The sequence below is a fragment of the Scyliorhinus canicula genome, chromosome 8, assembly GCF_902713615.1.
Source record: "Scyliorhinus canicula chromosome 8, sScyCan1.1, whole genome shotgun sequence".
In the NCBI taxonomy this organism is placed as follows: Eukaryota; Metazoa; Chordata; class Chondrichthyes; order Carcharhiniformes; family Scyliorhinidae; genus Scyliorhinus; species Scyliorhinus canicula.
Window position 1 is genome coordinate 47,622,751 of NC_052153.1, and position 137,358 is coordinate 47,760,108.

Below are 137,358 nucleotides of genomic sequence, written 5' to 3' on the forward strand. Positions count from 1 at the left end.
TCGCACATCAGGTGGCTCTCCTCCCATGAACCTGAAAAATAGGCCTTTATCCACCCAAAATAGCCCGCTAACACCAAGGAAAAACAGCCCCACACCTCGATCAACAACACTGCGAGAGGAAAATGTAAAGCAGCAGTCATTCTAGAGGTCGCGTGGAAACCAGAAGCTGGAAGAACTTCGAGAAACAAACGACCGATCTGGCCGATGCACGAGGCTGCAAAGTCTGGGCCTCACCAGAGCGAGAAGGACCGGCCCGCCGCGCAAAGAAGCCCCCCACACCAGGGGATGGGTGGAGATCTTTCTCTCAAGAGAATTGAGAGAACATTGGGAAGAGACAAAAACAGATATTTAAGCTGTGGTCAGGGGTGGAGTTGGGGAAGCTCTGGCGACCATGCAGGTGGCGCTAGAAAAGGAGAGGTGACTGTAGGTCAGGAAAATACTATTAAAGAGCTGGAGAAAGCGCAACAGACCTGGGCGAATGGATTGTCATAGTCACCCTAGAAAAAGAAGTGGTCGTGACACAGGGGTGCCTGAAGGGGAAAATCAACGACCAAGCGTACTAATCGAGGTGCCAAAACCTTTGGATCGTGGGCCTGCCGGAAGGAATCGAAGGTAGGAATCCCACAGACTATGTGGCCCAAATGCTGGTCAACCTGGTGGGAAGGGATAGCTCCCCCAACCCACCAGAAATTGACAGAGCGCGCCATAGCTTCGCCCAAAGCCCAGAGCGGGGGAACAGCTGGGGCCGATAATCGACAAAATGCACCGGTACCAAGACTGGGAATGAATCCTGTGCTGGGTGAGGCAAACAAAATACTGGGAAGGTCACCAGATTGAGATCTAGCAGGCTGACCTGGCCAAGTACCGGGCAGAATTCAATAGGGCAAAGACCGTGCTGTACAGAAGCAGCATACAGTTTGGGATGCTGTACCCAGCCAAGATCTGGGTCACATTCCAAGACAGGGAGAACTTTTTCACGGCCCCTGCAAATGCGGACATGTTTGTCTCGGAGAACGGACAAGAGAAACGGCAGCAGGAGCAGCGATGAAATGAATGAGAGCTCATAGGAAGAGACTTTTACTTTCTACTTTCTGAATTGCCAACTGAGAACCACCATGTCAAACACTTTGCTTGGGTTTGTACTTCCTCGTTCTGGGGACGAGCGAGGAAAGAGAGGAAGGAGGGAACAAGGGCAGCAGAGCACAGGAGAAGGTCAGGGGAATGGCAGATAAGAAGCTCAGGGAATGGGTGACGGTGATAATACTAAATTTTGCAGTCCGGAGGTAATCAGCAGTCGAACACCAGGTAACTTCAAAGAGCCGTCTATTTACCGCGGGGGCTGTAGCACAAGTGTAACTGAGTTACAGCAAGTGAAAAAGCAAATTTCTCTTAGTTACAGTTCACTATATATTCTTACAAAACCCATCAAGCCTTTCAATCGTTAGTCATACAATCAGCTCAATACGCCCCTCCTTTATGTAATTATTTTCTTCCCATCATTAGTAATACAGTTAGTTTCATAGCATAGTAATTCTTTATCAAAAGTCCTGAGGAGTGACTCTTCCCCCGGCTGTGTTTCGTTCCCACCACAGATTCTCACCGACAGTCAAGGTTGTGATAACGCCTTCTCACAGGAACAATTCATTTCACAAAGCTGGTATACAAACTTGACATTCCATTTCCCATCAAGCTCTGATTTTTAACTTGACCAAACTCTCATTCCATTTCCCATTAAGCTCTGATTCTAACTTGAGCCAAACTCTCAACGGGAGGATGCACAACCAGCCCTGGGAGGGGCCTACCACAAGAGCAGGGAAGCTAGCACTGGGAAGCATGCAGGAGAGAGAGTCCACAAAAAGCGACTGGCAAGGGAGACGGGGCAGACATCAGTAATGGGGACGACTAGGGTAAGAAACAGAAGGAAGGGAGGGGGGAAGGAAGATGGGGGGGTAGAAAACACCATATGGGGAACACTGGAAAAGAGGGAGTGAGGGCAATTAGGTTGGCTACAGCAGGCCACCACAAGCAGCCACCTTGGAAGGTCCCTGAACAAAGGGAAACCCCGGAGTGCAGGGACCCAGCCTCATGGTGAGTATGGTGACCGTGGCCATTTTGGACAGCACTCTAACAAAGGGAAACCCTGGAGTGCAGGGGCACATCCACAAGGTAAGTATGCTTGATCCTGCAGGAGCGGCGGGACAAACAAAAACCATCAGGATAGTCAGCTGGATTGTCAGGTGAAAGGATCCAAAGTCTTTGCAAACCTGAAAAGTTTGAAAGCCGATACAGTCTTCCTCCAAGAGATGCACCTGAGGGAGAAGGACCGGCTGCGGGTAAGGAAGGGCTGGGTGGGACAGACCTATCATTCCTGCTACGAGACGAGGGCCAGGGGGGGTAGCCATGCTGCGAAATATGAGAACAACATTTACAGCGACAAGAACGATTACGGACCAAGGGGAATGGTATGTCATGATCAGCAATGTCCTGGTTGGGGCACTCGTAGTATTAGTGAGCATGTACACACGCCAACTAATCATGGGGGATGGAGGGTGGGCCGGGGGGAACTTCAACTGTGTACAGGACCCATGGACAGACAGGTTGATGATGCATGATCAATTACGCAAAGACGAGAGTTGGATGTAATCGAGGCTTTATTACACTGAGATGTGTGGTCTCCTACAGCAGCTGACGAAATGGCTGTAGTGGGAGCACACATATTTATACTCCGCCTACTGGGTGGAGCCAGCAGGCCGGGATCTACCCCTGGTACCTGTAGAACAGGAAACTTACCCTAAAGCACCTGTAACAACATCCTATATATACAATATATACATCAGTGGTGACTACCACATTCACCCCATTTAAAAAATAGTCCGGCGGGGGTGGTGGAGAACGATATACAGAAAGTTGTGTTTTAAAAGTACGGATAATATTACAAATTCAGGCAGTCCGGTGCCTTGATCTGTCGTCGAGAGCGCCGTAGTGCTGGTGGCGACTCCGGCGGTCTCCGGGAGCATGTCGAAATCCTCTTCATCACCGGGTGTGGGCAAGGGGAGGACGGATTGTCCCGGAGCGGGGGCTGCGGTGGGGTGCGCCGGGGGAAGGGAGGCTGGCGCCGGAACGGAGGGGGCGGGTGTGTGTGTGCAACCATCTGGTGCCAGGTCCCTGAGGGAGACTGTGTCTTGGCGGCCGTCGGGGTACGCTATGTAAGCGTACTGCGGGTTGGTGTGAAGTAACTGTATCTTCTCAACCAACAGGTCCGCCTTGTGGAGTCGAACGTGTCTATGGAGGAGAACGGGTCCTGGAGCTGCCAGCCGTGTCGGAAACGAAACCCCGGAGCTGGACTTCCTAGGGAAGGCAAAGAGACGTTCATGGGGGGTTTCATTAGTCGCAGTGCACAGGAGCAATCGAATGGAGTGAAGTGCGTCGGGGAGGACCTCCTGCCAGCGGGAGGCCGGGAGATTTCTGGACCGTAGGGCCAGCTGGACGGCCCTCCAGACCGTCCCATTCTCCCTCTCCACCTGCCCGTTTCCCCTGGGGTTGTAGCTGGTCGTCCTGCTTGAGGCAATGACCTTGTTGAGCAGGTACTGGCGCAGCTCATCGCTCATGAATGAAAATGAAATGAAATGAAAATCGCTTATTGTCACAAGTAGGCTTCAAATGAAGTTACTGTGAAAAGCCTCTAGTCACCACATTCTGGCGCCTGTTCGGGGAGGCTGTTATTGGAACAGGCGCCGGAATGTGGCGACTAGGGGCTTTTCACAATAACTTAATTTGAAGCCTACTTGTGACAATAAGCGATTTTCATTTCATTTCATTTTCATTCATGAGCGATGAGCTGCGCCAGTACCTGCCCAACAGGAAGAGGATCCTCGGTCGCTGTGGACGTAGGCAGGGAAACCGAACAGAGCGAAGATTGTGCTTTGATGACGGTGGCAGACGTCATGTCGGGGCATGGGACGGCAAAGGGGAATCGGGAATATTCATCGACCACACTGAGAAAGTACGTGCTGCGGTCGGTGGAGGGGAGGGGTCCTTTGAAGTCCACGCTGAGGCGTTCAAAGCGGCGGGAGGCCTTCACCAGGCACGCACGGTCTGGCCGGTAGAAGTGCAGTTTACACTCCGTGTAGACCTGGCAGCCTCTGGTGATCGCCCTGACTTCCTCGATGGAGTAGGGCAGATTGCGAGCCTTTATGATGTGATAAAAGCGGGTGACTCCTGGGTGACAGGTTGTCGTGCAGGGTCCGGAGTCGGTCCACTTGTGCGCTGGCACATGTACCTCGGGATAGGGCATCGGGGGGCTCGTTGAGCTAACCGAAGCGATACAAAATCTTGTAGTTGTAGGTGGAGAGCTCGATCCTCCACCTCAAGATTTTATCATTTTTGATCTTGCCTCGCTGTGTGTTATTAAACATGAAGGCAACCAATCGTTGGTCAGTAAGGAGAGTGAATCTCCTGCCGGCCAGGTAATGCCTCCAATGCCGCACAGCTTCAACGATGGCTTGGGCCTCTTTTTCGACGTAGGAGTGCCGAATTTTGGAGGCATGGAAGGTGCAGGAAAAGAATGCCACGGGCCTGCCTGGTTGATGGTGGCGGCCAGAGCGACATCTGATGCATTGCTCTCCACTTAGAATGGTAACATCTCGTCGACCGCATGCATTGTGGCCTTGGCGATATCGGCTTTGATACGGTTAAAGGCCTAGTGAGCCTCGGCCGTCAGAGGAAAAACAGTGGAATGAATGAGTGGGCGGGCCTTGTCCGCATAGTTTGGGACCCACTGGGCGTAATACGAAAAGAACCCCAGGCATCGTTTGAGGGCCTTGGGGCAGTGGGAGAGGGGTAGTTCCACGAGGGGGCACATGCGATCGGGGTCGGGCCCCAGAACTCCGTTTTGGACCACATAGCTGAGGATGGCTAAGAGGTTCGTGCTGAACATGCACTTCTCCTTGTTATGCATGAGGTTTAGGAGAGTGGCGGTGTGGAGAAATTTGGCAAGGTTGGCGTCATGGTCCTGCTGATCGTGGCCGCAGACTGTGACATTGTCCAGGTACGGGAAAGTGGCTCGCAGTCCGTACCGGTCGACCATTCGGTCCATCTCCCGTTGGAAGAGCGAGACCCCATTGGTGACGCTGAAGGGAACACAAAGAAAGTGGTTAAGGCGGCCGTCTGCTTCGAACGCAGTGTATGGGCGGTCCGCCTTGCGGATGGGGAGCTGGTGGTAGGTAGATTTCAGGTCCACTGTTGAGAAGACCCGGTACTGTGCTATCTGATTGACCATATCAGATATGCGTGGGAGGGGGTACGCATCGTGCTGCGTGTACCGATTGATGGTCTGACTGTAGTCAACGACCATCCTGTTTTTCTCCCCAGTTTTGACCACTACCACTTGGGCTCTCCAGGGGCTGTTGCTGGCTTTGATGATGCCTTCCCGAACGCTGGACTTCAGACCTGATGAAGGTCCTGTCCTGGGCGCTGGACCGTCTGCTCCTGGTAGCAACGGGTTTGCAATCCGGGGTTAAGTTTGCAAAAAGGGAAGGTGGTTCGACCTTAAAGTTTGCAAGGCCGCACACAGTAAGGGGTGGTAGGGGCCCGCCGAATTCAGGGTTAGGCTCTGGAGGTTGCACTGGAAGTCCAGGCCGATTAGCAAGGCAGCGCAGAGGTTGGGGAGGATGTAGAGGCGGAAGCCACTAAACTCCATGCCCTGGATGGTGAGGGTGGCTATGCAGTACCCCCGGATCACCACGCAGTGGGATCCGGAGGCCAGGAAGATTCTCTGGTTAGCGGGGTGTACCGCGAGGGAGCAGCGCCTTACCATATTGGGGTGAATGAAGCTCTCAGTGCTGCCGGAGTCCAGCAGGCAGGAAATCTCATGTTCATTGACCTTCACTTTAGTTGAAGCAGTCGCGAGGTTGTGTGGTCGATACTGGTCAATCGTGACCGAGGCGAGATGTGGCTGGTCATTGGCGGTTGCAGGCAATGAGCGGCCGGTTGAGGTGCCCGATGGGCAGGGGTCCTAAGCCAGGTAAGATGGCGGCGCCCACGAGCCGCACGTGTCATGGGGGAGACAAGATGGCGGCGCCCTGGGGCTGCATGTGTCGTGAGGAAGGCAAGATGGTGGTGCCCGTTGGTCCTGGGAGGAACAAGATGGCGGCACCCACGAGCCGCACGTGTTGCGAGTCGAGCAAGATGGCAGCGTCCACTGGCCGCATGTGGTACCGAGGAGGGGAAGATGCCGGCGGCCATTGGCCGCACGTGGAGGGTGGCGGGACAATAGCGGCGATTGAGTGGGCCTGGCACACTGCAGCGAAATGTCCCTTCTTGCCACAGGCCTTGCAGAGGGCGCTCTGCGCCGGGCAGCGCTGTCGGGGGTGTTTTGACTGCCCACAGAAGTAGCATTTGGGCCCCCCGGGGTTGGTTGGCCGCCACGTGGCACAGGTGTGGGGTTGGATGAGGGCGGTCACTGATGGGGTCCATGATGGGGCGGCTGTTTGCAGAGTCCACAATGCACAGGGGGGTGGGCCGCGCGGTCGGGGGCATTGGCCTGAATGTTGCGTGAAGCGACCGTAAGTGAGAACGCTAGTTTTTTGGTTGCCGCGAGGTCGAGCGTGGCCCCCTCTAAGAGGTGCTGGGGGATGTAGTCAGACCCTATGCCCACAACAAATGCGTCTCTCATTAGCAAATTCGTGTGTTCCATGGCCGAAACGGCCTGACAGTCACAGTCTCTAACTAGGGCGAGCAGTGCCGCCAGAAATCTTCCACTGACTCACCGGCAAGCTGGCGCCGCGTGAAGAGGAAGTGTCTGGCGTAGATTTTGTTAGTCCGCTGAGCGTAGTTCTGCTTCAGGAGCGCCGTGGCCTCTGCGTAGGTCGCGCATCCTGGACGAGTGGAAAGACGTTGGAGCTCAGCCTCGTGTACAGGATCTGGAGCTTCTGTGCTTCTGGAATTGTGTCTGGCGCAGACCCGATGTACGCTTCAAAACAGGCTAGCCAATGTTCAAAGTCACTTTTGCCGTTGTCTGCTTGAGGATGCAGCTGCAGGCGTTCCGTCGATGCGGAGGTCCATCTCTGAAAACTCAGTGTAATAAATTGATGCACTATCAATTATGCAAAGAGAGTAGGATGTAATCGAGGCTTTGTTACACTGAGATGTGTGTCCTCCTACAGCAGCTTACGAAATGGCTGCTGTACAGGGAGCACACATATTTATACTCCGCCTACTGGGCGGAGCCAGCAGGCCGGGATCTACCCCCGTATCTGTAGTACAGGGGCCTTACCGTAAAGCACCTATATCAACATCCTATATATACAATATATACATCAGTGGTGACTACCACAGTTGAATCCCAAAACAGGAAATGTCTCCAACATGAAAGAACTCGGCACATTTATGGAGCAGATGGGGGCGGTGGACCCATGGCAATTCACCCACCCAGGGGAGAAGGAGGTCTCCTGTTTTTTCTCCTTTCCTGTTTTTGGGTGAAATCATCACGTTTAAAGCACGGAGAGATGGGGAAGAGAGGGCGGCTAGGCAACAGCTAGTTAACTCCATACTGGAAATGGACCAGCGATACTCCGAGACCCCATCCACAGAGCTCCTGGTGGAGAGGAAAAAGCTACGAATGGACTTTGACCTGCTCTCCACAAGGAAAGCAGTGCGCCAACTCCACCAGGCACAGGGGACACTATACGAGCACGGAGACAAAGCCAGGCATCTGCCGGCTCATCAGCTGAGAAAACAGGCAGCCACAAGGGAAATAGCCCAGATTAGAGACAGCAGAGGCAAATTAGTAGCAGAGCTGGAAAAGGTCAACGAAGCATTCGAGGCCTTCTACCGGGGGCTGTATACCTCTGAGCCCCCAGCAGGGGACTTCAGGATGAAGCAGTTCCTCAATGGACTGGATATGCTAGTTGTGGGGGAGACTAGGAGATGGGGCCTGGAAGCACTGTTAGAACAGTGAGAAGTCATGGAGAGTATTACCTCCATGCAGGCGGGAAAGGGTCGAGACCGGACAGTTTCCCGGCTGACCTCTTAAAAAATTTGCGATGGCAGTGGCCCCGTACCTGCGGGAGTTGTTCATAGATTCACTGGCGAGGGGCACATTGCCGCCTACGCTAGCACAAGCCTCAATCTCGCTGATACCCAAGAAAGACAAAGATCCAACAGAATGTGGGTCCTACAGACCCATCTCACTGCTAAACACAAACGTGACAATATCGGCCAAGATCCTAGCCAAAAGACTGGCGAACTACGTACCAGAGGTGGTAGGAGAAAACCAGACGGCTTTGTCAAGGGTAGACAGCTAACATCAAACATCAGGCACATACTGAACATGATCAGCACCCCACCCGAGGAGAGAATACCCAAGATAATCGTCTCCTTGGATGCAGAAAAGGCCTTCATCATGGTCAAATGGAAGTACCTCATAAGAGGCTTGGAGCAGGATTCACCACCAGGGTGAAATTCCTGTACAACGTTCCTATGGCGAGTGTATGGACAAATACCTCCTTCTCTAAGTACTTCCAGTTTCACAGAGGCACAAGGCAGGGATTCTCTTATCTCCGCTGCTGTTCACCCTAGCGATCAAACCATTAGTGATTGCTCTTAGTGGGGCAAAGAATTGGAAGGGGGTCCAAAGGAGATACAGAGAGCATAGATTCTCGCTCTGTGCAGGTGGCCTGTTCCTATAAATCTCGGACGTGCAAAGCAGCATGGAAGGAACCTTGGCGTTCTTGAAAGAGTTTGGAGCCTTCTCAGGTTACACACTCAACGTGAGCTAATGTGAGATCTTCCCAGTGAATCTGCAAGGGGGAGAAGCAGAGCTGGACGGGCTGCCGTTTAACCAGGCCCGGCACAAATTCCACTACCTGGGGATCTAAATCACTCCTGACTGGATAGGGGCCCAGGAGTGAAACCTGACCAGTCTGATGGAGGAAGTTAAAAAGGACCTGCAAGATGGAATCCTAAAGGGGGGGGGGGGGGGGGGAGGAGGAGAGAGAGAGAGAGAGAGAGAGTACGCAAGTATCACAAAAAGAGCTCCGCAGAGAGCAAGAACCATGCAGGGCCTAGCCTTCCCAAACCTCAAATATTACCACTGGGCAGCAACTGCGGAGAGAGTAAAGGGGTGGATAAAAAGCCAGAAGCCGAGTGGGTTCTTATGGACGAACCACGCCCTGGCCAACCATGCCCACATGTTCTGGTCATGCCCCAGACTTGCTGGGTTCTGGACAGCTTTCTTTTAGGCAATGTATAAGGTGGCGGGGTGAGGGTGGAGCCATGCCCAAGAGTCTTCTGGGTCTCAGAACAGCCAGATATATTCATGGGGACGAGGGGCGATGCTCTTGCCTTTGCCTACCTAATCACCCGCTGAAGAATCCTGCTTCGCTGGCAGTCAGCAACACCACCCAAAGCTGCAGAACTGGCTATTAGAATTTCCCCAAATGGAGAAAATGTAATTCGCCATTTTCAAAACATGACTCGGTTCATCACTCGGTTCCAAGACCTGTTTATAGCCAACAAACAATAAGCCAAAGAAAAGCAAAGGACGTTGTGTTTGGTCCCTTGTACTCTACAAAGGAATCCACCACTTTGACTTGTCCAAAGCTGAATCTTTTATTGAGTCTCACATGGTAAGATGACAATCTAATACAGAGCACATTATCATGGAGTCTGCTCACTACTCCTCTGGAATTTGCACCTAGCACTGATCATTCACATGTATGTCTTATTACCCTCTCAATCCTCTTCTGGAGATGGCCAAATGCGTCTCCTCGTATATCGGAGTCACAGGTCACATGACCTTGGTCCAGAGACCACATGGTGTGTCTGCACTGCCACCTGCTGTTTGGAAGTCGCACACCATCCATCTATGATATAGCCCATAGGCATATCACCACAGAGTTAGTCACGTTACAGCAAGGAGAGGGGGGAACAAAGAGGCATGGAACCCAACCATGCCAAACAAATAGCAAGAGATACGGCATCACACCAACACAACTGGAGCAGGACACAAGAGCAGACGAGGGAAGAAGGCATGCTAGAAAGCCGGGGTGGGGGGGGGGGGGGTGTCAGGAAGGAAAGGAGGAAAGGGATGCAGGGGACCCAGCCAGAAACAAAAGCCTACTGGAAAACAAAAAACAGGAAACTGTAACCATTGTAAATAACGTGCAACGACTGATGTAAATAACAGAAGCTGACCAATGTGTAAATATTTCTCTTTACTTTTTCTTTGGTCTTCAAATGTATGTCCACACTTATCCTTTCTCTGAATAATAAAAAAACCTCAATATGCCTTCAAAGCTCAAAGAGATAGGGAGGAAAGGGTGGCTAGGCAGAAGCTGGTCGACTCCATACTGGAGGTAGACCGTAAATACTCCGAGGCCCCGACCGTAGAGCTCCTGGCGGAGAGAAAAGAACTACAAAGGAACTTTGACCTGCTCTCCACCAGGAAAGCAGTGCACCAACTCCGCCAGGCGCGCGGCACCCTGTACGAACACGGAGACAAAGCCAGCCGCCTGTTGGCACACCAGCTGAGAAAGCAGGCAGCCACCAGAGAAATTGCGCAAATCAGGGGTACCAGAGGCACGTTGGAAACAGAACCAGAGAGGATTAACAATACCTTCAAGGCCTTCTACCAAGAGCTGTACACCTCAGAGCCCCCAACGGGGAAGGCTGGGATGAACCGGTTCCCTGATGGATTGGACATACCAGTCGTGGGAGAGGGCAGAAAACGGGACCTGGAAGCACCACTAGCACTGGGAGAGATCATGGACAGCATTAGCTCCATGCAGACGGGGAAGGCGCCGGGACCGGACGGATTCCCGGCGGACTTCTACAAAAAATTCGCGACAGCGCTGGCCCCGCACTTGCGGGAGATGTTTTCAGACTCGCTAGCTAGGGGCACACTGCCACCCACGTTAGCACAGGCCTCAATCTCGCTGATACCTAAGAAAGACAAAGACCCAATGGAATGTGGGTCATACAGACCCATATCTCTGCTGAACGCAGACGCCAAAATACTGGCCAAAATCCTAGCCAAAAGGCTAGAAGACTGTGTACCTGAGGTGGTCACAGAGGACCAGACGGGCTTCGTCAAAGGTAGACAGCTTACCTCGAACATCAGGTGCCTACTGAACGTGATAATGACCCCCTCCGGGGAGAGAACACAAGAGGTGATCGTCTCCCTGGATGCAGAAAAGGCCTTCGACAGAGTCGAATGGAAATACCTCATAGAGGTACTGGAGCGGTTCGAGCTTGGAACAGGGTTCACCGCTTGGGTAAAGCTCCTATACAACGCTCCCATGGCGAGTGTACGGACCAACAATACCAACTCCCAATACTTCCAGCTGCACAGGGGCACCAGACAAGGATGCCCACTGTCCCCGCTGCTGTTCGCACTAGCAATCGAACCGCTAGCAATCGCGCTCAGGGCAGCAAAAAATTGGAGGGGGATCCGAAGGGGAGGCAGAGAGCACAGAGTCTCACTCTATGCAGATGATCTGCTCCTCTACATCTCGGACCCACAAAGCAGCATGGACGGAATCATCGCGCTCCTGAAAGAGTTTGGAGCCTTCTCGGGCTACAAACTCAACATGAGCAAAAGCGAGATCTTCCCAGTACACCCGCAGGGGGGGTGGGGGGGGGGGGGGGGGGGGGGGGTGGGGGGGGGGTGGGGGGCAGCACAAGGGGCTGCCGTTTAAAACAAGCCCGACACAAATTCCACTACCTGGGGATCCAAGTAGCCCATGACTGGAAAGGGATCCACAAATGGAACCTCACAGCCTGACGGAGGAAGTAAAAAAGGACCTGCAAAGATGGAACACACTCCCACTCTCCCTCGCGGGGAGAGTCCAGACGATCAAAATGAACGTACTGCCCAGGTAGCTCTTCCTGTTTAGATCCATTCCGATCTACATCCCCAAGGCCTTTTTCAAAGTGCTGGACAAACTTATCATGGCGTTCGTATGGGGGGGTAAAAATGCTAGGATCCCAAAGAAGGTCCTACAAAAAACAAAATCTAGCCCTCCCGAATCTACAATTCTACCACTGGGCGGCAACAGCCGAGCGAGTAAGGGGGTGGATCCAGGAGCCAGAAGCCGAGTGGGTGCGTGCGGAGGAGGCCTCCGGCATGGGAACCTCCCTCCGGGCCCTCGCCACGGCAGCACTCCCATCCCCGCCCAAAAAACACTCCAGCAGCCCGGTGGTGACAGCCAACCTCCAATCCTGGAACCAACTGCGGCAGCAATTTGGCCTGACCAAAATGTCGGACAAAGCTCCCATCTGCAACAACCATAGGTTCACACCAGCACTGACTGACGCCACCTTCAAAAGGTGGAGGCAGGACGGGGGGACACTGACAGTCAGGGACCTATACACGGACGACAGGATCGCAACACTGGACGAACTGACAGAGTAATTTCGGCTAGCCGGGGGGAACAAGCTACGGCACCTGCAGCTCAAAAACTTCCTACGAAAGGAGACAAGGACGTACCCACAACCGCCACGACAGACACTACTGGAGGACCTGCTGGACGCAAGTATCCTAGAGAAAGGGAACTGTAGCGACATGTATGACCGACTGGTAGAAAGGGACGACACCGTACTGGATGCAACAAGAATGAAATGGGAGGACGACCTGGGGATTGAGATAGGGTGGGGACTCTGGAGCGAAGCACTGCATAGGGTCAACTCCACCTCCATGTGCGCAAGGCTCAGCCTGACGCAACTAAAAGTGGTACATAGAGCCCACTTAACAAGAAACCGTATGAGTAGGTTCTTCCCGGAGGTGGAGGACAGATGTGAACGGTGCCAAAGAGGCCCAGCCAACCACGCCCACATGTTCTGGTCTTGCCCCAGACTTGTGGATTACTGGACAGCCTTCTTCGAGGCAATGTCCAAAGTGGTGGGGGTGAGGGTGGAGCCATGCCCGATAGTGGCGGTCTTCGGGGTTTCAGACCAGCCAGATCTATTCCTGGGGAGGAGGGCGGACGCCCTTGCCTTTGCCTCCCTGACCGCCCGCCGTAGAATCCTGTTTGGCTGGCGGTCAGCAGCACCGCCCAGAGCTGCAGACTGGCTGTCCGACCTCTCGGAATCTCTCCAAATGGAGAAAATCAAATTTGCCATCCGAGGGTCAGACGACGGCTTCCACAGAACGTGGGAGCCATTCATGTAATTGTTCCGGGACCTGTTTGTGGCCAACGAACAAGAGGAAGAATAGTCGGGTGGCCAAGAATCAGGGGAAAATGGACGGGAATCGGGGGAAGGTAGCCGGGGGGGGGGGGGGGGGGGGGGGGGGGGGCTACGGGTTCGTTATGGGGGTTTGATGGCTAGCTAAGGCCCAAAACCAAACTGTAAATAAATGCCTATAAACATGTGCCTCGGCCATATTGGGGAATGTAAAATATGTATGCCGGCTAAAGGGGGCGGCCACACAGTTGTTATTATGAAGATGCTTACCTGTAAATATACATGTTAATTTTTGCGTGTTTTTTTTCTAATAATTTGTAATTTGTTGGATATAAAATATGAAAACTCAATAAAAAACATTTCAAAAGAAAAAAAACTCAATAAAAATATTAAAATAAACATAACCACATTGCAGGACTGAATACGCAGGAAGAAATAATGGAGGCTTTTGAGAAAGGTACGATGATAATCATGGACAATTTTAAGCTACATAAAGATTGGATGAATCAGATTGGTAAATGTCGGAAGATTAATTCATAAAGGTTTTTTGGGACAATTTCTGAGACCAGCAGTTCCAGAGCCAACCAGAGATCAGGCTATTCTAGATCCGTTAATGTGCCATGAGGGATTAACTGATGAGCTGTAATGAGGAGATGTTAGGAAATTGGATCGAAGATATAGTGGGCAATTTAGGGGTTAACAGCCAGCGGGTAAAACTGCTGGCACGGAGTCAGTGGTATACGCCTACACCTGGCCTGAGTTATTGTCCCATTCAGACTTAAATTCATTAATCGGAATAAACAGGATAACCCTGTTCAGCCGGGATGATTCACTCAAGATCCATTGTCCTCTCGGACACTCTGATCTGGCCAGCCATTAGCCTATTTCAGAGTTTCATTCTCCAGAAATTGGAAGTTAGTTGCACATTCATAGCATGGCCCTGTTCTTTTGTGTAAAAGGGAGTAGATAATCAAAAGTCCAGGTCGTGATGATGTGTTCAAGTCTGGACATGCCTGGTCAGAGCCATCTTTGAAGGGCTGTGTGGACTTTAGAGAGATAAAAGAATCCTATTTGAACAGGTTGGGCAGAAAGATTTGAAAACAGACCAAGAGAGGCCGTGAAGAAACTGCCACAGAGACAGGCTTTCAAAAAAGATTTGAAGGAGACTCAGTATCAGCCGGAATATGTTCGACATAGTTTTGCCTAACTGTGTAAATGGAGTTGAGAGCTGTATATTCATTTTACGAGCTGTTTAATAGGATATGTATAATCATAGAATTTACAGTGCAGAAGAAGGCCATTCGGCCCACAGAATCTGCACCGGCTCTTGGAAAGAGCACCCCACATAAGGCCACATCTCCACCCTATCCCTGTAAACCAGTAACTCTGTAAACCACCTAACCAAAAGGCAATTTAACATGGCCAATCCAGCTAACTTGCACATCTTTAGACAGTGAGAGGAAACCGGAGCACCCAGAGGAAACCCATGCAGACACGGGGAGAACATGCAGACTCCGCACAGACAATGACCCAAGTCGGGAATCGAACCTGGGACCCTGGTTCTGTGAACCAACTGTGCTAACCACTGTGATACTGTGCCATCCCTAAATCATGTGTTTGGGTTAAGATATCGATGTTCTTGTTAGATTTCAAGTTTAAAAGGATGTGGTAGTCACCACTGTTGTATATAGTGCACGTATAAGAGGTAATACGGTAAGGTACAGGGGTAGATCCCTGCCTGCTGGCTCCGCCCAGTAGGTGGAGTATAAATGTATGTGCTCACCGAGCTGCAGCCATTTTGGCAGCAGCTGTAGGAGGCCACACATCTCTGCGTAATAAAGCCTCGATTACTCTCTTCTCTTGTCTCGTCGTAATTGACAGTGCATCAAAGGAAAAATATTATTTTTCTTTTGTTATAATAAAATTTTGTTTGTAAAAATAATTGTTTTTAAATCAGGAAACAGGCACCGTGGCTGATGAAGAAGAGAGAGGAGGTAGGAAATGCAGAGAAGTGACCGTGGTCTGCCGGTCCTGTCACTGGCTGGGCTGGCTGGCGGGGGCGGGCTCTGCCACGGCTAGGGTGGGGGGGGGGGATGGGGGGGGCGGGTTCACCACCTTTGCCATGGCCTGCAGACAGCCATCTTGCTGCATACCCCACTGACCACCCATCATGGCCCATGGTTCCGCAGAGTAACAACGGCAATATGGGTGCCCACACCCCACCATTTCCTGCACCTCAGCCCTCACCCTCCATCCTTCCATCACCCACTACCCCCGCACTCCATCATTCGCCGTATCACTTCCCCCCAACTGGCCACTACCTGTCGGTGGGGCATCACACGGCCCACCCAATGGCAACACCTAGAATAGCCCCTACAGGAGGCTGTGTGGCATTCTTCTGACAAGGGCAGCGCTAGCTGACGGTATCCCTGGCAGCAGGGACAGGTGTCAGGGCCAGAGGCCCCCATGGTGCCGAGCACCAACGGGGCCAGTGGTGCGGAGATGGGGGGGGGTGGAGCATGCGGGAGTAGGGTACGCAGTGCCAACCGGGCCACCATGTAGTCAGTTGGGCCTAGTTGGGCATGGAGGTACACACCATGCTAACATGTCGGCCTTTCACCCCTAAAACTGCTGAGGATGTAGAGCCGGCCGCTTCACAGGTTGAGGAGGAGGAGGTGCAAAGGAGGCGTCATGTGTAGCGGCAGCGCCTGTCATTTGAGGAATTGCCCAACTCCGGCTGAGCAGGGAGACAGGGCAACGTATCTGCCAATGAGGGAAGGCACCCACTCCCGGTGGCTGTCAAGGTGACGGTCGCCCTGAAGTTCTGGGTTCCTTCCAAGCGTGAAGTGGGGACATGTCTGGGATCTCATAGAGCTCGGTGCACAGGTGCATCTGCGCCGTCATGGAAGCCCTATATGCCCAGTCGGAACAATACATACATTTCAATGTGGACTGAGCCCACCAGGATGCCCAAGCAGTGGGGTTTGCTGCCATTGCTGAGATACGGCAGGTCCAGGGGCTGATTGACAGGATGCATGTTGCCCAACGAGCACCAGCTGGTGACAGGCCGATGTTCATAAACCAAATGGGGTTCCACTCAATGAACATGTAGCTGGTATGTGACCATCAGATGCGCATCATGAACGTCTGTGCCCAATACCCGGGCACTGCGTACGACGCCTTCATTCTGGCACACTTGACAGTTTGTTGCCTCTTCAGATGCCGCCCCATCTGGGGGAGTTGGCACATGGCCAACATAGGCTATCCACCACGGTCGTGGCTAATGATACCTATCCGGAGGCCACAGACTGACACGGAGACTTGCTACAACAATGCCCATTTGCCCATGCAGCGACCAGGTGCTTGATCGAGCGGTGCTTCGGCATCCTCAAGATGTGTTTCAGGTCCAGTACAGTCCTAGGAGGGACTCCTACATCGTTGTGTCCTGCTGCATACTCCAGAACATCGCACAGCAGAGGGGCGATGTGCTGGAGGAGGGAGATGCACATCCGTCCTCGTCTGACGAGGAGGATGCGGGGGAAGGGGAGGATGGGCAGGGCATGAGGCCCGGGCAGGCACGGAATGCCACACAATGTATGCACTTGGGGCAATTCACGCAGAATGCTCTAATCGCCTCCAGGTTCACCGACTGTGTGAGATAGTGCATTTTGGAAAGTCTAATACAGATGGGAATATACAGTAAATGACAGAGCCCTTAGGGTATTGACAGGCAGAGGGATCTGGGTGTACAGGTCCACAGTTCGCTGAAAGTGGCAATGCAGGTAGAGGAGGTTGTTGTTATGTTCTGCAGACTGGTCAAAGTGAATGATGAACTACAGAACATTTAATTTAAACGATTTATTACATGTGTGGTAAGATAACTAGGATAAATAAAATATTAAACTACTAACACTAATTAACTATTATAGAACTACTGCAAAAAACATCTATCCTCCAGCACAACCTACTCCCAACTCCCCAGATCACAGGATCACGTGATGGGTTTACACTGTCACCTAGTGGCCAGAGGTCATGCATAACATTGTGTACAAACTTCCTTATGCATATCATCACATCCCCTTTCCTTTGTAAAAGTGGAATTATTTGCATGCATTAAATTACTTTTTACATTTCATTGTGATATACGTAACTATATAAACATTCAAAAGTTCATTCTTTCTGGCTTGTGCCTTATCCTTGTGGACCTTCTCAGCGCCTGCTGAACTGGCAAAGGTTCTTCATGTTCTTTAGTGTTTATTACTTGAATTTGATGTTCTTTGTGTAATCATGTGTCATCCTCTTGTTGTATTTGTTCTGTATGTTCTTCAGCTGTTTTAGGACTGTTGTATGTTTCTTCTGGTGGTTGCATCACAAACGGTGGCCGTACTTTGAGCAAAGCTCTTCTATTCCTTCTCAAGACAGCACCTTCATCCGTAATAATGAGATACGAGTTTGGACCTGCTTGTCACAATATCTTTTGCCTGTTTAGACCATGTATTTCCTTTAGAGTCTTCTACTCTCACCGTATCCTCTGGCTGCAGAGGTTGAAGCCTTTTGGCAGACCTATCATAGAATCCCTTCTGCCTCCTTTTCTGAGAGGTCAATTGTCTTGCTAACGAGTGGTTCGTGGGATCATGAGAAAAAAAGTTGTTGTTTGCCTGTTCATCAACATTTGAGCAGGCAAAAGGCCATTGACTAGGGGTGTCGATCGATAGCTAAAGAGTGAAAGATATGTATCATCGTGACTGTCCAGTTCTTTCTCTAGGATCTGCTTGATGATATGCACTCCCTTTTTAGCCTTGCCATTCGACTGAGGGTAATGCAGGCTGGATGTCACATGTTGGAAATCATACTGCAACGCAGATTCTGTCCACTCATAGCAGTCAAAAGAAGGACCATTATCGCGCATGACCATATTCGGAATGCCGTGTTGAGCAAAAATGTCTTTGACATTCTTAATAACCCACATTGCTGTAGAATTTGACAACTCTACTATCTCTGGATAGTTCGAGAAATAATCTATAATCTGAAGGTACTCCTCCCCATTTAAATGGAAAAGATCCATGCCAACCTGCTGCCACGTAGTTGTGACAGTCTCGCCCATCTGCATAGGTTCCCTGGTCTGCCTGCGCTGAAATCTTTGGAAGATTTCCCAGTTCTCCACCATTAACTCAATGTCCCGGTTGATCCCAGGCCAATAGACAGCCTCCCTGGCTCTCCTCTTGCACTTTTCAATCCCCAAGTGTCCTTCATGCAACTTGATGATTATTGACCGCAAGGCCTGTGGAATCACAATCCATTCACCTCACTTAATTCTGCTCAAAGATTGCAAAAACGTGAACAGGATCCTTTAGGCCATCCTTAATGGATATACTTTCTAACTTTCTGCAAGATAGTGTCCTTGGCAGTTTCCTCTTTAATGATTTTTGACTTGTTGTCAGAGACTGGCAGAGACTCTGTCACCAGGTTAAGGTGACCTGTACGTCCTCGTCCAGTTTGAGTGGTTCCTCAGTGCCGGTAGCTCTGGAAAACGTGTCAGTCTCCACAATGAGATATTTGCCCGGTGTATACATCAACTCAAAATCATACCGCTGCAACTTCATGAGCATTCGTTGTAGTCTTGGCGACATCTCACTAAGATTTTTTTATGATGGCGACCAGTGGCCTGTGGTCAGTCTCCACAATTAAGATGGAAGCCCATCACATAACCATGGAACTTTGTTAGCCCATTAATGAGCCCAAGACACAATTTTTCAATTTGCACATTGCCGTTCAGTGTCGGACATCACCCTGGAAACATACGCCACCAGCAGCCAGTCTCCTTCCAGATTCTGCAGGAGCAGAAACGCTCCTAAACCATCCTGTTATTCATCTGTTGAGATGTTTGTATTTTTGGCTGGGTCAAAAAACATGAGCACTGGCGCCGTGGTAAGTGAAACCTGCAACGGCTGCCACTCTTGCTCAGCTTGCTGGACCACTGAAATGCTGCATCCTTCTTTATGGTCTCCCTCAGATGTGCTGTTTTGGCTGCCAAGCTGAGATGAACTTGCCCACAAAGTTTATTATGCCTAGTATTTTTAAAATGCCTTTTTTATTCTTAGGGTGTGGCATCTGCAGAATTGTCCTTATCGTGTCTTGATTGGGCTGAACACCTTGTGCGGACAGCTTGATCCCAGGAAGGCGATGTGTGAACCCCGCTCTGCGTCTGCGAACCTCCTTTGTGGCACTATCTTCTTGGGCTGAAATGGGAGTGTGTGGTGAGTGGAGTGCAGCTCCAGCTTGCCATGCTCCCCAGTGCCAATCCCGACAGCAGCGAATCCGACGCTGGCGTTGGTTGGAATTGCACTAGTTCCACGTGGCGCCAGTGCTGGCTCATTTACATGTCCTGAATTACTCCGGGTTCAGTGTCGCTAACGTGATCAAGAAATACCCACGATTCAGTCCCAGCGTCTGCACTTGGTCTCCTGAACTGAGAATCCAGCCCATGAAATGAAATGAAAATGAAATTAAAATCACTTATTGTCACAAGTAGGCTTCAAATGAAGTTACTGTGAAAAGCCCCTAGTCGCCACATTCCAGCGCCTGTTCGGGGAGGCTGGTACGGGAATTGAACCGTGCTGCTGGCCTACCTTGGCCTGCTTTCAAAGCCAGCGATTTAGCCCTGTGCTAAACCAGTCTCCCAAACGGTGATCCAGCCCTGTATGTTTTCGAGAAGGAGCTTGATATAGCTGTTGGGGCTAAAGGGCTCAAAGGATATGGGGGGAAAGCAGGAGCAGTTTACCGAGTTGGGTGATCAGCCATGATCATAATGAATGGCAGAACAGGTTCAAAGGGCCGAATGGCCTCCACTTGCTCCTATTTCCGATGTTTCTATGTTTATATTCCAAGTCACATACACAGGTACATAATCTAGACTTTAGTGCAGTACCAAGAGAGTGCTGCAGAGTGGAGTTCTGGTAAATTTTAAGGAACGTGCAGAGCTATTTCAAATAGAGTTTGCAGTTATCCCAATGACCTGGCCAACACCTCATTACTAAAGAAAAGATGAACTAGGTACTCAGTGTAGAATCTGACAGGTGAGAAACACTCATAGGATACACAGTAGGATACCAAGAAAGAGATTTATTAAGATACACGACTAAACACCCACCTCCCATGCCCCAAAGGGTCACCCTCCCCAACTTGCACCCAGGCACGGGCTTTTATACTGTGGAGCCTTCTCTGTAAAGGGGGAAACTCTGCCTCCAATTACCGGGGGAAGTTCATACTCGTTATGAGTTAATGGGAATCAGATGGAGCACATTCTCTTATTTCCCAGGGGGTCAGTCCGGAGAAATGTCCACATCCTCTGGCCGATTCAGAGGACCTTTCATCTGTTTTGCCTAGTGTCAGCGTTCCGGCATTGAAGGTGTTGGCCGAGGAGGCGTATACCTGATTGCTGAGCGGCACTTCCACGCCGAGCGTCGAGGTGGGGCTGGTGTTGGAGGAGGAGCTAGTGCAGGTATTGGCATGAGAGTCGATGGCGGTGGAACTGCATCTTCGCGCAGCTGGATATTTATGTCGGAGTCTGAGTCGGGATCCGAGAAAACAGTGTTGGGCTTATCAACTTCCACTTGGTAGATTCTGGCCATGAATGCCTCAAATTTTGCACGAGTGAAAGTGGTTCCATTGTCACAGACCAGTACCTCCGGGATACTATGTGTGCTGAACGTGTAGCGCAGGTGGTCCACACTCACCCTTGTGGTCGTTGCTTGCATTCTGTGGACGCGAGCCACTTTGAGTGTCCGTCTACAATGATCAGGAACATCGATCCCTGAAAAGGACCAGTGAAGTCTATGTGAAGGTGTGGCCAAGGTTGGCCCAGCCATTCACATATGGGTGCAATGGTGCCCTGATGGAGCTTTCTGGTGCTCCTCGCATGGCCCGCGTTGTTGGGCCAACTTCTCTATATCCGTGTTGATGCCTGGCCACCAGATGTAACTGTAGGCGAGCATCTTTATCTTGGACACTCCCGGGTGTCCGTTATGGAGGGCCTGTAGTAAGGCGGCTCACCCGCATTCTGGGATAACCCCCTGGTCCCCCGAGGGAAGACATCGCCTTCCACGCTGAGCTCTGGAATTTGGAGGTATGGGCCTTCAAATCGTTAGGTAACATCCTCTGCTGGGCTCATCCAGCACCATGTGGCAGACCCTGGACAACTGTGAGTCCAACCCTTTATTCAGGCCTCCAGTACCGGCAATCAGTCCATAAAGTGGAGTTAGCCACCACCTCCTCCAAGGGAGGCGTCGGTGGCCTTGTGGGGAGAGAGAAGCGTCTTAATGCTTCCATGTGTGGGTTCTTTGTGCTAGGATGGTGTTCCAAGCTGCATTCATATGCCCCCAGCAATAGGCCCCAACGCTGGATCCCGGCAGGCACAATCGTGGAATTGTTCGGTCTTCTTTGAATAGGGCCAATAGGCGTAATAATGGTTTATGGTCAGTGTAGACGTGAAAGAATGCCCATAAAACGTATTGATGGAACTTGTGGACTCCAAAGATGACTGCCAACCCTTCCTTATCGATCTGTGCATAATTGCTCACAGTGTCGACGAGCGTGCAGGATGCGAATGCGATCGGTCATTCTGATTCATCAGCCATGCTGTGGACGAGGACAGCACCCACCTCATAAGGGAACGCATCACATTTCATCAGCAGCAGCTTGACGGGGTCAAAGTGGGTTAGTAGTTTTGAGGACGACAGCTGCCGTTTTATCGCGTCGAATGCCCACTGTTGAGACAGTGACCAGTCCAACGGTTGATCCTTCTTTAACAAGAGGTGGAGGGGATTGACGAGGGTTGCTAGGTTCAGGATGAATTTCCCATAATAATTTACTAATCTGAGGAAAGAGTGTGGTTCTGACTGGCCGCCGGGGTTGGGGGCCTGTTTTATTGCCCACATTTTGTCCTCTACAGGGTGCAACACGTTCTGGTTCACTCAGTACCCCAAATAAGTGACCTTGGAGGCATGAAAAACCCATTTTTCCCACCGCAGGTGGATGCCCGTCTGCTCAAAAGGAAGACCTTGGCCAGGTTCACCAAAAGATCTGGTCGGATGCCCCAGTGATGAGGACATTGAACAAGTAGACGGCCACCCTGGGTAACTCCCGTAAGATGTTCTCCATCACATGCTGGAAAATAGCACATGCAGATGACACCCTAAACGGCACCTGGATACATTCGTACAAACCCTTGTGGGTGTTCATGGTGAAGAACCGACTGGAGTCCGGGTCCAGTATTAACTGTAGAAATGCACAACCCATGTCCAGTTTTGTGACGTTCACCTCCGCTCAGCTTTACATAGAGGTCCTTGATGTGGGGGACCAGGTATCAGTCCAAACAGAACACGCCGTCATCACCGTCATCTTACAGTCCCTGCAGAGACACACAGAACCGTCTGGTTTGAGTACTGGCAGGACCGGGCCAGCCCAATCGGCAAACTGCATGGGGCAGATGATCCCTAAATGTTCGAGAGGTCCAATTCGGCATCACCTTTTGGCCACAAGACATAGGGGACCTAAGACTCGGAAATAATGAGGCTGTGCCTGTGGGTCTATGCTGATTTAAGCCGCAGCCCCTTTGATTGTCCCCAGTCCTTGGGGAATCTGGCCAGGACTCCCTCAGGACCGTGCGGATTCATGTGGTGTACTTGGTCTCCCACCATGGACTGCCACCAACTGGTGCCCATAAGTGATAGGTACCTAGGCAGTGCCCTCAATGACCAATGGTTCTCTGGTGTAGGCCGCCAATCTAGTCTGGGTGTCAAATGTGCGGCGGCTGACCACGGACACAGCTGCTCCAGTATCCAGCTCCATGTCAATGGGGTGCCTATTTACCAAAAGGGACATTCAAATTGGGGTGACTCGGAGTGCTTTCACAGTGAAGTCGTTGGTAGGGGTTGTCCTCGCTGTCATTGCCATAGTATGCCCCATTACGAGGGTGGCTGAACAGTCAGGAGGGGCAAAGGGTGGGCTGGTCATCATGTGGTCCCCTGGGCCTTGGGCCTGGATGTCTCTCTGGGTACCCGTTCCGCGGAATCATCCCTGCACTCCATAGTTAGTCTGCCAGGTCCCCAAGTCTTCTGTCGAGGATGGATCTTGGTGACGTCTTCTTCCAGAGTACCCGGGATTCGATACCGCCATCCCTTTAAGTTCTTGGACTCCCAGCTCAGGGCTCTCACGAATGACAGCAATCTCAATTATCCCCTGCAAAGTCAATTGGGTTTCAGTCAGCAACTTTCTCTACCTGGCGGCGACCCGGATTCCGCAGACAAAATGGTTGTGAAGGGGTTCGCTCAGAGTAGCCCTGAACTCGCAACAGCTTCCTTAAATGCGCCAAAAAATCATTGTTTGATTCATCTTTGGCTTAGGTGGCCACGTGGAAGTGGAATCGGTGCACAATGGGTGGCGGTTTTGTATTTAAGTGGTTTTCTACCAAGGCTACCAAAGCTGCAAAAGACCGGGAGTCAGGTGCGTCCAGGTGTGTCAAGTGCATCTGTTGGCTCACCGACTGCCATTAATGGGGTTAACGGTCTGCCACTCATCTCCAATTATGGCATTGGTCTGAAAAACTATTGCATACGCTCTATATATTGAGCCCAATCATCGTTACTCACATCAAAGGCCTCCAGCTTCTCTACATGAGGCATCTTGGTTGGTTGAGGTAAGGCCTCTTGCGGCCTAGATTAAGTGGCCCAGGTAGGGAACACGCAATGCCGATGGCAACTCCACCTCAGTCTCATCGCCAGTATAGAAACTCTCATAGGACACACGGTAGGATACAAAGAAATATTTATTAGGGGCTTTTCACAGTAACTTCATTGAAGCTTACTTGTGGCAATAAGCGATTATTATTATTTATTTTTTTAAAATAATTTTTGTTGAAAAATTTTGAATTTATACAACAATAACGCACCATAGTAAAATACCAAAAATAACAATAATATTAACAATCATAAACATCGCCCCACCTCCATGAACAACACAGCATTTTAACAACAACGCAAATTAACACAATATAAAGTTACAGAATAGACACTACAATAAGGAACACACTCCCCCCCCCCCCCCCCCCCCCCCCCCCCCCCCCCCCCCCCCGGGTTGCTGCTGCTATTGACCAAGTTACCTATCTTTGAGCCAGGAAGTCCAGAAAAGGCTGCCATCGTTTATAGAACACTTGTATTGATCCTCTCAGGGCAAATTTGACCCTTTCCAATCTTATAAATCCCGCCATGTCACTGATCCAGGTCTCCACACTTGGGGGCCTTGCATCCTTCCACTGTAGCAGAATCCTTCGTCGGGCTACTAGGGACGCAAAGGCCAGGACACCGGCCTCTTTCGCCTCCTGCACTCCCGGCTCTACCGCAACTCCAAAAATCGCGAGTCCCCACCCTGGTTTGACCCTGGATCCAACCACCCTCGACACCGTCCCCACCACCCCCTTCCAGAATTCTTCCAGTGCTGGGCATGCCCAGAACATATGGGCGTGGTTCGTTGGACTCCCCGAACATCTGGTGCACCTGTCCTCACCCCCAAAGATCCTACTCATCCTAGTCCCGGACATGTGGGCCCGGTGCAGCACCTTAAATTGGATGAGACTAAGCCTCGCACATGAGGAGGAAGAGTTGACTCTCTCCAAGGCATCCGCCCAAGTCCCGTCCTCTATCTGCTCCCCAAGTTCCTCCTCCCATTTAGCCTTCAGCTCCTCCACTGACGACTCCTCCACCTCCTGCATTACCTTATAGATGTCAGACACCTTCCCCTCTCCGACCCACACCCCCGAAAGCACTCTGTCCATCGTCCCCCGCGAGGGCAGCAGAGGGAATCTCTCTACCTGTCACCTAGCAAACGCCTTTACTTGCAAGTATCTGAACATGTTCCCTTGGGGAAGGCCAAATTTATTATTATTATTATTAAGAGACACTGCTAAACTCCCATGCCCCAAAGAGTTGCCCTCCTTGACCTCCTCCCAGGCCGGGGTTTTTATACTGTGGAGCCTTCCTTGTTTCGGGGAAATATTTTGTTTATTAAACGGTAAACATTACAATTGGACAAAACCAAACAATACAAGCACTAAACCACAGCAGTGCAATCAGATAAAGAAAACCAAATAGGTGTTGAACAGTAAACGGGCAGCAACAACACAAGGTCAGCAGCAGGTCGCAACAACATGCCCTGGTTAGGGTAGAAGCTTCCCTCCCACCCCAAAATTACCAGGGGAGTTCATACTCGTTATGAGTTCATGGGAATCAGATGGTGCACACTCCCCTAATTCCCAAGGGATCACAACACTCAGCTCATTTGTGTTTGCTGTGAAAAAATTGGTTGTTATCTTTGACCAAGTAACAAAAACTGGAGTTCATTGCATAAGAAATGTTTCAGAGCTTCCTGAATGTTGTGATAAGGCACGATGTAAATAGTGCAAGAGAAGCAACTTTGCTCTTCTCGTTCTTCCCGAGGAACCATAGACGGGTCAGAAATAACTTTTTTGGACATTTTAATTTGAAAGCAATCACTGCATATATAGAGCCTACCATTTCAAGCAGAAAAACTATTAAGCTATTGATGGAACAATTCTGAAAAACGTCTTTTAACTGAAGATCAAAAGAATTTTCATCGAACTATTTGCAAATGACTCTTATTTGAGCAACTTCACTGTCAACAGCAACAACAGTGGAGTATTATTAATAATATGTTAATTGGATTGATCAAATAATCATGCAGTTTGATTGACGGTAGTGATATTTAACTGGGGTCCTTTGCTAGTCTCAGTGAAGTTGAATTCAATATTTTCCAAACTTTTAAATCATGATTTTCACCCTTGTTAACCCTGAAAGGCAAAACATTATCTGAAATCAAAGATATACAGGACAAAGCAAGTGGGTGTTTGGATGTTACGTTGTCGAAAGTCCATCATGTCTTAATCAGCCAAATTGCTACAAAGATTTATTTTTCCAACACATGTCAAAATTTCATATGGTTTTCACTGAAGGAATGTTAAGCACTATGGAGGCAGCCTAGGCTCCTTATCTTTCGAAGCAAGATAAATGCATTCACATAACGGGAACTTAGTTACAATTAATGTTGAGAATGCAGCAGATGGAATTCCTGGCATCGCTAAAGGAGATGATAGCAAACGAACAGCCAAGATCTTTATCCAGTCCTTACTACATAGTGACCGATGTAATAAGAACCACTATCTGGAAGATTTGGATGAGAGGTTCAAAGGGTAATCACAGAATGAATCAAAGTGTATAGAGGCGAAAATTAAGACGTGGTGATGGCTGCTCTAGGTCAATCCTCTGCTGAGCAGAGATCCTACCGATAATGTAGTTATGCACGACATGTACCAAGAAGGTGTCTCCACTTCAGCATTTAATCTGTACTGTACCTTTCAGGCTGCATTCATACACACATAACTCAGCGAGAACATTGGTCATGTTGACCTGCCCATCTCTCTAGTAAATGCTAAAGCTAAATAATTTCATATTTATTGCCTTTTGCCAATTCAACTGGGATTTTATCTTGTCTATTATAAAGTGGCCCTTTTCCAATATCGGCTTTTCTTTTTTTACTGCAGAATATTTTATTCTTATGTTTTATGTTCCTTTATAATATAATCTCATAGTTCCTCTTTCCTTTCCTGAATGTTTCTTGACTTCTCTCCTAGTTTCTTTATATTCATTTTTGCCAGATTTTCCCCTGCCATATATGCACTTAGTGTACACCGCTTTTATTAGTGTACACCGCTTTTATTAGTGTACAGCTTTTATTAGTGTACAGCTTTTGTTAGTGTGTACCACTTTTATTTCTCTCAATTTTCCCATTCTGTCTTTCTTCATCCATGGTGTCTGATTAATGTTTAGTCTGTCCTTATATTTCAACAGCATATAGTTTTCCTGTTGAATGATGTATTAATGTCTTCATTACTGTTCTATATCACTGTTTGCCAATATTGGTCATCATTTTATTTTCCCAAGTTCTATACTCAGCCCCTCAAAATCGGTTTGTCTTCAGTCAATTATCCTGGTCTTTGGCATGCTTCTATCCTTCTATAAGTAGGTTTAACAACTTCAATAGAAGCTCTCGAAGGTACAAATTTTTAACTATTTTTTTTCTTTATTCTTTCATGGGATGTGGGCATCGCAGGCAGGGCCAGAATTTGTTGCCCATCCCCAATTGCCCTCAAGCCAAGTGGCATTCTAAGAGCCAACTATATTGTTGTGGATCTGGAGTCGCACGTAGGCCAGACTAGGTAAGGTGACAAATTTCCTTCCCCAAAGGACATTAGTGAAACAGATGGGTTTTAAACAACAATTGGCAATGGTTTTACGGTCACCATCAGACTTTTAATTCCAGATTTTTTGTTTCATTTAAATTGCACCATCTGCCGTGGTGGGATTCGAACTCTGGTTCTCAGAGCGTTATTCTGTGTGTCTGGATTACTAGTCCAGTCACAATACCACTATGCCACCTCCGCCCTAAAATATGATGAGAGGAAATAAATTAAAATAAAATAATTTTGAAAATGGTCCTTCATTTTTTGAGAGACGAAAAGATAAATGCTGCTGATGCTGAAAATCTGTGACAGTCGCATTTACCTCCTCCCCAAAATCCAGGAATCAGACTGTCCCGGTAGGCCCATCGTGTCAGCCTGCTCCTCCCCTACCAAACACATTTCTTCCTATCTTGACTCCATACTCTCTCTTCCTGTCCAGTCCCTTCCCACATACATCCGTGATTCCTCCGATGCCCTACAACTTCCAGTTCCCGGGCCCTAATTCCTTCCTCTTTACTATGGATGTCCAATCCCGCTATACTTCCATTCCCCACCAGGATGGGCTGAGGTTTCTTCGCTTCTTCCTCAATCAGAGGCCTGAAGAATCCCCATCCACCATCACTCTCCTCTGACTGGCTGAACTTGCCCTCTCACTGAACAATTTCTCCTTTAACATATTGAATTTATTACTCTCCTGTCCCCTTCAACCTCATCTCCAACAAGTCTGAGGAGTTCATGGGCTTTTGCCACTAAGGTTGAGACCACCCATTCAGCTGCCTTTTCTGCTTCCCTGCCTTCCCTGACCCACCAATCCAAGTTTGCCCCAAGGTTTCCCCTACCTTAGCCCCATCACTTCTGGAGGCTTCCAAAGACCTATCCTCGCCTATTTTTCTATTTCTAGTCTACATGCTCCCCCTCAGCAGAGTCTTGGAGTGTGCAGTAAAGAGGTTAGGTGCTGTAGGAATCAGTAACCACCATTCCTGAGAGTGTAGTACATGGGGGTAGAGATGGAAGTAATCCCCTCAAGAGAGTGTCGTATAGGGAGAGCACTCTCTACTTCTGAGGCTATTATATTTATATATCACCTGGTCACATCTGTTCAGTATCCCAAAACACTTTGGAACCATTTAAGTACTTTAAGAAATGCAATTGTTTTGTGGGCAAACGTGGGAAAAAGTTAGCAAACAGCAAGATACCCCAGACATGACTGTGATAGATGACCAGCTAATCTATGTCGGGCGGTGCTGATTGAAGGATGAATAGTGGCACGAATCATCTTTGGTCTTTCCCTGTCTACTGGTGACGCTAGGATAGGGAGCAAGGCTTTGGAGGGTGGGTTGAAATCTGGAGAACATCTTGATGGAGCCTGCACTCAGGCATGTACTGGAGTGTTAGCCAAGATTGTGAACTCAGGTCTTGGAGTTGAGGCAGATCAGAAAACAAAATGACAAATTAAATTCCTTAACTAAGTGGCACTGATCAGATAAACCTATCCAGAGCACAGAGTAAGAACAGGGAGAGAAGAGTAAAAGCAGCGAATGGTTTCATTCTCCTGCAGCGGACGCGCTGGGTCAGTTGCAGGCAATCGTCTTCTTGTATCGATACTTGTCTCTCAGTGTTACACTGCACATGGTGGAGTTACTTTATATAAAGGGGAGGTTGGTCACTGACTCATTCAGCAATGTGAAACTCACAGGAAGAAAACATGGACTAAGGATGGTCAGGGATGCAGGGAAGGCATGGTATAGTGGTATTGTTGCTGGGCTAGTAATCCAGAGATTTAGGGTAATGCGCTGGGGACCTGGGTTCAAATCTCACTAGGGCAGTTGGTGGAATTTGTTTTTTTTTATATATAAATTTAGGGTGTCCAATAATTTTTTTCCAATTAAGCAGCAATTTAGTGTGGCCCATTCACCTAACTTGCACAACTTCTTTCGGTTGTGGGGGTGAGACTCACGTAGACACGGGGAGAATTTACAAACTCCACACGGACAGTGACCTGAGTCCGGGATCGAAACCGGGTCCTCTGCGCTGTGAGGCAGCAGTGCTAACCACTGAGCCCATAGTTGGTGGAATTTGAATTCAATAGAAATCTGGAATTAAACGTCTAACAGTGACCATGGCCGGGATTCTCCCCTACCCAGCGGGGGGGGGGTGTCGGAGTGGCATGAACCACTCCGGCGTCGGGCAGCCCCAAAGGTGCGGAATGCCCCGTACCTTTAGGGGCCAAGCCCTCACATTGAGGGGCTACGCCCACGCCGGAGTGGTTCCCACTCTGCCAGCTGGCATGAATGGCCTTTGGCGCCATGCCAGCCGGGGCCAAAAGGACTTCAAGTCCGCGCACGCACCGGAGTGTCAGCGGCTGCTGACGTCATACCGCCGCATGCACAGGGGGGGGGGTCTCTTCCGCCTCTGCCATGGTGAAGACCATGGCGAAGGCGGAAGAAATAGAGTGCCCCCACGGCACAGGCCCGCCCGCCAATCGGTGGGCCCCGGTCGCGGGCCAGGCCACCGTGGGGGCACCCTCCCGGGGTCAGATTGCCCCCCCCCCCAGGACCCCGGAGCCCACCCGCGCCACCAATCCTGCCGGTCAGGTAGATGGTTTAATCCACGCCAGCGGGAGAGATCTGTCAACGACCGGCCCGGCGCGATTCCCGCCCCCGCCGAATCTCAGGGGGGGAGAATTCGGGACACGGCGGGGGTGGAGAATCCCGCCCCCATGAAACCATTGTTGATTGTCGTAAAAAACGATCTGGTTCACTATTGAAATGAAATGAAAATCGCTTATTGTCACGAGTAGGCTTCAATGAAGTTACTGTGAAAAGCCCCTAGTCGCCACATTCCGGCGCCTGTCCGGAGAGGCTGGTACGGGAATCGAACCGTGTTGCTGGCCTGCTTGGTCTGCTTTAAAAGCCACCGATTTAGCCTGGTGAGCTAAAATTGTCCTGTCAGGAAGGAAATCTGGCGTCCTTGCCTGGTCTGGCCAAATGTGACTCCAGACCCACAGCAACGTGGATGACTCTTAAATGCCCTCAGGGATGCCTACATCCCATGAACGAATAATAAAAAGTGTATGTGTGAAACAACAGTTAATGGCACTAAACTGGGACAAGTGCTACAATGTTGAACAATGGACAGGTCCAGGACAGTGAGAACCTACAAGGATACAATCACTTGAAGGCCACCCAGAGTTGCCATCCTTTTACTGACGTACACAACAAGCCCTTTATCTCACTCCACTCCTTAAGGCTGAACATAACAAATAATGACGCTTGTGTGTAAAGTGCTAATGAAGCACTGACGTTTCCTCACAGTCCCCTGTGTACTCTGGGGAAAATAGCAACAATTATAGAGCTCCAGCTAGAACTGCCTTTTAGTGCTGACTGAATGGAAAGCAGGTTCCGAATACAAGACTCGGGAAAACAGTGTCACATCTACACATGGAAATGTAACTCATGCAATGGTAAGTTTGATTTATCACACAAATGTAATCACTACATTTGACGATGCACAAGGACAGGAAGTAAAGGAAAATACTTGTTGGAAAGCTGTGCTTGAGGAAGAAAGTTCTTCACATAAGCTAACAAAGAACAAAGAAAAGTACAGCACAGGAAGAGGCCCTTCGGCCCTCCATGCCTTCGCCAACCATGCTGCCCATCTAACCTAAAGCCTTCTACACATCCGGGGTCTGTATACCTCTATTCCCATCCTATTCATGTTTTTGTCAAGATGCCCCATAAACGTCGCTATCGTACCTACTTCCACCACCTCCTATGGCAGCGAGTTCCAGGCACCCACTACCCTCTGTGTAAAAAAACTTCCCTCACACATCTCCTCTAAAGTTTTCTCCTTGAACCTTAAACCTACGTCCCCCAGTAATTGCCTCTTCCACCCTGGGAAAAAGCTTATGACTATCCACTCTGTCCATGCCCCTCATAATTTTGTAAACTTCTATCATATCAGATCGCCCCTCAACCTCCGTCGTTCCAGTGAGAATAAACCGAGTTTATCCAACCTCTCCTCTTAGCTAATTACCCCCCCCCCCCATACCAAGAAGCATCCTGATAAGCCTGTTCTGTACCTTCTCCAAAACCTCCACATCCTTCTGATAGTGTGGCGACCAGAATTGAACACTACGGGCGCAGTTCCTGGGCCTCATTGCGCTCTTGCTCCAGCAAAACGAGGCCGGTGAATAGTGGGAGAAGCCAAAAACGAGAATTGCGGCAGGCGCCAAACAGTTTGCAATGCAACCGGCCAGCTCCCCTAGGCACAATCAGGATCTTGCCTTAATGTGGCGAGAAACCAATAATCGCCACTTAAGCCCCATTTCTATACAATTAACAGGAACCACCCTGTATTCAATGGCCTCCCGTCGTTCAGCGGCCTCCACAGCAAGTGGTCACACTGGCACCTGTTCGTATTCATTTTTAAAACGTGAACCTGGCGGAAGGACTTCTGTGGGGAGCCGAGGAGGAGGTGGGCAGCACGGTAGCACTGTGGCTTCTCAGCGCCAGGGTCCCATGTTCGATTCCCCACTGGGTCACTGTCTGTGCGGAGTCTGCACGTTCTCCCCATGTCTGCGTGGGTTTCCTCCGGGTGCTCCGGTTTCCTCCCACAGTCCAAAGATGTACAGGTTAGGTAGATTGGCCATGATAAATTGCCCTTAGTGACCAAAAAGGTTAGGAGGGGTTATTGGGTTACGGGGATAGGGTGGAAATGAGGGTTTAAGTGGATAGGTGCAGACTCGATGGGCCGAATGGCCTCCTTCTGCTCTCTAAGTTCTATGTTCTACGTTCTAACCATCTTTGTTCACAGGCAAAGAGCCCGGGGGCGCTGGACCTGTTGCCCCTGTGCTTGGCAGAGGGTGTGGCACCATTGACTGAGGCCCGAAGCCTCCCTTTGCAGGGGCGGGCTGTCAACAAGGGAGGGTGGGGGGAGAGGCGGGGGGGGGGGGGGCAACCGCTCGCAGCACCACCCCATTACCAACCCATTCTAGGGGCAACCTTGTCCCTGCTCATCTGCTCCAATGACCACCCATAAAACCCGCCGATTGCAGAGGCCTCTGGCCATGCGGCTGAAGGCTATTAGTAATAGGAAATTGGCAATCGTGAATAAGTTAACACTTCACATAACACAAGTGGATTCCCGTGGGTGAACGGGGCATGTAGCATGTGGGAGTCATTGCCTAGCATCCCAATCACACCTTGATGCCTGGACACTGTACTTGAACACTGCGGGTGGCAAAACCACACACGCGGCAGCCAACATCTGAACACCCAGGAGATGGGACACAGCTCTGGGGACATGTCCACAGCCAGAGGGTGGGTGAGTGCCATGGGGAGGGGACCAGCGCCCGGTCCAGGTGACTTTATGAGCAGGTGTCCGGGGTACAGTGTCTGCGGTCCAGTGAGGGGGTATGCCTGGGCAGGGCGCTCTGGATGGGGGGTCAATAGGGGAATGGAGGGCACAGGGTGGGAGCCACTGCTGTTTGTCAGTCTAACACCCTCTCCCAAAGCCTTACATATTTTGAACGCTATGGCAGGGATATTGGATGCATAAGTTGCCCTTGTGGTGCTGCTGCCAGGTGGCGGCAGCAGCAGCGTCTGCAGATGCTCGAGGTGGCAGCCCATGTGCTGGACCCTGCCTCACACCCTAAGGACCCGGCCACCCATCAGGCCAGAGAGGGACCCAGAGGGGGAGTCCCACGACAGGCCAGGGTTTACAGGCGCGCTGGTCAATCGAAAAGATGACGGACAGCACGTGCCACACAAGGCTCCGCCTCAAGGAGATGGTGTGACATCTGTGCCATGTCCTCATGGATTTGGCACCACATGGTGCCATTAAGGTCACTGCAACTAAGAACGTTTATGCCTCCCCCCCCCCCCCCCCCCCCCCCCCTGTCCCTCCTCCTCCTGTCCCTTCAGTGATCCTCAATGTGCCTGGCCCTCCTAGCTCTACCACTACATCTATGTGTCTCCCCAGAATGCTCATCAGAGGCAGAGGCAGCCAGCTGCTTACCTCGTTCTGTGGCCTTTGATGCCCCTGGCGGGCGTCCTCTGGGGGTTCTGAGGCCGGAGGGCCCTAGCTGACTTGTCGGCGGCACATGCATAGCCATGCCGCCCTGTCCCATGTGCTGACTGTGAGATGCAACCTCATCAGAGGAGTGGATCTCGGGGGAGCTGGAGGCCACCGTCGCCACCCCATGGGATGCGTCAGGGTTGGCAGTCAGCGTCCCATCTTGCCACTCAGTGCCCATAGGGCCCTGGGGTTCACCTTGGGATGAAGGGGCAGCTGGTTTGAGCCCCGGGTGCCCCTGCACCATCTTTCTCTGGTTCTCCATGCTCCGCACATCATGTCGATGCCCTTGGCGATGCTCTTCAGTGACTGGGACATGCTCTGCAGCGCCTCGGCAATGTCCATCTGCGACTGGGACAAGCTTTGCAGCATCTCGGCCATTCACATCAGAGAGCGGGACGTAAGCCCATAAGACATAGAATTAGGCCACTTGGCCCATCGAGTCTGCTCCGCCATTCAATCATGGCTGATATTTTCTCATCCCCATTCTCCTGCCTTCTCCCCATAACCCCTGATCCCCTTATTAATCAAGACATGTCCCGCAGAACCTCATCAAGGTCGGCCTGGTACTTGGTGACATCCCCAGTGAGGAAGACATTCTGCCGAGACCCTCAGCCATGGCCGTCACTAACTGCGCGATGTCGTACACCAGACTTTCCACTGCGGTCGCCAGTCTAGCAGTGTTGGCCTCGGTGCCACACATTGCTGGCGACATCTCCTGCGCCCAGAGCTTCTGGGACTCCTCCAAGCGGCTATCGATCTGCTGGAGTGATGCTGATATCTCCCTCTGAAAGTCCCAGTTGCTTCCTATCATCTCCAACAGTTCCGAGTAACTCTGTTTGACAGGCTCCGCATCAGGCTGGGACCCAGCTGGGTCGTGGGATCCAGCAGACCTCCGACTGCTGTCTCGCCTGGGGATTCAAGCCTCCATCTGATGTGCATCAGCAGCAGTGTGGTGCTCACCAGATTGTGCCCCTGAAGCCTGTCCTCTAACATGTCCCACCGAGGTGTGTGTATCTGCGCTGGTGGAGAATAGGGATGACAGCTGTGCCATGACTATAATGGTGGCATCCTCGGAGCGCTCCTCCGAGGTGGTCTTCTGGGAGGCAGGAGAGGGCCAGCATCGTCGGCTGGAGGACATGTGGGAGAATGGATATGTGCTCAGTGGGAGGGATGGGTGTGGTAAACCACTATTGCACCTATATTAGGTGATGGATGGTAGGACCTGTACTACAGATACGTCGGTAGTCCCTGCCTACTGGCTCCGGAGTATAAATGTGCGTGTCCTCCATGCTGCAGCCATTTCGCCAGCTGCTGTGGGAGGCCACACATCTAGAGCAATAAAGCCTCAGTTGTATTCAACTCTCATCTTTGTGCAATTGATCGTGCATCAATTTATTGCTCTAAGATTTTCAAAAGATGGACCTCCGTATTGAACCGGATCATCTGCAGCTGGATCCGCAATCAAGCGACGCCAAAGGGGACTTTCAGCACTGGCTCGCTTGTTCCGAGGCTTACCAAATTGGGCCTACCCAATTCATTTTTTCCAATTAAGGGGCAATTTAGTGTGGCCAATCCACCTACCCTGCACATCGTTTGGGTTGTGGGGGCGAAACCCACGCAAACACAGGGAGAATGTGCAAACTCCACACGGACAGTGACCCAGAGCCGGGATCAAACCTGGGACCTCGGTGCTGTGAGGCAGCAGTGCTAACCACTGCGCCACCGTGCTGCCCTGCTCTAAAATTGTCCTGCATAGTGATCTTTGCTCCCTGGAATGATATGAAACATTAGGGATGGGATTCTCCGGTCGCGATTCTCCGGTCGCCGACACCGAAATCACGCTCGCCGATTGGCCGGATAATACCAGTTTGTGCCGAAATTGGGGGCATCGCCACTTCTGCGATGCTCCGTCCCCTCGAAAATGGCGTTTTCGATTGCGTGGGTCACTCATGCTTTTTTTTTTCGTGAACCCGGTGTGGCGGCTGAGGACTGAGTCCAGCGTCACCACAGTCGGAGGTGGGGGGAGCTGTTCTGTGGGCTTCGGGCTGGGGGGTGGTACGGGAGTGGCGAAGGGGGTTACTGGGGCACAGTATGTGGCAAGCCAGGTCCGCGCGCGGCCGGAGCCATGTTACAGGGCACAGCCGCCGCCGTGCGCCTGCACGGTCACAGACCCAGCAATTCTTTGGCCGTATCTGCAGGTAAAGCTGCGTGCCTGCTAGTCCCCCATCAGATGAGGATCGGTGCAGCTTTTGCACCATTGTTTCTGGGGTAAAACACCACTGTTCCAACGCCAGCGTGAGCACTTAGCCTACATATCAGAGAATCCAGCCCTCGGGGTATAATAGTGACCATGAGGAGGGACATCACATCACATATGTTGATGAATGGGGGATATAATTGTGTAGTCCATTATTTCCGCCACAGAGCCTTTTTGATGGTACTGATGGAACCCTTAAGAAACGTTCTTATTATTTTAAAGAGTTCAACCACAAAAAGTGAATTGTTTTTGTGCAACAGGTACAAACATACCAAAAAAATTCATTGAAGTATTTTCTAATTCTGCACTATGTACATTTATAATAAAGTTTTTCTTATTCACCAACGTACTCAAGTCTTACCTTTTTTTTGTAATTTTTAATGGGAAGAGTGACTCTGCTTCTTCTGTTCACAATTTGTTTAATATTAGGAGTGTCGCTGGAGAGCTGGATTCTCATATCAGACACACAATTGCACTCACTGTTCCCTCTCTTTTTTAAAAAAATAATTTTTATTGAAATTTTTTACAGAAAATATAACAAACAATGAAAAGCAACAATAAAACACCATAAAAACTGCAACATCCCCAAGACCGTATCAACGCATGTATCTCGCGCCCCCACCCCCCCAAACCCAGTAAACAAGAGAACTTAAAAATAAATTAAATTAAAATTAAATAAGCAAACATAGTCAACGTCCCCCCCCCACCCCTTCCCACCCCCCCTCCCCCCCGGGTTGCTGCTGCTGCTGACCCAGTACCCTATCGCTGAGCCAGAAAGTCGAGGAACGGTTGCCACCACCTAAAGAACCCTTGTACCGATCCTCTCAGGGCAAATTTGACCTTCTCCAGCTTGAGAAATCCCGCCATGTCATTGATCCAGGTCTCCACGCTTGGGGGCCTCGCATCCTTCCATTGTAGCAAGATCCTCCGCCGGGCTACTAGGGACGCAAAGTGCCAGCACACCGGCCTCTTTCACCTCCTGCATCCCGGCTCCAGCCCAACCCCAAAAATCGCGAGTCCCCAGCCTGGCTTGACCCTGGATCCTACCACCCTCGACACCGTCCTCACCACCCCCTTCTAGAACTCCTCCAGTGCCGGGCATGCCCAGAACATACGGGCATGGTTCGCTGGACTCCCCGAACACCTGACACACCTGTCTTCGCCCCCAAAGAACCTACTCATCCTAGACCCGGACATGTGGGCAATGTGCAGCACCTTGTACTGTTCCCTCTCTCACACACACACTCTCTCCCCTCTCTCACACACACTCTCTCCCCTCTCTCACATACACTCTCTCCCCTCTCTCACACACACTCTCCTCCCTCTCTCACACACACTCCCCACTCCCTCCTACACACACTCTCCCCCCTCTCTCTCGCACACACTCCCCTCTCTCTCTCACACACACACTCCCCTCTCTCTCTCACACACACTCCTCTCTCCCTCCTACACACACTTTCCCCCCTCTCTCACACACACTCTCCCCCTCTCTCACACACACACTCCCCTCTCTCTCTCACACACACTGTGGTGAATGTATTATACCAATCATCCACCAGTGTATTTGTATCTGTGCTATACTGTTGCCCTTGTGGGCTTCTCCTATGGGCCATTGTATGGCATTATCCATAGGGGAACATGTTGGGGCATGTATGGGCTGCGCCCATGGCTCCTCCCCTTGAAGGGAGGTATAAAGAGCAGTCGACCTGTAGGCGGTCCTGAGTATTGGTTCAGTCTCAGGCAGGCACTGTTCTAAGTTGATTAAAGCCACGGTTTATTTCTACTCATGTCTCGGGTGAATTGATGGTCGCATCAATTTAATCAACTTAAACGCAACTATGGAATCGGTCCTCAAACCTGACCAACTGGAATTTTTTCGCACTGGCTCCACTGCTTCAAGGCCTATCTCACAGCCTTCTCCACGCCTTCCATCACCGACGAACAGAAGCTGAGCCTCCTCCATGCACGGGTGAGCCATCAAATCTCTGTTCAACTCAACGGGGCCTGCTCCTACGCAGGCACCCTCGCGATGCTCGAATGCCTCTATGTACGGCCCGTGAACGAGGTCTACGCGCGACACATCCTCACCACTCACCGCCAGCATCCTGGGGAATCGCTAGAAGACTACCTATGCGACCTCAAAGTCCTCGCACGCAGCTGCAACTACCAGGCCGTTACGGTCACTCAACATATGGAACTCGCCGTCCGAGACGTCTACGTGGCGGGAGTTCGGTCCAATTATGTGAGACAGCGCCTACTCGAAAAGGGGGCCCTGGACCTGGATCAGGCAGTAAAGTCAGCCTCCTCTCTGGAAGTAGCGTTCCAGAGCCTTAACGCGTTCCCGGCTGACCACGCGGCCCCCTCGTGGACTCCCGACCAAAGACTACCCCAGTCCTGTGCCGCGCGGTCGCCCGCCTATCATGGGGGCTACCCTGCTATTTCTGCAACCAGTCCCAACATCCCTGGCAGCACTGCCCGGCCCGTAACGCGAACTGCAGCATCTGCGGGAGAAAAGGACATTTCGCCAAAGTTTGCCTGGCCAGGTCCAAGAACTCTAACTCACAGGCCCGATCCTCAGACTCACAGGCCCGCAGACCCCGCAGTATGGCAGCATGTCTGCTGACTCCGCCCCCTGCAGATGGCGTCATCAGTCTCGTGCTATCCGTGCGGGAAGCCATCTTCCAGCCCTCATAGCACGTGCGATTCACGGGGGCCACCATCTTGGCCATCCTCCCCCACACGGCCGGCCACGTGTGATCCATGGGGTCCGCCATCTTGGATGCCATCTTCCTCAACGCCCGCCACGCCATCTTCTACGCCGCTTGACGCGTACGATCAACAAGGGCAGCCAATGCGGAGCCGCCCCAGCACCTCTGACCACGCCGACTACCCGCAACTCAGCGCGGTCACCCTGGACCAGTCGCGACCCAAGCACCTCCGTAGATCTATGGTGACTGTCTGGGTAAACGGGCACGAGACGCCTTGCCTTTTCGGCTCCGGGAGCACAGAGAGCTTCATTCACCCGGACATAGTAAGACGCTGCTCGCTCACAATTTTCCAGGCACACCAAACCATCTCCCTCGCCTCTGGGTCGCACTCGGTGCAAATCCGAGGGTGCACTACCGCAACCCTAGCAATACAGGACGCCGTATACGCCAATTTTAAATTATATGTGCTCCCAGACCTCTTTGCTCCTCTCCTATTGGGACTAGATTTCCAATGCAACCTCAGGAGCCTAACCCTGAAGTTCGGGGGGGCCCTACCCCTACTCACCATATGCAGCCTCACGACCCTAAAAGTCAACCCTCCCCCACTCTTCGCAAACGTCACCGCTGACTGCAAACCATTCGCTATCAGAAACAGGCAGTATAGCATACAGGACAGGACTTTTATCAGGTCCGAGGTCCAGCGACTCTTACGGGAGGGAGTCATCGAGGCCAGCAATAGACCCTGGGAAGCTCTGTTGGTGATCATCAAGACCGGGGAAAAGAACCGGATGGTTGTAGATTGCAGCCAAACCATAAACCGGATTGCAGACATAGAACAAAGAACAGTACAGCACAGAACAGACCCTTCGGCCCTCGATGTTGTGCCGAGCAATGATCACCCTACTCAAACCCACGTATCCACCCTATACCCGTAACCCAACAACCCCCCCCACCTTACTTTTTAGGACACTACGGGCAATTTAGCATGGCCAATCCACCTAACCTGCACATCTTTGGACTGGTTAACCAGATCGCACACTACCGGGTGTTCTCCACGATGGATCTGAAGTCTGCATACCACCAGCTCCCAATCCGCCCAGGGGACCACTGCTACACGGCCTTTGAGGCAGACGGCCGCCTTTTCCACTTCCTCTGGGTCCCCTTTGGCGTCACGAAAGGGGTTTTGGTGTTCCAAGGAACAATGGACCGAATGGTGGACCAGTACGGGCTGTGGGCCACATTTCCGTACTTGGACAATGTCATCATCTGCGGCCATGATCAGCAGGACCACGATGCCAACCTCCATAGATTTCTCCAAACCGCCCAAACCCTAAACCTCACGTACAACAGGGAGAAATGCGTTTTCCGCACAACCAGATTAGCCATCCTCGGCTATGTCGTGGAAAACGGGGTCCTAGGACCCGACCCTGGCCGTATGCACCCCCTCCTGCAACTTCCCCTCCCCCACTGCCTCAAGGCCCTGAAGAGGTGCCTTGGGTTCTTTTCATATTCTGCCCAGTGGGTCCCCAACTATGCGGACAAAGCCCTCCCACTAATCAAGGCCACCATCTTCCCACTGGCAACTGAGACCCGCCAGGCCTTCAGCTGCATCAAGGTGGACATCGCCAAAGCCGCGATGCGCACGGTGGACGAGTCCGTTCCCTTTCAGGTGGAGTGCGACGCATCCAAGGTCGCTCTCGCCGCTACCCTCAATCAAGCAGGCAGACCAGTGGCGTTTTTTTTGCGCACCCTTACCACCTCCGAAATTCGGCACTCCTCAGTCGAGAAGGAGGCTCAAGCCATCGTGGAAGCCGTACGGCACTGGAAGCACTACCTCGCTGGTAGGAGGTTTACCCTCATCACCGACCAACGATCGGTAGCCTTCACGTTCGACAATACGCAGCAGGGCAAAATCAAGAATGATAAGATCTTGAGGTGGAGGATCAAACTCTCCACCTATAATTACGATAAAGCATATAGTCCTGGGAAGCTCAACGAGCCCCCAGGTGCCCTGTCCCGCAGCAAATAGGCCAGCGCGCAAGATGACCGACTACGGGCTATCCACGATGACCTCTGCCACCCGGGGGTCACCCGGCTTATCCACTATATCAAGGCCCACAACCTGCCCTACTCCACCGAGGAGGTCAGAGCCATGATCAGGGACTGCCAGATCTGTGCGGAGTGTAAACCGCACTTCTATCGACCAGATAAGGCCCACCTGTTAAAGGCATCCTGGCCCTTTGAGCGCCTCAGTATCGATTTCAAAGGGCCCCTCCCCTCCAATAACCGCAATACATATTTCCTCAATATTATTGATGTGTTCTCTCGCTTCCCCTTTGCAATCCCTTGCCCCGACATGACCACGTCCACCGTCATTAAAGCCCTCTTCACCCTGTTTGGTTTCCTCAATTATGTCCACAGTGACCAGGCTCGGCATTCATGAGCAACAAACTGCGTCAGTACCTGCTCAGTAAGGGCATCGCCTCGAGCAGAACGACCAGTTATAACCTGCGGGGAAACGGGCAGGTGGAGAGGGAGAACATGACAGTTTGGAAGGCTGCCTACTGGCCCGACGGTCGAGAAGTCTCCCAAACACCCGCTGGCAGGAGGTCCTACCCCATGCCCTACTCCATTGGGTCGCTCCTCTGCACGGCCACCAATGAGACCCCTCATAACCGCTTGTTTGTCTTCCCCAGGAAGTCCACCTCTGGGGTCTCATTTCCACCTTGGCTGGTGACTCCGGGACCTGTTCTTCTCCGGGGGCAGGCGAGGAGCCATAAAACGGATGCCCTGGTCGAGAGGGTCCGATGACTACATGCGAACCCCCGCTACGTCTACATCGAGCACCCCAACAGCAGGCAAGACACAGTTTCCCTCCGGGATCTGGCACCCACTGGTTTCCCCACTACAGACACCCCCCCTCTCATGGTTCCACTGCGGGACCTGGCACCCACTGATGCCACCTCCCCCGGTCACCCTCCCCGTCGGTGGACACCGACCGCACGCACCCCCTAGTGCCTCCCCCTCTACAACCCCCGCCGGCGCCGGCGCCGCTACCCCCAGCCCCAGCTATCTCCCCTGCGCCCTGACCCCCGACCCCAACCCGCACCAAAGCCCCGACCACTGTGCTCCCGGATGTATCCTCAACTAAGACATCCGTGTCCGCCGCACCACCGCCCGAGCTGAGGAGGTCAATGAGGACGATCAGGCCGCCGAAACAAATAGACTTGTGATTCCACTTCACCCCCGCCGGACTTCGCGTTTTTTTTAAACTGGGAGTGAATGTGATGAATGGTTACTGTATTACTGTACCCTTATCATCATGTAAGGTGATGTCCCCTTTAAGACCGGGGGCGCAATTCTCCCATCAGGAGATTAAGTGCCGACGCGTAGCTAAAACCGGAGTGTTTGACTCCGGCATTGGAGACCGCTCCCAGCCCCCTATTCTCCCGCCCACAGGGGGCTAAGAGCGGCGTCGTGTCATTTACGCGTGCTGGGCCTTGGCAGTGCGTAAAAGCGGCGCCATGTAAATGTCGCGGCCGGTGCCGCGTAAATGATGTAACCCGCGCATGCACGGTTGCCATCCTCCCCGAGGCCGCCCCGCAAGAAGATGTCAGATGGATCTTGCGGGGCGGCGGCGGAAAGGAGGTCCTCCTTCAGAGAGGTTGGCCCGCCGATCGGTGGGCACCAATCGCGGGCAAGACCCCTGTTGAGGCTCCCCCCGGTGCAGGGACCCTCCTCCCCCCCCCACAGGCCGCGCCCCCCCCCCCCCCAGCGTTCCCGCGCTATTCCCGCCGGCAGCGACCAGGTATGGACGGAACCTGTCATGTTGGACAGGCCGCTCGGCCCATCCGGGTCGGAGTATCGCCGCTCGCCTGTTGCAAACGGCGAGTGGCGATTCTCCCAGCAGCCAGCCGTTATTCTCGCCGCGCCGGTTGGGGGGGGGTGAGAGAATCGCATGCGGGTGCCAGGCGGTGTGGCGGGACTCGTGCGGCGCCCCAGCGATTCTCCCAACCGGAGTTGGGGGGGGTGGGGGGAGAAGGGGAGAATTCCGCCCCAAGTTTGGAACCCTGGGGGACTCCGCCTCCGGCTCCACCCACCAGGGAGTCATATATAAGGGGCCGCCCTGCAGGCAGCACCCAGTAAGCACCCGTCACTGCATCCAGCTAGTTCTAAGCTTATTAAAGCCTTCTTTACCGTTCTACTCTCTTGCGTCGTTATTGGGGGTACTACACACATACTCTCCTCTCTCACACACACAGTCTCCTCTCTCTCTCACACACACACTCGCCCCCCTCTCTCACACACATACACTCTCCCCCCTCTCTCAAACACACACTCTCTTTCATACACACGCCCCTCTCTCTCTCACAAATACTCCCCCTCCCCTCTCTCTCTCATACACACACACATTCACTCTCCCCCCTCTCTCACACACATACTTCCCTCTCTCTCTCTCATATACACACAACTCCTCTCTCTCTCTGGTCAAGGTAAGGCATCTGTACCTGGAAGAGGGGTTTGCCAGTATAGAGAAACTGAAGGAGAGGGCAGAGTTCCCAAGAAGAAGTGACTTTAGACACTTGCAGGTAAGGGACTTCACGCAGAATGTGGTTGGAAAGGTTTCCCCAGGTTACCGAGGTATTCCCTGTTGAAGGGGCTGCTGCTCCCGGACATGGAACGGGAGGAGAGGATCGGAGACATATATGGGTGGCTGAGAGAGCAGGGAGATGAGCAGATGGTGAAAATTAAGAAATGGGAGAGGGAGTTGGGAGGGGGGATAAATTGGTGAGTGTGGAGTGAGGCACAATGAAGGGTAAACGTGACTTCCTTGTGCGCGAGGATGAGCCTGATACAATTCAAGGCAGTACAGAGGCTGCATATGCCTCGGGCAAGAATGAGTGGGTTCTTTCAGGGAGTGGCAGACGAGTGCGAGAAGTGTTGGCGGGGACCAGCAAACCACACACACACATGTCCTCAGGTTGCGTGAAGTTGGAGAGATTTTGGCCGGGAGTGTTTGCGGCACTAACCAGGGGCGGCATTCTCCCTTACCCGGCGTGACGGAGGATCCCGGAGTAGGGGAGTGACGCCAACCACTCAGGGGTCGCGCCTCCCCAAAGGTGGAGAATTCTCCCCACCTTTGGGGGCCAGCCCCGTGCCGGAGCGGTTTGCACCAGAAGACTGGCGCGAACACCCGGCGCCCCCGCCAGAAGGGCTGGCCGAAAGGCTTTCGCCGGTCGGCGCATGCGCCGGCAGTGACGTCAGCGGCAGCTGGCCGCTGACGTCACTGCCGGCGCATGCGCGATGTGGTGTTCCCTTCCGCCTCCGCCATGGCGGAGGCCGTGGCGGCCGCGGAAGAAACTAGTGCACCCAGGGCACTGGCCCGGCCCCTGATTGGGGGGCCCCGATCGCGGGCCGGGCCACCGTGGGGGCACCCCCCGGGGTCCGATCGCCCCCCGCTCCCCCCCCCCCCCCAGGACCCCGGGGGCCTGCTCGCGCTGTGAATTGCGCTTTCACGTATCTGATCGTCAGTCCAGAAGTAAAACACTCGAACACGTCAGTAACGAATATTCGTTTATTTACGGCCGGGACAAATCTCTAAGCAGTCGGGTAACCACCTTCGAGAAGTGCCAAAGTCCAAAATATGGACTGTCTCTTTATACAATCACAGCTTAGGGGTGGTCCCTTTAAATTCCTAGATACACCTATGATTTGGCAAGGATCCAGAACATGTACATATATGGAATTATTCTTCGAGGTCGGGAGGTTATTTTTGACATAATCATTAGCACAAGTCACTATTAATATTAATACAAAGGTTTTTGTATCCCATGGCCATCTGGCTTATCTCATTCCAAGGCCCTTCCTTTAATATTTCAATGTTTATTTGTTCCAACTGGTCAAACGAGCTTAATTATGTTATTTCTGCAATAAAGTAACGGTTCCCATTCATTCCATTCTTTGCCTTTTTGACCTCTCTGCTTTTACAGATACGGTCAGAACATTAATTAGTACCAATGCCACACTCCCTATATTCCATCCCATAACCTTCTGACATCTTTGCTGTTACAGATACGGTCAGAACACACTCCCTTTATTTCCTCCCTTGACCTGTTGACATCTCTTTCACAGAGCTTTTCAGAACTGTTATATTAACCCTATCAGCGAAGTTCCAAATGAAATCCACTTCTACAGCGCTGCTGAGCCCGCCGTTCCAGAGGTGGTTTAAACCTCGGCGGTGGGAGAGGCCTCCCAGCGGCGGGACCTCGGCCCATCCAGGCCGGAGAATCGCCGCAGGGGCCTCTCCGATCAGCGGGGCGAGATTCCTGCCCCCGCCACTTCCCTGCTGGGAGTCAGAGAATTTTGCCCCAGGATAGTGGGGGAGGAGATTGGGCCAGACATATGGGTGGCGAGATTTGGGATATCGGAGAAGCCAGAGCTGACAGAGAGGAGGAAGGCCGATATTGTGGCCTTCACCTCTCTGATTGCCCGGCGAAGAATCTTATTAGAATGGCGGTCGGCGGCCTGGCTGGGAGGCTTATATGACTTTTCCTCTGGAAAAGCTCAAATACAAACTGAGGGGTTCAGCAGTGGGCTTTGAGGCAAGGTGGGGGATATTCATGGCCATGTTTGAAGAGTTGTTTGTCATGGGGGAGGGAGGGGGTGAAAACGAGGAAAAAATTGTACAAACTGTATAATTGTGCAAACTGTATAATTATGCATTTGGGGTATGTTCCCCGGACTGTTTATGCTTTGTAACCATTTGCATAAGTTTGGAATAAAATACATTTTATAAAAAAGTCTGTCCCTTTCTTAAAGGGATGCAAAGACCCCCAAGACTTTACACTGGCAAGCGTGCAGCAGGACGTAGCATGTTTTGAACAACGTTGGATCTCGAGTTCACCAGTCCAGCCAATATATATATATGTACTATGAGTGAAAGCCCTTTGGGGAATGTGGAGACCGTGACAGACCCATCAGTGACCAAAGCACTTACATAAGAATGAGAATACACAAGAATAAATCAAGATCACACAAAAAGTTTAGCAGGTAGAGGGTGAGAGACTTTCCTGCTTACAGCAGTCGTTGGGCTCAGAGAGATTATAAAATCAACTGGAAAGTGCAGGAAAGAGAAGCAAAGAGTTTGAGATTTGGAGCTGTGTAGAAAGTGTGTACCACCGCTCCTGTTGTTGCTGCAGCATGTATCGAACCTGAACGCTAGTACAATCATGGCTGAAGCTCAGGAAGCTAGAAACCAGGAGGGGAAAGAATGTTTGAAAAAAACAGTTCTTGAAAATGTATTTGTGCACAGGATATGGGTTTCGCAGGCGAGGCCATTCCTCACTGCCCTTGAGAAGGTGGTGGTTGAATCACTGCAGTCCATGTGGGATAGGTACTCCCACAATGTTTGGAAGAGAGTTCCAAATTTTGACCCAGTGACAATGAAGGAATAGCGATATCGTTCCAAGTCAGGGCAGTGTGTGGCTTGGAGGGAAACCTGCAACTGATGGTGTTGCCATGTATCTGCTACCCTCGTCCTTCAAGGTCGTCGAGGTCACGGGTTTGGAAGATACTGTCAAAGTACTGTTGGTGAGTTCCTACAGTGCATCTTGTGGATGGTACACATTGCTGTCAGTGTGCTTTGGTGGTGGGGGGAATTAATATCTAAGGTTGTGCATAGGGTGCCATTCAAGTGAGTCGCTTTGGTCAATGGTATTGAGCTTTTTGAGTGTAGTTGGAGCTGCATTCATCCAGGCATCTGGAGAGTATTCCATCACACTCCTCACTTGAGCCTTGTAGATAATGGACAGACTTTGGGGAGTCAGGAGGTGAGTTACTTACCACAGGATTCCGAGCATCTGACCTGTCCTGGTAGCCACAGTATTTATGTGGCTGTTCCAGTTCAGTTTCTGGTCAATGGTAACCTGCAGCATGTTGATAGTGGGGGAATCAATGGTGGTAAAGCCATTGAATGTCAAGAGGAGATGGTTAGATTCTCTCATGTTGGAGATATTCACTGTCTGGCACTTGTGTGGTGCGAAAGCTACTTGTCACGAACAGCCTAAGCCTGAATGTTGTCCAGGCCTTGCTGCGTTTGGACACAGACAACTTCAAGAGTTGTGAATGGTGCTGTACAATGTGCAATCAGGAGTTTGAGAATTACAGATACTATACCAAATAAACTGTTGAGAAGACGGCTAGTTCACAGAGTGAAAAAACAAATTGGGCCTTTCTGCCAAGTCTGCCCCTTCCTTAAAGGGGTGCAAAATCTTCCAACACTAACATTCTAATATGGATCTCTGGAATAGACTCTACAGTGTATCACTAGACTGATATCTATCTTAAATATCTTAAAGCCCCTTAGTTACCACAGTAGACTAAGAACTTGGGCTTGTTTTGCTTCAGAAAAGTGTAGACCAGGGGTTCCCAAACTGTGGGTCATCACCCCCCCATGGAGTCGCAGCAATAGTATTTGAGGCCAAGAGAACCCCCTCCTCCAAGGTAACAATGGTCACTGTGGGGAGGAGACTCTGGTGGGACAACTCGGGACTTGACGCCACCAAACTACAAACTTAAAAAACACTTTTAGTGTCAAGCCCCATCAGGCCCGAGCTGTTTGTGGACCAAATGAGTGCAGGCAGATCAGGTGGACGTAACTCAGTGACTGACTGATTTGTCTGGAGTGCAGGAAATCATAGAACATAGAACATATAAAATACAGCATAGAACAGGCCCTTCGGCCCACGATGTTGTGCCGAACCTTTGTCCTAGATTAAGAACAAATTAATCTACACCCCATCATTCTACTGTAATCCATGTACCTATCCAATAGCCGCTTGAAGGTCCCTAATGTTTCCGACTCAACTACTTCCACAGGCAGTGCATTCCATGCTTCCACTACTTTCTGGGTAAAGAACCTACCTCTGACATCCCCCCCTATATCTTCCACCATTCACCTTAAATTTATGTCCCCTTGTAATGGTTTGTTCTACCCGGGGAAAAAGTATCTGACTGTCTACTCTATCTATTCCCCTGATCATCTTATAAACTTCTATCAAGTCTCCCCTCATCCTTCTCCATTCTAATGAGAAAAGGCCGAGCACCCTCAACATTTCCTTGTAAGACCTACTCTCCATTCCGGGCAACATCCTGGTAAATCTCCTTTGCACCTTTTCCAAAGCTTCCACATCCTTCCTAAAATGAGGCGACCAGAACTGCACACAGTACTCCAAATGTGGCCTTACCAAGGTTTTGTACAGCAGCATCATCACCTCACGGCTCTTAAATTCAATCCCTCCGCTAATGAACGCTAGCACACCATAGGCCTTCTTCACAGCTCTATCCACTTGAGTGGCGACTTTCAAAGATCTATGAACATAGACCCCAAGATCTCTCTGCTCCTCCACATTGCCAAGAACCCTACCGTTAACCCTGTATTCCGCATTCAGATTTGTCCTTCCAAAATGGACAAACTCCACCTGCCACTTCTCAGCCCAGCTCTGCATCCTATCATGGGAGGTTATTCAGCTGAACCGAGAAAGTGAGTGGCGGCTTCACATTTTACAGTAATTCTTCTCCTCTCTGCCTATTGTACTAGCTCCTTATCCTGGGCTGGCGACTCTGCTTTGCAGGCACTGGCAATGAGGCCTAAAAGGGTGGGGAGTGGGGGGTGGGGGCGGGGGGTGGTGTTGGGAGTGGGCAGCAGTGGAAGGGGAGGATGATGATGGAAGAGGGGATGAAGACTGCATGTGAGAAGAGAGGAGAGGGGCTGATTACTGTGTGTGTGGACGGGGAAGAGGAGAAAGGCTGCACTGTGTGTGAGGGGAGTGGGGGGGGGGGGGGGGGGGGGGGGGCGTGCAAGGGACTTCCCTGAGCCTTCTGTTCCTGCAGAGTATGGAGAGCTTGACTAAAACCAACATGAATGTGAAAATATTAACATTTTTACAATTTAAAAACCCAGATTTTCACATTTATATCACTCCATAATATCCAAATTGTAATAATTATATGTTGAATTTTTATATGTTACTTTATTGCTGTGTGGTTTTTCCTACTGTCTTAAAATGGGGAGATATTAGAAAATAGTTTGGGAAGCTGTGGTGTAGACTGGGTAGATTTCATTAACTTCTTTAAAATAATGAAAGGACTAATGTATTCATATAGCTAAACCGTTTGAATCAGAAAGGTGATCAGGATATTCAACAGCACTATGATGATGTAGGACAGGCTGCTTTTTAATCTCTCCCTTTTTTTTCACTTCGAACTGTGCATTCCAGTGTTATCAGCAATTCTTAGTCAGACCTTCCGTTTACAGCAGCAGTTGCATCTTTCGTTGCAGTTCACAGGGACAGCAAGTTACCCATTTAGTCTTTGATAGACATATATTTGAAAGATAGCGGGCAGGATTTACTGGTTGGTCACGCCAACGGGAAATTCTGGTCCCACACCGGCGCACAGGTTTCCCGGTGACGAGGGGTGCAGACATCGAGAAATCGCACCCAGCTTTACAGTTAGTGGATGACTGTTCTGGGCAGTGAAGTTGTAGCTACCATTAGACTGAATGTTTGGTTCACTTTGCATTTGGTGATCGATGTTGCCATTTTCCTGCCGGCCACTCACACAGCTATGACCTGTGAAAGGATAACAGGATGACCCCTGATCATTTTGTCAACAAGTTTGAAAGTACTAATCGTTCCTATTCTGTTAAGTGAATGGACACATTCAGTTAAGGCTATCTCAGCAGAGCCACTAGTTTTATAGTGGATCCATCTGTCACTTCTAAGCTGTTTAATGGGACAGTTTAATAACAACAGTGGAGCCAGCTACCTGTTAGTCTGTCTGAGAACTCCTTATGGCTTTGTTATTTCAGGACTCAATGTTAATCCTTCACAGAATTCCTTAATGCGGTTCAAGTATGTGACAGCCTCTAGAATGTATTATTATGATTTGGGCAGCATGCTTTGGGCGAAATGTTCAATTCCAGCAGGGCAGGAATGTGGGCAGTAGTATTCCGTTATACACCCCACCCGACTTTACATTAATTTTCAGCAAATGCTACAACAGAGGAGTGTGGTGACTAGGGGATTTTCACAGTAACTTCATTGCAGTGTTGATGTAAGCCTACTTGGGACACTAATAAAGATTATTATTATTATTATTCCCTCTCCTGGCTGAAGTTTATCTGTCAACCCACATCAACCCTTGCTGAGTGAAAACTGGCTGCTGTGTTTTCCACATTTACAACAGTGACTACACTTCAAAAAAACCCGATTAGCTGTAAAACGCATTAGGACATCCCAATTATATGGAAGTTGCCATGGAAATACAAGTCTTTCTTTTCTTTTTAGTCTAGTTAACCATTATTGCAGCACCAAAAACTTTAATTTATATGGCACCTTTAATGTGATAAAACATCACAACGGTTAACTGTTGCATCATTTCAAGTATGGGACTCAGAAATAATTCACTGCATTATTTATCACAAAGGACTGCACTTTTGTGTTAATTGTGGTGATGATGGGCAGCACGGTGGTGCAGTGGTTAGCATTGCTGCCTCATGGTGCCGGGAACTCGGGTTCGATCCTGGCTCTGGGTCACTGTCCGTGTGGAGTTTGCACATTCTCCCCGTGTTTGCGTGGGTTTCGTCCCCACAACTCAAAGATGTGCAGGGTAGGTGGATTGGCCGCGATAAATTGCCCCTTAATTGGAGAAAATGAATTGGGTACTCTACATTAATAAAATACAAAATAGTGGTGGTGAAAGGGTTTCAGATTGGCTTGCTTTAGTGGGTGTGTCCTTGATATTCTGCCTGTCAATTCAATGTTATTATCAATTGTTGCTTTCCTGTGATTTGCTGACTTGACCCCACCTTCCTGGGAATAGATATAAGGTGCCCCGGCCAGTACTACTTCAGTTCAGTTCATGAGCTTCAATTAGAGTGCTGAGGATGGAGTTTTTGGTGATGCTGATTGTCTGTGCTACAGGTATTGTCTCCGGTGGATTGTCTGTTAAAGTGGACAGTGCAAGAAGTGGGAGCTGTAACTGAGGGTAGAACTCAATTTCTGCACTGCGGTGTATTGTAAATATTTCTATTTAGAGAGGTATGGTCAATCATTGTAGTTTAATAGTTAACAGAATAAGTTAACAAGTTATGGTACTGGTCGCAAAATGCAAGAGAAGGAACTGTGTCATAAATAAAAACAGAAAATGCTGGAAAACCTCAGCAGGTCTGGCAGCATCTGTGAAGAGAGAAACAAGAGAGGTAATATTTCAAATCCACAGGAATGGTTTGGACTCGAACCATTAAGTCTGTTTCCCACTTCACAGTTGCTGAGTTTTCCCACCATTTTCTGTTTTTATTTCAGGTTTTCAGCATCTGCACTATTTTGCATTTATTTTAAGGAATTGTGCCAGTCGGTTTAAGCAAGTTGGTCATAGAGTTTGGGGATGGTGATGTGGGAGATGTAATCTGTTGGTATAATGCAACTTGTATAAGAGTAATGCATGTTCTAGATTTGAGTGGAAATCTTGCTGGCTTTATCAAAGGTTCTGATTTACACTCAGACATCTAACAATTGCCTTTCTCTGTTTCCAGCTTTGACAGTTCACCCAACTGATGCCAAAAAAAACGTAAGTGCCAATTTTTCTTTTTGTAGTACAGAGGCTGCCAAATCTTGTTGGTTGAGGACTCCTTTTCAAATGAATTGGTAATCATGACCCATCTTCGCACCACCTAAACTGTAATACTCAAAATGTGAAAGTGCCGCATGTAAATTGCTTTAATAATGCTTTTAGGAAAACCAGTATTGACTTAATAAAATGTAAAATTTGCATTTATCTAAAGCTGTTCAGTGAATAGGTGTGCCCGCTTCTCACTGCAATGTTTGTCCATCCTCAGCAGGCACAGGAGCAAAGTAAATCATGAAGAGAGCACTGGCGAAGCAGGGTGGGTGAAGATTCACACGACTGGCAGAGCAGGTGCATGGGGGTGGATAAAAGCATGCAGCGAGCAGGAGCACAAAGGCGAACAGTACTTGGAAAGAGTACTAGAGGAGCAAGATGAGAGCAGGTCCAAAGGGGAGAGCAGGTGAATGGGGAGAACAGGAGCAACAGGTGGGAAAGTGTTTTGGAGACAGCGCAAGAGGAGAAAGGGGTGTGGGGGGGGGGGGGGGGGGGTGGAGAGCATGACCATAAGACCATAAAGCATAGGAGCAGAATTAGGCCACTCGGCCCATCGAGTCTGCTCCGCCATTCAATCATGGCTGATATTTTCTCATCCCCTTTCTCCTGCCTTCTCTCCAAAACCCCTGATCCCCTTATTAATCAAGAACCTATCTATCTCTATCTTAAAGACACTCAGTGATTTGGCCTTCACAGCCTTCTGTGGCAAAGAGTTCCACAGATTCACCACCTACTGACTGAAGAAATTCCTCCTCATCTCTGTTTTAAAGGATTGGCCCTTTAGTCTGAGATTGTGTCCTCTGGTTCTAGTTTTTCGTACAAGTGGAAACATCCTCTCCATGCCCACTCTATCCAGGCCTCGCTGTATCCAGTAAGTTTCTATAAGATCCTCCCTCATCCTTCTAAACTCCAACGAGCACAGACTCCTAGTCCTCAACCGTTCCTCATAAGACCAGCTCTTCATTCCGGGGACCATTTTTGTGAACCTCCTCTGGACACTTTCCAAAGCCAGTACATCCTTCCTTAGATACAGGGCCTAAAACTGCCCACAATACGCCAAATGGGTCTGACCAGACCCTTATAAAACCTCAGAAGTATATCTCTGGTCTTGTATTCTAGCCCTCTCGACATGAATGCTAACATTGCATTTGCCTTCCTAACTGCCGACTGAACCTGCATGTTAACCTGAAGAGAATCGTGAACAAGGACTCCCAAGTCCCTTTGTGCTTCTGATTTCCTAAGCATTTCCCCATTTAAAAAATAGACTATGCCTCCATTCCTCCTTCCAAAGTGCATAACCTCACACTTTTCCACATTATATTCCATCTGCCACTTCTTTGTCCACTCTCCTAGCTTGTCCAAATCCTACTGCAGTCCCCTTGCTTCCTCAATACTACCTGTCCGTCTACAGATCTTTGTATGATCTTCAAACTTAGCAACAGTGCCTTCAGTTCCTTCCTCCAGATCATTAATGTATATTGTGAAAAGTTGTGGTCCCAGACCTCTGAGGCACACGACTAGTCACCGGCTGCCATCCTGAAAAAGACACCTTTATCCCCACTCTCTGCCTTCTGTCAGTCAGCCAATCCTCTATCCATGCAAGGATCGTACCCTTAACACCATCGGCTCTTAACTTATTTCACAGTCTCCTATGCGGCACCTTGTCAAAGGCCTTCTGGAAATCTAAATAAATCACGTCCATGGGTTCTTCTTTGTCTCACTTCCTTGTTTCCACCTCAAAGAACTCTAACAGATTTGTCAGACATAATCTCCCCTTGACGAAGCCGTGCTGACTCAGTCCTATTTTAGCATGCACTTCCAAGTACTCCGAAATCTCATCTTTAATAATGGACTCTAAAATCTTACCAATGACCGAAAGTCAGGCTACCCGGCTTATAATTTCCCATCTTCTGCCTCCCTCCCTTCTTAAATAGCGGTGTTACATTTGCCATTTTCTAGTCCTCTGATACCCTTCCTGCCTCCAATGATTCCTGAAAGATCATCACCAATGCCTCCACAATCTCCTCAGCTATCTCTTTTAGGACCCTGGGGTGTAGTCCGTCTGATCCACCTTCAGACCTTTCAGTTTCCCCAAACCTTTCTCCTTAATGACGAACGCTGCACTCACCTCTGTCCCCTGATTCTCCTGGAGCTCTGGCATCCCACTGGTCTCTTCCACTGTGAAGACTGATGCAAAGTAATTATTCACTTCCTCTGCCATTTCTTTGTTTCCTATTATTACTTCTCCAGCCACATTTTCCAGTGGTCCAATATCTGTGTTTGCCTCTCTCTTACCTTCTATATATTGAAAAAAACTCTTCTTATCTTTTATATTACTAGCTAGCTTGCACTCATGTTTCATCTTCTCTCCCCTTATTACTTTTTTAGTTGTCTTCTGCTCACTTTTAAAGGCTTCCCAATCCTCTGGCTTCCCACTAACCTTCAGCACTTTGTATGCTTTTTCTTTTGCTTTTATGCTGTCCATGACTTCCCTCGTCAGCCATGGATGACTTGACCTGCCCTTAGAGTGTTTCCTCCTCCTTGGGATGAATTTCTGCTGTGCCTCCCAAATAAGCCCCAAAATCCCTGCCATTGCTGTTCCACTGTCTTCCCTGCTCGGCTCCTTTTCCAATTAACTGTGGCCAACTCCTCCCTCATGTCTTTGTAGTTACCCTTATTTAATTGTAATACCATTACACCTGATTTCAGCCTCTTCCTCTCAAACTGCAAGGTGAATTCTATCATATTGTGGTCACTGCTCCCTAAGGGTTCCTTCACCTTAAGTTCCCTAATCAAGTCTACCTCATTACACATCACCATGTCCATAATTGCCTGTTCCCTAGTAGGCTCTGTCACAAGCTGCTCCAAAAAAACATCTCTTAGACATTCCACAAATTCATTTTCTTGGGATCCACTACCAGTCCACCTGCATATTGAATTCCCCCCCCCCCCCCACCTTACCTCTCCTCACACGCCCCCCCCCCCCCCCAATTGAGTCTGCACCAGCACTTGGAAAGAGCACCCTACCCAAGCCTACACTTCCACCCTATCCCCATAACCCACTAACACCACCCAACATTAAGGGCAATTTTGGACACTGAGGGCAATTTGGCATGGCCAACCCACCTAAACTGCACATCTTAGGACTGTGGGAGGAAACCGGAGCACCCGGAGGAAACCCATGCGCACAAGGGGAGAACATGCAGACTCCGCATAGACAGTGACCCAAGCCAGGAATCGAACCTGGGATCCTGAAGCTGTGAAGCAATTGTGCCAACCACTATGCTACCGTTCTCCCCTGGGTGTGGCTTGGCCTATTTACATTTTGGTAGGTTTTACTTGTTTGCTTGTGTTGGCCCCAGAAGGGCCCTAGGTCCTGTTACTGGCTCTGTCTGTTTGCCGGATAGAATGGACTTTTTCGCCATTTTTACCTGGGGCCCTTCATCCCTGCCTCAGTGCCCTGTGTTTGTGGCCTTGTTCTTGCCCCTATGCCCCACCCCCTCACTCTGTTGGCTTCAAACAGGTCCTGGAACAAGTTGGTGAATTACTTCTACGTCTTGTAGAAGGCCTCCTTCGAACCCTCGGATGGTGAATTTGATTTTCTCCAGGTGGAGAAATTCCGACAGGTCGACCCTGTCTGCAGCTTTGGATAGTGCTGCTGATCGCTAGCCAAGCAACGGGCAATTAAAGAAGCAAGGGCGTCGGCCCTTTCCCCATAAATAGTTCTGGCTGGTCTGATATCCCGAAGACTGCCACTTTTGGGCATGGCTCCATCCTCACCCAACAACCTTGGACATTGCTTGATTGGCTGGGGTAAAGTCTGGGGTATGCCCAGAACATGCGTCATGAATCCACGGTCCCAGTTGAGGCCGTACTCATGCGTGCGGAACTTGGCTATCAGTTTCTGTTCAGCAATTCTGCGTTGTCGCACATCCTGAAGGCCGCCTTGGAGAACGCTTACCCGAAGATCAGAGGCTGATTGCCCTTGGCTGCTGAAATGTTCCCCGACTGGAAGGGAACATTCCTGCCTGGCGATTGTTGCATGATGTCCGTTCATCCATTGACACAGCTTCTGCATGGTCTCACCAATGTACCACGCTTCGGGACGTCCTTTCCTGCAGCGTTTGAGGTAGATGTCCCGAGGCGTGGTACATTGGTCAGACCATGCAGACGCTGTGTCAATGGATGAATGGATATCATGCAACAATCGCCAGGCAGGAATGTTCCCTTCCAGTCGGGGCACATTTCCCCCTCCGTGTACCCGAACAGGTGCCGAAATGTGCCGACTAGGGGATTTTCACAGTAAATTCATTGCAGTGTTAATGTAAGCCTACTTGTGACAATAATAAAGATTATTACTATCTAAACACACACTGATACACCCTCAGCTATCCACACACACACACACTGATACACCCTCAGCTATCCACACACACACACACTGATACACCCTCAGCTATCCACACGCACACACTGATACACCCTCAGCTATCCACACACACACACACTGATACACCCTCAGCTATCCACACACACACACACACACTGATACATTGCAGTGTTAATAGAGGGGAGGGATCGGGTGGGAGGTAGGTAGGGGGCTGAGGCTAAAGGAGATCGCACCATCGGAAGGGTGGGTAATTGTAAAACACAATAAATACCTTTGCGCAGAGCTAGAATGCTGCCTCTGTCACTTTCTTCCGCAAAGAGGGGGCTGACCTCTGCACCCTTGGCCCATCTCTCCAGCCATCTCCCCCTCACCTGGGTGTTCAGATGTTGGCTGCTGCATGTGTGGTGTTGCCTCCTGCTGTGTTTAGGCACAGCGTCCAGGCATCAACGTGTGATTGGAATTCTAGGCAATGACCCCAACATGTTACATGGCCCACCACCCACGGGATTCCACTTGGGTTGTGGGTAGTGCTCACTTAACCACGATTGCCAAGTCCCTATATTTTTTTTTAAATTTAGATTACCCAATTATTTTTTCTAATTAAGGGGCAATTTAGAGTGGCCAATCTACCTACTCTGCACATCTTTGGGTTGTGGGGGCGAAACCCACGCAGACACGGGGAGAATGTGCAAACTCCACACGGACAGTGACCCAGAGCCGGGATCGAACCTGGGACCTCAGCGCCGTGAGGCAGCTGTGCTAACCACTAGGCCACCGTGTCCAAGTCCCTATTAGCGACTGCCTTCAGCCACACAGATAAGGCCTCGGCAGTTAATGTGAGTTATGGGTGGTTGGTGAGGCAGACGGGCAGGGACAGGAGTTGCCCCCGGAACGGTTATTCGGGATCCAGGGGTTGGCATGGTGGACCCACCCGTTCCAAAGGTTCCCCACACCCATCCAAGGGACCCCCACCACCGGCCGAGCACTGTGGTTGCAATCCCAGCACCCCTGGGCTCTTTGCCCTTGATGGCTCCCCAAAGAAGCCTTTCCGCCAGGTTCATGTTTTTAGAAAGGAGTACTAATTGGCACCAGCGTGACTGCTTGCTGGGAAGGTCGCTGGATCGTGGGAGGCTGTTGGATATGGGGAGGCTCCAGTTAATTGTATGGAAATAGGGCTTCAGGGGTGATAATTGGTTTCTCACCGCGCTATGGAGAGATCACAATTACACCTACGGGAGTGGAAGGTTGCATCGCAAACTGTTTGGCGCCTGGTGCGGTTCTCGTTTTCTGCCTCTCCCGCAACTCACCAGCCTCGTTTCGCTTAAGCGAGAGCGTAACAAGGCCAGGGAATCGAGCCCAAATTTCGAGGGGTACTATTATCTGTTGGCCGATCGCAAAATGCGATTAGGCGGAGAATAGGTTCCAACGGCAAAATGGCAGCGGGGAACGATTTGATGCCAACACCTCAACAGCAGTATCAATGCATTCCGGAACATATGTTAGTGGGGCCCGACCCAGTATTCTCCGAGATCTCCAAAATTTTCCTCCTCCAATGGGCTGATGGGCAGTACCAGCTGACAATATCCCTGGCGTCAGGGACCAGGGCCAGAAGCCCCACGGCGCCGGCCACCGACAGGGCCGTGGTGTAGGGATGGAGGGGACATGGGGGGGTAGAGCCCGCAGTGCCAACCGGGGCTACCATGTAGCCCTTTGGACAGGATTAGGCACAGGGTATGCACCATGCAAACATGCTGGCTTTTCACTCCCTACAGACAATGGATATTGGAATTCAACCAGCAATGTTGGCCTTCCTGCTAGTCGCCGCAGCTCTGAGGGATGCCCTGCTGGTGTACACGTGGACGCTGCTTGAGGAGGAGGAGGAAGTTGCAGCATCGGAGCGTGCAGCAGAGGAACATGTGGCAACCGCCCAGCCAGCTGCCCAACAGGCTGAGGAGGAGGATATGTCAAGAAGGTGCCGCACGAGCCCTCATGTGTACCAATACCATCTGTGTTTCGAGGGCCTGCCAGACCGGGCATGCCGTCGAAGACTCCGGATGAGCAGAGAGGCAGTGCGACATATCTGCCAGATGATGGCACACCTGACGCCCTGGGGTTCTTAGGGAGGACACCCGCTCTCGGTAACCATCAAGGAGCCCTTCCATCGCCGAGTGGGGACCTGTCCGGAATCAGACCACGGTGCACAGGCGCATTTGTGCCACATGGAGGCTCTATGCCCAGGTGGCACTATACATCCATTTTAATGTGAACCGAGCCCATCAGGATGCCAGGCAGCGGGGTTCGCCGCCATCGACGGGATGCCCCAGGTCCAGGGGATGATCGAAGGGATGCATGTCCCCCTACGGGCACCTGCAGATGACAGGCCGCTCTGTACAAAACAAAAGGGGTTCCACTCGATGAACGTGCAGCTGATATGTGACCATCAGCTGCGCATCATTCACCTCTGCGCCCTACCCGGGCAGTGTGGACAATGCCTTCATCCTGGCACACTCGATGATTCCTGATATGTTCGAGATTCCCCCGCCAGCTGTGGGGTTGGCTCCTGGGTGACGGGGGTTATTCGCTGCTCAGTGTCCCAGGTGACGTGGTGCCACCCGGTTCCACCTGCTGTCCACCAGATGCACCAGGGACAGGAAGTGGGTGCTCAAGGTACTGCAGTGTTCCGGCACCTCTCCTGCAGGAATCACCGGCACAGGCCCCATCACCTCTTCCTCCTTCGGGGTGCCCGATGGCCCCCCGGGCTACTTCATGGGATAGGTTAAAAAAAGGAAAGAGGCATTTATTGATTCTGTCGTTGACTTTTAAATTTCCCTTGAGAAGGTGGTGGTGAGCCACCTTCTAGAATCGTCGATGCAGGCACACCCACAGTGCTGTTAGAACATAGAACATGTAGTGCAGAAGGAGGCCATTCAGCCATCGAGTCTGCACCGACCCACATTAAGCCCTCACTTCCACCCTATCCCCGTAACCCAATTAGGAGGGGTTCCTAACCTTTTTGGACATGAAGGGCAATTTATTTTTTTATTTTATTTTATTTTTTTTTAAAATTTAGAATACCCAATTAATTTTCTCCAATTAAGGGGCAATTTAATGTGGCCAATTGACCTACCCTGCACATCTTTGGGTTGTGGGGGCGAAACCCACGCAAACACGGGGAGAATGTGCAAACTCCACACGGACAGTGACCCAGGACCGGGATCGAACCTGGGACCTCAGCGCCGTGAGGCAGCAGGGCTAACCCACTGCGCCACCGTGCTGCCGAAGGGCAATTTATCATGGCCAATCCACCTAACCTGCACGTCTTTGGACTGTGGGAGGAAACCGGAGCGCCCAGAGGAAACCCACGCACACACGCGGAGAACATGCAGACTCCACACAGACAGTGACCCAGCAGGGAATCGAACCTGAGACCCTGGCGCTATGAAGCCACAGTGCTATCCACTTGTGCTACCGTACTGCCTTAAGGAAGGGAGTTTCAAGATTTTGATCCAGTGGCAGTAGATGCTCCTTAACACCTACCTGCTCACCAAACCTGTGGGGCGGGATTCTCTCAGTTGGGGGCCGGACCGGAGAATCCCCGTGACCGGCGCGAATCGCACCACGCCGCCCCGACGCCAGTGCGCGATTCTCCGCAACATTGCTGCCGGCATGGTTGGTACGGTGCTGGTCGGGGGCTGCTCTACGTGGCCGGCCCGCCGATTCTTGGCCTGAGATGAGCCGAGCGGACGTCGGACGTCGTAAAAACGCTGAGTCCCGCCGGCGCTGTCCACATCAGCTCTCAGCTGGCGGGAACTCAGCGTGGAAGGGTTGGGGGGAGGGGGGGCAGCCAGGACGTGGTGGGTCCGACCCCGGGAGGGCCTCCGATGTGGCCTGGCCCTTGATCGGGGCCCAACGATCGGCGGGCCGGCCTCTCTGGCTGGCGGCCTCCTTTCTTCCACGCTGGCCCCTGTAGTCCTGCGCCATGTTGCATCAGGGCCGGCGTGTTGAAGGAAGCTACTGCGTATGTACGCGTTGGCGTTGGTGCCACTGTGCATGTGCGCGTCGGCGTAGGTGCCACTGCGCATGTGCAGATCCCGCGGCGCCCAGTTCATGCCAGGATCAGCAGCTGGAGTGGCATGAACCGCTCCAGTGCCTTGCTGGGTCCCTGTAGGGGCCAGAATTGTTGATCCTGAGGCCGCGTTGACGCCGTTGCGAAACGCAACAGCGTTTCCGACGGCGTCAACACTTAGCCTCAGGGTCACAGAATCCCGCCCCTGATGTCTTGTCCTAATATCTTTGTGACCCTGTGTCAAATCTTGCATGTGAAGCATCCTGGGACAATTTACCACATCAAGGATGCTCTGTAAATGCAAGTTATGATGACAAATGTTATTTATAAATTCAACTTTGACTAACTGACTTCAGTTTCTCCACAGATGTTGCCTGACCTGAGTTATTTTTTAAAGTACTTAACTTTTCCAGACCCTTTTTAATGTCTACTTTTAAATTGATTTTGGAGGGTGATCCTCGTCCCAGATTTGTTTTTGCGTATTGCTGAACATGCTTCTACTTTTCTCTTTGGTTTTAGCCTGACTGTGCGGAGTACATTCCAGGACTGTGTTCACGGGAACGGGATCCAGTCTGTGGAACAAATGGCATAACATTCGCTAATGAGTGTATGCTGTGCTCACACAATTGGTAAGAAACCACATTTGTTTCTATTTCTATTTTGGGATATGTGAGTGTGGTGAATGTATTCACCATAATGCATGACACTGTAACCATTGTATCCACCTAATGTAACCTATGACCTGGAAGTGGTGATATGAGCTGCTTCCAGGTACAGTACTGTAACCCCAGTGGGCTCCGCCTCTGGCTCCGACCTCACCGGGGCTATATCTAACACGGCCACCTGTGGGTGGCACTCATCTGCACAATCGACTCTGGCTGGGCAAGTTCATGACTAATAAAGCCTTATGTTCACTCGCTCTCTCTGGCTCTCGGTGAATTGGAGGTATATCAGTGACCTAATAGCAAGATTATCATTTATTACCCTTCAGAAGGTTCAAAAGAGCTAACTTCCTGAATTGCTGCAGTCCAGGTGGTATAGGGTAGGGTTCCAAGATTTGAACAGGCAACAATGAAGGAACAGCAAAGTAGGACCAATTCTTAATGGTGTGTGACTTGCGAGGGGAATTTGGAACGGGTGGTGTTTCCATGCACCTGTATCCCTAGTCTTTCTAGATGTGGGAGGGTGCAGGTTTGGGAAGTGCTGTTGAATTACTTCAATGTTTAGTGAGCTGTGCAGTGAGACGATCTCCTGAAGAAACATGCAGCACAGAAGGAGGCCATTTGCTCCATCATATGTGTGCCTGCTCTTTGAACAAGCAATCCAAGTGGTCCTACTTCCTGTTCTTCATCCATATCCCTACTAATGTTTTCTTTTGAAGCATTCAGTTACTATTGAATATGCTTCAATTAACCATTCAGGTAGAGCATTCCAAATCATAACTTACTATGTAAGAGAATTTCCTGTTTTCCTACCTGGCTCATTTCCTAAATATACAACAACTGGTTTCTCTAATCTTAGATATGTTTAATGACTCCTTGTCCCGGGGATCGTTGCCTATTGCACTCATGCTGGCCTCTATTTTCCTGATCCTTAAGAAGAACAAGGGCTCTACAGAATGTGGGTCATTTCGACCAATTTCGCTTTTGAATGCGGACTCTAAATTACTCGCAAAAGTGCTGGCACTGTGGTTGGAGTCCTGCCTCCCAGAAGTGATCAAGGAAGACCAGACAGACTTCATTTTGTACAAAGCTTTGACAAAGAGTCATCCAGACTTGAAATCTTAATTCCCTTTTCTCTCCATAGATGCTGTCAGACCCGCTGCAATTGTCCAGTATTTTCTGTTTAGGCTTAAGTGTCAGCAATTGTTGGCCAATATACATCGGCTAAATATTGTCCTTTCCCCCTCTCCCGTGCCCGAACTGGGGGTGATTGTTTGTTTGGACACTGAAAATGCGTTTGATAGGGTGGACTGGGAATATCTTTTTCACCCCCCCCCCCCCCCCCCCCCCCCCACCGCCCCTCCGGCTAGTGTTTCCACAAATGCATTGAACTCGAGTTATTTTCCGCTGAATTGGGGTACATGTATGGATGTCCATTGTCCCTGCTCCTATTTGCTTTAACAGTAGAACCGCTTGCCATAGTGTTAATAACTTCCAGTAAGTTGAGGGGGAAAAGTCGGGGAGGGGTGGATCATAGAGTATCCTTGTGCGCAGATGATCTGCTTCTTTATATTATAGATACAGTACCCACTGTGGATGGGATATTGAAGCTACTTAAGAGTTTTGGCTCCTTCTCTGGGTATAAGTTGAATTTGGATAAGAGTGAAAACTTTCTGGGGGGGAGAGAGCCCATCTGGGGATGTTACTGTTTCACTTTGCCAGATCTAGCTTTCATTATCTGGGAATCCAGATTATGGATTGGATCTCGCTTTATAAATTAAACCTAATATTGTCTGGTTAATAGTATCCAAACTGACTTACACAAATGAGACAACCTCCCCTGTCATTGGTGGGCAGGGTTCAGACTATTAAAATGAATGTCCTTCCAAGGTTTTTATTTCTTTTTCAGTGTCTCCCCACTTTTCTCCCCAAGTCCTTTATCAGAGTTAATAAATTGGTGTCCAGGTGGCACAGTGGTGCACTGGTTAGCCTACGGCGCTGAGGACCCGGGTTCACTTCCGGCCCCAGATCACTGTCCATGTGGAGTTTGCACATTCTCCCTGTGTCTGCGTGGGTCTTACCCCCCACAACCCAAAGATGTGCAGGTTAGGTGGTTTGGCCATGTTAAATTGCCCCTTAATTGGGAAAAAAAAATCGAGTATTCTAAATTTATTTTTAAAAAATAAAAAAAATTAGTGTCCTCTTTCATTTGGGCAGGTAAGACCCCAAGTCCGAAGGGCTTTCCTTCAGAGAGATACAGTCAGGTGGTGTGGCTTTACCCAATTTGTTATTTTATTATTGGGCAGCCAATATTGAGAAATTACTGGAGTGGTTTAGGGATCTGAATTCCATATGGAGGTGAATTCTTGGAAGGTTCTAGCCTGGGTGCATTAGTAACTGCATCTCTGCTGTTCTCTCCTGAAGGATTTTCTTCGAATCCGGTAGTGGTTAGTGGAATCCTGTAATTTTAATTCAATTTTAAAAATTTGTAATTAAGAGTCGAAAGATGACCATGAAATGATTATTGTAAAAACCCATCTGGTTCACTAATGTCCTTTGGGGAAGGAAATCTGTCATCCTCACCTGGTCTGGCCGACATGTGACTCCAGACCCACAGCAATGTGGTTGATTCTTAAATGCCCTCAGGGGTGGGTAATAAATGCTGGCCCAGCCAGCAACACCCACGTTCCATGAACGAATAAAAAAATTAGACGTGACATTCGGGTCATGGGGAGAGAAGGGCTTGGAGAGGTTAGAGAGAAATTTTACAATTAGGGAGGTGTAATGAGATTTATTCGGAACTTCTGCGACACAATAATTGACTTGCCAGTTTCTGATGCTGATATGCACTAAAAGGAAAATCACTCAGTTGACTATGCACATCTCCTACGTGTTACTAGGTGCCTAGATTGAGTTTTTGGCTCAGTAATAGCACACCTGCCTCTGGGTCAGAAGGTACTGACTTTAAACCCTGCTCCAACCTATCTCGGCAAGTGAAGATCAGAGCTTTGGGTTCCACATTGTCATCTAGCAGGGTATATTCTCTTGATGCATGCTTCAATATCCTGCCTCATTATCTGGATTATGGGAGCCAATAAAACACTTGCTGTAAGGGATTAACCATGCCATCAACTGTAATAACGTTAGTCATATCAAAACAAGGCACTTTCTTTTTTTTAAATTTAGAGTACCCAATTATTTTTTTCCAATTAAGGGGCAATTTAGAGCGGCCAATCCACCTAACCTGCACGTCTTTGGGTTGTGGGGATGAAACCCACGCAGACACTGGGAGAACGTGCAAACTGCACACGGACAGCGATCCGGGGCCGGGATCGAACCTTGGCACCGTAGGCAGCAGTGCTAACCACTGCGCCACTGTGCCTCCATGGCACTTTCACATCATAGTCCGTCACATTATAAATTGGTCCTGATCTTCAAGGGTTCTTGCTGTGAAAATCTAGCTTTTGCCATTATTGTCTTACAAAGGGTATGTCCACACTCAGTGGCTTAGCTGCTCCTGGAAAGCCATCACTGGATGGTGAGGGGCTAAGTCTGCCAGTGGGGTCTCATTCTGGCAGGGAATCAGAAGGCTGTCTCTGTATCAACATCACAAAATAAAGCAATGCTCTAAATAGGTTCTTCCCCGTTCCAGTCATCCCTACTCAAACTTCACAACTTTCAAAGAACAAAGAACAAAACAGCACAGGAACAGGCCCTATAGCCCTCCAAGCCTGTACCAGCCATGATACTAACCTTGGCCGAAACCCTCAGCACTTCCTTGTGCTGTATGCCTCTTTACCCATCCTATCCATGTATTTGTCGAGATGCCTTTTGAACGCCGTTAATGTATCTGCTTCCACAACCTCCTCTGGCAACGCATTCCAGGCACTCACCATCCTGTGTTTTAAAAATAACCTGCCTCGCAGATCTCCTCTACACTTTGCCCCACGGACCTTCAACCTATGCCTCCTGGTGCATGGCCCCTCCACCCTGGGAAAGAATGCCTGACCATCCACTCTATCCATGCTCCTCATAACCTTGTAGACCTCTTATGAGGTCACCCCTCAACCTCCGTCGTTCTAATGAAAACACTCCTAGTCTGTCCAGTCTCTCCGCATAGTTAACACAAAGGTCTCCAGCTCAAAGGTCTTAATATCTTTTGTCTACCTTGGTTGATCCTGGCTTTAATGGTAATCATTAGAATGAGAATTACATCCCACCAAATCTATTGCGAACACAAGGAATTCAGGGCTGCAATCCCACTGATCTTCATCTACATACGAACATGAACAAACATACAAATGCAGAGTAGGATTAGTCCATTGGCTCCTTTGAGCCTGTTTCAACCATTCAATAAGACCATGGCTGATCTGATGGTGGCCTCAACACCACTATCCCGCGAACACCCAATACCCTCTGATTCCCTTGTTTTTTTTAAATCATTTTATTAGGGTATTTGTAGTTTTTATAATAAAACCAATAACAACATGAACATAATATATAAGTCATTTCCATCCCTGACATGTTCCTCACGCCCCCAAGAAAGAAACAATAGCCTAACCACCCCCCCCCCCCCCACCCAGATTTATGCCTCTGCTGACATTTAATTTTCCCCGAAAAGTTGACAAATGGCTGCCACCTCCGGACAAACCCCAGCATTGACCCTCTTAGTGCAAACTTTATTTTCTCAAGACTGAGAAACCCAGCCATGTTGCTAATCCAGATCTCTGATTTCGGATGCTTCCAGTCCCTCCACATTAACAATATCCGGCTCAGGGCTACCAGGGAGGCAAAGACCAAGACGTCAGCCTCTCTCGCCCCCTGGACTCCCAGCTCTTCCAACACTCCAAAGATCGCCACCTCCGGACTTGGCACCACCCTTGTTTTAAGTACCGTGGACATGACATCAGCGAAACCTTGCCAAAATCCTCTAAACTTCGGGCATGCCCAAAACATGTGGACATGATTTGCTGGCCCTCCCGCACACCTCGCACACCTGTCCTCAACCACAAAAAACTTGCTCATCCGGTCCACCGTCATGTGTGCCCTGTGGATGACCTTAAATTGTATCAGTCTGAGCCTGGCACATGATGAGGATGTGTCAACTCTGCCTAAGGCATCTGCCCACAAACCCTCCTCTACCTCTCCCCACAGCTCATCTTCCCACTTGCCCTTTAGCTCCTCCATCTGAGTTTCCTCCAACTCCATATCTCTTTGAGATGTCCGATACCTTCCCCACTCCAACCCCTTTCTTTTTTTTAACTTTTAATAAACAATTTTATTGAGGTATTTTGGCATATAAAACAATGACATTGGATTGTACCGGACAAAAGGAAAAGCAAATAACCTAGAGTGCAAACCACAACTCCATTCTCACAAGGGCCTGCCAAAACCACCCCCTACTCTACACTATCCGAGCCCCCCCCCCACTCTCCGCTGACGATTAATTCTCCGCGAAGAAGTCAATGAATGGCTGCCACCTCCGGGCGAACCCCGTTAATGAACCTCTCAAGGCAAACTTAACCATTTCTTTTTTTTAATAAATTTAGAGTACCCAATTCATTTTTCCAATTAAGGGGCAATTTAGCATGGCCAATCCACCGAGCCCACACATTTTTGGGTTGTGGAGAAAAAGCCCACACAAACACGGGGAGAATGTGCAAACTCCACACTGACAGTGTCCCAGAGCCGGAATCGAACCTGGGCCCTCAGCGTCGTGAGGCAGCAGGGCTAACCCACTGCGCCACCGTGCTGCCCAAACTTAACCATTTCTAGACTGAGAAAGCTCGCCATGTCCGATAGCCATGCTTCGGTCTTCGGGGCCTTTGAGTCCCTCCATGCCAACAGTATTTGTCGCCAGGCTTCCAGGGAAGCAAAGGCCAAGACGTTGGCTTCCTTCTCCTGGACTCCCGGGTCCTCCGACATCCCAAAGATTGCCACCTCAGGACTCATTACCACCCCAGTTTTCAAAACCCGGGACATGATATCTGCGAATCCCTGCCAGTACCCCCTGAGTCTAGGGCACGACCAGAGCACGTGCACGTGATTAGCTGGCCCACCTGCGCATCTAGCATACTTGTGCTCCAGCCCGAAGAATTTACTCATCCGGGCCAGTGTCATGTGGGCCTGGTGCACCACCTTAAGGAGGATCAGATTGAGCCTGGCACACGTTGCAGTCGTGTTTACTCTACCCAGAGCTTCTGCCCAAATACCGTCCTCCATCACCCCTCGAAGTTCTCTTCCCACTTAAGGTTCAGGTCCTCAGTCTGTGTATCCTCTGCTCCCATTAGTTCTTTGTAAATATCTGAGACTCTACCCTCACCTACCTCTCCCCTCGATACTACCCTGTCCTGTCTCCCCTTTGGCGGGAGGCGTGGGAAGGACGGCACCAGTCTGAGCATGAAATCCCGCACCTGTAAGTATCTAAAGTCGTTCCCTCTCGTCCAGCGCCCTCATGCTCGGAAAGCTCCCTTCCAGGAACCGATCACCCACCTTCAGAATCCCTGCCCTCCGCCACAGTCGATACCCCCCCCCCCGTTCATGTTCCCCGGGGCTAATTGGTGATTGCCCAGATCGGGGTCCACACCGATGCTCTCACTTCCCCTATATTCCTCCTCCACTTGCCCCAGATCCGCAAAGCCGCCACCACTATAGGGCTGGTGGAGTACCGCGCCGTAACCAGGGCCACCAAACTGGTGCCCCTGCACGAAGCAGCCTCCACCCGCTCCTAAACCGACCCCGTGCCCACCATCCATTTCCTTATCATCGCTATGTTGGCCGCCCAGTAGTAGTTGCTAAAGTTTGGCAATGCCAGCCCCCCCTCCCCTCTGTTCCTTTTGAGCATCACCTTCCTCACCCGCGGTGACTTCCCCGCCCAGACAAATCCCAGGATAATTTTATTCAGCCTCTTAAAGAAGGACCTCGGGATGAAAATGGGGAGACACTGAAATATTAACAACAATCTGGGGAGAATCGTCAACTTAACAGTCTGCACCCTCCCCGCTAGTGATAGCGGGAGCGCATCCCAGTTCCAAACCTCCTCCCTCACTCGTTCCACCAATCGGGACAGGTTGAGCTTATGCAGCCTGCCCCAGTCCCGTGCCACCTGTATGCCCAAGTATCTAAAGTTTTCTCCTACCAGCATGAACGGCAACCCCTTCAGCCTACTCTCCTGCCTCCTCGCCTGCATTCCGAACAACTCGCTCTTAGCCATGTTCAATTTATATCCTGAAAACCAGCCAAATTCCCTCAGGATTTCCATGATGCCGTCCATCCCCGCCATTGGGTCCACTACGTATAACAACAGGTCATCCGCATATAACGAGACTTTATGATCCACTCCCCCCCGGATCAGCCCTTTCCAGCCCTTTGAAGCCCTCAGAGCAATTTCCAGCGGCTCTATGGCCAGCGCGAACAGCTGTGGGGAGAGAGGGCAACCCTGTCTTGTCCTGCGGTGTAGTCTGAAGTAATCTGATGTAGTCCTGTTCATCCTCACACTAGCCTCTGGGGCCTGGTATAACAGCCTAACCCAGTCAATGAACCCCTCCCCGAACCCAAACTTTCCCAGCAGCTCCCACAGATAGTCCCACTCGACCCGGTCGAAAGCCTTTTCCGCATCCATAGCTATCACTATCTCTGCCTCCCTGCTCTCCGGGGGCATCATGATCACATTAAGCAGCCTTCTTAGATTGGCTGCCAGTTGCCTACCTTTACGAACCTGGTTTGGTCCTCCGCAATTACGTCCGGTACACAGTCCTCAATTCTAGTCGCCAAGATCTTGGCCAGTAACTTAGCGTCTGCGTTGATCAAAGAGACTCTATAAGACCCACAGGCCTCCGGGTCTTTATCCCATTTCAGAATAAGCGAAATAGTGGCCTGCGACATCGTCGGGGGTAGGACCCCTCTGTCGCTTGCCTCGTTGAAAACCCTGACTAGCCACCGGCCCCACTATCTCGGCAAACTTTTTGTAAAACTCCACCGGATACCCATCCAGCCCTAGGGCTTTACCCGACTGCATGACCTTCAGGCCCCCCAAGTACCTCTTTGATCCCAACCAGGGCCCCCAGTCCGTCTACCAACCCCCTGCCCACTTTTGGGAAGGTCAGTCTGTCCAGGAATCGTCTCATCCCCTCCGATCCCCTGGGGGGTTCTGAAGTGTATAGCTTACTGTAAAAGTCCCTAAACACCTTGTTCAGCCCTGCCGGGTCCCCCACGAGATTTCCTTCCCCATCCGCTATCCATCCTATCTCCCTAGCCACTTCTCTCTTCCTTAGTTGTTGCGCGAACATTCTGCTGGCCTTCTGTCCATGCTCATATTTCGTGCCTATTGCCTTTCTAAGCTGCTCTACAGCCTTGCCTGTAGTCAGCACCCCAAACTCGGCCTGCAGCCTCTGTCGTTTCCTGAGTAACTCTGGCCTCGGGGTCTCCGCGTAGCTCCTGTCCGTCCGTAAAATTTCCTGAACCAGTTGGTCCGTTTCTGCCTTGTCTGTCATGTCCCTATGGGCCCAGATTGAGATCAGCTCCCCTCTCACCACTGCCTTCAGTGCCTCCCAGAGCACTGCTGCTCAGACTTCTTCGGTATCATTTATGTGCAGGTAATTCTGCATGCATTTCCTGAGTCTCTCACACACTGCCTTGTCTGCAAGCAATCCAACTTCCAACCTCCATGGTGGGCGCTGGACGCTATCCTTACAAATCCGTAGGTCCACCCAGTGTGGAGCATGGTCCGACATGGTAATTGCCGAATATTCTGCCCTCACCATCCCAGCCAGCAAGTCCCTACTCATGACAAAGAAATCAATTCGGGAATACACCTTATGAAAAAATGAAAAAATGAAAAATGAAAATCACTTATTGTCACGAGTAGGCTTCAATGAAGTTACTGTGAAAAGCCCCTAGTCGCCACATTCCAGCGCCTGTTCGGGGAGGCTGGTATGGGAATCGAACCGTGCTGCTGGCCTGCTTGGTCTGCTTTAAAAGCCAGCTATTTAGCTGAGTGAGCTAAACCAGCCCCTTATGGACGTGGGAGTAGTGCGAAACCTCCCTCGCCAACGGCCGGCTAAATCTCCATGGATTAGCTCCTCCCATTTGCTCCATGAACCCTCTCAATTCCATTGCCAACGCTGGCGACCGATCCTGGCTCGGGTCCAGGAATGTGTTAAAGTCCCCATCCATGATCAGTTTGCGTGAGTCCAAGTCGGGGAGGATCCCTAGCAACCTCCTGATAAAATCCACATCATCCAATTAGGGGCAGACACACTGACTAAGACTACTCTCACCCCTTCGAGCTTACCCCTAACCATAACAAATCTTCCGCCCCTGTCCAAAATTGTACCCTCCGCCTCAAATTGAACCCTTTATTAATCAGGATCGCAACCCCCCTAGTCTTAGTGTCGAGCCCCGAATGAAAGACCTGACCAAGCCAGCTCTTCCTCAACCTAACCTGGTCTGCCACTTTCAGGTGCGTCTCCTGCAGCATGACTACGTCCGCCTTCAGAACCCGCAAATGCGTGAACACACGCGCCCTCTTCACTGGCCCAATTATCTCTCTAACATTCCAGGTGATCAGCCTGGTTGGGGGGCACTCGCCCCCCCCACCTTTGCCGATCAGCCATCCCCTTTCCTTGGCCAGTCCCCCAGCCATGTGTCACGTTTCCTCTGGCCCGCCTCCTGGCTGGCTCCACCCATGACCTCCTCAATGTTGCCATGTCCAGTTTCCATTCTCATCAGCAGATCAACTCCCCCCCCCCCCCCCAGTGGCACCATCCTACCACCTAACCCCAGCTCTAGTCTAACTGTATGAATCCCCCCCACCTGGCTTCCGTTGACTAACCCATCCAGCTAGCCTGGTGGCTCCCTGCTTCGGCGCCAGTGCGTCTCTCACCCATTATTCCCTGGCTCCCCTCCCCCCGGCCCATCCATACCACTTCCCCAAACCAGCCCTGCTTAAGCACACACTCTATACAAGTCAAAGACATCCCCAACAATAGTGCAATTTAGATCAAACAAATAGAGATAAGAAGTACCAGGCACTCTCAGCCCTTCCCCTCCACACACAGAAAAAGATTGCAAAATATTCCCCCAAAACCCCCATCATAACCACACCTTTTTAACTATTTTCTTTATTATTTTCCCCCTACCAATCCTCCAACCAAACAAGAGACCCCAAAAAGGAAACATTTAGGGAAACCACGAAAAAGAACAAGAGAAACACATCGCAACAAAATACATCAACCTAAAAAGGTAGAAAAAAATGACAAGAACGAACCCAAGCACTCAGGCATCTCTCAGAGCGAGAGAGAGACAAAATAGACTTAAAAGTTCTACGATGAGTCCAAGAGTCCTCAGCTCAGAGCCAGCCCTTGCTTCTTAACAAAGTCCATCGCCTCCTCGGGTTCTGGCTGTCATACGTAACCCACAGTCGCGCCAGAAAAAGCAGCCTAAATTTCACCTTGTTCTTGTACAAAATCTCCTTCACCTGCCTGTAGCATCCCCTCCTCCTGGCCACTTCAGTGCTCAGGTCTTGGTAAATACGCAGGATGCTGTTGTCCCAGGTACAGCTTGGTGTGCTCTTGGCCCTTTGCAGAACCCACTCCTTGTCCAGGTACCTGTGGAACCGGACCACCATCGCTCGTGCTGGACCCCCTTGTCGCGGCTGCCTCACCTGCACTCTGTGTGCCCTGTCCACCACCGGCGGGCGAGGGAACACCTTGTTCCCCAGCAGCTTCTGGAACATATCTGCCACATACGCGGCAGCATCCAGCCCCTCCGCCCCCTCCGGGAGGCCAACAATTCTTACATTCTGCCGGCGAGATCTGTTGTCCAGGTCCTTCAGCCTTTCCAGGAGCATTTTTTGCTGATCCCTCAGCCTCCGAATCTCCACGTCCGCCACTGTTTGAAAGTCTGCCTGCTCCTCCACCGTCTTCTCCAGCTTCTGGAGCTTCTCAGCCTGATCATCCAGCCTTTTTTCCAATCGGTCCCTCGACTTTTGGAGTGGCTCTCCCACCCCCATTCTGGAAACTACCCTGTCCTGTATTCCCGATGGTGGCAGGAGCGGAAAGGTCGGAACCTGCCTTCTCAAAAAATTCCGTACCTGCAGATACCTAAACCCATTCCCTGTTGGCAGTTCAAATTTCTCCTCCAAATCCTTCAAACAGGGGGAGCTCCATCTATAAATAAATCTCCCCTCCTCTTGATCCCTGCTCTCTGCCATCTCCAAAACCCTCCATCTTCCTCAATTGCTCCACCGCCTTCCCTGTAGATAATAGCCCAAACTTCATCTGTAGCCTCTGCCACTCCTTCAGTGACCTCGCCTCCAGGGCCTCTGAGTATCTCCTATTGACCTGGAGTATTTCCTCAACCAGCCCATCCATCTCTGCTCGTTCCACCTTTTCTCTATGGGCCTGTATCGAGATTAACTCCACCCCAACCACTGCCTTCAGAGCTTCCCACACCATTGCTGCCGAGACTTCCCCCGTGTCATTTATTTCCAAATAGTTCTGGATGGACTTGCTCACCCGCCCGCACACCCTCTCATTGCTAATAGTCCCACATCCAACCTCCATATTGGGCGCTGCCCTCTCTCCGTACTCACCCGTAAATCCACCCAATGTGGGGCATGGTCCGACACAGCGATCGCCAAATACTCGATATCAACCATCCCTGGCAGTGGAGCACTGCTCAGGATAAAAAATTGATCCGAGAATATACTTTGTGCACATGGGGGAAAAAAGAAAACTCCTTCACTCTTGGCCGTCCAAACCTCCATGGATCTACCCCCCTATCTGCTCCATAAACCCCTTTAGTTTCTTTGTTATGGCTGCCACCCTCCCTGTCTGAGATTTTGACCGGTCTAACCCTGAGTCAAGGCCATATTAAAATCTCCCCCCATGATCAGCTTATGTGACTCTAGGTCCGGGATCTTACCTAACACCGGCCGCATAAATTCCACATCGTCCCAATTTGGTGCACATATATTCACAAGTATCACCCGCATTCCCTCAAGCTTCCCATATCCGCCTTCAGTCACCTCAGATGCATGAACACGCGAGCACTCTTAACCGGCCCATTTAGTCCTCTGACGTTCCAAGTGATCAGCCTAGTCAGAGGGCTCCCTGCCACCCCCTACAACGCCCCCCCCCCCCCCCCCCCCCCCCTGCTGATCAGCCATCACCCTTCTTAGGCCAGCCTCCAGCTCACATCCCTCGCCTCTTCAAGCCAGCCCTCGGGCGCATCCTCCCTCCTTGACCTCCCTTTTGTCCCCTAGCAACAGTTCCTCCCCTGTCAGTAGAGCAGCTCCCCTCACCCCTCCCCCGCCCACCCCTATCAGCAGCACCACAATCCCAACCCCCCATACCAAGCTTATCACCTGCCCACTCCCCACTGCGCTTCTGTGAACTAGCTCACCTAGCTAGCCTGGTAGCTCCCGCCCATGGTGCCAGACACCCTATCCCCACAATGTCTTTCCCCCAAGGTTCAGTGTCCTTTTGTCCTTGATAAAGTTCATCGCTTCGTCAGGCGATTCAAAGTAAAGTTCCTGGCCTTCAAAAGTGACCCACAGACGTGCTGGATATAACATCTCAAACTTCACCCCCTTCTTGAAGAGGGCTGATTTTGTTCTATTAAATCTGGCTCACTTTTAGGCCAGTTTCGCACCCAGGTCCTGGTAGATGCGCAACTCACAGTTCTCCCATTTGCAGCTCCGTATCTGCTTGACCCACCGCAAAATCTGTTCCTTGCCCAGGAACCGGTGCATCCGCACCACCATCGCCCTCGGTGGTTCGTTCGCTCGCGGCTTCCGTGCAAGCGCTCTATCCACCTCCAAGGGTTGTATAAACGTCCCCTCTCCCATCAACTTTTCCAGCAAACATGCCACATATGCCCTCATGTCCGATCCCTCACTGCCCTCCGGAAGTCCTACGATCCTCAGGTTCTGTCTCCAGGAGCTGTTCTCCAAATCCTCCACCTTCTCCTGCAGACATTTCTGGTAGTCTCTCATCAGCCCCACCTCGGCCTCCAACGTGGTTAGATAGTCCTCGTGCTCGGACACTTTCTCCTCCACCTTCTGGATCGCCCGTCCGTGGGCTTCTAGCCCCTGTTCCACCCGATCAATCGATGACTTAATCGGGTCTAGCGTATCCTTCTTTAGCTTGGTGAAGCTCTCTTCGAAGAACTTCACTAGCTGTCCCGTTGACCACTGTGCCACCGCACCAGGATTCTGCGACTCCGCCATGCTTTCCTGTGCTGCCGATTCTGCACGCGCCTTCTTTGCTCGACTATGTCTTCTTGTAAGTCCACTTCTAGTCCACTGCTTCATATACTGGTCGGGAATTTCTCCCTACTGTCTCACTCTCCACCAATCATTCCAATAAAACTCCGACAAAATTGGGAGAAAAGGTCCAAAAGCTCCGTCACAAGCGGGAGCTACCAAATGTGCGATGGCCTACTCCATGACAGCCACCGGAAGTCCTGATTCCCTTGTTAGTCAAGAATCTATCTACTTCTGCCTAAAAAATATTCAATGACTCCGCCTCTACCACTCTCTGAAGAAGAAAGTTCCAGAGAGTCATGATCCTCTGAGAGAATAAATGTCTTCTTATCTCCATCTTAAATGGGAGACCTCTTATTTTTAAATACACTGAAACTCATTGGGTGGAAGGGTCAAATCACAGAAGAAAACTCAGGGGGTTAGACTGAAGGGAGAAGATGAGTAAAAACAGCTTCTGTCCGACATTCCAGCCTTCTAAAAAGGAGTTGCCCTAGCTTTATGCAGGAAGACTGCTCCATCAGAATTTGAGGTCAGTATGAAACCTGGAGCAACTGTCATTGCGTGTAATCTCAGCCATGTCATTCTTCTGATGCCAGTCCATTGCATTTACTCAAAACATTTTATTTTCCTCTGCCTCAGGGAATATAAAAAGGACTTGAAAATAGAGAAGAATGGAGAATGCTGAAGTGAAAAACGAGAAGGATGAAAAGGAACGTCAAGCTGGCACACGATGATTGATAGAATGCAATTAATGAGAAACAATCTCCATCTCTTCTCCTTTAATATATTTGACTTCCTGGGGGCTGGATCACTGATTAGGTGCTCATAAAGAGTGCTGATCAGGAAGTGAAAGCTTACTACGCTGATTTTCTGCTTATTTGAGGAATCAGGCCCTCTTTTGCCATTTGCAGTGGTCACAATGAAAAAAATCCTTTGATAAATATTTTTAAAACAGCCTGTCTGGTGTATGTAAGGCCATTTCTTCAGTCTATGAAATTGAATGTCTAGCAGTGATACCTGCTATTCTTGGTTCTTCCACACAATAGTGCTATTGCCTCTTTTATACATTAAAGAATAAACAGTTGTTGGTAGACTTCAGTCTTCAAAGGAGTGGTAATTTGACGGGATGGGACACATCCTTAAGAAATAATTCAATTTAAATTAATTAGTTAGTTGGCTGAGTGGGATCTCGCTCAGAACACTCCCCTTGCATTGGCTAATCTGAGTGGGAGCATTTAAATCATTACTAAAATGAACTAACCTAGCAAGTATCTGTGCTAAATAGAATCATAGAATGGTTACAGCACAGTAGGAGGCCATTCAGTCTGTTGTAACTGTGCGCACTCTCTGCAAGAATTTACCTAATCCCACACCCTATCTTTTCCCCATAACCTTGAAAATATTTTCTCTTCAGATAATTATCCAAGTCTCTTTTGAAAGTCCTGATTGAATCCGTCTCCGCCATACTATCAGATCCTAACCACTCGCCGTAGAAATATACTTTTCCAATCACCTTAAATCTGTTTCCTCAGGTTCTCCAACCTTCAACCAGCAGAAGGTTTCTCACTGCCTGCTCCAAACTCATTGTGATTTCAAACACCTCTATCAAATCTCATCTCCAGTCAGTCTGTTGTGGGAAAATCAACCACTTCGGGAGTCAGACTTGCTGTGTTCAATCAGTGCAGTTTATTATCACACAAAGCTTCGGGAGAAAGCGTGCTACGTACCCCGTGGTACGGTAGCCAATCTTTCTCATGGTTTGAATGGCAGTCATTCATTTTATACTTTGGGTTCACAATGAGCCCAGATACAAAACAATTATCACCTTGTTATCTTTAAACATTTTCATTTACACATGGTTATAGTTAACGAGGTATTACAGGTTACAGGCAGCAGCAGGAAGGCAGTATCGATTGTCCCTTTGTTTTAGGAAATGGCCCAAGACATTCGTATTAGCATATCATTGTGTACACCTTGGCTGAAGTTAGCTTTATTCAAGTGGTGTCCTGCATTTATGTATTTCTTAATCTTCCTGTCTGGCTCCCTTTGTCCTGGATCTGTTCCTGTCTGTCCCACTGGCACCCCGCTGGGCTCCAGGTATCAGTTATGTCTGCTTTATTCTCTGTGTCTCCATCTTGTGTGTCAGGCAGCCATCTTCTGTGCCAAGTGCCCTTAGAACATAGAACATAGAACAGTACAGCACAGAACAGGCCCTTCGGCCCTCAATGTTGTGCCGAGCCATGATCACCCTACTCAAACCCACGTATCCACCCTATACCCGTAACCGAACAACCCCCCCCTTAACCTTACTTTTATTAGGACACTACGGGCAATTTAGCATGGCCAATCCACCTAACCCGCACATCTTTGGACTGTGGGAGGAAACCGGAGCACCCGGAGGAAACCCACGCACACAGGGGGAGGACGTGCAGACTCCACACAGACAGTGACCCAGCCGGGAATCGAACCTGGGACCCTGGAGCTGTGAAGCATTTATGCTAACCACCATGCTACCCTGCTGCCCTTCCTTTCAAACTATCACCCTATTTGCAGCTGCCATTTGCTCTTTAAAGTCCATGAACCTCCTGCAGCCTCAGTGCGCTTCTTGCTGACAACTCCGAGCTTGAATCTCTTCAATCAAATTTCACACCTGACCACAACACAAAATGGCCCTAATCTACGTCAAAACTGAGACCATCTATGCCTGTGACCATGGTGGGGATGATCGATCGGGGCAATCCCGCTGGCGTAAAAGCCATTTTGGGGCTCCCACCCCATTTCCACTTTTCTCACCACCCCTCGAACATGGAGTGGAAAATCTCCCTCATTGTTCAAGGTGGACCATATCATGTCTCCTTCTGAACCATTTCCCACTTCAAGCCAATCTATCCACAAAACTGAAGTTCATCACCCCGGAAATGATTCTCCTGAATCTTTTCTACGCTCTCTCTCTACCGTTCCACACCCCAATACGCTCTCTCTCTCTACCGTTCCACATCCCAATATCCTCCTTTGACACCAATCCCACACAACTACTGACCACCCAAATTCCTGTCCAGCACGGCATTTAAAAGTTTATTGGATAAGCATATGGATGATAATGGCATAGTGTAGGTGAGATGGCCTTTAGTTTTTGACTTCCCATGTCGGTGCAACATCGTGGGCCGAAGGGCCTGTACTGCGCTGTATCGTTCTATGTTCTATGTTCTATGATATTGTAAATGACTGCCTCTCCATATCAAAGGCCCATGCTTAAAAAACAAATCCTTGATTCTTCCTTTCAAACTATCACCCTATTTGCAGCTGCCATTTGCTCTTTAAAGTCCATGAACCTCCTGCAGCCTCAGTGCGCTTCTTGCTGACAACTCCGAGCTTGAATCTCTTCAATCAAATTTCACACCTGACCACAACACAAAATGGCCCTAATCTACGTCAAAACTGAGACCATCTATGCCTGTGACCATGGTGGGGATGATCGATCGGGGCAATCCCGCTGGCGTAAAAGCCATTTTGGGGCTCCCACCCCATTTCCACTTTTCTCACCACCCCTCGAACATGGAGTGGAAAATCTCCCTCATTGTTCAAGGTGGACCATATCATGTCTCCAACACCTCCTATCTAGTTTGGTGTGACTGCTTTCACTTGATCCCATTCTTAAATATCCAGTTTTAGTCAGAGAAATTGCTTTTCTGCCCAACCACCGCTTTCTCCTTCCTCCGCTTTCTAATTACACCCGGAATCCCTCAGAATCCATCACTGTCTTCATCCTCTTTCTCATATACAGTTTACTAATGGTGATATCATCTGAAGACGTGGTTTAATTTCCATGTTTGCTTGTTTAAAAGCCAATCCTGAATGAACTACAATTTCTGCAGGCTTTGCCATACACTCCATTCCCTTACCACTGATTCTATTCCCTTCTCCAGCATTGTCTCAGGTTAAACCAGCTTGTTTTCAACATCCTTTTAAGCTTGAACTAAGCTTCTGAATCCATATCCTTTTCTGTACCACAACTGCATACACCTCTTTAACATCGCACATCTCTGCTGTTGAAACCTTTACCAATGTTTTATTACCTCCAGATGACACTATTTACAACCTTACAATAATGTGGATATGCCGGAGTTGGACTGGGGTGAGCACAGTAAGAAGTCTTACAACACCAGGTTAAAGTCCAACAGGTTTGTTTCAAACACAAGCTTTTGGAGCACTGAAAGAGGTATGTTCCAGAAACACCCTGACCCCCCCACCTCCCACCACTGTAGCGAGGATGGAGAATTTGGCACTGAGCGAAATCTCCCGTTCACTGCAGCGAGACCGGAGAATCCCACTGCTGTGAATGGACGGAGAAATCCGCAGTTAGTCTAACAAAAGAATCAAGCAACATCAACCCCAGAAGACTGATTTATAGATTAGAAACAATGGCATTGTGATCTGTGACAGAGGTATTTTGCAGTTCGAGGCTTAAATAAAATCAAACTCAATTTACCTCAATTAGGAACGGCAGCACTGTGGTTAGCACTGTTGCTTCACAGCGCCAGGGTCCCAGGTTCAATTCCCGGCTTGGGTCACTGTCTGTGCGAGTTTGCATGTTCTCTCCGTGTCTGTGTGGGTTTCCTCCGGGTGCTCCGGTTTAAGAACATAAGAACTAGGAGCAGGAGTAGGGCATCTGGCCCTTCGAGCCTGCTCTGCCATTCAATGAGATCATGGCTGATCTTTGTGGACTCAGTTCCATTTTCCTGCCCGAACACCATAACCCTTTATTCTTCAAAAAAAATCTATATTTATCTTGAAAACATTTAATAAAGGAGCCTCAACTGCTTCAATGGGCAGGGAATTCCATAGATTCACAACCTTTGGGTGAAGAAGTTCCTCCTAAACTCAGTCGTAAATCTGCTTCCCCTTATTTTGAGGCTATGCCCCCTAGTTCTGCTTTCGCCCGCCAGTGGAAACAACCTCCCCGCTTCTATCCTATCTATTCCCTTCATAATTTTATATGTTTCTATAAGATCCTCCCTCATCCTTCTAAATTCCAACGAGTACATTCCCAGTCTACTCAACCTCTCCTCGTAATCTAACCCCCTCAACTCTGGGATTAACCTAGTGAATCTCCTCTGCACACCCACATGTCCCGAAAGACGTGCTGTTTGGTGAATTGGACATTCTCCGTCAGTGTACTCGAACAGGCGCTGGAGTGTGGCGATTGGTAGGCTTTCACAGTAACTTCATTACAGTGTTAATGTGAGCCTACTTGTGACACTGATAAAGATTATTATTATTATTGCCATTTAAAAAATTTCCACCAAGCAAGCTGGGTTATAATCATTTCATGTGCAGCTCAACAAGAGCAAAATACTTTGGAGTCCATGTATGTAAATCATTAAAATGTCATGGGCAGTTACAGAAAATAATTAAAAAGGCTAATGGAATGTTGGTCTTTTGTACATAGAGGACTATGATACAATGGGGTCCATAAAATACCTATAATGCAGGAGGTAATTTGTCACATCGAGTCAGCACAACACTCTGAAAGAACACCCTACCTAGGCCCACTTCTCTGCCCTATTCCTGTAACTCCACATAACCTGCACATTTTTAGCCACTAAGGGGCAATTTGTTGTGGCCAATCCACCTAACCTGCATATCTTTGGGCTGTGTGAGGAAACCCGATCATCTAGAGGAAATCCATGCAGACACAAGGAGAATGTGTAAACTCCACACAGGCAGTGAAGCAAGGCTGGAATCGAACCCAGGTACTTGGCACTGTGAAGCAGCAGTGCAAACCAATGTGCCACTGTGCCGCCCAGCCATGGTTCAGATACACAAATCGCTGGTTAGACCATACCTGGAGTACTGTGGACAGTTCTGGGCGCTATACCATGGAGGCCGATATTGGCCTTCGAAAGAGTGCAGCATAGATAACCGGAATGATACCTGAACTTCAAGGGTTAAATAACGAGGAGAGATTAACAGGCTAGGGTTGTATTCCATGGAATTTAGAAAATTAAAGGATGATTCGATAAAGTTTACAAAATGTTAATGGAAAGAGGTGTGGAAATGGGAATAAACTATTTCGGTTGACTGCGGAGTCAGGGACTAGGAGCATAATTAAAAAATTAGAGTCAGGTATGTCAGAGTGAAATTAGGAAACACTTCTCCATACAAAGGATGCTGAAAGTTCAGAACTCTCTTCCACAAATGGCAATTAACACTAGATCAGTTGTTCATTATAAATCCTGGATTGATAGATTTTTGTTAACAAGGAATATGGAGCAAAGGTAGTATTTAGAGTTAGGCTGTAGGTCTGCCATGGTCTGATTGAATGGGCAGAACAGACCAACTCCCAAGGCCAAAGGTTGACACCCGCAGACATAACCAGAAAATTACAGCAAGTGGATCCTCATAAACAACAGTTGATTCTTTATTCTGGACTTTTTGGGTACAGCAACATTACCACTAGCAACAGTATCAATAGCAACATTTACTTGCCCTGATTTAGCCCAGCACCAATTGCAGCAAATTTATCCCAGATCAAAGAACTAAATTGAATCCCACTCTAATAAATACAGCAATCTTCTCAACTCAACAACAATATTTGCAACCTGGTTACGGTTTTTGGATGCCTAATACACGGATGAAATCACAATCCTCAGGTCCAGTGGTAATATTAACATGACCCAGTTCAGCAAAACTAACAACTTTATAACAGCCACAGTGACACCAACAATGGAAGGTCTAGTGGTGCAATGGGTAGAGTCCCTACATCTGAGTCAGAGCTCCAGTTTAAGCCCCGCTGCAGGACTTGATGGTCAAGAAAGGTGAGCTCATAAGGCAGCTAAGCAGGTTGAATATCAACTTATAAATCCTTCCACCGTACGCAAATTGCAGGTGATGAGAATGAGAGAGATTCCTGGTCAGCTATGTGACGGAAAGAAAATTGAACTCTCTGCCATAGCTGTTGTTGTGAAGATGTTTATATAAAATATTAATTTATAATGTCGCTGGCCGGAAGTACGTATGTATTGAAGTTCTTTGATAATAACACTTTTCCTCAGCAAAGAACAATAGCTTACCATAGCTACTACGTTGCATTTACAAAGGACAAAAGCTGCTTCTGTGGAGACACAGCGTCTATGGAGCTCCGAGAGGGAGAGGTCATATGATTCAGCTCTTGGGGTGGGGGAGGGGGGGGGGGGGGAATATACTGGATTTAGGATAGTCTGACAGATGGCCACAGGGGCGACAGCCTTAACCCATCTCCCTTTCTTCTGAAATCTCTCTCATCATAGCTGAGCTTTTTGTGATTTGAAAACTCCACGAGAAGACCTCATTGCTGCAAATTCTTAAAGTGGAATTCTGAACCAACCAAAGACGACTGCAGACCGACTGCTCCAAGGGACCCATCAGCTGTAAACAAGCCTCTGTACAATCTGTGACTAATATTTCCTGACTTTACTTGTTACTTTGCCACGCTTTTGAGATCTGATACACTGCAGAGTTTTATTTCTTTTTGCCTGCTTGGGGCATTTTGCCTGTGTGTATTGTATGTGTGTGTGTTGTTTTTGCATTAGTGGGTAGTTGAAGATATTTGTACATTTAACATTTTTTGTTAATTACTGCATCTTGGATTGGGTGGTGACACTTTTGGTAGCTCCGGCCCGGATTTGAATTTTTTAGGCATTTTCGCCGATTTATTCTTCGTTAGATCTTCGTTATAAAATGTTCGAGATCAGTACAATAGGTGTCGTCTATTGCCCCCCCCCCCCTCCCCACCGCGCCGAATTCATGCCAAAAAGGAAGAGTAAAGAAACCAGGAAACCTGGAGTAGACACTAGTCTCCTCACTATTCCTTCGAAGGACTCAGGAGCCTTGTGGAACTCCTTGGTAGCAAAGCTGGCAATGGCACAGCTGCAGCCATCGGCCGTCCCCATTACAATGGATATGTTTTTGGACGCACTTGCTGAGGAATTTAATATACAATTGAATATAAACTTTGAGAGGCAGTGGAAGTTGGTGTTGGAGAAATAATGTAAGTTGATTGAGGAAGCATTGGTCACAGTCTGGGTGGAACTTGATAAAGCAGTCGGTGAAAAAACATGGTGAGATTCTGGAAGGTGTTGAGCTGGCGCTCACTAGACATGATAAGCAGCTTGCATTGTTAGAGGCTGAGATGGCAGTGGTGACCGATGATAATAAAAGGTTGAAAGCGAAAATCGACGACCTAGAAAATCGGTCAAGAAGGCGGAACCTCTGAGTTGTGGGGTTGCCAGAAGAGGTGGAGGGCCCGAATCCCACCGAATATATAGCACGGATGTTTGGAAGTTCGCGGACGATCGTGGTTTCTACTCCCTCCCGGTACTCAACAGGGCCCCTCGGATGCTCAGGAAGAAGCCTCGGTAAAATGAGCCGCCTTGTGCGATGATCATTTAGTTCCAGTTTTGGGGATAAGGAGAAGGTCCTGCAGTGAAGCAAGGAGCACACCGTCGCGAAATGGAAAGGAAATCTGATAAGGATCTATCAAGACATGGGGGCAGAGCTAGCGAGGAAGTGGGTGGCCTTTGGCAAGCTGAAGACTGCTCTCTACTGGAAGGGTGTTGGATTTGGAGTAGTGTACCCGCTGAGGTTGCGGGTCACATATGAGGCTAAGAATTTTAATTTCGAGACACCAAGGGAGGTGGAGGACTTTATTAACAAACATGGACTGGGGCCCAATTAAATGAAAGGTGTTGTATGACGGACGTCTTTGTGGTTTCTTTTTTAAAATAAATTTAGAATACCCAATTATTTTTTTTTCCAATTGGCATGGCCAATTCACCTACTCTGCACATCTTTGGGTGAGACTTGTTCCAGCTTGGAGATATGGTGGGGAAATAAGGGGTGATGGGGAAGGGGTTAACTGGCTGATGGTTGATCTAGAACATTCATTGTGTTTTTCTGGGGGTGAGGTTGGCAGCAATCTTGGAAGAGGTTGAGCGTTTCTTTCATCGATGTGGTGTTGCTACAGGAAACCCATTAGCAGGTGAGAAATCAGACCAGATTCCAGAGGGGGTGGGTGGGGTACATGCTCCACTCGGGCTTTGATGGTAGAGCCCGAGGCGCAGCAATTTTAATTAATAAGCGAGTGCCCCTAACGGCCATCAGAATTGTGGCAGACCCCAATGATTGTTATGTGATAGTAAGTGGGTCCTTGGCAGGTACTTTGGTAGTTATAGTAAATGTATATGCCCCCACGGGACGATATGGCATTTATTAAGGGTTTGCAGGTCTCTATCCCTGATTTGGATACACATCGGTTGGTTTTGGGATGGGGAGATGGACTTCAATTGTGTGCTGGAACCCAAAATGGATCTTGAGGCCTAAATCTCTGTCTCTCTTGGGGATGGCAAAGGTGCTTCGGACCTTCATGGAGCAGATGGGGGGAGTGGACCCGTGGCGAATCCTGCACCCACACAATCGGCAATTCTAATATTTTTCACATGTACACGAGATCTACTCAAGGATAGACTATTTTTTGTTTGTCCCTGCTCCCAAGAGTCAGAAAGATGGAGTATTCGCGATAGTAATCTCTGACCATGCTCTACATCTTGTCGACCTTTAAGTGGGAACAAATTTCATCCAGCGGGCACCATGGAGATTAGATGTGGCACTACTGGCGGAAAGGGGGTTCTGTGAACACAGAGCCATGGCCATCTAAGAGTACATTGGGCTTAACATGAATGGATCGGTCTCTTCCTCCACATTATGGGAGGCACTTAAGCCAGTGTTAAGAGGAGAGGCAATCTCGTATAAAGTGCACTTACACAGCGCAGTGAGGGCGGAACAGCAGCATTCGATTGGAGCGATCCTGGAAATAGATCGTCGCTACTCATAGAATCATAGATTTACAGTGCAGAGGAGGCCATTCAGCCTGCCTTCTCCCCATGCACATGGACTACACTCCTCACGCGTCACAGAATTTCATAGCCTTTCCGTTGGATACCAAGTCGAACTGCATTTGTTGCGTCTGTTGGCATACCAGCTTGGGTGGCAGGCAGCCTTCCGGGAGATTGTTCAGGCCAGGGACTCGTGGGGAAGCTTGGTGACCATACTGAGGGAAGTCAATGCGGCATTTGAGGTTTCTATCGGGATCTTTATAAGTCATAGCCTCCAGAAGAGGTGTCAGACATGGTGGGGTTTCTAGACAGGTTGCTCTTCCCGAAGGTAGACGGGAAGAGTAGGGAGAAGTTGGAGGCCCCGATAGGCTCTGGTGAGGTCTTGATCCTGGTAAGGCTCCAGGCCCTGATGGCTAACCCATTGAGTTTTACAAAGTATTTTCAGTGCAGTTGGTGCCATTAACGGTAGATATGTTTAATGACACTTTCGCTCAACGTTCCCTTTCTGATACACTTTCACAGGCCTCCATCTCCCTTATTTTAAAGAAAAATAAGGACTTCATGGAGTGTAGTTCTCACAGGTCAATTTCACAGCTGAATGTGGATGCCAAGGTATTTGCTAAGGCAGTGGGCGTGATTCCCCATCCCGCCAGCCTGATTTTCCGTCACGGCACCAATTGCGGGCAGCAATTGGATCCTCCATTCTGGCAGCTGGTTAACTGTGGCCATCCCACGCTGCTGGGAAACCCGCAGGCATGGGTGCACTTCCAGCAAAGTGGAGGATCCGCCGATGGGACTTTTTTCCCCGGGACCCATTTTTACAAACCAGCCATCCTTCGGGACCAACGCGGGCTTACCTTCACGACCCAAGCCGTCTGACCTTCTCAACCCATGCCGGCTGACCTTCGCGACCCATACCGGCCGACCCATGCTGGCCAACTTTCACGCCCCACCATTTTCTCTTATCTTTAATGCGACAGGTGAACCCGCTTGGTCCTCATGATCTCACTCCAATCAGGTTCACAGAAAGAGAGGGCAATGTGCATATGGGGTGCAGAGATTAGCCAGTTCCTTTGTGCTGTCTTCATCTTTGTGAGGACGGAAAATCCAACCTGTAGGTCATTGTGAAGGGCAAAAGCAACAAAAATGCTTGTTTTACTCAACTTGGATACTCTTCGGAGACGATACTCCAGAATGCTGACAGCCTCATGGACTTTTGGTGTGCTTTTAATGTAATGTCACAGGTGAGGCGCAGAAGTTCAGTTTCTCCATTTGTAATCAGCTGGAAGTTAATAATTGACTCTGGGGTCTCAAACTCAAAGGGACTTTTCACCCACTTCTTCTCCCTCAAAATCTGAAACTTCTCCTCTAGAAAGTAGTGACAAAGATCAGCACAGCCAGATGTGACTGAATAAGGCTTGCCAGTCTATTGAACAGTTCCCTTACTAACACTGTTTCCTTCAATGTGTCATAGCAGCGTGGGGAACATGCAGTATTTTGGCTTTGAACTCGCACTTGCTGAACTTTCAATGAGTTTTGGAAAGCATCTGTTTCTTCACAGTGCTGAAAGCAATCATCATCCTTCACTTGCAATTTGAAGTTTAGTTCATTTATAATTGAAAAGATGTCTACAAAGCAAGACATAGTTAGTATCCAAGTTTCATCAGCAAACAAATCAGCCATAGGGGACGATTTCTCAAGGAGAAAACTGTGGATTTGGTACCTCAATTCATAAAATCTGATAAGCACCCAAACCTTTGACAGCCAACGTACTTGTGTGAAACAATAAATGTGTCTGCTCGGCCCTCATATTGGAACACATCGTCTCAAAAAGCCTGGTAATGAGTGTGCTGTGTTTAATGAAATTCACAACTTTCACAATTCCTTTTAACACCACTTCAAGGTTGGTTGGAATTCTTTTTGATGCCAATGCCTCACAGTGAATAAAACATAGATTCCAAACATTGTCCTGATCAATTGCCTCCTTAATCCTTATTATAACTCCACTGTTATCCCTGTCATGTTAGATGTTCCATCGCTTGTGATTTCTCTGCAATGAACTCAGTAGAGCCTACACTTTCTATGCAAGAAACTACTCAATGCTTCATAAATCTTTGCACCAGTTGTGTTGGTTGGTAATGTCAGGCAGCCTGGAAAACATCAACAAATTAATTGTGCCAAACATACCTAACGCAAATGAGCAAGGCTTCACAATCTGAAACGTCTGTACTTTCATCCAGTTGTATTGAAAACTCCTGTACTGACAATATATGAGAAATAAGCTGGACTTCTAAATTCTCAGCAATATTACAAATTTGACGAGCCACTGTGTTATCATAAACTGCGACTCATTTCACTTTTTCAGCTGACCACTCATCTAGGACCATACGAGCCATGTCTAATGTTGCAGGGAGAATTAATCTCTCTGCTACAGTGTTCTCTTTAGCTACATGAAGCTACCATGTAAGAGACTAATTGTACTTTGTCGTTCAATATAATATTTCTGCTGAGGACTTCTTCAGCTGTCGATTTAAGTTCTCGCTGCAACCTTTGAAAAAAATCAAGAGGTTTAGCCTCAAACTCGCCATGCTTCGTCTTCAAGTGCATTTGACGATTTGAGGGTTTAAAACTTTAATTTGCCTGTGGTAGTATGGCTAGAGAGATCGTATTACCAAAGAACCAAGCTGCCATTGGTACAGGAGCCTCGCTGCCCATTGGCCCAGGCAAGTCATGTGCCTGTCTGCCAATTGGTTGTGGCTGGTCATGTGACTCCCTGCCGATTGGCTGAGTGGTTGGTAGTTCCACCTGCGAGGCGGGGTATAAGCGCTCGTACTGGCTGGCAGTCGGCCTTTCTCTGCACGACCACTGCCTGGCTCACATCTAGCGTATTAAAGCCTGTTGTTTGGAACTTCACTACGACTCGAGTCCAATTGATGGTGCATCATTGCCAGTACTTCCCTGCATATAACACACTTGGGCTTTGCATTCTGATTTGCACTGCCACAATCAATAAAGCCTTTCATTAAAAATTATCTTTTACTGCTTTTTTCCTGATTTCAGCATCTTCTTAAAGGGTTGCTGACCAGAGGTTGGAGCTCACACCACCACTGCTTTGTCCTGCTGTGGACTCTCCTGACCAGCTCTCTCGCGCAGATTCAGTTGTGAGATCCTGGCATGTTTGTGTTTCTGGCCCTCTCTTCCTTATTACAAAATGAACCATTTTCAATTCTTCAGTGCTGGCAGCTACAAAATGGAGGAATCTCTGCTTGGTGATTTCACACCCAGAACACGTGACGTCAGTGTCTGGGGCACGTGACCTGCTCTCTACTGCTGCTTCCGGTGGTAGGACTCCATCATTTGTTTACAAAACTGTCAGGGGGAGATGGTCTGCCTAGTTGGGCTTCGATCCTGCACACTGCCAGATCTGGCTGAGGGGACACGCATGCGCGGGATGGCTAGTAATGTCGAAAGTCGAAAGTGCTATTAACACGACAGATGTTTGAACCATTATCAGAGTTGTGTTGTAGTTTAGATCATGTGTGTTACCTATGAAATCTTTAATAAAATATTATTTTAAAAAATAATTTCTGCACCTTCACCTGAGTAAAACTTAGCAATAAAACTAACTTTTTACTTGTTAACTTAGGGAACCTGCCAATTTTTTGTACCAAGCTGTACACAATTAAATATATATTAAATTGGCAATATCACCACCCTTTTAAATTCAAGCTCTGTTATAACCAATTCAGGAGTGGGACAAAAGGAGGAGTCAGTTTACTCCTTCTGACTTGGTTGTAACACTATTCATAGCTCTGGACGATAACATGAATGTAAAACTGTATGTTGCCAAAGCAACCCAGACTCCCTGGGGGATGACTGACTCAGTTGGCTGATCAACCTGCTTGGATCAGATTGCTGCAAACAGCCCAGGGTTCTGATGGATGCGACCACTGGTGTTCCATGATATTCTGTTGTCATTACACTAGAAGGGATGTTGCTTGTCACCATGAAGCAATCTTGTATAAGTTACAAGGATGTTTTCATTAACAATTCATACTGTGTACTGTTATGAACCATGTATAATTTTAAATTTGAAGGGGAGACAGTGGCACAGTGGTATTGTCATATACTAGTAATCCAGAGACCCAGTAAAACACTCTTGGGACCCAGGGGCGGCATTCTGGGGAGTGGCGCCAACCACTCCGGCGTTGGGCCTCACCTTTGGGGGCTAGGCCCGCGCTGGAGCGGTTGGCACCACGTCGACTGGCGCGAAAGCCGTCACCAGTGGCCTTTCAGGCCCGCCGCCCGGCGCCGGGGCTGGCCGAAAGGCCTTCGCCGGTTCGCGCATGCGCGCTGGGGGATTCTCTTCTGCCTCCGCCATGGCGGAGGCCGTGGCAGCGGCGGAAGAGAAAGAGTGCCCCCACGTCACTGGCCTAACCACCGATCGGTGGGCCCTGATCGCGGACCTGGCCACCGTGGGGGCACCCCCTGGGGTCCGATCGCCCTGCCCCTCCCAGGACCCTGGGGCCCGCTCACGCCGCTGATCCCGCCGCCACCAGAGGTGGTTCAAACCTCGGCGGCGGGAGAGGCCTCCCAGCGGCGGGACTTCGGCCCATCGCGGGCTGGAGAATTGCCGCAGGGGGCTCGCCGCTCGACAGAAATCAGGAAATCCTGTTGACAACAGCGCGACTGGTAGATCCGGCTGGCGGGCTGCCTCCCCTGGTGAAAAATATGCAGCGGTGTGATCGGTAAATCCTGTCCATTGTCAATTGTCATAAAACCCCATCTAGTTCACTAATATCCTTTCTGGAAGGATATTAGACCATCCTTACCAGGTCTGGCCTACACATGACTCCAGACCCACAGCAATGTTGTTGACTCTTAACTGCCTTCTGAAATGGCCTAACAAACTAGTTAGTTCAAAGGCAATTAGGGATAGGCAATAAATGCTGGCTCAATTAATGACCCTCTCATCCCATTGAAGAATTTTAAAAAATGTGTATGTTAGAAAAGTAAACTGGTTTCAGTTTGATTTAGGTTGTTTGTGAGACTTTGTCTGGGAATATGGATAGACCCCTGATTAACAGTCAGGTCTATAAAAAAAAATTTTTTAATTAAGTTTTACACCCCTTGAAGTAAAACAGATGGATTGAAAGGGGTTAATAGTTTCGTGTTTTTGGGGAAAATACAAACACCAAGTGGAAAAAACGTAAATGTTGCCAAGTGAGAATGGTGCAGGGACAGACACAGAGAAAAGACAGAAGAGAGAGTTCAGTGTGTGTCGGAGAGTGAGGACAGGAATGCTAAGGTCTCTGATAAGAAAGACTATAGGGTTGGTGGGGACAGTAGTTGCCTGAATAGTCAGTTACAAAACTCCGTAAAGTGATCAGCTGAGCAAAGGAGCTACTGAAGGACTGTGTCTAGGGAACTGTAGTTGAAGAAACAGTGGGCGGAATTCTCCCTCCCACGCTGGGTGGGAGAATCGCCGGGGCGCCGAGCGAGTCCCGCCACGCCGCTCCCACCCCCTCCAAACAGGCGCGGCGAGATTCACGGCTGGTCGCTGGGAGAATTGCCGCTCGCTGTTTGTAACAGGCAAGCGGCGATTTTCCGGCCCGGATGGGCCGAGCGGCCTGCCCAACACGACAGGTTCCCGCCGGCGCCGTCCACACCTTGTTGCTGCCGGCGGGAACAGCGCGGGAACGCTGGGGGGGGGGGCGGCCTGTGGGGGGGGGGGGGGGGTTCTTGCACTTGGGGGGGCCTCAAAAGGGGTCTCGCCGCCGATCAGTGCCCACTGATTGGCGGGCCTCTCTGAAGGAGGACCTCCGCCGCCCTGCAAGATTACCCCGACATCTTCTTGCGGGGCGGCCACGGGGAGGACGGCAACCGCGCATGTGTGAGTTGGCGCCGGCCAACCTGCGCATGTGTGGGTGACATCATTTATGCGGCGCCGGCCGTGTCATTTACGCGGTGCAGCTTTTACACGCCGCCAAGGCCCGGCCCATGTAAATGACGCAGCGCCGCACCTAGCCCCTCGGGGGCGGGAGAATAGGGGGCTGGGAGCGGCCTCCGATGCCAGAGTGAAGCACTCCGGTTTTCACTCCGCCATTGGGACTTAGTCTCCCGATGGGAGAATTGCGCCCATGGTTCTAGGGTGTGGTTTCAGTGAGAGAAACAAGTTGGGCGAGAAGTGTCAAGTGAATGCTCAGGAATTCACTGAAAATAGCATTTGGAATTGTGCCAGTCCCAAAAGAAAAGCCTTTGTGTCAAGCTAGTGGAAACTCTTCACTGGTTTATGTGTCTGTAAAGATATTACTGGAGTAAAGGAACAGTGTAACTTTGAATCGTCTCCTTGCATTTGAATTGAGATATTTCCAACCATTTGGCCAGTGTAATATAGTTCACTTTCTTGTTTTAATAAATATTTTAATCTTTGTTCGTCAAATTTAGCAGCACACTCCTGTGAATTTGTTCAGTAACTTTCCACAACAGTTTCTAAAATAAATGTTAGGATCTGACAAACCAGGATTCACTCTGGGATCTGTCTAGTCCAGTATAAACATCAGCTGGGATCATAACAGTAGGTATTTACAGTAGATACGGGTTGGATTCTATACTAAGTTCTTACAAATTGCTACTCATTTCTAGATTGGCCTTATTCTAGGTCATGTGCCTGTTTGCATTATTGCATGGGCAGATTGTACTCAGTCTCATGTTAACCCTTTAGGTAACAAGACCCTTTTACTATATCTCCCCCAAGTTTTTATCCCCCTGGATAGTGCCTGACATTAGTTTACTTCCGGTTTGCTTCAAGTCTTACATTACTTTAAGTCTTGTGTGCCACCTTTAATGTTACAAATATGAACTATTCTAACCTCATGCTATTATGAGTAGTAACAACATTAACGTTACTGGCCTGCACTAACAATGTTCTTACTATACCATCCCCCCCCCCCCCCCCCCCCCCTCAAGTTCTTGACATCAGAAATTCAGGTGGTCTGGAGGTCTTATACCCCTGCCAGATTCCGTTTGCTGTCTGGTCAGGAGAGTGGTAGGCCTTCAAGGTTCTTTCTCTTAGCGGTGGTTTGGAGGTCGTACTGTGATGTATAGACCAGTTTCATTCACTTCTTCCATTGATGGATGGTACCCTATGCCTGGTCCGCCTGGATGGTTTGGTGGTGATTGGTTGTGATTGTTTCTTTCTGGGTGGACAAAGCTGGTATTCGTCAGGTTGTTGGTGTTTTTCCTTCTTTCACTTTTTCAGGCATCTTGAAGTTCGTTACAGGTGAAGGAGAGCCTTTCTGTGGATAGAAGACTAGGTCAGTAGTTCACCTTTGTTTAGTTGTGCAGGGTTGTGTGAGGCTGCTGCTTGATTGAACCAGATGCTGTGGTTTCAGCACACTGTCGGGATGTTGTAGGATTTGTGAGGTGAAATTAAATGAAATAATAATCGCTTATTGTCACAAGTAGGCTTCAAATGAAGTTACTGTGAAAAGCCCTTCATAACTACATTCAAGCACCTGTTCTGGGAGGCACGTACAGGAATTGAACCGTGCTGCTGGCCTGCCTTGGTCTGCTTTCAAAGCCAGCGATTTGGTTGGGGTGTCTACTGTAGCTGGTGGAGGTAGAGGCTTCTCTGAAGGTCAGTCCACCTCTGGTATCGGTTGCACCAGGGGTGCTGTTATACACAGATTCTGAAATGCTGTAAAGTGCTTTATTGAAAAATTAGGAGTTTTTCCTCCAGCATTCAAAATCTGTTATAACCCTCCATAGGACTCATCCAGCAGGGGATGATTGTACCCTAGTACTGACTGGGTTGAGAGTTAAGCAGCACTAGTATAACACATCAGCTGTTACAAGGAGGACCTTGAGATGTGTAAATGGGTCCTGTGTAAATACTACTGTTATGCTGAATAAATGTCTTTCTTATGAACTCTTTGGACTCCTCTTTGCCGTTAACTTCAATATCAAAACCTGGGGACGCGATTCTCCCAAACCGGGAGAAATCGTAAGGCTGGCGTCAAAAACGGGCGGGTTTGACGCCAGCCTCCCCCCCCCCCCCCCCCCCCCCCCGACCGGGAACCGATTCTGGTCCCCGGTCGGGGCTAGCATGACGCGGCCGTGAACTCCGGCATCGCGGGCTTAATTTCGTCACATGACGTCAGCCGCGCATGCGCGGATTGGAAGACTCCAACCCGCGCATGCGCGGATTACGTCATCGCGCATTTGCGCGAAACCCGCGCATGCGCGGGCCGGGATGCCCCTCAGCCGCCCCGCGAATGGATACAGCGGGGCGGCGGAAGGACAAAGAGTGCACGGGAATCGGACCCGCTGCCCGCGATTGGTGCCCACCGATCGCGGGCCCATGGCACCCTTGGCACGGCCGTGGTACTGCCGTGCCAATCGGTGCCATGGTTGCCAAGATCCGAACTTTACGGCCGTTTTTACGAACGGTCAGACCAGGTGCGTTTGACGTTCCTAAAAACGGTCGTAAAGGGCTTGGACTTCGGCCCATCGGCCAGCTGAGAATCGCTGCTCGCCGTAAAAAAAACGGCGGCAGCGATTCGTGTCGGGAGTCGGGCGTGGGGGGGGGGGGAGAATAGCGGGAGGGCCTCAGACTAGCGTGGCCGTAAAAATTTATGACCCCTGCTATTCTCCGCACCGTCGTGAGTGCGGAGAATTGCGCCCCCCTGATTTTTTTTTTCTCCCCTTGTCTTGTGCCTTCTCAACTACACAACTCCACAACTCTTTGAATGCCCTCCATTACTTTAACAGTTTCTAGTTTGCTTTTTATAATGGACATTCATTCCCTCTACACCTCCAACTTCACCAGGGGTGTCTGATGACTCTGCTTCTTAAATGAATGGCAATTCACCCGGTACCCATCCACCACCGCCCTTCTCCACCTGGCTGACTTTGTTCTCACATTGAACTTCTCCTTTGCTCACTTCCTCTAAATAATAATGTTGTTTTGGCAACCCATATGAGTTCTAACTGAGCCTGCATTTTCATGGGATGTGTAGAGCATTCTTTGTTTCAGTCATATACAGACAACTTCCTCGCTTCTTTTTTTTTACATTCATTGCAGCCATTTTCAGCTCTTGCTTAGAACAGGAAGATTCCATCAACTTTGCTACAAAGTCCTCATGTGGGATTCTCGAACTTGGGGGCATAGTTTTGGATTAAGGGGCCACCCGTCAATTTCCATCCTTCCCTAACCTTCACCTGGGCCAATTCTGACTCTTCCCCACCCTTCTTTGACTTCTCTATCTCCATTTCTACAGATAGACTATGAACTGCAATTCGCATACCGCCGCAACCGGTCCACAGCAGATGCCATCTCCCTGACCCTACACGCATCCCTAGAGCATCTCCACAACAAGGACTCCTACAATAGACTCCTATTTATTGACTACAGCTCCACCTTCAACACCATAATCCCAGCCAAACTCATATCAAAGCTCCAAAACCTAGGACTTGGCTCCTCACTCTGCAACTGGATCCTCAACTTTCTGACCCACAGACCACCATCAGTAAGAATAAACAATACCTCCTCCACAATAGTCCTCAATACCGGAGCCCCGAGAGGCTGCGTATTTAGCCCCCTATACCTCCTGTACACACACGACTGGGTGGCAAAATTTGGTTCCACCTCCAACTACAAGTTTGCTGACGATACGACCATAGTGGGCCGGATCTCGAATAACGACAAGTCAGAATACAGGAGGGCGATAGAGAAACTAGTGGAGTGGTGCAGTGACAACAATCTATCCCTCAATGCCAGCAAAACTAAAGAGCTGGTCATTGACTTCAGGAAGCAAAGTACTGTACACACCCCTGTCAGCATCAATGAGGCCAAGGTGGAGATGGTTAGCAAGTTCAAATTCCTAGAGGTACACGCCTCCAAAAATCTGTCCTGGTCCACCCACGTCGACGCTACCACCAGGAAAGCACAACAGCGCCTAAACCTCCTCAGGAAACTAAGGAAATTCGGCATGACCACGTTAACTCTTACCAACTTTTACAGATGGACCATAGAAAGCATCCTATCTGGCTGCATCACAGCCTGGTATGGCAACTGCTCGGCCCAAGACCGCAAGAAACTTCAGAGAGTCGTGAACTCAGCCTAGTCCATCACACGAGCCTGCCTCCCATCCATTGACTCCATCTACACCTCCCGCTGACTGGGGAAAGCGGGCAGCATAATCAAAGATCCCTCCCACCCGGCTTACTCACTCTTCCAACTTCTTCCATTGGGCAGGAGATACAATAGTCTGAGAACACGCACGAACAGACTCAAAAACAGCTTCTTTCCCGCTGTTACCAGACTTCTAAACAACCCTCTTATGGATTGACCTGATTAACACTACACCCCTGTATGCTTCACCCAATGCCGGTGGTAATGTAGTTACATTGTGTACCTTGTGTTGCCCTATTACGCACTTATTTTCTTTTCATGTAGAAAAATACTTTTCACTGTATCTCGGTACACGTGACAATAAACAATATCCAATCCATTCATTCTTCACTACAAGTTCAGTGACTCCCAAAACAACCTTGAGTACTTTCTACTTTCTGGAAAGATTCTATTCCATTCTCTGTTTTCCTGTCTCCATCACATATGTCCTGACAATGCCACCTTCCATACTAGTGTTTCCGATATATCTTTCTTTCTTCTCAACCAGGATTTCCCCTCCACCATGGTTTACAGGGCCCTCAGTTATTTTCTTCCATTTTCCCAGAAATGGCTCTCTCTCCTCCCTTCTTTCCAGAACCAAGATAGGGTTTTGCTTATTTTCACCTTCACATTCAATGAATCATTACATTTTTCTTGCCTTCCACCCTATAATAGGCCCTCCCTTTTATTGCATCCCCACCTCTTTCCCTGCCTCTTTACTTGATTAAAACCGGTTCCAGTTCTGATGAAAGGTCATCGACCTGAAATTTTAACTCTGTTTCTCTTTCCACAACGTTGACTCAAATGCAGAACATTTTCAGCACTTTGTGGTGTATGAATATGGCAGAAGATTAATCAAACGGACCTTGGTCTTTTTTCCTCCAGCAGTTCCTATATTCCTTTATAAAACACATACACTTAATGTGACCAAATACTCAGCATTCAGATAGTGATATTCCAAGACACAACCTCAAACTTAGGCAATAATTCTCCCTTTCAAAAAAGATTGATTTATTTTGAACTAGTTCCTGGAAAACATTGAGTCACCTTGGGATAAAAATTTAGTTGAGGAGCTCCAAAATTATATTACAAATTCTGTTTTGAGGTGAATGCGAGTGTGCTTATTTGAGTTACAAAGAAAATTGGGCATAGGTAGGGTGGTCTTTTGAAGGGTTGGTGCAGACTCGATGGGATGAGTGGCTTCCTTCTGTCATTAGAGGTTCTATGATTCTATTTATTTTTGAACTGTAGTTACTGAAGGAAACGTACAGAGATCTCTCAATAACAATTAAATAAATCTTACAACACCAGGTTAAAGCCCAAGAGGTTTGTTTCAAACATTAGCTTTCGGAGCACTGCTCCTTCCTCAGGTGAATGAAGAGGTATATTCCAGAAACATATATATAGACAAATTCAAAGATGCCAGACAATGCTTGGAATGCAAGCATTTGCAGGTAATCAAGTCTCTACAAATCCAGAGATAGGGGTAACCCTAGGTTAAAGAGGTGTGAATTGTCTCAAGCCAGGACAGTGGTAGGATTTTGCAAGCCCAGGCCAGATGGTGGGGGATGACTGTAATGCGACATGAATCCCAGGTCCCAGTTGAGGCTGCACTCATGTGTGCGGAACTTGGCTATAAGTTTCTGCTCAGCAATTCTGCGTTGTTGCGCGTCCTGAAGGCCGCCTTGGAGAACGCTTACCCCGAGATTAGAGGCTGAATGCCCTTGACTGCTGAAGTGTTCCCCGACTGGAAGGGAACATTCCTGCCTGGTGATTGTCGCACGATGCTCGTTCATTCATTGTTGCAGCGTCTGCATGGTCTCGCCAATTTAACACGCTTCGGGACATCTTTTCCTGCAGCATATGAGGTAGACAACGTTGGCCGAGTCGCACAAGTATGTACCGCGTACCTGGTGGGTGGTTTTCTCACGTGTAATGGTGGTATCCATGTCAATGATCTGGCACGTCATGCAGAGATTTCTATGCAGGGTTGTGTGGTGTTGTGGTCGCTGTTCTGAAGGCTGGGTAGTTTTCTGCAAACAATGGTTTGTTTGAGGTTGCGCGGTTGTTTGAAGGCAAGTAGTGGGGGTGTGGGGATGACCTTGGCAAGATGTTCATCTTCATCGATGATGTGTTGAAGGCTGCGAAGAAGATGTCGTAGTTTCTCCGCTCCAGGAAAGTACTGGACGACGAAGGGTACCCTGTCGGTTGTGTCCCGTCTTCTGAGGAGGTCGATGCAGTTTTTTGCTGTGCCGCGTTGGAACTGTCGATGAGTTGGGTTACGGGTATAGGTGGATACGTGGGTTTGAGTAGAGTGATCATTGCTCGGCACAACATCGAGCGTGTACAACATGCTGTACTGTTCTAAAGTTTCTAAAGAAAATGAAAATCGCTTATTGTCATGAGTAGGCTTCAATGAAGTTACTGTGAAAAGCCCCTAGTCGCCACATTCCGGCGCCTGTCCGGGGAGGCTGGTACGGGAATCGAACCGTGCTGCTGGCCTGCTTGGTCTGCTGTAAAAGCCAGCGATTTAGCCGCGTGAGCTAAACCAGCCCCTTGTGTGTGTCCAGATGTGTGTGTCCAAGAATGCAACTGATTTTGGAGAGTAGTCCATGGTGAGTCTGATGGTGGGATGGAACTTATTGATGTCATCGTGTAGTCGTTTCAGTGATTCTTCGCCGTGGGTCCAAAGCAAAAAAATGTCATCGATGTATCTGGTGTATAACGTCGGTTGAAGGTCCTGTGCAGTGAGGAAGTCTTGTTCAAACTTGTGCATGAAGATGTTGGCATATTGAGGTGCGACTTTGGTCCCCATGGCAGTTCCGTGCGTCTGGATGAAGAACTTGTTGTCGAAGGTGAAGACGTTGTGATCCAGAATGAAGCAGATGCGTTGCAGAACTGCGTCTGGAAATTGGCAGAACTCATCAACAAGTTTGTTCCCTCAGCACTGCATTGAAGTGTGTTCAACGCACAAGAGTGGTGCTTGAACTGACAATTTTTTGCCTTGGTGGTAAGAGTGCTGCTGTTGAGTCAACCTGACAGTCACTTCAGGGCTCACTGTGACATTCCATAGAACCATAGAATTCCATAGAATTCCCGCTCGCCTGGCGGCTGGGGGACCTGTTGGTGTGTGAGGAGAAGGAGAGGAAGCGGGAGACTCACTGCTCCTGAGGAGGAGGACCGCTTTGACAAAGAGTCATTGGACTCGAAACGTTAACTCTTTTCTCTCTCTACAGATGCTGCCAGACCTGCTGAGATTTTCCAGCATTTTCTCTTTCGCACAGAATTCCTACAGTGCAGGAGGCCATTTGCCCCATTGGGTCTGTACCAACCCTCTGAAAGAGCACCCTACCTCGGCCCACTCCTGCACCCTAACCGCATAATCCCGTAACCCCACATAACCTTCACATATTTGGACACTAAGTGGACAATCCACCTAACCTGCACATTTTTGGACAATGGAAGGAAACCGGAGAATTCAGAGGAAACCCACACAGACACAGGGGAAACGTGCAAACTCCACACCGTCACCTGAGGCTGGAATTGAATCTGGGTCTCTGGAGCTGTGAGGCAGCCACGCTGCCCCATCCTGCCCCACCCAAGGAGTGTCAATCTATTTCACTCTGGGGCCCTTTCACTCCTTCACACCTGATTTGTACCACATAGATTTAGTCATTGCCAAACTGCAGTGAGTTTTCGAAAATGTTAAACTTGGGAGTGTGAAGGCAGGAAAAGTGTGGCTTTATAAAGTCCCTCAAAACTTAACGTTCAACTAGGAATAATGAAGTAAATGGTCAATACACACATTTATTCTAGCAGAACAGTGCGCAGTTGGTCTGTTAAGGTCGTCGGTTGACAGTACAGGGGCAGGGAGACGGTTGAGGGAGGGGCAGGTCCCGAGCCTTTGTCTGATTGGACAGCTCTTCCATCAATCACCCTGATTAACCAATGACGGAGGGGCTGGTGTGGGTCACACCTGCCCAGGTGCGTTGGGAGGCGGGAGCGGCGGTGAGGTGAGGCCGCGGGGGTGGAAGAGACACGATAGGCGGTTCCTGAGGGGAGGAGACAGGCAGGCAGGGGACCTGCTGGTGTGTGAGGAGAAGTAGAGGAAGCGGGAGATTCACTGCTCCTGAGAAGGAGGGCCAGGGCCCGCCGCTCGGTCAGTAGCTGAGGAGGACGGTCACTCGGCAGATAAGGTGAGGATTGGGCGGCGGGGGTGGTCTCCGAATGCTCACCCAGGCCCCGTCTTTCCTTCTCCATCTTCCCGTGCATCCCTGTTCATTGCTGGGAGAGTGCTCCTCTGAGCGACCCCCACACTCTGAGCACTTTACTAGAAACTGGAGAAGCACAGTTCTTGCAACATCTGCACCGCGGCAAATTAAAGTTTAATCCCTTATACCCAACTAATTAACTCGTCTTCTGCAAAGATACCCTGCACTTAGCTGATTGATTTTCGAGCTACTTTATTCCGGCAAGGAGCATTTAATTCGGGCAGCACTTGTTTGATTTTTCTGACTTTGAATTAAATGGTCTGAAAGTGAAAGCTACCTGATTTTACTTCTGCCCGTGAAACATTTGCCTGTCTGTTTATTTTTTTTCTACCAATGGGACTTATCTGTACTGCATGATGAAATTGTAATGCTATTTTGAGATGTGGTTAACTAATGGGATGACTTGTAAATTAACTGTTACGCACTGAATAACTGGTGGAACCTGGTCATTTTGTTAAACCTTGGTTTGGTTCGTTGGTTGCACTCCCATCTAAGTCCAAAGATCATGCATGGTTCCAATTCCACTCAGTGATTTAAGCATTGCTGAGGGGGTGCTGCCTTGTCAGAGAATGAGCCATTGTTTTTGAGCATGCAAATGGAGTCTCAGTTTAAAGTCCAGGAGAGGATTCTTAGTCTGGCTAGCATTAATTCCTCCAACAAAACAAATTAACTATTGAATTGCCATTCTTGTTGTGCAGATTTGCCCCTCCTGTTCAATGGTATTACATTTTAAAATACCTCTTGTCATTCTATGATTACATTGCTGGCTTCTGCTTTTGCAAAAAAAATGCAGGGATATATTAACAAAATAAAGAACAAGTGTTTATGAAGAAGGAAGGAACTTCTGTTTGCAGAGCCCATTACACAATCTTGGCATCCTGAAGTGTTTTGCAGCCAATGAAATAAGAGATTCTTTGTTTGCATTAAATACAGAATATCATAGAATTTACAATACAGAAGGAGGCCATTTGGCCCATTGAGTCTGTGCTGGCCATTGGAAAGTGCACCCTGCTTAAGCCCACACCTCCACCCTATCCCTGTAACCCACAAACCCACCTAATCTTTTTAGACACAGGGGCAATTTATTATACCTCCCTGTCAGATTTCAGTTGTGTGGTAGTTTGGGTTTTTCTTTTTGTCATTCCTGTTGTTTCAGGTTGAGCTGCCTAAGCCTTTCCTGTCACCATCAATATAATTTTTATTGATGGGCAGAATTGGGTAGTTTGTTTCGCTTCCATAGATAACAGTCCATGCTGCATCTTTTGGACATGACTGTTGCTTCAGTTGGGAAGTTGGCACAGGCGGTGTTTGTGATTGTACTTTTCACTTGGATCTGCATTTATTGTAAACTAATTGTAAAATTTAACTTCTGATGCTGCTTTTGATGTCAAAAGTTTGTAAGGTGTGGTTTTAGTTTGTGAATTGTAATACTGTACTTTTATTTTTGTTCAATGCAATGATTAAATTTCAACTTTTGCATAAGAGTGGGTGTGACCTTGTGTTTGGATATTTAAATGTCGCCAAGCCTTTTGATTTGAAAGGATCTTCTCACTGGTGACTTGTTATTTAACAAACCTAGTTTCCATATTGTTTGTGGAAAGTATCTGTGAAAACTCTGTATGGAACCTCACTTGAGGCTCACTTGTGTTAAGATTGAACTGCATCATCGTACTCTAGATTCCTTGCTTGCACTTGCATTGAGCAAGATCCAGGGTAATGGTATACCCTCTACCTAAATTCTCTCATCACTGGGTTTCTTTCATCACTGGGTTTAGTGATAGCACCGGATATTCACCTAGATTGGTCAACGTTAAATGATATTTATCTCTATGCATATGTGTTGTCATTATGCTTCGTCACTTCCTACTTGGCAGCTATATATTGCCTCTGTAAACATAGAATTAGCTTCCCTGTGTATGTTGATAAGAGCTGACTCTCCTGCTTGCTGCTGCCTTCATTTTACAGCACTGATATGTCACCTGTTTTGCTGGAATCCTGATCGACACCTGCAGCAATACTAGAATTGTCATTCACTCCACTTCTCATCCTGCTTTTTAAAGCCTATCTCGTTCAGGGAATTTACCTTTTTTAAAAATTATTTTTATTCACATTTTTCATAATTTTAATCATACAAAAGGGAAACAATAACAACCCCAAAAAATAAAAAAGGAAACTCTTTTCATCCCACTCAACAGTAACAGACTTCCGAAAGTGCATAATAAACAAATCCCCCCCCCCCCCCCCGCCCCGCCCGCCCACCAGCTTAAACTTCACCTTCTCCAGGGTCAAAAAAACTCCAGCAGTTCCCCCTGCCATGCCGAGGCACAGGTTGGAGAGACTGACCCCCAACCCAACAAGACTTGCCTGCGATCGATCAGCGAGGCGAAGGCTAAAATATCCGCCTCCGCTCCTGTCTGCAACTCAGGCCGGTCCAACACCCTGGTCTAGGCGCCTGGGCTCCACATCCATGTGTAAGGCCCCCCGAGATTGTGCTAAATACTGTCCACCAAAACCTTTCTAGCTTCAGACAGGACCAAAACATATGAATGTGAATTGCGGGGTCCCTCGCACATTGCTCACAGACAGCCTCCACCTTCTCGAACAGCTGGCTCACCCTTAATTTTGTGAGGACTACCTGATGTACGACATTCAGCTGCATCATCCCTAGCCTCGCGCACTAGGTGGAGGCATTCGCCCTCCGCACGCAGTATGTCACACCACAATCCCTCTTCCATCGCCCTCAATTTCCTGATTCCTCCTCTCATCCACCTCTGAAACCTTACATCCATTCACCCCGGCTGGAAGCTATGATCCCCCCCCCCCCCCCCCCCTCCTGCCGACCTGGCCCCCAGCCTAAAATGTTACCTGAACTGTCCAGATCTTCAATGTGGCCATGAACCATCAGACTCGCCAAGTATCTTCCTGGAGCCATCGGAAGTGGCGCCATTGCCAGCTCCTGCAACCCCAACCCCCTACACGAACCTTCCTCCATCTTAACCAACTTCTCTGCGTTGGCTCCCCAACAGTAGTACAATAAGCTTCGGAGGCCTAGGCCCCCCCCCTGCCCTTTGCACACTCTGTAGGACTACCCTCCGAATGCCACCTCTCTTTCCCCCCCCCCCCCAAGATAAACGAGGACCCCCCCCCCCCCAAGATAAACGAGGAGATCAATTTGTCCACCCCTTGAAGAAGGACTTTGATTAAAAAGATCAGCGGGCATCGGAAGAAAAGTAGGAATTGCGGCAACACGTTCATTTTAACTGCCCGCACCCGGCCTGCCAACGACAGAGAGGTTGTGTCACCTTGACAAATGGCATTCACCTCCGCACCAAACTAGTAAAATTGTATTTTCGGAGCCCTTCCCAATCCCGGGCCACCTGCACCCCAAATACCTAAAGCAGGTTGCCGCCAAACGAAATGCCCCCTCCCCCGCCCCGACTCCCAGCTGGGGGACCCATGAAATACTCGTTCTTGCCTAAATTCAGTTTATACCCCGAGAACATCCCGAATCTTTGAAGCAGCTCCATTATGCTCTCCATTGACTCACCCGGTTCCGAGATATATAATAGCAGACCATCGGCGTATAAGGACAACCTATTATACTTTCCATCCCACTCATTATCCCCTTCCATAGCCCCAAGCTCCTTATCGCGGTGGCCAACGGCTCTAAAACCAATGCAAGCAGCGGGGAGGGGGGGAGAAGAGATCATAAGGCACCCCTGCCTCATACCCCGGTGCAGTGCAAAGTACCCCAAATTCGCACTATTAGTGTGAACATTCGCCATCGGCTCCTTGTACAACAGCCGCACCCACACCTCAAACCTCGGTCCAATTTCAAATCTTTCCAATGACCGTATCAAGTAACCCCACTCTACCCAATCAAATGCCTTCTCTGCGTCCAGTGCCACCAGCACCTCCGTCTCCTTTCCCTCTGCCGGAGACATGATCACATTAAGCAACCTCGTGTTCGAGAACAGCTGCCTCCCCTTCACAAACCCCGTCTGGTCCTCCCTAATCACCTTCGGAAAACATCCCCCCCCCCCCCCCCCCCCCCCCAAAACCACCACCACGTTCAGTAGGGATATGGGCCTAAAGGACCCACACTCCCACTGGATCCTTATCCTTTTAGCGGCAGCGAAATCGAAGCCTGCTCCATTGTATGGCAAGGCACCCCTGCCTATCGCATCCTCGAACATTCCCACCATCAGTGCTGCCAACTTGTACTTAAATTTCTTGTAGAATTCGACTGGGAAACTGTTAGGCCCTGCTGCCTTCCCTGCCTGCATCCCCTCAATCGCCTCCTTCACCTCCTGCTCCCCTACCGTTCCCTCCAAGCCTGCTCTATCCTCCTCACCCAACTTTGGATACTCCCTCATCTCCAGTTCCTCCCCCTGTGATTCAGACCTATATAGCTCCTTTATAAAACTCTTTGAATACTTTATAGATCTCCTCTGGGGCCACCACCAACTTCCCCATCCTGTCCCTCGCCTGAACTGTCTCCCTTGCCACCACCTCCCTCTGGAACTGGCCGGCCAACATACGCCTTGTCTTCTCCCTGTGCTTATAGGCTGCTCCCCTCACCCTTCTCTACTGGTGCATCGCTTTCCCTGTGGAAAACCACCTCCAGACTCTATATCAATTTTTCGCTCTCGCTCTCTGTCCTCGTCCATGGACAAGATCACCCCCCCCCCCCCCCCCTCCCTCCCTCCCTCACTACTGTCTTCAGAGCCTCCCAAACCACTGAATGCAAAACCTCCCCTACGCGATTAAGGCCCACGTATTCCTCGATCACCTTCCTGATCTTATCACAAATACTCTGGTCCCCTAGCAACCCTACTATAAGTTATAACAAAAGTAAACTACCCTTTTCCATTCAGCCAACCCAAATACCCTGCTGTTTCTCTCTTTCCCCCCCCCCCCCCACCCCCACCCAAAAAAATACACAACAAATAACAGCCCAAAACGAGAAATAAAGAAAAGACATAGCCCCATCCCCTCAGTCCAAGTCCCAGTCCTTCGGCCTTCACTAATGTCTCCACCACTCCCACCGTCTCAAAGTAAAAGTTTTAGGTCGCCCTAAGCTTCGCTGGGTAGACCACGCCAAATCCCACACCGGTACTGTAGAGTGCTGCTTTCACCCGTCCAATGGCTGCATGTCTTCTCACCAGCTCTACCATCAAATCTTGGTATATTCAAAAACCAATGCCTTCCCACTTCACCTCACATCTTTGCTTCGTCCAGGACCTTCTCTTTGACATGATACTTGTGAATGCAAATTATAACTGCCCTTGGTGGCTTGTTTGCGTTCGGCTTGGGCCTGAGCTACTGATGAGCCCTGTCCAGCTCCTATCGGGAAGATTCTTCCCCCTCCCCTAACAACTCTACCAATATCTTCACAAAGTACTCAGTCGGCCTCGGATTCTCCATCCCCTCAGACGCGAGGCCCACAATTCGTAAATTCTGCCGCCTCGACCTGCTCTCCAGATCCTCCACCTTGGCTCTGAGTCTTTTGTTGGTCTCCATCACCCTCCAGCTCCTCGCCCATCGCGGTGAACTGGCCACTGCTGCGACAGAGCTTCCTCACCCCCCTTCAACTTCAGCTCGAGCTCCAAATCCCGGCCGATTTATCTTCAACGCTGCTGCCTTCACCGGAGCAATCGCCTCCTCCACCCACTCCCTCATTGCAGCCATTGCCACCTTTTGCAGCACCTCCATGTGCTTAGTAAGCTGCCTCTTGAATTCTCCGTTCATCACCTCGGTCAGAGTCTCCACTGTGAGGGGTGCGGCACCATCCAGCGATACAGCCTCCACCATCTTTCCTGCTGCTGGGCTGACCTATTCAGTCGACTTTCACTCAACCCTTCTTCCCAGTGGCTTTTTTCTGGGTCTTAGACATTCCACACCTTCCTTGCGCTTTCCTGCACCAACTTGTTCAAAAACTGCCCCTGGAAAATAAGCTCCAAAAAACAGAGACTCGAGCAGAAGCTGCCCAACGTGCGACTTCCACCAGACGTCCCAGGGAGTTCACCCTGGCTCACCTTGGCTCAATGTTGTGGACTCGCGCCTCTCTGTAAAGATCTTAGCACTTAAAGTTAAGCTGGTACTTAAACTGCACGGAGCTAGAGTCCTTTGGATGAGGCATTAAACTAAGGCCACCATCTTCCCTTAGCTGGAATAAGAATAGGGGAGCTCTGATATGCTGGCTAACAATATTCTGTCAACCAGCAGTAAAATCAATAATCTGGTTATTGCATTGCTGTTTCTGGGACCGTGTGTGTGTGAATTGGCTGCATGAGGTTTGCACTATTAAAGTGACTAGTTGTGGTAGTATGGATATGAGCACTGCCATTGGTGCAGAGCACTGGCTTCCCGTTAGCTCTGGCTGGTCATGTGCCTCTCGTCCGATTGGTTGGGGCTAGTCATGTGACTGCTCTCCAATTGGTCGAGAGGCAAGTAGGCCCCGCTTCCGAGGCGGGGTATAAGTACCCAGAGTTCCCGGCGGTCGGCCTTTCTCTGTAGTCGACCACCGGGCTAACAACTAGCTGATTAAAGCCACAGTTCGGATCCTAATTGTGTCTTGAGTCAAATTGATGGTACATCACTAGTCACCATTAATTGATTGTAAATTGTTTTGGGACATGCTGAGGTTGTTAAAGAAGTTATATAGATGCAGGTTCTGACCATTTTCCATGTGTCTTTAATTTCCTCCTCTTCCAAATTTCTTCATGAAACTATGAATTTATGTTGACATTCGCTGATTAGCTTCTGGTTTTGTGGGAGCTGGATTATTACAAAAGTAGAACTTAACTAAGTTAAAGAAAAATGTCAGTTGGAATGACAGTTGTATAATTTTATCAGTGGTTTTAAATAATACCTTTTTTCATATTTTCAGGAAGATTATTGCACAACAATCTGAGCACAATGTCTCAGATCCAGATTCCTGGAAGTTCGGGCTATGCTTTAATGAGTGATAAATCATTAGAATTCTATAAAGATCCTATGCATTTTTGCAACAGTCGAATTCATAGCTATGGAAGTAGAATTTTCCAAGCACGTCTCCTCAACAAACCAACTTTATTTGTGTGTTCTGTGAAAGGAATGAAAGAATTGCTGTGTGGTAAGTATTAACCTGTTGAAACGTGCTGGAGGTTTCAATTGTTGTTGACTGTCGAGGAATTATGAGTTGTGTTATACCAAACAGGATCATAAACTGACTACGTGCTAATACTGACAGGCTGAATAACTTGGTATTGATTATTTAAATTGCTTCGATCCTATTGGGTAAGGCTGAGCTTTGAGGGTGAATTCCGTAATGGTGCTCTCTGAATGGAGCCATGGGTCTTGAGGACATTGTTAGGAAGTGCGGGATGTCATGATATGCACTCATGCACATAATGAGATACAGACAGGCAGTGACAGACACCCAGTACAGCCAATCAACACACAGGACAGAACACAACCAATCACCAGGTAGAACACTGGAGAGTGGTCTCCCACTATAAAACACACGAGGCATCAGCACTCTGCCTCTTTCCACTGGTGACAACTGTAGTGACAGTCAGGGTGTATATATCAGTTAGCACCTTCTACACGTGGCTCAGAGCTAGTCTGATCTAGTTAGTTAGGGTAAGCATGATTGGATTAGCGAACTGTGTGCACTGCTTAAGTTCAATAAAGCGTATTGAACTAACATCTAAGTTTGGTGTCTACTTTCAAGTACAACTGCATCCAGTTGCAGTCCATGCTACCCCTGGTGATTAACATTACACTGAATTCGCCTTGTCCACTAATGGACAGGAAATCCTAGATGTGCGACAATTACCCAAGTGTGTGTCCCAAGGATAAAAGTTACCTTATTTATACAATAGCCAGCTTAACTTGAAGTGTAGGTGTTTGTGCTTGAATAGGGGATCCTCCAAAACATTGAAACACTACCTAGTTAATTCTTTGGTTTTGTGCCTGTAATTGCATCTATCTTTAAATATGGAGATTTTCTTCTTCTCTTTCTACTTTATCAGCCTTCTCCAACTGGGTCTAGAGCACCCCCCACCATAAACCTCAAACCACATTCAGTCTTTACTTGCTGTTGGTTTAAGTTGGAAATTTGCTATCTCCGAAAATAGCTTGTACTTTTGTCACACTTTTAACATGGTTTGGGACAGTTTACTATGTTATAAGACAAAATGTGATCACATCTGGAGGTAGTTGGATTGGTGAACTTGGTCCAAAAAAGTGGATATTAAGATGGAACTTTAAAAGAAGTGCCGAAACTTAAAACAAATTTGAGGATGTATAATGCATTCTCCACAATGAAACATGTAGCTCTTCATAATGGGCAAAGGAAATTCAAGATCATCAAGAGGCTGGGGCTGGGAAGGGTGTCGGGGGGGGGGGGGGCTCGGGGGCTGGGAAGGGTGTCGGGGGGGGGGGGGGCTGGGAAGGGTGTCGGGGGGGGGGGGCTGGGAAGGGTGTCGGGGGGGGGGGCTGGGAAGGGTGTCGGGGGGGGCTGGGAAGGGTGTTGGGGGGTGGGGGGCTGGGAAGGGTGTCGGGGGGGCGGGCTGGGGCTGGGAAGGGTGTCGGGGGGGGGGGCTGGACTGGGGCTGGGAAGGGTGTCGGGGGGGGCTGGGGCTGGGAAGGGTGTCGGGGGGGGGGGGCTGGGCAAGGTGTCAGGGGGCTGGGCAGGGTGTCAGGGGGCTCATCCATTGGGAATTGTTTGAACTATAACACCGAAAGGGTGTGGTTTGTCAGCTTCACAAATCTGTGGAGTTTGCACTTTCTCCCCATGTGTTTCCTCCGGGTGCTCCGGTTTCCTCCCACAGTCCAAAGATGTGTAGTTTAGGTGGATTGCCTATGTTAAATTGCCCCTTAGTGTCCAAAGGTTAGGTGTAGTTACTGGGTTATGGGGATAGGGTGGAGGTGTGGGTAATTTGGGTGCTCTTTCAAGGGCTGGTGTAGACTCGATCGGCCAAATGCCCGCTTTCTGCACAAAATTCTTTGAATTAACAAATTACTTTTCTGTTCCCTTTAGTTAACTGGGTTTCTGGTTATGGCTGATACAGTTCTCGTGAAACGCTGATGAACTTTATTTGGTGATATATTGATCTAGGCTTGCACATACTGGGCAAGTTTCAAAGATCTCAAGTGACACAGCTTGGAAATGAGGTGATTTACAACATCAAATCTGGAGTCTATAATGTTTAGAGAGTCTGTTCAGAGCACTTGTTAAATCTGCTTGGAGAGCTTTGATACTTTTTTCTCCCCTTCCCTGAGAGAACTCAGTCTGTGTGGAAGATCCAGGCTTGCTGAATCCAAGTGGCTCCTATTTGCAGACTGACGCATGAACTGTGACATATTTTGCTCTGATGATTTTGTCAGTTTGGCTTTTGGAAGCTTTCAGCAGATCTGACTACTTCTCAATGTGAGGAAAATCACATTCTGTTTCTGGAGAGCAATCATCCCTGCCTGGTGCGTCGCCCATGAAATTCTCAATACCCAGGCAGTTAACAATGAAAATCAACAAGAAGTTGCAATTGTATAACACAGCTTCCCAGAAGGGAATTTTGGGCAGGTGATCAAAATTTGGTTGAAGGGATTTTAAAGTGTCTTAAAGGAAGAAAAGGCAGAGACGTTTAGGAGGGCAATCCTAGAGCTTGGGGCATAAACAGCTGAATGTGTGGTTGGTAATTGTAGACTGCTCCAATGCATGAGGGGTCAGAATTGGGCGAGTCAAATTTTTGAAGGAGGTTCGAGATGGAGCAAAGTTCGTGCAGGATTTTGAACATGAAGATTGGAATGATTTTCCATTGGTTTGTGGTCGATGTTGATCACACTTTATCACAAGGCAAAATACATGGGCATTTATTTATTATCCTAATTTTTGAGAAATGTTAGCAGGTGGGACGTATGCCCACTTCAATTGCTTGCAAGGCCTGAGTGCCTGAAGGGCACTTCATCCTGTTGGACCTCTCCATGGAATTGATCAGGGTTGCCTGCCAGTTCTTAAGAGGGCAAGAACACCGTCAGCCTGACTGAATCCTGGCCGGAGTCCAAAGGAGTTCATTAATAACTGCTCTGTCTGCAGGTTGGGATACATTTTAATTACCACCTTTCCCCTTTTTTGCCGTGCTTCCTAATTCTGTTTGAGAACTGACCTCTTACACTGACCTCTTACACTGACCGACTTATTACACTAATTAGGTAGTGTTCCCTAAAAACCTTAGACTAATTCTTCCAACTGAGAAATTCTATGCTTTGCTTTGGGACACTCCCAGATCCCCAGACACGGTGCTCAGAATTCACATTGAGCAAATACCTTTAAACAAAGGATAATTTTCCACTAAGGTCTATGTAATGTCGTAACACCATTGCCATCCTGTCGTAGCCATCTCATTTTCTTTATCTTTCATGTAAATTACGATGGGCTTGTTGAGCAAATAAAATCTGCAGTGACCCTTTTCCCTCCCAAATATTTGGCTCTATTATTTTGCTTCTGTCATCAGTAACTTGCATTTTCTTTAGCTTTTTGAACTGGTTGCCAGTTATGGCAGTAACCATACCCATGTGTGCCATCACCATCAACTAATCAGTCTCTATGTATTGATATTACTTCAGTCCCAGAGCGGTGTATCTGCTTAAGCAATATTCCAATTAAATCAAAGTCGGTCTTCATTCCATGCCCACACAAAACTTCAACTTCTGTTTTAGCAAATCTATGCAGTAATTGATGGTGATCCACACCGCCATTTTACTTTAATACCATGTTAACTTTAATAGAGTAGATAAGGAAATTGCAGGTGCATTGGTCATCATTTTCCAAAGCACTCAATTCCAAAATTGTTCCTTTTGCAAATGTATTATTGTTATTTAAAAGAGCCAGAGGGAAAAATGGGAAACCAACCGACCTGTGGCTTTATTATTAGGCTAGGGATTGACTGAATCCTTGGACAAGTATAAGCCAGTCATGAATTTATGAAGAGTCAGTAATGTTTTAGCTAATCTCTCTGCTTTTTGTTTTGATGTCACTAATAACATCTTTATTAGTGTCACAAGTAGGCTTACATTAACACTGCAATGAAGTTACTGTGAAAATCCCTTAGTCGCCACATTCCAGCACCTGTTCACATACATTGAGAGAGAATTCAGTATGTCCAATCCACCTAACAAGCACATCTTTTCGGGACTTAGTGGGAGGAAACCGGAGAACCCGGAGGAAACCCGTGCAGACTCCGCAGAGACAGTGACCCAAGCTGGGAATTGAACCTGGGTTCCTGGCGCTGTGAAGAAATAGTGCTAACCACTGTGCTACCATGCCATTCATGGGTAGGGGTGTGTCTATGTTACTGTGGAAATCCCTTAGTCACCTAAATGGGTTTTCAGAAGACATTAGCTAAGGCTTCCGAGGAGATTGTATAATCTTATGACATGGGTTGGAAGTTGGTTAGAAGGTAGGTATAAATGTGAGTTGGCTAGCAAAATATAAGGTGATACATCTAGTTTGCAGATGATGGGGTAAGGAAGTAACAGAAGGACAGAGTGCATATTAAGTGAGTAAAACTGACAGATGGGGTTCAATGAGGAAGTGTGGTGTCATTCATTTTTGCTTCAAGAAGTACATAATTGACTTCTGAGAGAAGTTAAGAACTTTGGGAGGAGAAGGGTTTTGATGTACACTAATTACTATGCATTAGTACAAAAGTTAAACATGGAGGCTAATGGAATGCCCACCTCTCTCATTTTAGTCTGCCAATGCAAAGGGGAGAAACTGACATGCTTCAATTATACCAAGCCTTGGTCAGATCCCATCTGGAGTACTGTGTTCAGTTTTGGGAACTGCATTTCAGAAAGAATATATTGGCCTTTGGGAGGAGGGTACCTAAAACAATGGGACACAATCTCAAAATTAGAGCCAGGCTATTTAGGAGTGAAATCAGGAAGTACTCCTTCATAAATTTTAGTAGAAATCTTGAAATTGTTCCTTCAAACAGCAGTGGCTGTAAATGCTATGTCGGTTGGAACCTTTGAGATTGGGCTTTGTTCAGTAAGGAAATGGATCAACATGCAAGTGGAATTGTAGTGCAGGTCGTCAATGCCCTGAATATCAGAATAGACATGAGGCTGAATGGCCTATTTGTGTCCCTATATCACTTTGCCTCATTGTGCCTGAAGACTTCAACTTTGGAAAATTATCCTTTGTTTAAAGGTATTTGCTCAATGTGAATTCTGAGCACCGTGTCTGGGGATCTGGGAGTGTCCCAAAGCAAAGCATAGAATTTCTCAGTTGGAAGAATTGGTCTAAGGTTTTCAGGGAACACTACCTAATTTGTTCAGTCCTGGCATCTACTGCATTGAGAGTGTGTATGCATTGTGATAACATTTCAGTCTAAAGACAACCACTTTCGGATTATATTATTTATTTTATTTGTATTGTAATTAAATCAACTATGAAATTTGCCAAGTTCCATTCAAGCCTCGTGTACAATTGATAACATAGTTTGCCTGGGCGTATGTAGGTCACTAAATGGTCCTGTATTGGTTAACTGTCTAATGATAAATATATTCAATACAACAGAAAATTCAGTACTGTTATGTTATGGGGATTGTGTTTTTACATAACACTGGCATTAATAAAAGCTGAAAAACAAGTGTCCTTTCTGGAGAATGTTGAAAAGGAACAACCTTTGAAATGCTAAAATGGTATGGATATTGTGAGTGCAAACATTATTTTGTGTTGTACAGGGCAGAAGAAGACCATTTGACCCATCATTCCTTTGCTGGGTCTTTGAAAGCGTTATCCAATGAATCCCATTCCTTTGCTTTTTCTCAACAGCCCTACAAATATTTTTTTCGGCTATTTGTTAAATTTGCTCTTGAAAGTTACGATTGAATCCACTTCCCTACCCTTTCGGGCAGTGTAATGGTGATCATAGCTCACTGAGTATATTTTTTAAAAACTCTTCCCTTTCCCCTCTTCTTGCCAGTTATCTTAAAATCTTATCTAACTAACTTTGTGTTTTTTCCCCTAGTACCCTGGATAATGTGACTTATGCTGGGTATGAAGCCATGGGCACCAGCAGGCTCCAGTACCATCTCCAGAGTCCTCTTCATTCCTATGTGCCCAGCGATGGATAAATTCTCTAATCCCTCCCTGCTGGGGACCCCTGTAGAGGGTATTCAATTTGGAGAATGGATGCCCATATGTTGTAACTCACCTCCAACTTGTCAACTTGTGCCTTCTAATAAGGCTTGCTTGCTAATTAAAGGGACGGATTGGTGGATTTACCGGGGGGGGGGGGGGGTTGTTCAACTGTGAGGAACACTGTAGCTAAGTCCAACCTGACCTCTTCACTGTCTAGATGTGCCGATTTTCCAAAAAGGCTAACAGCTAGTTATTACCATGGAGCCCTGACTATTTTTCCCCTTCTTTGGTAAAGATGCCTAAAATTAATTGGCTGCAAACATGACCCAATTGAGCACAGGCCAGAAATCAAATTTAGAACGGTCCTTGATTATGACTCCATTTCTGCTTTGGGCTAAGCATTTACTATTTGTGCCCCTGACCTTTCGTTGAAATAATTTGGAAATGTACATGACAGTGCAATTTTTAAAAAAAATTTCGATTACCCAATTATTTTTTCCAATTAAGGGGCAATTTAGCGTGGCCAATCCACCTCCTCTGCACATTTTTGGGTTGTGGGGGCGAAACCCACGCAGACACGGGGAGAATGTGCAAACTCCACACGGACAGTGACCCAGAGCCGGGATCGAACCTGGGACCTCAGCGCCGTGAGGCGGTTGTGCTAACAACTAGGCCACCGTGCTGCCCAACAGTGCAATTTTTTAAATGGTCTAATGGTCGCATGGCGCTGGGCTGACTGCCAATTCCGCTTCCATTATCTTTTTGCCAGTTACTATTGTTTGCAAAAGTTGATGCTGGGAAAATACTTCATTTTTAAGAAATAGTTTGGTTTGATTTATTTTTCTTTTTATATAAATTTAGAGTACCCAATTATTTTTTTCCAATTAAGGGGCAATTTCACATAGTCAATGCACCTAGCCTGCACATCTTTTGGGTTGTGGGGGTGAAATCCACACAAACACGGAGAATGTGCAAACTCCACACGGACAGTGACCCAGAGCCGGGATCGAACCTGGGACCTCGGTGCCGTGAAGCAACAGTGCTAGTCACTGCTCCACTGTGCTGCCCATTTGGTTTGATTTCTTTTGCCACTTGTCAACATTTTCAAATTACTTCTGGACAGTTTAAAACCGTATTGACTGACAGGAGGTGGTGTCTAACCAATGCTGTCTTGTTATACATGCGACCTGAATTTTCAACCTGAGGCTTCACCTTATGCCAGAGCATAGCAGAGTGAGAATCTCTGAGAAAGAGTGTCTCTATTCTACTTTTCTTCAGTGTTGGTTGGGGCCTTTGCACCTGATTTTCAGTTCACAAACATGAAATATGAAATATGAAAATCGCTTATTGTCACGAGTAGGCTTCAATGAAGTTACTGTGAAAAGCCCCTAGTCGCCACATTCCGGCGCCTGTTCGGGGAGGCTGTTACGGGAATTGAACCGTGCTGCTGGCCTGCTTGGTCTGCTTTCAAAGCCAGCGATTTAGCCCTGAGCTAAACAGCCCCCATCCATGCCCTGTCTCCAGACTGCCTGCCGAAGTTACATTGGGAGATCAGAAGGAACGTTGAAGGCGTTAACAGTCCCACAAATTTAACTTTCGCGCACAGCTGAAATTGCTTACAACTGGCATCTAGCTCGTCTTACGAATGTACCTATAGGGACCTCTTTTAACTTTCTCAAAGCATTGCTTTGGTATAAACGATGATTGGGTCATGTTTATATGAAAAATAGGTAGTCTGCACCAGAAACAGTCATGCGATTGTGCCAATCCTAATTAATCAGTAATTATGCTCGGTCATGTGTCCTATTTTATATAATGAAACACTCGACAGATGGACGTGGTATTGAACGACTCGCAGGAGCATTTGGGTACCTAATGAAATGTGCCATAACCTACAACTGTTGCTTTTGCAGCTAGGATGTCAGTATTTGAAAAGGATCCTTCTGCAGTTATGCATGAATTGTATGGTGACAATCTAGTAACAACAGAGGGTAAGCTCACTACAATGGTGTACCTTTCTGAATATTAAGAGGTGTATGGAGGACACTGAAGGAGAATGTTTACTGCCAACTGTTCATAGTTTGATGCCATTTATGTGTCACTATTTTACAGAGAAAGTCAATGTCTTTGACACATCCTATACTACCTCTATGTGTAAGCTGTTTGGAGACACCGTCTGCTTCACAAATGGTATGTTCTAGAATTTGTCTTGAGGAAAGCAAGTATAATATTAGTATGAAGTTTCTGACGGGGCATGGTCAGTAAAATGCACTGGACATTGCTTTGATTTGCCAAGCTCAAGTTTCCACAAACACAAGCATGAGTCCAAACTTAAAATCTCCCATAGATTAGCGCAATCAAGAAACATAATTGATTTGTGCCTGATATCAGGCATTCTCCAGCACCACAAGGGAGTGAGGTTGGCAGAAAATGTACCATTCCTCAATTGTTTGATTTAATACTTTTGGTTTTGCTTTTTAAGTGGCTTCAGTTGAATTTCTTTGGCAGGCATTGAATCCATGTGGGTGAGTCCTGTTCTGGTGTAATTGACTGGATTTAGCCTAATTTCTACTGAATATTAAGTCATTGGCGCATCAACAAGGGACAAAAACCTGAGTTTAGTGTCATTGACGGCTGACACCAGGTATAGGTGATTAATGTTTGTTTCACATTCTCATGGTTCCCTGCGCATATTGTGAAAAACATCACTGAAGGGCTGCAGAGGGTGAAAATTCGATGTTGGGTTAGCCATTTTGTAGCAGGAGCTCCTTTGGGCAAATTGACACATTTATCAACACAAGGAAAAACTATTAAATTAGATTTTCAGAGATTAGGATTTGTGCTCGCCCCTCCAACAAACTATTTTTCTGGGTCAACGATAATTTACCATGCACAGTGGGCTTCCTTGTGTATACAGGGTGCAGATTGTACAAGGGAGGAAAATTTACTGGCATTGCATAAGGCAGGGACTTTAAAGGGGTGAACGAAAGAAGGAACTGCAGCTGTTGTAATCCTCGGCAGGGACTGACGCCTCCAAATGTGTGAGCTGCGGCTCCTCTTCCTCATTGGAAGAAATCTTGACTTTTACTGCTAGTACTGTTTGGGCAGCATGGTGGTTAGCATAAATGCTTCACAGCTCCAGGGTCCCAGGTTCGATTCCCGGCTGGGTCACTGTCTGTGCGGAGTCTGCACGTCCTCCCCGTGTGTGCGTGGGTTTCCTCCGGGTGCTCCGGTTTCCTCCCACAGTCCAAAGATGTGCGGGTTAGGTGGATTGGCCGTGATAAATTGCCCGTAGTGTCCTAAAAAGTAAGGTTCGGGGGGGGGTTGTTGGGTTACGGGCGTAGGGTGGATACGTGGGTTTGAGTAGGGTGATCATTGCTCGGCACAACATTGAGGGCCGAAGGGCCTGTTCTGTGCTGTACTGTTCTATGTTCTATGTACTCTGGGGCTGCCAGGTGGTGTTAAGCCCAGAGTGGCAGTAACTGAGGCGAAGGAAAGAAAACAGAGCACAGAATGTGGAAAGGGATGGTGTCAGCTGGACTGGGGACAGAGAAATTTAGGTTGGAGTGCCATGTTATTTTGCGCACAGGCTCTTAGTTGGGTGGGGGGGAATTTGATCCCAGTTGCATTCAATGTTTAGAAGTGGTTCATGATCCAAGTGGGATTGTAATGTTTGACATGCACTTTAACTTCTATCACTTGCAACTTTTTCTACTGATAGCATCTACCATTTATGTTGCTTTTCACACTGACCGAAAGGCACATTAGAGCAAGACGAGATGGGTGCCCAGACTTAAGAATAAGATACGTCTAGGATAGGGACCCAAGGTTGGTTGAAAGAATCCTGGGAGGAATGTGGAAAGGTAAAAAAAGGACTATTTAGAGGGTTTGAGAAGAATATCTGATTGTGCGGTGGAGTCAGTGAGGGCAAGGGATATCCAGTCTTTGGAGGTATGGAGAGTAGGAAGACTTCACTAATGTAAGGTTAGGTGAGGACATGGAACCTCACGAAAATGAGGATCTGAATGTTGAAATTGACATACTAGAGAACCTTGTGGTACTTGGAGGGTGCTGGGGATGCAGAGCTAGGTCCCAGGAGCAGAGGAATGGGTAGGAAAGATGAATTGCAGCTGAGACCTGTTTGAGTGATTTGAAACTTGTGGAGTTTTTTGGGGGGGGGTGGGGGAGGGCGTGAGGAGGGGTGGGCCCATTTGAGAAATTGAAATGGTGGAAGTGTGGAACAATTTCCAATTCAGGGATGATAGTTGAAGGAAAGCAGTTTAGACATTAGAATAGATATGGGTGAGGAAGTATGATTCCAGGCTACTGCTTTTCTTTTAATCAGCTGGAAATTAAGTCAAAGGAAGAACTTTTTTTTTTGTACATCCTCGGGGTGTTTTTCAGCGAGTGAATTACTTTTAATGTGTAGTTACTGTTATAATGTAGAAAACACAGTAACCAATTTGCTGGCATCAAGCTCCCCCACACACAGTAATGAGATAATCCGTCGGTGATGCTGGTTGAAGGGTAAATATTGTCCAGAATACCGATTTCTCCAGATTTTAATAACATGTAATTGAACTGGGGAGATTGAAGCGAGTTGCCCATTGAGCCCCTTAGAGCCTCGTCTATCATATTGTTAGGTCATGGGTAATCTGCACCTCTGCTAAATTTACTCACTTGCACCATTTCCCTTGATTTAATCTATTCATCCCAGTCTTAAATTTCAGTTGAACCCCAGCATCCATAGCACTTTGGGCAGTGGTGTGAACAGCACAGTAGAATTATCATTAGTATCCCTGTAGAAACATATATCAGCTGAGCAAATTTAGAAATCCCACGCTACTGGTGAGTACCCAGTGCAAGGCATCGCCATCAATGCCACTGTTTTCCTGCAGGTCCTGACGATATTAATCTGAGTTTTATTTTTGGACAGATGAGCTGAACACTCCCTGGAGGGCAGCGGAGCCTTACCTTAAATATGCAAATCAGGCTAAAATGATGTAGTTGGGAGCAAAAATAGTCATTGGTGCCCATGTCTATGCAGAAAAACCATTAGGAAATGGAACCCAGGTCTGAAAGATATGTTTATTTGTAGTTCCTGGGACAGGGAGAGCAGGGGGTTTTCTCTGGCCTTGAGGAGAACCCTGGGCCGCTTGTGCCATTATTATAGTTTCTCCCTCTTGTTCCCCACCACTTAGCTTGGTGTTGGAGATCATTCCCCTCTTGGGTAGCAGGAAGCTGCAGAGTACTTACTCCCACCTGTGCACCAGGTCAGGTGGGAGACTGATGACATAATGCAGATGAAGCCCAAAAATTAAAGTCCATGCCATCCTCGTACTTCAGAGGACTAGGTAGCTTCCAGTCCACCTTAACACTGCATCGATTGCATTTGTCATTAAAATTGGTCCCTGTGTTTCTGGTTAATGCTTCTAAAGAGCAGCATGTAGTCAAGTGGGCAGCACGGTAGCATGGTGGTTAGCATAAATGCTTCACAGCTCCAGGGTCCCAGGTTCGATTCCCGGCTGGGTCACTGTCTGTGCGGAGTCTGCACGTCCTCCCCGTGTGTGCGTGGGTTTCCTCCGGGTGCTCCGGTTTCCTCCCACAGTCCAAAGATGTGCGGGTTAGGTGGATTGGCCATGCTAAATTGACTGTAGTGTCCTAAAATGTAAGGTTAAGGGGGGGTTGTTGGGTTACGGGTATAGGGTGGATACGTGGGTTTGAGTAGGGTGATCATTGCTCGGCACAACATCGGGGGCTGAAGGGCCTGTTCTGTGCTGTACTGTTCTATGTTCTATGTCTATGTCTAAGAGGAGTTAACGAAGATACCTCCCCAACTTCGGGCTTCACCAGGGGGAGCGTGCAGACTGACAGTGGCCCGGATCTCCCGTGAAGCAGCAGTCATTGTATGATTGATGCTCAGCTTGATTCTCAGCTTGAACTTTCCCCTGCTTTGATGCTGCTCCGCATGTCTTGCTGCAGTGCATCTTAGTGAATGCTTAAGATGATGGATGTGATGCCAATCAAGCAGGCTGCTCATTATGGATGTTGCTGATGTTTTTGTGTTGTTGGAGCTGCAGGCATCCAAATGACAGGTATTCCATCACACTCCTGACTTGTGCCATTATAAATGGTGGAAAGCCTTTTGGGAGTCGGGAGCTGAGTCAAGTGCCAGCCTGTGTCCTGCTCTGGTAGCTAGTTATTATGTAGCTAGTCCAGTAATGTTACCGGTCACTGGGGACCCATAGGATGTTGATAGTGGGAGGAATTTGACATTGAATGTCAAGAGATGACTAGACTCATTATTTCCTGGCACATGACTGGCACGAATGTTACTTGGCACTTAACCTGTGCAAGACTGAATTTTGTCCAGATCTTGTATGTGGTCACTGACTGCTTCATTCTCTGAGGAGTTATGAATGGTACTGAACACGTCATTGAACATCCCACTTCTGACTTTGGAGGGAAGAAACAGATAATTTGCATCAATTTTTACGGTGGAAGATACTTTGAACATCCCATTCAAACTAAAGAATACGGGAGAGCAATTAAATGCCATCACTAGAGAAGTAGCATTAGACAAATTAATGGGGCTAAAGGCAGATAAGTCACCTGACCCTTGCATCCGAGGACATAAAAGAAGTAGCTACAAATGCAACATCGCTTCATGAAAGGGAAATAGTGTCTAAATAATTAAAGTTTTTCGAGGAAGCCTCAACCAGAGTGGATAGAGGGGAACCAGTAGATGTGTTTTACTTGGACTTCCAGAAGGCGTTTGACAAGATACCTCACAAAAGGTTAAGTCATAAGATAAGAGCCTATGGTGTTGGAGGTCGTATATTGGCATGGGAGGAGAATTGGCTAATCGGAAGGAAACAGCATGTGGGGATGAGGGGTCATTTTTCAGGTTGATGACCTTTAACCAATGGGTTTCCACAGGAATCAGTGCTGGGACTGCAACTGTTTACAATATATATGAATAACTTGGAGGAAGTAATTGAATGTACTGTAGTCAAATTTGCAGATGACACAAAAATAGGTGGAAAGGCAAGTGTGAGAGGGATGCATACAGTTTGACAACATATATTGACAGGTTAAGTAAGTGGCACAAATTTGGATTATAATGTGGGAAAATATGAAGTTCATTTTGGAAGGGATAACAACGGAACGGAGTATTATTTAAATTGAGGAAAGGTGCAATACGAAGGGACTTGTGCACAAAACACAAAGCTGGCTCATTGGTGCAACAGATAATCAGGAAGGCTAATGGAACGTTGGCCCTTATTTCAAGGGGGTTTGAGTATAAGAATCAAAGGTTTGCTACAACTGTACACTGTATGGTGATCACAGCTGAAGTACCGACAGCAGTTTTGGTTCCCTTGTTTAAGGAAAGCTGTTTCATTGAAGGAGGTTCAGAGAGATTCACTGAGATGATATTGGAGGGATTGTCTAATGAAAAATGGTTAAACGAGTGGAGAGTATTGTCCTAGTTTACATTGCCTTCGATTTTACTGGTAACCAATTATTTTGTTTTCAATTAAGGGGCAATTTACCGTGGCCAGTCCACCTACCCTGCACATCTTTGGGTTGCAGGGGTGAGACCCACACAAACACTGGTAGAATGTGCAAACTCCACAGAGACAGTGACCGGGTTCTCAGCGCCATGAGGCAACAGTTCTAACAAACCAAAAGAATAGTTAATACCAAAAGGGCAATTGCAACTGAGATACTTGTTTTCTTAAGTTTAATGCCTTTAATGTAAAAGTAGATAGTTTTAGGGAGGGAATTCCAGAGTTTGCTGCCTTTGGCAGCTAAATGCAAAGCAGCCAATGTAGAATGGTGATGTGGAAGAGGCAAGAATTGGTGGAAGACGGATCTGAGAGGGTTGTAGGGTGCAAGGAAATGTGAACGGCAGGATAATGCTTTGGCTTCCTGGCAGCAGCTGTTTGAGGGAAAAATTGGAGTAAAAAAATTAACACCTGTAACGGAAAGGGATAAAAAAATTATAGATGTAGATGGAAACAGACTGGCAAAGGAGGGGGGAGAAAAAAGTTGAGATATGAAGAAATCAGTTCAATACAGTAGAAAAGGCTGAAACAATAATTCTGCAGAGGCATTCCTGTTCATGGATTTGGGAAGGTGTTCGAAGCAGTCTGTTTGACATTTGGGGGGGGGGGGGGAGAATTATTAAGGTTGGAGGTCATTGGGTGGGGGGGGGGGAAGGAGATCTCCAGAGGAGAGTATTGTCCTAGTTTACATTGCCTTCGATTTTACTCGGGCTGCTTGATGCCATGTTCAGTCAGATGCTAGTTTAATGTCGAGAGCAGCCACTCTTGCTTTGCCACTGGAATTCAGCTCATTCAGCCTTTTTTAAATTCTTGCATGAAATGTGGGAACTACTGGCTAAGCAGGATTTATCACCTATTCCTCATTGCCCTTGAAGGTGATGATGAGTTGCCACCTTAAACCACTGCAGTCCATGTGGTGCAGGTGCACCCACATTGCTATTGGGAAAGGAGCTCCAAGATTATACCCAGCAATAAAGGAATGTGATATATTTCCACGACAGGATGGTGTGCAGCTTGGAGGGAATTTGCAGGTGGTGATGTTCCCATGTGTTTGCTGCCCTTGATGCTAAGGCTGCGGTTTTGGGAGATGCTGTTGAAGGAGCCTTGTACACATAGCCGAATTGTTTGTAAGTTTACAAAGAAAGAGATTTCTAATATTTGTTTAAAATTCATAATCACTGTTTCCAAGTTGAAACTTAATTGCTTATTTATTTTATGCTGTACTACCCCCTAGGGACATAGGGCACGGGTACTTTAATGCTGGTGTTTGTTCTGGGAGCTGATTCCCAGTTACTTTCAGGTGGACACATTGAGCTTGGAGCTGAGGGGCAAAGGTCAAGAGATGAAAGTTGCATTTGTGAAAGTAGTGTGTTGTTTTGGAATAGTTTGAATTTGCACATGATAAACATGTGTTGCTCTGGAAGTGGAAGGAAAGGAGGCCAGTGGTAAAAAGATGACAATGGAAGCAACTCGTTTTGTGTTCCTGGAACAAATAGTTTTGACCACATAAACCACCAAACCTTAGTTTTATGAAATAATAAAGAGTTTGTACGAAATAACTGATGTTCATGATGCAATTGCAATGTCCAGAATGTTAGTGGGAGGAGAGGGGGGGGGGGGGGGGGGGGGGGGTTCAGTGATGGTAATGCCATTAAATGCTATGGGGAGATGGTCAGGTTCTCTTGATTGATATGGTCATTACCTGACATTTGTGTGCCATAAATGTAACTTGCCACTTTCAGCCAAAGCCTGAAATTTGCCCAGGTCTTGCTGCATATGGACACAGACTACTTCAGCTACAAACATATTGAATGAAAATAAAGTTGGATGTATCATCTGATGTTGACTAAGTCTCACTGCCAAGTTGAACTGCAAAGTCATCCGTACTAACATCTGGGGGCTTCTGCAAGTGGGAGAGCTGGCCCACCAACTAGTCAAATAACAGCTGACATAGTCATGCTCACTGAATTATTATCATCCTTGGATATGTCCTGTCCCATCAGTAGAGGTAGGGAAGAATGGTATAGAGAAAGCAGTTCAAAACTTGTCAGCCTTGTGGTGCTGTGGGTGATCAGCAGAATTGTATTCAACCACAATCTATAACCTCATGGTCCAGCATATCCCTCACTCTATCATTATCATCAATGAGGACTGCAGGAAAGCATGCAGGGTAGCAACAGACATACTTAAAAAGCTGTAATGCTGATTACTTGCATCATGCGATGGACAGAATTAAGCACACTCCACCAGATTGAAGCTTTGCTGTTCTGCCACATCCAGTCATGAATGGTGGATATTAACTGAAGGAGCAAGCTCCACAAATATCTCCATCCTCAATGTGGGGGAACCCAGCATATCAACTCCAAGACTAAGCTGAAACATTTGCAGCCATGTTCAGTCCGAATTGCCCAGTGAATGATCCATTTGTCTCCTGCGGACCCCAGCACCATTGCCTTCATTACTCCATGTCATTTTAAGAAACTACTGAAGATGCTGGATACAGAAAAGGCTATGAACCCTGACAACATCTGGCTATGGTGCTCCAGAACTAGTTACATCCAGAAGCAAACCAGAATGGTACAGTTTTAATGCTGGCATCTACCTGACAAGTGAAAATTGTCCTGTATGTCTTGTCCACAAAAATAGGGCAAATCCAACCCAGCCAGTTATTGTCTCATCAGTCAAATCCAGTCAGCAAAGTAATGGTGTTTCTGACAGTGCTTTCAAGTAATACTCTGCTCACCGAAGGACCAAGGGCATTCTGTTCCAGACCTCCTTGCAGCATTTGTCCAAACATGGATAGAATTGTTGAATTCCAGAAGTCAGATGAGAATGACTACCTTTGCCATCAGGGCAGAATTTGACTTGAGTAGCATTAAGGAGCCCTAGGGAAATTGAAGATTATGGGATGTGTAGGAGGAGGGAAACCTTCCAGTGATTGGGGTCATACCTAGCACAAAAAAGATAGTTGTGGCTGTTGGCGACAAAATTATTTCAGTTCCAGCACATCATGCAGAATTTCCTTGCATGAAATGTGGGAACTACTGGCTAAGCAGGATTTATTGCCTACCCTTCATTGCCCTTGAAGGTGATGATGAGTTGCCACCTTAAACCACTGCAGTCCATGTGGTGCAGGTACACCCACATTGCTATTGGGAAAGGAGCTCTAAGATTATACCCAGCAGTAAAGGAATGTGATATATTTCCACGACAGGATGGTGTGTAGTGTCCTGGGTCCAACCATCTTCAGTTGTTTCATCATGGCCTTCCTTCCAAAGGTCAGAAATGGGGATGTTTGCTGATTACACGGTGCTGTGTATCATTCATGATTCTTCAGATACTGAAGCAGTCCATTCCCATGATAACATTCTGGCTTGGGCTGTTAAGTGGCTTAAACATTTGTGCCATATTAGTGCTAGACGATAGCGATGTCCAACAAGAGAGAATGTAACCTCTCTTTGACATCCTCCACCATCAACATTTGTGGGTTGCCACTGATCAGAAACTGAATTGGACTATGGTTCTTTGGACTAACCATATAAATACTGTGGCTACAAGAACCTTACAAACCCATGATATGTATCACAGGACAAGGGCATCAGATGCATGGGAACAACACCTGCAATTTATCCTCCCAAGTTGTGCACCATCCTGACATGGAACTATATTGCTATTCCTTCAAAACCCTACACGACTTCCACTGCAGTGGTTCAAAAAGATGACTCGCTACTACACTCTTGAGCAATTTGGGATGGGCAACAAATGCTGGCCTTCCATTGATACTCCTGTTCCAAGAAAGAAATAAACCCTAGGATCTGCTAACTGAAGCTTCAGAGTCTTGTATACCAGGACAATTGTGGGAGACGTCCTGAGATCTGAAGTGCCATAGACTATAGAATAATGGAGATCATCAGAATTGTGAATGTTGTGACTTGGAGCACTGTTGTGGCTTAGCACTAGTGCAAGTTGTCACTTGTGGTAATACAAGTGTGTGTTGAAGTAGCTCATCAGATCCAAATGCTTGATTGAATTTATTAAACGACTAATTGAATTGAATCAGGCACCATGTTATGATATAGATAAAGGAAGCATTGGTTATAGGTGCTCAAATATGGTAAATATTTTTTATCCAAATTGAACTGGAAGCAATTTTACATAAAATGTTATGACAGGTCAGAAAAGTCCAAGGTGTCTGTCTTTTTAAACAGCATACACACGGAGACACATGTTCAGGTCTGTCTCCAAAACCCCTCCAGATTCTTGTGATTGGATTGCTTGGTGTCTCTCCTTCAAATTGGTTCTCCAGATTTCCTGCTTCAGTTTGCTCCTGCACGCATGTGATAATATGGAACTATGTTAAATTGTGTAGCTTTGCTATAAAATTGCAGATTATTGTGCTGCTTTGAGGTTTTTTCATGTATTTTTTTTCTAACAGATTTAATCTGCCCCCCCTGCCAGACAGGTAGGCTTAAAATTGAGTCTGTAGTGACAAATATATTTATTGCTTGTTTTCATTGAATTTCTCATTACATGGACCGACATGAAACAAGGCAATTACAGATGAGGAAGACCATGTAGCCTATCTTAATTAATCCAGCTGAGGGACCCAAAGTCCACCATCCAATTAATCCTTAACTGAATCCGGGGTTTGAAACTTCCCACTCTATTTAGGCGACTATTGCCCTTTTATGTAACGAAGAATTCCCGAACATTAGTCCTAATTTTTTTAAAATTAGTTTGAATTTGTGTCCCTTATTCTACTTTTGCATTATGCAGTCGTATTCTAGAATTACTTTTCCATTCCCAAAGCTATTTTATCTACCTCTACAAGGTCACCTCTTTGGCAGACTCCTTTCCAGGTGAAAATTAAGGTTTTCAGCGATTTCTGAATTGCAGCTGATGTTTATATTGTCTCCAATGCTTGACTATTTCCTTGACCAGAGCGGTGTGTGACATTCAAATGTCATTGATGAGACCCTTATGTAATGTGATCATTACTTCCTCTGACTTGTCTTCTGGTGTTAAGGGCTGTACGGTTGGTTCTACTTGCTTTTATTCCTGCTGTGCATTGGTTGGACATGTAGAGTACTAAGACCCCTTAATCTAATTAAACTTCACTCTTAGTTATTTCAACTCTAGAGTACATGTTGCTCACCTGCAGTACTTTAACGCCTTGTCTGTGAAATTTAATTTACCATTCTGTCCACTTGCATGTTCTGCGATTTCTGATTTTGCGCCCTTTTGACTCCACTGCTTCCCCTCTTAGTTTGGTGAGACCTGCAAACTTGACCAATGCTGACTTAGTCCAGTTCTCAAGTTTTCAGCACAAAACTGTCACTAAATTGACAATGTTGATTGTCAGGAAATGCAAAACAAATGCCAGGGGCTACTCTACTGAGGCCATTGACTGATACTCATTGTTCTAACAGAGTGTAAGGAACTTCATGCTGTATGTGGCTTGTGCTAAGACACTGCTTAAAACCTACCTCTTTGGTAGCCTGCTCTAATGCCTCCTCCTTTTGACTCTGTCAGATTACATGAAGCACTGTTACATTTTTGTAAGTTTAAAACCGTTTATATAAATGCGAGTTGCTGTTGCATCAGACCAGCGGAGTGTTTGGTGCAGTCACACTCGGTGCCCAATCAGAACATGTCTTATTTTACAAAAAATGAGATGATTCCTTTTTTTTTCTCTCAAAAGTTTTCTAATGTATTTAATTTCAGAGTCTGTTTATTCTTCCACAGTAAAACTAACAGGTGGAGGATGTTACTTGTATTCATCAATGAAACAGGTTTTTGTTATGCTTTTGATTTATCATCACTGAACTGCTTTAGGTTTTGCTAAGTCATCATGAGTCATGAATCTCTTTAGTGACTTGCTAAGCTCTTAGAATCATTTGATTTGAAGTCACTACCTAATGGGCTAAAAGCCAATTGCATGTAGAGAAAATCTTGAGTCCTTTGTTTACTCTTACATTGAAAGCAAAATGTGTACTCTTCATCTAATACACCTCTCGAGGTACTTAGTTACAAACTGAAAATAATGCACCACAGGTGGCCTAAGTTGTTTCTGGTGTGTCTTTACTTCACATTTATGGGAATAATGGGGGAATATATATAAAGTTTAAAGGGCGAGAGCAAGATTAGAGCCGGCCACTAATGCATATTGGAAGAAATTTGCCGATGGTCTTGTGGTTTGGCAAATTGTAGCCACCGTGTAGTTTCGTGCAGAGCGAGTGTTGCATCATGAGACAATCCACGTTTTGCAAAGGTGGTAGAACAGGATTGTAGAGGATTTTTTAAAATGTGTATACAGCAATGAGGATGCATCACTTTAATTGCAGCTTTCATTGCTTCTGTGGAACCACATATTTCGCAACCTGCTGAGACTCTTTAAATAGTAGGGGTAGGCGAGTTGCGGAGCGTCAATGATTTATTTACTTATGTAAAATAGCAAGGTGACTTGCAGTAAGTGCTTGATACTTTATTGGACTACTGAAGGAGAAAGGATAAAATTACCTAACCAATGCCACGACTAGTCCCATGATACTCTGATGCTACTCACTGAAAACCTCACAGGGTTTTACACCGAGCTTATAACCCGTCCTTTCCAATGTGGCCTTGTGGCCTGACCATAGTGTGGTGTCGAACTAATAATTTGAGTTCCAAGAAAGGAACTCCAGAAATGTAGTCTAAACATGCTCAAATAAATATAGAACAGTACAGCACAGAAAAGGCCCTTCGGCCCTCAATGTATATATTTTAAAGTTCTTGAATTGCAATGGAGACTTCAGATTTCTAGTTATGATCAATACCAGATTTTATTGTGTTAAAGCTATTGTTTCCTTGGAGATTGGGCAGTTCAAAGAACTGCTAGCAACCTGGATTTCAGAAAAACACAATCATAGGGAGTTTTACTTGCAGATGGCTCATCACCATAATCAACCGTTAGCAATTCCTGCAGTAATGTGAGTTTCTGACTTGTATATAACTTCTCGGCCCACCGTGTGTATGTTCCAGAACTCCCAAGTACTCTGACCGAGAAGTTTCATATGTACTATATCGTCGGGGTGCATTTCTCCAATTTCTCCCCCAGTATAGCTGCTGGTGTTGCTTTATGCCAAGAGATGCAGGAATGTCTGTCTTAATTGGAAATCAATTGGAAATCAAGACTGTAGGAGAGCATTCCTTCATTGGAAGTAGTGTCTTGAATCTCTGACCCATTGAGTCTCAGCGATGGACTTTAACCTACACCATCACTCAGTGCCAATCTTCTAGAGCTAGAAACTCCGATCAGATTCTACATTTTATTAAAAATTGGTTGACAATTTTTTGTCGGCATTCTTCACTATTGGACTGCAAGTAGTGAGATACTTTAAAAAAAATTAATTTACGGGATGTGGACATCGCTGATTAGGCCAGCATTTATTGCCCATCCCTAGTTGACCTTCAAAAGGTGGTGGCGAGTTGCTTTCTTGAACCGCTGCAGTCCTTCAGGTGTCGGTACACCCACTGTGTTCTTAGGGATGGAGTTCCAGGATGTTGGGATGGCAATATATTTCCAAGTCAGGGTGGTGAGTGACTTGGAAGGGAACCTCCATGTGGTGGGGTTGCCAAGAATCTGCTGCTCTTCTCCTTTTATATCGTAGTGACATGGGTTTGGAAGGTGCTGTCTAAGGAACCTTGGTGAGTTGCTGCAGTGTATCTGAGAGATGATACACACTGCTGCCACTATTCGTCGGGGATGGAGGGTTTGAATGTTTGTGAAAGGAGAAGCAATCAAGCGGACTTCTTTGTTCTGGATGGTGTCAAGTTTCGAGTGTTGTTGGTGTTGCACTCATCCAGGCAAGTGGAGAGTATTCCATTACATTCCTGACTTGTCCCTTGTAGATGGTTGACGGGCTTTGGGGGGTTAGGAGGTGAGTTACTTGCCATAGGATTCCTAGCCTTTGATCTGCCCTGGTAGCCACAGTATGAATATGGTTAGTCCAGTTCAGCTTCTGATCAATGATAACCCCAGGATGTTAATTGTGGGTAATTCAGTGATGGTAATGCCATTGAATGTCAAGGGGTGGTGGTGAGATCCTCTCTTGTAGGAGATGGTCATTGCCTGGCACTTGTGTGGTGCAAAAGTACCTTGCCACTTCTCAGCCCAGTCGTGGATATTGTCCAGGTCTTGCTGCATTTGGACATGGACTGCTTCATTGTATGAGGAGTCTTGAATGGTGCTGAAAATTGTGCAGTCACCCGCAAACATCCCCACTTCTGACCTTCTGATGGAAGAGAGGTCATTGAAGCAACTGAGAAACTCTGCAGTGATGTCCCAGGACTGAGATAACTGACCTCCAACAGCCACAGCCGTGTCAGGCAGATTCCAAGCTAAGTTTTCCCATTGACTCCATTTTAGCTAGGGCTCCTCGATGCCATACTCTATCAAATGCTGCCTTGATGTCAAGGGCAGTCACTCTCACTTCACCTCTGGCATTCAGCTCTTTTGTCCAAGTTTGAGCCAAGGCTGTAATGAGGTCAGGAGATGAGTGACCCTGGCGGAAACTAAACTGAGCATCCGTGAGCAGATTATTGCTGAGTGAGCGCCGCTTGATAGCACTGCTAATGATTCCTTTCATCATTTTGCGGCTGATGGAGAGTAGACTGATCGGGCAGTAATTAGCTGGGTTGGATTTGTCCTGTTTCTTGTGTACAGGACACACCCGGGTAATTTATCACATTGCCGGGTAGATACCAGTGGTGTAGCTGTACTGGAGCAGCTTGGCTAGGTGTGCAAACAGTTCTGGAGCACAAGCCTTCAGTACTATTGTCAGGGCCCTTGGCCTTTGCAGTATCTCCGGCAGTTCTTGATATCCAATGGAGTGAATCGTGTTGGCTGAAGACTGACATCTGTGATTCTGGGGACCTCCAGTAGAGACCTAGATGGATCATCCACTCGGCAATTCTGGCTGAAGATTGTTGCGATGCCTCAGTCTTGTCTTTTGCACTGATGTGCTGGGCTCCTCCATCATTGAGGATGGGGATATTTGTCACATGTCTCAGTCACCCATCTTTTCAATGTGAACCTTCCATCAGTTATTAGAATATCTGTTATTCCAAATTGTGCCCACAAAGGGTGGGACGGTGGTGCAGTGGTTAGCACTACTGCCTCACAATGCTGAGGACCTGGGTTCGATCCCGGTCACTGTCCGCGTGGGGTTTGCACATTCTCCCCATTTTTTGCATGGGTCTCACCCCCCCCCCCCCCCCCCCCCCCCCCCCAAAAAAAACCCAAAGATGTGCAGGCTAGGTGGATTGGCCATGCTAAATTGCCCCTTAATTCGAAAATAAAAAGAATTGAGTACTCTTTTTTTAAAAAAAAAAAAAAAATAATAATTAAAAAAAATATAAATATGACCAGGTAAGGATGACCGATTTCCTTCCCTAAAGCACATTAGTGAATTGACTGGTTTCATGGTCATCTTTTAGACTTTTTAATTCCAGGTTTTTATTAAATTCAAATTACACCATCTGCCATACTGGGATTCGACATGGGTCCACAGAGAATGACTCGGGGTCACTGGAGTACTAGTCAAGCGATGACCTGACCACACCAGGTTTCTTTCAGTGTATCCCATAAAGACATTGGTACGTGACGTGGGACATGTACTGGAAATTTAATTTTTTTTTTGTTTCAAATTTCTATGCACCTTTTTTACTTGTGCAGCATTGAGATGATGGGTTATTGTCCATGGCCTGATATGAAAAGTGTAGATATGAAGGCATATGGGGTTCTCACTAAATCATTTGTGCTACCTTGGATATCTTGATGCCTAGTTTTGGGCAGGAGGTTTTTGCAGATTTGCTTTTCTTGAGGTTTGTATCATTTTCTGGGTGTCATGACCAAGGAAGTCTAGCCATTTTAGTAATCAAAGAAATCGAGATCAGGAGTGATCTTACTATCCCTTACTATCTTAATCCAATTGCTTAACGGTGAAAATCCTTACTTGAATGAATTAGTGCAACCTGCTGCTACCAGCATTCTCTCTCGACTGAGAAACCAAGATTAATTCATCTTAAGAGTTTTGTTACTCGGGTTGGTAATTGTTCATTAATTTTAATGTGAGAAGCCTGACAAACTCCTGCTTTGTCGGCCATTTCTCGGGAGAACACCGCAACTGACTGGCCTGTGTGGGTACGAGCATTATGTTTCGAGGATCGTCTACATCAAACTCTCAACATCAGATATGGTTGGAGTCGGCACAAACTTCCCCAAGCACCAACAATGACATTGCTAAAGACACCGTGGGCTAGTGCGGGGTCAATTTCAGCCCCACAGGTTCTGGAGTCCCAACACAAGTGAATTAGCGAATAATTTGTATAAAATTCTCAAAACTGTTGGTCCTTGACTGCCCAATAATTTACAGTCACCAGGTTTGTAAGTTTAAAACATGATTGTTGTTTACTTGTAATAGAAACAAAGATGAAGTATGCAGTGATTACAACAGAATAACTGCAAGCTAAATTACTACACCCCCCCCCCCCCCCTTTTTACTGTCCCACTCTCTACCCACACACAAGACAGGCAAAGCTCTAACGACACATGCAGAGCGGTGGAAAGGGGTAAAAATAAATCTAGGATTAAGTAAAAAGGATGAGTCTTTGCTTTCCATGTTGAATTCTTTGCCACAGGCTTTCTTCCCAGCATGCTTTGATCAAAGCCACTGGCGTACAGTTAGTGATGTTCTTGCAGAAACGCTTTGTCTCGCATCAAATCCAGCTTCCAGCCTGAGTTTTAATTTCATTCCTTTGCAATGTCAATAAAATGACATCCAACCTTACTAGAACAAGCAGAGTTCTTGCACTGTGCTTTTAGGGAGATTTCATCAGATCAGAGAAAATCAAAGATACTTCTGAAGCGAAACTAAAATAACCCAGCCTTATGGGGAGAGAGAAACATTCAGAAATCCGAATCAATCACCACCAGTTACTGGCAAAGCCCAACATTTCGAGCCAGTTCATTGACTGCCAGCCAAGTCAGTCAAACGGAGTCATCACTGATCTCTGCTTGACTTAAAGGCGAAGTTTGCATTGAAGTCATAGGCCCATTAATCATCTATGGATAAAAATTGTAATAGCGAAAAATTGGAGGATCCTTGCAGCATAAACTGCCAGTTCTGTGGACGTCCATACCAATCCTGTATTGGGCACCAGTCAAGAGAGGACAGAAGACTAAAATTAGGCATAGTTGAATAACAAGTCTACAACCAGTTGTTGACTCCACGTCGAACAATCACTTTGGGAAGGATGTGAAGGTCCTTGGGTGGGTGGAGAGGAGACTTCTCAATGATTCTGGGGATGAGGGAATTGGGCTGCAATGTTAATTTGGAGAAGCAGGGGTTGTTCTTAGAGCAAATGAGGTTGAAGGGGGAATCTGCTTGGGGTGTAAAGGTTGATTGGCGTGTCTAAGGTAGACAAAAGCTGTTTGATTAACTGATGGTACATGGATGAGGGGACACGTTTTAAGTTTTTGGGCAACAGACACGAGAGATGCAAGGATGAATTCTTAGTGCATATTAATGACCTGGAGCTCGCTGACTAAATGACAGAAGGGGGAGAAGACCATTGATTTCAAAAAGAAATTCAATAGGCATTTGAAGGAAATATTGTAAACACGTATGGCTAGGCGACTAAAGGGACTGATGAGATGACACAGAGAACTGGTGTGAACTTGATGGGCTGAATGGCCTGCTGTACCGTAATGACTCCAAGACTGGAACATCTAATTAACTACGAATTTTCACGAGTTGTATCTCAACAATAATCAGTGATAGAACAATGAACAAAGGAACATGACCGGATTCATTTTGACTCTTAAACGCTAAACTATATAAGCTGAAAACATGGATTTCAAAATATTCACTAGTGAATATCTATAAAGATGGTTAATCTGAGTATCAAAGATAATAGTGTTAGTTTGATCAAGTTGGCAGCGCTCTGCCACAGCCCCTTACTACTACTGCTGCTGCTGCTTCTGTTTTTGTGTTGTCACCAACTAACGTGTTCTGCGAATGTTTATGGATATGGTTAACAATGCTATAAAGATCAAATAATCTATTTTTTTGAGATGTTGACTTAGAATTGCAGAATCATAGAATTTACAGTACAGAAGGAGGCCATTCAGCCATAGTCCTGCACCAGCCCTTGGAAAGAGCATCCCACTTAAGCCCACACCTCCACCCTACCCCCATAACCCAATAACCCATCTAACCTTTTGGACATGAAGAGCAATTTTAGCATGCCCCAATCCATCTAACCTGCACATCTTTGGACTGGGAGGAAACAGGAGAGACTGGAGGAAACCAGTGCAGACTCCCAGACAGTGACCCTAGCGGGAACTGAACCTGGGACCCTGCTGCTGTGAAGCAACAGTGCTAACCACTGTGCTACCGTGCCGGCTTGAGGATACCTATTGGCCAGGGCACCGGGAAACTTCCCCTACTCTTCAAATACTCTTCAAATAGTGCCATGGGGTCTCTTTTATATCCACCTGAGCAGGTGGATGGGACCTTCTGTTAAATATCTCGTTGAGTACGGTTATGGGTTCAAACTAGGGTGTAGAAATAGGGCTGTCTTGAAGGAGTGCTGCATTGTTGGAACTAATTGAAGCCCTGAGCTGTGGTAGCATTTAAAGAAATGCAAATTTTTCCTGATGCCCTAAGTAAAATGGAATCTTAACTAACTCTCTACAAGAATGTGCTGCTTGTGGAAGCTTGCTGTGTATAAATTGGCTGCTGTGTTGTCTACCTGACAGTAACTGCACTTCAAAAATCATTATTTTAATTAAACTAAAATCGAACATGGAAATAGACTGTTTGACCTAACAAGTCTTTGTTGGTGTTTATCCCACTCCTGTGCAGTAATCCCTCTTGTCAATAATCATCTAGTCAATCCCATGTATCCCTCTTGTTCTCATCTTTTTTTTTCTTCAATCCCCTATCTAAGCTATTCATGAATATCTGTATAGTCTGTTTAAATCAATCTGGTAATGTATTCCACACACTTTAGATGTGAAAGACTTTGGGATGTCCTTCTAAAATCGACTTAAATTAATTGGTGACATCAATGTATAATAACTTCAGCGAACGGTATTTTGCAGCTCTGACCTCTGAAGATGGAGTTTTATCAGTGGAGTTTTATCAGTGGGTGTTTTTACCAATAGGTTTTTTTTTCTTCCTGGTCTTTAGGAGAAGAGGCACAATTATTAAGGCTGTCATTAATGCAGCTGTTTAGAGGGAAAATGCTCGATAGCTATGCAGATTATATTAACAGGTACGTGTCTTTGTGCATTAAATACACAAGGCTCATTGTGAGCAATAACCCAAACTGGAGGTCAATTGAAGATTTTCATGTATCTGAAAATGTGGTGCTCCTTGTAACGCATGAATGTGCTTGAATGACTACAATGTATCACAGTTAGTTAGATATTGTAGGCCTTGAAAATCCATGGCTGTTTTCTGTGAACTCCCATTGCAAGTTTACCTGGAACAGCTCCAAACTCAGTCAAGATTCCAATGCAGCAAGTCTACCTTGATGTTTTCTGGGAAGGCCTTGACTTAAACAGATGTAACTCCTAAAACTGGAGAATTTCTGGTTAGTTGTGATCCAGTTTTACAGTGGCTAGGTCCTTGCCAGTACGGCTCACTGAAACTCGCAGAGATGCCATCGAAGGATCTGGGATGATCTGGGACCCTGGTTCTCCTAAAGATCTGACCAACGATCTGTCAAGTCTGAATGGAAGGCCTTTTCCTTCCTGTCCACCCCCATCACCCAAGTTTGAGCATGCCGTCCAAGTCTCTGGAGGATGGTGTTTTACTGCAGATCTATCTTTTCTGTTGCCAAGGCGAATACCTGGCAGGCCCCTTTCCTTACTCATCACCTTAATGGAATCACCTCTCCTATAAATATATTGTTATGTGTAATCCTGCTTTAGCTGCTGAGTTTGAAACAGATATGGCAAATTGTTTGATTGTGGTTAAACTACTTGCTCCATTTTTTTTTACAAACTCTTGACTAATGGGGGTAGAAGATGTGTTCTGTGCATAGAGACTGATTTAGACAGAATGATGATAAAAATATCTTTATTGTCCACAAGGCAGACTTACATTAACAATGCAACAAGTTACTGTGGAAAAAAGCATCCATTTTTATATTCGGGAACTCGAGTACACTGCTAACCACAGTCGGCCTGCACCCCGTGTTCTAACTCGTGTTCAGCAAGAGTCTGTACTGAATGAAGTTTCAAAGTAGTTTGATAAATCATTTGGCTATGAATTTTCTTTAAAGGGCACATTTTCTAAATGACTTATTTCATTATACAGGGTTTGTGCAAGGAATTTGAAGGACTTCTCACTGAGGTAAGAACATGAGGTTAAAATATGTGGGTAATTGTTTGGTGGGATTAAAAGGTCATGCACACTTTCCTGACTTCTTTCTCATCTCTCACTTTGAGTTTTCAGATCATTTGTTAGTTTAGAAATTAAGGTTGGGAACAGTTTGTGATTTGTGACCTGGATGTATTTTACATTGGGTGGGCATGGCCTGGGACAGGAAATCTGCCCCTGGGTTGCGCTCTGCCCTGCCTGATTTTTAGGCTGGCGGACCTTGGCAGTTTTGGGGGGGAGGGGACAACCCGAAAACAAACTAACGTTGATCTGGGGAAGAAAGGGTGGGGAGGGAGGGGGGAGAGGAGATCTCCACCAGAAGCCCCCTTCTCACTAGGGGTGTCCTCCCCTCGGACCACCTTCCCACCCTTGTGGCACCCCAGAACTTCCCTCCAGTAATGAGTGGAAGTCCTGCCTTCTGCCAATCAATGCCTGTTAGAGCATGAAATTACATCAGATGTTGGAGTTGGTGGGATGTGTTCCCTGCTGTCTGATCCACCATCCTAAAATGAGGCCTATGTTCCAGAAGCCCTTGGGTAATTTTGCACTGATTTCATTAATTTTTTTCCAAGCTTTCCTTGAAGGTGGTAATATCTATTTACGCAATTACATTGCATGGCTTTTTTTTTTTTGTTCGTTCATGTGACGTGGGCATCGCAGGCTGTGCCAGCAATTACCCTTGAGGAGGCAGTTAATAGTCAATCACATTGCTGTGGGTCTGGAGTCACATATAGGGCAAACCAAGTAAGGACAGCAGATTTACTTCCCTAAAGGATATTAGTCAACCACGTGGATTTTTACGACAATAGACAATGGTTTCATGGTCATCATTAGACTCTTAAATTCGAGATATTTTATTGAGTTTAAATTCACCTGCCATATGGGATTCAAACCCGGGTCCCCAGGCCATTATCCTGGGTCTCTGGATTACTAGTCCAGCGACAATATCACTATGCCACCATCTCCCCCCTTCTGAGTACCTATTACCCAGCATATTAATGATCTGAGGAATATCTATTTACATTTATTATTTCCTGCCTATTAACCGACTGTCTATCCAAGCTGCTCCATTTCTTCTCAAAACTGTACTCTTTACTTTAAAAAAAAAAGTATCTGACTGATTAAATGCTTTCTGAAAATTCTGAAATGCTGCAATTGTTCCTCCCTACCTCCTTAATGTCTCCAAACCTCCAATACCTCCACTTCCATCTAATTCTGGCTCCTTGTGCATTTCTAACTTCCTTCACATTACCAGTGGGGGCCACACCTTCTATTGTCTTAAATCCTAAATTCTGAGTTCTCAACCAAAATTTCTTTGCCCCTCTCTCCTTCCTACATCTTCAAAATAATCTTATCAACAGCGTCTTAGTTTCCTTGGATCTAGATAGAGTAGCTAGAGATAACTGTTTCCCTATCATAAAGTGCAGAAGGTGGCCATTTGGCCCATCGAGCCTACGAAAGAGCTCCCTAACCTAGTCCCAATCCCTTGCCCTGTCCCGTAACCCTACCTAACCTTTGTACACTAGGACAATTTATCATGACCAGTCCACCTAACCTGGACATCGTTGGACTATGGGAGGAAACTGGAGCATCCGGAAGAAATCCATGCAGACACTGGGAGAATGTGCAAGCTCCATTGGCAAAATAGTCAAGAATCAGAGGACGTTGATTTTAGATTGTTGGAAAAAAAAAGCAATGACAACGGAGGAAAATCATTCTTTACACTGCAAGTGATTTGCATCTGGAATGCACTTCCTGAGAGTATAATTAAAAGCAGATATAACTGGGGCTTTCAAAAGGACATGGATAGCATCTGAAGTGAGAAGTTTCAGGGGCATCTGAGAAAGCACAGAGAGGTGAGATTAGCCGAGTTGCTCTTGCAGAGATCCTGCACAAGCACAGTAAGCTTAATGGCTGCCTCCTGTGCTGTAATCACTCTGATTCTTGGCTTGGTGTCAATTTTAGTCTACTTGCACTTCTGGAAGAACCTTGGGAAAAAATTAGTAAATTTAAGGTGCAATCTAACTTGTTAATCAGTCCACTTCAAAATACATTAAGGTGCCAACGGGCAACTTGCTGAAAGCATGAAGAAATGGTCCACTTCCAACTCGTATGGGAAAGTATTGCTTTAAGGAGAAAAATAAAACACATTGGCATTTTGAATTAATTTGTGTGTTTATGTATAATGCAATGACCGTGTAACTTACTCGTGTCCCCATAGTGATAAACTGCTAACAATCTGGTATTGATATGGCGTTACTGAGATTGGTGGAAGTAGATTAGTAGTAACTTTCACGAGGCAATGGGGTATATACTCCAAGGAAAAGTAAATTTGGGCAATGGGGGAAAAGGTGGTGGAATTAGACTAGTTGGATAGCTTGCTCAAAGGATAAGAGTGGTTAGCTGAATGTAAGGTTTTTCCTCTTCATTTCTACTATCCCAGGGATCAGGCTATTCGAACTAAGCCTGCCTGAGCACACTTATCTGCTGAACCAGAGACTTGCAGAACAGAAAGAGGCCAATTGTCCCATCACAGCAACATTGTAAATCATCCAGTCCCAAGGGTAGATTTCCTAATTTTCAGTTGCATAATGGCTGATTTGTACCCGCCACTCATGTTTTTTGCAATCCAAAAACTAACACCTGTAGTCTTCCTATATCTCTCGTCTTGAAATGTTGTTCTGTTTTTCTTTTTTAATAATACAATTGTCTCTCGTTTAACAACCACTCCCAAAATATCAATAGTGCAAGTGTCTACTGCATAGAAGATCTGCATAACTGGGGTGTCACAGGATCCGGGAATCCAGGAGGAGAAAGAGGCAGACGTTCTGGCCTTTGCTTCCCTGGTAGCCCGGAGGTGGATATTACTAGCATGGAGGGACTCCAGGCCGCCGAAGTCGGAAACCTGACTATCGGACTGGCTAGCTGTCTCTGTCTGGAGAAAATTAAGTTTCTTGAGAGGGTCACTGTTAGGGTTTGCCCAGAGGTGGCAACCATTCATTGACTTCTTCACGGAGAATTAATCATTGGGTGGGGGGGGTTAATTAATGGTAGGACCTGTTGGGGAGGGAGGTGGTATTTGCACTGTTTATATTTTCATGTACATTGTTTATATTGCTGCTGTTACAATGCAAAAAAAACCTCAATAAAATGTTTATTTAAAAAACAAATGTCTGCCACCTCCAGTAAAATCCCTTAATTGCTCCCCTCGAGTGTACCTTTCTCTCGGAATAAAGCTCCATAAGATTCCCCAGCCATACTGAGGCACTGGGTGGAGAAGCTGATCTCCAACACATCAGCACCCGCCTTCGTGCAATTAGTGAGGCGAAGGCCAGGACATCGAACCCCACCCCTATCTGTGGGTCCGACACTCCAAATATGGCCCCCAAGGGACAGGGCGACCACTCGTGCTAAAGAAGGAGTCCCCGAACCTCGCGAGCGTAGAACCTCTCCAGCTTCGGACACGAACAGAACATTGCACATGGTTAGCCAGACCCCTCCTAAAGCTCACACTTTAATAATAAGAAGTCTTTTATTGTCACAAGTATGAAGTTACTGTGGAAAGCCCCTAGTCGCCACATTCTGCTGTTCGGGTAAGCTGGAACCCGCGCTGCCGGCCTTGTTCTGCATTACAAACCAGCTGTCTAGCACGGAGCTAACCAGCCCATTATCTACCACTCCCGCAAACCACCTGCTCAGCCTATAACCTAGTCAATGGACTATTGTGCTACCTTCAACTGTATCAACGCTGATGTTGCACACAAAGACATAGCATGTCACCTTCTGCATAGCCTCATACCATCCTGTCCTCATTCTAGCCACAACTCCTCCCACTTTGCCTTAATGCCCTCCACCGACGCTGCATCCTTGCTATTCCTTCCATAAATCCCAAGGTACTTTCATCCTCCATCCCTACAAGCAAAAAACCCTCTCCAGCATTGAGGGCGGCACCACAGGGAATGTCAGTAAGATCTTTTTTGCAAAATTGTGAACCTGATGTATCCAACTGTGAAAGTCCAAATTTTTTCCGAAACCCCTCCAAGCTCGCAATCGCCCCTCCAAAAACAAATGCCTCACCCCTTCCACCGACTTCATGGTCTCAAACTTATGGTTCACACAAATCAGCGCCAGTTCGATACCACCCCAATTTAAAGTGCTGCCGAAATTATCTCCATATCTTCAACGCAGAGACCACCACCGGGTTCCTTGAGAAAATGAAAGCGAGGATGTCACTAATTCCCTCAACCCCCCCCCCCCCCCCCCCCCCCCCCCCCCCCCACCCACGGAGACAGACCACACACAGA

At 48.0% G+C, this 137,358-nt stretch overlaps 2 protein-coding genes across 13 annotated transcripts in view; both read left to right on the plus strand.

The window, feature by feature from the left end:
- The first annotated feature begins 30,857 nt into the window (after positions 1 to 30,857).
- Positions 30,858 to 74,695, plus strand: LOC119970224 (trypsin inhibitor ClTI-1-like). Of its 2 annotated transcripts, none has more exons than XM_038804496.1 (4): positions 30,858 to 30,956; positions 51,132 to 51,166; positions 60,193 to 60,302; positions 74,242 to 74,695. In XM_038804496.1, the coding sequence occupies exons 1-4, from the start codon at positions 30,881 to 30,883 to the stop codon at positions 74,285 to 74,287; spliced, it is 267 nt and encodes an 88-aa protein (XP_038660424.1). In that variant the 5' UTR covers positions 30,858 to 30,880; the 3' UTR covers positions 74,288 to 74,695. The 2 variants fall into 2 exon arrangements, with proteins under 2 accessions (XP_038660424.1, XP_038660425.1); XM_038804497.1 differs by lacking the exon at positions 30,858 to 30,956 and adding an exon at positions 50,418 to 50,520.
- Positions 74,696 to 97,626: 22,931 nt separating this feature from the next.
- LOC119970222 (beta-amyrin 11-oxidase-like) overlaps positions 97,627 to 137,358 on the plus strand; it is a 161,898-nt gene continuing 122,166 nt past the window's right edge. The window contains exons 1-7 of one of the 11 annotated variants that reach the window (XM_038804484.1): positions 97,627 to 97,844; positions 104,812 to 105,036; positions 112,968 to 113,045; positions 113,167 to 113,244; positions 123,058 to 123,084; positions 131,858 to 131,942; positions 132,992 to 133,027. In XM_038804484.1, the coding sequence (XP_038660412.1) occupies positions 104,841 to 105,036; positions 112,968 to 113,045; positions 113,167 to 113,244; positions 123,058 to 123,084; positions 131,858 to 131,942; positions 132,992 to 133,027 (500 nt within the window). In that variant the 5' untranslated portion in view covers positions 97,627 to 97,844; positions 104,812 to 104,840. The remainder of the gene's footprint in view (positions 97,845 to 104,811; positions 105,037 to 112,967; positions 113,046 to 113,166; positions 113,245 to 123,057; positions 123,085 to 131,857; positions 131,943 to 132,991; positions 133,028 to 137,358) is intronic. The other 10 variants (XM_038804483.1, XM_038804486.1, XM_038804485.1 and 7 more) reach the window with 10 other exon arrangements.

Excerpts from the sequence above, each read along its gene's own strand:
- LOC119970224 (XM_038804496.1), top strand. The coding sequence starts at position 30,881 with ATGGAAAGCAGGTTCCGAATACAAGACTCGGGAAAACAGTGTCACATC. Across the intron at positions 51,167-60,192 it reads CAACTGATGCCAAAAAAAAC|CCTGACTGTGCGGAGTACAT; the intron begins GTAAGTGCCAAT and ends CTTTGGTTTTAG. Across the intron at positions 60,303-74,241 it reads ATGCTGTGCTCACACAATTG|GGAATATAAAAAGGACTTGA; the intron begins GTAAGAAACCAC and ends CCTCTGCCTCAG.